The 123132-nt window shown below is 36.7% G+C and overlaps 7 protein-coding genes across 13 annotated transcripts; 5 read left to right on the forward strand and 2 right to left on the reverse strand.

The window, feature by feature from the left end:
- The first annotated feature begins 6567 nt into the window (after positions 1–6567).
- Positions 6568–25211, forward strand: ercc6 (excision repair cross-complementation group 6). Its single transcript, XM_046877255.1, has 20 exons — positions 6568–6672; positions 7104–7523; positions 8387–8507; positions 8673–8781; positions 10749–11439; positions 12598–12729; positions 13277–13435; positions 14643–14778; positions 16067–16237; positions 16735–16911; positions 19899–20015; positions 20173–20268; positions 20738–20956; positions 21969–22079; positions 22213–22332; positions 22479–22573; positions 22908–23053; positions 23262–23958; positions 24137–24215; positions 24296–25211. Exons 2-20 carry the CDS (start codon positions 7114–7116, stop codon positions 24734–24736), a joined length of 4227 nt encoding a protein of 1408 aa, XP_046733211.1. The 5' UTR covers positions 6568–6672; positions 7104–7113; the 3' UTR covers positions 24737–25211.
- Positions 25212–26894: 1683 nt separating this feature from the next.
- Positions 26895–33076, forward strand: drgx (dorsal root ganglia homeobox). 2 transcript variants are annotated; one of them, XM_046877082.1, is made up of 7 exons: positions 26895–27479; positions 27684–27789; positions 28411–28511; positions 28760–28861; positions 31238–31407; positions 31518–31630; positions 32123–33076. In XM_046877082.1, exons 2-7 carry the CDS (start codon positions 27732–27734, stop codon positions 32449–32451), a joined length of 873 nt encoding a protein of 290 aa, XP_046733038.1. In that variant the 5' UTR covers positions 26895–27479; positions 27684–27731; the 3' UTR covers positions 32452–33076. The 2 variants fall into 2 exon arrangements, with proteins under 2 accessions (XP_046733038.1, XP_046733047.1); XM_046877091.1 differs by having other exon boundaries at positions 32126–33076.
- A 4115-nt stretch (positions 33077–37191) lies between these two features.
- LOC124394558 lies at positions 37192–49384 on the reverse strand. The gene is given in 3 exon segments (XM_046862871.1): positions 37192–47532; positions 47535–47799; positions 49129–49384. Coding segments are annotated over 2 exon segments (9399 nt in total). The 5' UTR covers positions 47677–47799; positions 49129–49384; the 3' UTR covers positions 37192–38275.
- A 6980-nt stretch (positions 49385–56364) lies between these two features.
- On the forward strand, positions 56365–65543 carry vstm4a (V-set and transmembrane domain containing 4a). 2 transcript variants are annotated; one of them, XM_046862907.1, is made up of 8 exons: positions 56365–56700; positions 57766–58195; positions 61444–61497; positions 62193–62300; positions 62525–62558; positions 62648–62766; positions 63221–63285; positions 64422–65543. In XM_046862907.1, exons 2-8 carry the CDS (start codon positions 57847–57849, stop codon positions 64581–64583), a joined length of 891 nt encoding a protein of 296 aa, XP_046718863.1. In that variant the 5' UTR covers positions 56365–56700; positions 57766–57846; the 3' UTR covers positions 64584–65543. The 2 variants fall into 2 exon arrangements, with proteins under 2 accessions (XP_046718863.1, XP_046718853.1); XM_046862897.1 differs by having other exon boundaries at positions 56366–56700; positions 57800–58195; positions 64422–65540.
- Positions 65544–67828: 2285 nt separating this feature from the next.
- wdfy4 (WDFY family member 4) lies at positions 67829–112318 on the reverse strand. Of its 5 annotated transcripts, none has more exons than XM_046867004.1 (62): positions 112168–112318; positions 111339–111583; positions 110284–110395; positions 109410–109513; positions 108515–108643; positions 108235–108424; positions 105695–105884; positions 104913–105073; positions 103738–104199; positions 103545–103646; positions 102797–102987; positions 101342–101940; positions 98248–98338; positions 97832–98046; positions 97580–97683; positions 97230–97461; positions 97044–97120; positions 96566–96784; positions 96284–96462; positions 95955–96186; positions 95665–95813; positions 95466–95577; positions 95172–95362; positions 94604–94756; positions 94421–94494; positions 94059–94217; positions 93278–93369; positions 93058–93154; positions 92772–92974; positions 92478–92644; positions 91759–91878; positions 91487–91648; positions 91197–91364; positions 90618–90744; positions 90261–90412; positions 89938–90176; positions 89402–89523; positions 89061–89252; positions 88791–88888; positions 86591–86668; positions 86226–86417; positions 86023–86110; positions 85059–85231; positions 83501–83649; positions 82811–82931; positions 82589–82674; positions 82435–82497; positions 79249–79291; positions 79030–79149; positions 78824–78941; positions 78567–78676; positions 77594–77747; positions 76496–76587; positions 75165–75377; positions 74707–74839; positions 73937–74094; positions 73678–73836; positions 72537–72716; positions 71444–71626; positions 70871–70967; positions 70042–70162; positions 67829–69302 (listed from the first exon to the last, which is right to left on the reverse strand). In XM_046867004.1, exons 2-62 carry the CDS (start codon positions 111561–111563, stop codon positions 69236–69238), a joined length of 9489 nt encoding a protein of 3162 aa, XP_046722960.1. In that variant the 5' UTR covers positions 111564–111583; positions 112168–112318; the 3' UTR covers positions 67829–69235. The 5 variants fall into 5 exon arrangements, with proteins under 5 accessions (XP_046722960.1, XP_046722954.1, XP_046722957.1 ...); XM_046866998.1 differs by having other exon boundaries at positions 82811–82937; XM_046867001.1 differs by having other exon boundaries at positions 94059–94220.
- On the forward strand, positions 79312–82425 carry lrrc18a (leucine rich repeat containing 18a). Its single transcript, XM_046867005.1, has 2 exons — positions 79312–80114; positions 81244–82425. Exon 2 carries the CDS (start codon positions 81250–81252, stop codon positions 82006–82008), a length of 759 nt encoding a protein of 252 aa, XP_046722961.1. The 5' UTR covers positions 79312–80114; positions 81244–81249; the 3' UTR covers positions 82009–82425.
- Positions 112319–115194: 2876 nt separating the features above from the next.
- On the forward strand, positions 115195–121380 carry si:ch211-223a10.1 (palmitoyltransferase AKR1). The gene is given in 11 exon segments (XM_046872250.1): positions 115195–115533; positions 115817–115952; positions 116073–116183; positions 116398–116432; positions 116435–116529; positions 118549–118727; positions 118835–118908; positions 119014–119176; positions 119274–119356; positions 119453–119643; positions 120186–121380. Coding segments are annotated over 11 exon segments (1632 nt in total). The 5' UTR covers positions 115195–115424; the 3' UTR covers positions 120642–121380.
- The last annotated feature ends 1752 nt before the right edge of the window (positions 121381–123132 follow it).

Below are 123132 nucleotides of genomic sequence, written 5' to 3' on the forward strand. Positions count from 1 at the left end.
ATATTTTAAATACTGCCGAGGTGAAGACATATGGTGGCACCAATCCAATGAGCTGAGCAGTGGTACGCTGTTTGTACAGTATAGTATCCAAATCATCTGAACACTAGCAAGAGAAAAAAAGACAAGTCTAAAGAGAGGATGTACAGCTGCAGAAAAGGTAAGCAGCCACAGAATCTTCCTGCTCCATTAGCAGTATTGACAGGAATGCTAGCAAAGAGAAGGAGCAAATGCAGCCTTGCTTTTATCAAATGGCTTGCAGGTGTATATTTAACATAGCACTGGATGGGGAATGGACAAGACGATTCCAAGCCAGATATGTTGCAAAGACCCAAGCCATTAATCATGGTCAAAGGCATGCCTAACTGTTCACCTGAACCATATGCAAAAGCATTTTGAGGAAGCTGGAGGTAAAATGTGATTACAACCATATTGAGATTACTACTGTAGCAACCAGCATCAGAATTGGGGATGTGAGAGAAAGCATGTTATTTTACATTATAAGGTCAAATGTATGTGAGTACCAGACCATCCCTCCCATATGTGACCATTGCAAAGCTAAAGGCTTTTCCCTTTTTTTTTTTTTTTTCTAGAAAGGCTTCACACAAGGTTTTTATACACTGATCTGTCCACTCCACCCTTAGTCCGGCTTTAGTTTGTGCACAGAAGCATTTTAATGCAAACAGCATTGAAAAGGCAATTTACACAAATGTGTGTTTGTGGTAAGACTTGTGGTAAGACCCACGTATTGGTTTAATGGTCAAGTGGGAGCATTACTTTGGCTAAGTGTACACTGTGTGATTCCTTGTAATAAATTGTTAAAACCTTACAACCCAGAGATAGATTGGTGTAACATCCTGGGTGCGTTTTCATCTTATGACCAAAGTTCCTGTGAGAGACTCTGCACTTCACCAGAATAAAGTGTTTACTGAATGTGTAAGGGTGTTGAAACCTAGCACAGGTACCAGTACCATCTTAGAAAAAAAGGTACTTTGGAGGGTTTTGGATAGTTATGATTATGGTACTACAACTTTTAAACAAAAAAAAAACAAAACAAAACAATGAAGTCAGTCATTTCTAATGTACTTCAAAACTCAAAGTAGTTACTGAATCTCTAAAACATTTCTGAAATGATGAACGGCTCCAATATGAGTCCTTTAAGAATTCCCTTAAGATTTAACCTTTCTCTTTTTTTCATAGTAATATACTATAGTAGTATGCAGCACTCACTGCAGATGAGGCAAAGGCTGTAAAATATATATGAAGTACATTCCACCTGCATGAAACTGAGTTCATGAGTCATATTTATGCCAGCTTGTAAAAGAAACCATCAGCTTCACACATGTAAACATTTACCTCCTCTCAAACATGATGCCTGTAATCCTGCACTCTGTGTGCTTTTATAAATCCACATCACACGTTATGTAAAAAAATTAAGTTTCTGTGGTAAGTAAGTAGACCATTGCAAATGTTATTGCCTGCAACTGATATGGGAGACAGACTAAAAAAACACTCTCAACACGGATCTGGAGTGCTAAAGAGTGGAAATATTAGTCTCTGAGGAGCGTTGCTGTGGTATATTTGGTACAGCTGTGTAAAAGTACCTTAACCAAGTGGACACTGAGCAGTCTTTACTTTCACAAGAACATATGCCCATAAAAGCACGTGAAATCTAGCACAATGCGTTATTATGAAAAAGAAAGTACAAAATGTTTAACAAAAGTTAACAACATCGAAATATAAGAAACTAAGACTAGGAAATATAATGCAGAATTTATTTTATTTATTTATTTTTCATATAACAGACAAAATACCTTCTGGACTAATTCACTATTGATTCCTATGTTTATTTGAGAAAAACGCTTTTCGCATGACTGCTCTAACAACACTAGAGCACATTACCGTCATCTGAACCATATCAGTTAGCACGCAGCCTGCAGAAACTTGCACTCTAGCTGGCACCTCAAGTTCGTTCCCACCTTTTGTACATGTTTTCCTCATCTATTTTACATTTGTATGTGTTTATCTTCATTTTTATCTGTATGTACAAAATAAATATTATGATCACCCCTCCAGATTCAAAGCAATTTATATAGGGAAAATGTGTGATGCAGGTAAGATTAGGAAACAAAATATAATGCTGCTGATGCAAAGAGAACAAAAAAGTACAAACAGCATGTAGAGCTGTGACGTAGGCTGAACTTGAGCAATAATAACTGATTTTACACTAAGATTTAAAGCAGGCTATCACTTGAATCGTGCATCAACTACGGGTGTATAAATCATCTTAGAACAGAAAGATTACTCAATTCCTGGTAAACAAGAGATTTCTGCAAAAGAAAGTTAATTTTAACAAAAGCATCATTATCAGCAGATGGGGATTTCAAAATGCATTGTACAGCTGTTTCAGTTTTGGATTCATGAGAACAATCTGAATATGACTTTATTTGTGTCTTATTTTTATAGTGGGTTTTAGATTAACTAGTCTCAGTTCTGGATTGAGAACGAATTGTGAACTGCAGTTCTGGCTCTAGTCTTCTGAGGTAAATGAAATTGAGGTATCGATATGTATGGAGTGTTAGGACACAGATTAATCAGTAAGAGGCCCCGGTATGAAGTAATCCTAACTCTGATATGACTTCACTTCAGGGGTTAAAACTACAAATGGGCGGAAAGAGCTGACAGGTTAATTAATAGCATCACTGGAGAGTCTAACGCAAGTTAAACTAAAGATACACACACACTGTGGAGAAACTACCGAACACTGATCTCAAAAATGTGCATATGTTTATCGAGCACAGGTCATGCAGATCCCATTATGATAAAATTAATAATAAAACCTCATAATAATTGTATAGACAAGCACTCACTCACTCACTTAACTAACATACTCTCTCTCTCTCTCTCTCTCTCTCTCTCTCTCTCTCTCTCTCTCTCAGTAACTACTTTATATTTGGTGAATCCAGAGCCTGCCCCATTAACATTGGACATGAAGCAGGAATACTCAAATTGATGCAGTCCCATTCAAGACCCAAACACACTTTCAATAATGTATCTAGATGCACATTACAGACCTCTTTTGCAAGAAAAGAAAAAAAAGAAAAAAGAAAACCCAGATAGAATCACCACATGTACCTTGCAATGTGATTTAAGTCATTTAAAAACATATTTGTAAAACATACTATATATCAAGAAACATGAACACGTCTCATTACTTCCATGCTTATTCTGTGCACATTTAAAACCATTCTCTATAAAAGACAAATTGGCATCCAGTGAAAGAAACTGTATAGCGAAAATATTCACAAGAGAGGTCACGATGAGTTTAGTTAAAGAATAGAAAATTCACTTAATGCTTCCTCCACTGTGTTAATTCCATTTCACAAATGTATATATATATATATATATATATATATATATATATATATATATATATATATATATATATATATATATATATAAAATCTGTCATGAGGCTGTAGATTAAAAACCTAAGTGGCCTTGTTTAACTTTAAATAGTTCTTTTCAATGTGCAACTGAATAATAATAATTTATTAGGTATTAAGAATTTAGTATTTATCAGTGGTGTATTAATCAATTTCTCACTTTATCCGCCTCCACATTTCATTTAAACCTCTGTTGTTTGTTTTATTATACTAAAAATTCTATATTACTTCTATTTCCTATTTGTATTACAACTTAAATGTTTTTACCCTTTTATTTATTATTTCTAAATTCTATTTTATGTAACAAAGTGGTCCCAAACTTGCATTTCACTGCTTATTGTGTTGTGTGTGGTTGTGTGTAATTAGAAATTTGAGTCTATTAGCAAAGTTCTTGCAGTAATTTTGATAGGACAATTACAGGAAAGGTTTTGCTGAAGGATCCTGAGGGACAGGAAGTCAGAATGAGGAATTATGTAAACTGTGTGTATACTGAAGTTTACTGTCACTGGCTGAACATAGAGCAGCTGTAAGCCGCCACAACAGCTCACGTCTGCCATCTACTGGTGGTTTATACAGTAACTTGGACTGCATGTTACGTTTCAGACCAGTCCTGAAGACAAGGGGATGTTTTAATTGTGACGTAACAATACTACTACAAATCTGATATCAGGAATATCAGATTGTGTGGAACAAGAGTCTCTGGTCTGATAAAACCAAGATTTAACTGTTTGGCCTCAATTCTAATGTCATATTTGGTGGAAACCACCACTCTGGGCAACTGGCCAGGGTGTAGGGAAAGCTGAACAGAGCAAAGTAAGATAAGATGATAAGATGTAACAGTCTGTGCTCAGGACTGAAGGTTCACCTTTCTACATGACAACGACCCTAAGTACACAGCCAAGACAACACAGGAGAGGCTTAGGAATAACTATATGAATGTCCTGGAGAGCCCTCACCTGGATGTCCACTAATGGGCCCCAGCAAACCTGACTCAGCTTCAGAGGATTTGTCATGAAGAATGGTAAAAAATCCCTCAATCTAGATGTGCAAAGTTTAAATTATACCCCAAAAAGACTTGAGGCTGTCATTTCTTTTTGTTATATAAATCTTTTTTACAGACATTTACTTCATTACGGGGTGAGTGTAGGTTCATGAGGGAAACATATCAATTTGAACGATTGTGGTATTAGAGTGCAACATAATTCTTCTTCTTCTTCTTCTTCTTCTTCTTCTTCTTCTTCTTCCTTCTTTTTCTTCTTCTTCTTCTTCTTCTTCTTCTTCGCCTTCTTCTTCTTCCTTTTCTTCTTCTTCTTCTTCTTCTTCTTCTTCTTCTTCTTCTTCTTCTTCTTCTTCCTTCTTCTTCTTCTTCTTCTTCTCCTTCTTTTTCTTCTTCTTCTTCTTCTTCTTCTTCTTCTTCTTCTTCTTCTTCTTCTCCTTCTTCTTCTTCTTCTTCCTTTTCTTCTTCTTCCTTCTTCTTCTTCTTCTTCTTCTTCTTCTTCCTCTTCTTCTTCTTCTTCTTCTTCTTCCTTTTCTTCTTCTTCCTTCTTCTTCTTCTTCCTCTTCTTCTTCTTCTTCTTCTTCTTCTTCTTCTTTTCTTCTTCTTCTTCTCCTCCTTCTTCCTCCTCTTCTTTTCTTCTTCTTCTTCTTTTCTTCTTCTTCTTCTTCTTTTCTTCTTCTTCTTCTTTTCTTCTTCTTCTTCTTCTTCTCTTCTTCTTCTTCCTTCTTCTTCTTCTTCTTCTTCTTCTTCTTTTCCACTTCTTCCTTCTTCTTCTTCTTTTCTTCTTCTTCTTCTTCTTCTTCTTCTTCTTCTTCTTCTTCTTCTTCCTTCTTCTTCTTCTTCTCCTTCTTTTTCTTCTTCTTCTTCTTTCTTCTTCTTTTCCTCTTCTTCCTTCTTCTTCTTCTTCTTCTTCTTCTTTTCTTCTTCTCCTCCTTCTTTTTCTTCTTCTTCCTTCTTCTTCTTCTTCTTCTTCTTTCCTCTTCTTCTTCTTCTTTTCTTCATCTTCTCCTTCTTTTTCTTCTTCTTCTTCTTCTTCTTTTCCTCTTCTTCCTTCTTCTTCTTCTTCTTCTTCTTCTTCTTCTTCTTCTTCTTCTTTTCTTCTTCTTCTTCTTTTCTTCTTCTTTTCCTCTTCTTCCTTCTTCTTCTTCTTCTTCTTCTTCTTCTTCTTCTTCTTCTTCTTCTTCTTCTTCTTCTTTTCTTCTTCTTCTTCTCCTCCTCCTCCTTCTTCTTCTTCTTATTTTTCTTCTTCTTCCTTCTTCCTCTTCTTTTCTTCTTCTTCTTTTTTCTTCTTCTTCTTCTTCTTCTTCTTCTTTTCTTCTTCTTCACACAAAACATCGCACAAAATCTCAATTTGAACGATTGTGGTATCAGAGTGCAACATTCTTCTTCTCCCATTAGGGGTCGCCACAGCGGATCATCCAGAGTGCAACATAATTGAAAATTGAGAATTGAAAATTGAAAATTATATATATATATATATATATATATATATATATATATATATATATATATATATATATATATAATTTTCAGGTAAACTCAGAGTCGACTCACAACCAACTGTTTATTTGTTTGTTGCAATCATGATAACGTGTTAATTTGACGTCTGTGCTTGTTTATGTTATGTAATCAAGGAAAAGCACAGATAGGTTGTAATGAATGCTGGATAAAAGATAAATGAATTAAAAAAGAGAAAAGATACGATTACTTTAAGGATGAATGTTGTGACAGACACAGTGGCTTCATTATCGCTTTGTAATGCCCTACTGATATAACGATTATATTTATTATCGTATATTTATAATTTATAACGAATATATTTTATTTGACGTGTCTGACCCTTGAAATAAGAAAATAGAGCCGAATGATTTCAGTGAAATAAGTATGTGACAAATAAACATAAATGAGCGGAAGTGATGTTTACAAGCATGTAGCTATGTACGTTTTATACAGGGCCTGTTTAAATCTGCAGTATTTGTGCTTAAAAAGAAAACAGTAAAAGAAAATAAAGTGAAAAGGTGTCGTACAGACAGACAGAGACTGAACTTTTACTTTGACAATGTCCTGGCCGTGGATAGTAGTGATCTGCTATGTCTATGTTCCCAGGACTTTACGTGGTTAGTTGTGTAACTAGCCTCTGTGCTTTGAGTAGTACACTTGTACAGAGAGCGAATTTCAATGGATAAAACCATAAACGAATAAATTATTGAACAGAAGCAGATCGTTTGGAAGGTTTGTTCTTGCTTGGATATAATTATTGTATAGATGATTTGATATAGAAACATTTTGAGTGATATAGACGAGTGTTATTGATAGCTAGTTCTCAGACAACTAGCAGTAACAGTCCTGGTGGCTAGCAGACAATAGGACACTGAGTGTGTAGCGCTCGAATTGTGATTTTAATGTAAAATTAGACACACTTTTGTCACATTCTAGTTAGCAAATGGTCAGGAAATGGTTATATAATGTAAATAGTTAGCTTAATACATAAGCATATTTATTTACACTCTCAAACTCAACACCTTGCTGGTAGTCTGGTTATGACCAGTTCTGCTAGAAGAAGTTGGACATTTGTCTCTGTCCATTTACTCCCTGCTGACATCAGTAAAACAGCCTTCAGGTTGTGTGTGTGTCAACTCTGATGTTCCTATTTCCGTTTTCAGCTACATTAATATGCCTATAGACTGTAATGAGGACCCAGACTGTCCTGCATTGTCCAGTCCAGTGAGTGTCCTGAGACCAGCCGGGAAAGAGGACAATGGGTCCAACAGGACATCGAGTGGACTCTCAATCCCAGAGGGTGGCCAGGAAGAACCGGCCGCTGCAGCCTGCCCTGGTAACGCCGAGCCTGAAAACTCCAGGAAATCACAGCTCCTGCTCCATATTAACCGCCAGGAGATCCAGGCAGTGGCTCAGAATGATCAAGCAGCAGAGCTCCAGGGTTTGGGAGTGGATGTGTATGATCAAGATGTTCTGGAGCAAGGAGTCCTACAGCAGGTGGACCGAGCCTTCCAGGAGGCCAATCAGGCCACGGCGAGGGCCGATGCGGAGAAAGAATACGAATCTGTCCTGGATGATGTCAGGTATGGACGATGTGTAAAAATAAGAATGTTTTTTTTTTGCCACATATATTTTGCCACATATACTTCAAAGCTGCCCTAGACACTAATGTTCTAGTTGGGATCTGTACCACCTCCTAAAAACATTCTGATAGGTTGGTTGATTGTGCAAAATGATCTGTAAATGCGCGTGCGTGTGCTTAATGCACATGTGATGCATCCTCCGGGATAAAGTCCCACCTCACCCTCATTGTTCCCGAGGAACTGCATCCATTGGGTCCAGGATAAAATGTTAACTAAGCACCAAAATCAGCATTAGATTGGATTTTATTTAAGACAGATTAAAAAAAATAACTTATGTAAAACAAAAACACTGCATTAACTTTGAATCAATGATATTTACTTAATAGGCACTTTCTCCCTTCATATGATGCTCTTTAGAAGAACTGAAGTCAGTCTGCTTTGAATGAGCTGAGAGAAAGTGAACACCCTTTTTCCTTTTGGGAGTTCACTCGCCCTTCAATACTTTCTCTTGATTCAGCATCGTACAGGAGTTGTAATTAATTTCATGTAATTGGTTAAAGTCTGCAAAGAGAGGAAACGTACAAAAGATTTTTGAATTTTGTGTAGTAACAGAAACCTGGTATTAGTCCACCTTTTTTTGGCTTTGCCTTAATTCATGTAACTGGCCATGCTTAATCTTTACACTTTGCGTATAAACCAGTAACATCAAGGCTATGGTGATTTTGTACCATGATATATAATTAGTAACTGGTTGGACCTGACTTTGTGGCCTCGTAATATTATGATGTAATCCGCAAGGTTTTATTTTACTACATATGTATCAAAGATGTTTCCTTTTTTTTTGTTGTATTGCATCTCATTAGGTCATGCACAAGTGCACTAAAACACATCAACAAGATATTGGAGCAGCTCACCCCTTATGCTGCCTCCAGCAAGGACATCAGCCGGAAAATCGACTCTGTCAAAAGGCAAAAGGAGAACAAGGTAATTAAGTTTTTATCACTTTCCGCAAAAGTCATGACCACGTGTAATCTATCACACTGGGACATTTTCGCTCCGGCAACGATGTAGAAGGTTCGATATCTGTATCAGCATGTTGTGTACATTGTGGAATCTTTTCTATTGTTTATTTATTTTTATCCTTTATAGGAGAAGCAGTTAAAAAAGATCCGAGCCAAGCAGAGGAGGTTACAGGCCTTTCTGAGTGGAGAGGATATTCAGAAGCTCGAAGCAGAGTTATTGATTGAGGATGACACAGGTGAGAATGAAATACAGCTGGACTATGCCCTGTGCTTATTAAAAGAGCATTAAGGTACAGAACTGTATGCTTTCAGTCAGTTTTCTGGATAAAATAATAACCAGGGCCAGTATATGTAAAGCAACGTAACCTATAATATTGGTTAAACATTTTATTTCACCATTTGGGTCTAAGGGAGCAATATGCGAAGAACTCAAACGATTGAGTGTTTCAGAGTTGACACTAGCGAAAGGTGGCAGCAGTGAGACAGATTAGACGGGCGCACACTCACTTTCACACTCAGAAAACGTACTTCCCTTGAGAGATCTCATAAGGATGATTCGTGTTCATCATGATATCCTTTTTGTCCTTATTAATACATGACCATTTCACACTCATCACATTTGGCTGCTCTGTTCACTCCATCTCAAGAGGTAAAAGGCTCTATTTGGACTTTAAATCTGAATAAACACACAGATCCGTTTTAAAGTGATTTGGATTCTCAGCTGATTATCTTGCATTTACTCAAACCAAACCTCAAATCATTGGTTTTATTTTATATGCTTTTAAGATTGCTGGGCTGTCACATCACCTGAAAAAAGGAATACTGATATAAATATGTATGTAAGAGTTTAATACAGTCAGTTGGTATATGCAGAAAAAATAAACATACTATATTTTATATATATATATATATATATATATATATATATATATATATATATATATATATATATATATATATATATACATATAAATGCTGCAAGCCATGACACGTTTTGGGATCCCCTTTTATTTTTACACACACTTCTGCCATGCATAAAAAGAAGGGAGACAAAACATTTACTTATCCTGATTAGTTGGTTTTACCCCACACCTATTACATATGTTTTAATTTAGTCTTTGATGGGAGGAGTCTGATTCCACTACCAATTTCACATTCAAATCATCACAGAGGTGTTATGAAAAGAGGATCATGCCGTTTTGGTTATTTGGGGGTGATCAATGTCTGATTTCACATAGCACTACAGGTTTTCTTCCAATAAGTTCATATACAGACTATTACAATAATACTGCAAACGAACATGTGATAAGAAAGAAGCTTTTAATGAATCCAACCATGTGACAGATTGAAGTTAAAGTTTTTATGATCTGTGACTGATACAGGAGCACCTTGACAGCAGGGATTTAAATATTTAACAATATCTGGGAGATTCTTAAAATGTATATTCTGTTCGAATTGAATTCTTCAAAACAATTTTTGATTGTTTTTCGTTGCTTCAAAGTTGATGTACACAGGCAGTTTAGCCGATTTAATTCGGTTTGCCGACATGCGAAATGCAAATCCTGTCTGCAGTGTGGCATTTCTGCAAAATTATTTTCTGTTATTTTGTAGGGTTTTTTCATTCTTTAAAATATTATGGCAATTGTTTTACGACTACCTGGTTCCCCCCCATATACATATATACACACACACACACACACATGCACACGTGCACACACACGACTATCAGTCGTCTATAGGCAAGGCTTGACATTTTGGATTTGACTATGTAACTGATCAGATTTCTCACAAATACCAAGTTTCACAAGCATGTTTTTCTTAAATGTAAAGCTTGGTGTGGTTTCTTTGTAGTCTGTCGATCAATCAATTGTCATTAAGATTTAGGCTTCAGAATAGAAAATGTTTTTCTTTTTCTTTTGGATGCTTATGTACATTACATTGAATATTGATTAGAAATCAGAACAGAAAGGCCCCACAGTATTAGTTCTGCATAAGACCTAATGCAGAGATCTGCATCTGCAGCCATTTCTTTACTTGCAATGCCAACGATACAATAATAAAGTTTCTTCCACGCTTTCTACCTTCCACTTTCCTTCATTTGAAAAAACTTGGGAGAAACAATGAATAACATAGAGATGAGTATTGAGTGGGGTGTAAAGTCAGTGTTAACTCTTGTGTCTGTGTGGGTTTGTGTGTGTGTCAGAGGCAGGCCCATCCACAGCTGGTAGCATGCTCATGCCCGCTCAGGAGACGGAATGGGAAGAGCTCATCCGCACGGGTCAGATGACACCTTTTGGAACGCGCATCCCCCAAAAGCAAGAGAAGAAGGAACCACGGAAAGTGATGCTCAGTGAAAACTCTGGATTCGATAAGTACCTTGCTGACCAGGCTTTGATGGCAGAGAAAAGAAAGAAACCAACCCCGAAGAAGAAGAAGAGTAAAGTTTCCAGTTCATCTGCAAACATTCCAAATAACAAGGCTCCTTCCTCCAATCAAGAAAGGAAACTGCAAAAACGGATGCGAAAACTCCAAAGGACCGTCTTAAGGGCTCACCCAAAAGCAAGGCCCAAAACAGAGAAAGAGCATCCCCAGACCAGCAGAAAGGGTTACCGAGAAGACGGCACAGACAGTGAGGGCTCCGTGTATGTTCCTAGTGACGAGCTAATGGATCCTGAGGAACCTGAGCGAGACGATGAGTTCTGGCAGGATGAAAAGGAAGAATATGAACTAAAGCCTTATAAGAAGAAGGAAGCTAAAACCAAGAAGACCACAAAAGAGGATGAGAGCGACGAATACCTCCCAAGCAGTTCTGAGGACGAGGATGCTGAGAAAAAAGTCAAGGTGAAGAAATTCAAAGATGATGGGGATATCGAATACTACAGGAAAAGAATTAGGTAAGGCCAAATTGCCCAGTCCGTGTAAATGGTTTCGAAAGTTCATTGTTTGTCGCAACCAAAAATATATCGTTAAAAAAAAATTCACGTGACCATCATTTACTTATTATGAGTGCTGGAATTGATTATCTGGCAGCTGTCCCTCAAGGAAAACTCCATTCATAGTCTTTTCATTAGAATGTGGATGTATTTAGTCTGCAATGTGAAAATATATGCTAATGTGAAAACTGATGGTACCAAACCTAACAAGATTTAGAATCCATATTTATAGTAAGAAATTGAGTTGGCACAGTGACTGTTTTCTGTACTTTTTTCTTGCACTGTGATTTGGAAGTGAATGCAGATACACATTGGCAGTTTGTTGGCGCTACAGTGGGGAGTGAAGGAGGAAAGGGGGGAAAAAACGTAATTAACTGAACCAATGCTTAGTCTTGACTTAATTACAAGTGCAGTCTCGGAAGCCCCAGATAAAGGGAACAGTTTCATTGTGGAGTGACAGGGCCAGGTCCAAATGAAGATGGATTTTTTTTTCCCTTTCACTCCTTTCTCTGCACCTTTCTTTGGGAGCTCAAACTCCTAATTGTCTGTATCAATCTTAATTTGCTTCGATGATGACACTGCCACTAACTGCCGTATCCCTGCAGCCAGAAGTGGTTCAATTAAAGCTGCCCGGCAAGAATGATGGCGAGGGAGCTAACTAAGGCAGTGCTGTGGCCTCTCTCTCTCTCCCTCCCTCTCTCTCTCTCTCTCTCTCTCTCCCTCCCTCCCTCCCTCCCTCCCTCTCTCTCTCTATCTCTCTCCTCCCTCTCTCTCTCTCTCTCTCTCTCTCTCTCTCTCTCTCTCTCTCTCTCTCTCTCTCTCTCTCTCTCTCTCTCTCTCTCTCTCTCTCTCTCTCTTTCTTTCTCTTTCTATCTTTCTCTATCTCTCTCTGACTGAGAAAATTAAACCTACCTGCCCATACAGTACTTCACCATGTTAAACCAAGTTTCCCAGTGGTGGCTAAATAAACAACGCTTGCTTTGAGACAAATTAAGATTGTGAGCAGTCGAATTGTTTTAGTTGTGTCAGACTCATTTGGCTAATCAAAACCCAGATTGGACATTATGTCAAATCAGCACGAGAGCTATTTTCAGTAATGCGGTGACTGTTTTCCTGCAGGAATTGGAAGCGGCAGAGACTCCAAGAGAAAGAGCAGAAGAGGCAAGCAGGAGAGGACGAGTCTGAAGAGAGTGACGCTGAGTTTGATGATGGTTTTAAGATGCCAGGATTTCTCTTGAAGAAACTCTTCAAGTGAGCAAATTGGAGTTACCCATCAAATGCATATATATATATATATATATATATATATATATATATATATATATATATATATATATATATATATATATATATATATATATATATATATATATAAATTGTTTTTTTTTTGTTTTTTTTTTCATTTTCTTTTTCATTTTTGTTTTTATAGGCTGATTTGTTGCTTTTGGAATTAGTCAGACCATCAGCACTTGAGAGGCATGATTGTTTTTATTTATTTATTTATTTTTTAATTACTTTTATTCGAAAGAGTTTTGTGCAAGCTCTGTAAAGAATATTAGTTCATGGAAAGCAAGATCCCTTGTAGATAGATTTATGGTTGTGTATGTTTAGAGTTTAGACTTACAACAGGAAGCCTCTGTTATTGTATTGTGTTTTACAACAAATCAATTGGGCAACACTTACAGGCCATTTATTTAGAATCAATAGAGATAATGGCCCTATGATTAATTGATCAGGTGCAGTGTTTGTGTTGTGCTGGCCTAGCGTTTTGTCCTACATGCCTGCTTTTGTTGTCCAGGTATCAGCAGACAGGTGTCAGGTGGATGTGGGAACTGCACTGCCAGCAGGCAGGAGGCATTCTGGGAGATGAGATGGGCCTTGGCAAGACCATCCAAGTAATAGCTTTCCTGGCAGGACTGAGCTACAGCAAGTTGAAGACGCGTGGCTCCAATTACAGGCAAGAGACCCCACGTGTCCAAACCCTTTAAATGCTCCTGTGGTCTCTCTCTTTCTTTCCCTCTCTCTCTCTCTCTCTCTCTCTCTCTCTCTCTCTCTCTCTCTCTCTCTCTCTCTCACACACACTCACACACGCACACACACACACACACTGGTGTCCAGAATAGTCACACTTAGGACCTAGCAAAATAAATTGAATTATTTGTAATCCTAACTCTTAAATGTCTATTCTCCCAGGCTTTCTTTTTAAAGCTTATACTAGTGCACACTATCTTTTGCCACACCCACTCTTCACCCCATCCGTCCAAACCGGAAAGTCTTGATTGCAATGAATATTTCAGCAGCTGGATTGCTGGTGAAGAGAGGTTTGGTGTGAATTATTAAAGACGTTTCAATTATGATATGCCTCTAATTCTCTTAGTGGCGACATCAAAGGAAGAACAAGGACGTGAAATGAGAGTAAGTGTAGGGGAGGGGCAGGGAGGGAAATTAAACATGAAACACATAATTAAATACGTTTAAAGCAGTGCCTTTTTGTTTTTCAGTGCCGTACTTGCTTAGGGTGGGGGCCTCCTTCCTGGTCAATACTACTAAGTCTGGCGTCGTCCATCCGCAAATTGATTGTTTTGCAAACTCAATTACGGTTCAATATCAATGGCTGCCGTGATCCGGAATATCATATCATATGCTATAAGGCTCCTAGAGCCATTTAGTGCATTTTGTCGATTCATCTCCATTGGCGAGCACACAAAGGGAACATTATGTTGGCCTAGCTTCAGCTTTCGAGTTCATGACCTTCTCATTTAGTTTAAATGTGCTGCAGAATAACTTTTTCTCACCATTTGCTGGAAAATGTAGACCTCAGGGTTTTCTGTATGATCTTTAGCCTTAAATAAAAACTTACGACTTCTAAGAAACTTATAAGAAACGTAATTTACTATATGTTTTCAATTAACTCCCAAGGTGTCTTTATTTGACCTTTCTTTGTGGTTGTATACAGTGTTATTATCATCTCCACATAATAAATTATTTTTTTTAATTTTTATATCATTTTGGACATATGTTCCATTTTTATGAAAATCACTATAACCACTATAACCACAAAAATGATACCTCTCTCTCTCTCTTTCTCTCTCTCTCTCTCTCTCTCTCTCTCTCTCTCTCTCTTGAGGTAAATATTTCTGATTGCTTTGTCTCCATCTGTGCAGGTATGCTGGATTGGGGCCCACAGTCATTGTATGCCCAGCTACAGTCATGCATCAGTGGGTGAAGGAGTTCCATACCTGGTGGCCTCCGTTCCGCGTAGCAGTTCTTCATGAAACGGGCTCCTTTACTAAAAAGAAGGTGCGTCATAAAGTATTATCCAAATGTATTGCTATGACTTCCTAAACATATATGGTGGTGATGTGGTTTGCAAAATGGGTCACATGCTGATTTTGGAATTGAAATTAAATCATCCCTTAAATAATTATTGTTTGGGCTGAAAAGCAGCCTTACTTATATTTTTGTTTTCGTTTGCTTTAGCCAATTCCATCCGACTATCTAGCGATCCAAACAGGTAGGGTGAAGGCTAACACCTAGTCACTGTGTCTTTTCTGTATGTCACAAAGCAGCTGAACACATTAAAACCATTAACTGCACTGCTCTGCATACATGAGCTCCCAGACACCCAAAATTAGCTAGGGTTGATCTGTTTGACAGCAGAGAGAGTAATGCCATCCATCTCATCCAGACGCAACGGCCAATTTTGCTCACTTGGCTCTTGGCCATGGATGGCTATGGCATTGTTGAAATGATGTGGAGCAGCCGATTATCTGTTGCACCAGTCAAGAGCCCATATTCCGTCTGACTATTGGATAAACACATCTGCCAAATGAATATATGTAAATGTAATGTGAGCAATTTAACCCCTCACAGTTACAACACAATATCAGCTCTCATTATGGGTTGTTTGTTTTATATCACATATTAAAAAAAGCGTCTCAGAAGTGTTTTTTCAGGTTGATAAACTTTCCCACACCAAAGCCTAACACGACAACAAGACTGAGATGAAGCAGTGCAGCTTTGATTTACTGTATTTATGCCAGCATGGTATTTTTTCTTCCTTAAACAGATATCCTAGTGTGGAGTAGATCTGGCTCCAAGGAAATGTTAAATTAATTAAAGCTAAGGTAGCTGGTGCTGCTATAGGGCTGCTGTGAGGTGTTTACTCTGAATGCTCTTCTTTACTCTCCCCTTCTCCCTGCCTGACACTGTGATTAATGGGGGGCTGTTGCCTGGCAATCCACGCTTTGCCCTCTAGGAGGAGGATTGGTCTCAGGAGTTGGGGGGTGGAGAGAGGAGGGGTTTCAGTTCTGCTGCATTTGTGCCTAATGACTGAGTTTTCATGCTCAGGCTAACACCGCCTCAGAACAGATGTACCTTATTAATTGGCTGCAAAGTGAAAAAGGGGAAAAACAAGGGGTTACATGGCTGCTGCGCTTTTAATTGGAATTCACTTGAGGCTTTTGGTGTAAAGCGTGGAGGTGGACATGGGCTCCAGAACTTTATAAAGACTTGTGCACGTGACCTCCAATAAATGTAACTAACTAAAACGGAGTCCTAATCATAAATGTTTTGTCATGTTTTTCAGGAGAAACTCATCCCTGAGATTGCCGCTTGCCACGGGATTCTCATTACGTCTTACTCGTATATACGCATTATGCAGGATTACATTCAGAAATACGACTGGCATTACGTCATCCTGGACGAGGGCCACAAAATCAGGAACCCGAATGCAGGCGTCACTGTCGCATGCAAGCAGGTATCTGGGCTTTCATTTTGCTGGGTATAAACCGTAAAGCCATACCTTTAGAGTATAAATTAGGTGACGCCGGTATATAAGCTTATATAAAGTGATGTACGAGTGTATATAAAGTGTATATCGTTGCAAATATGTAGTTCTGATTAAAGCGTCTGGAATATCAGCTTACCTTGCATGGATATCTTATTTTACTGCCATCTACTTTTTTAATTAATTTATGTGTGATGTACCATTATGGATTACTGTATTAAAAAGTCCATTGGAAATTCCACATTATTTCGATTGAGTATTGAACGTACTGAAGCTAATGGCTCTTCTAGGACTAATGTATCATGAAAAGTTTTGATTGTCAAATAATTTTCTCATTAATAACTGCATGCCTAAGCCATCGAGGCTCCAAAAATATTCTCAGTCCACAAATTTGCTTCTACATTCTGTTTTTGCAAAATAATTTTCATATTTTAGCTTAAACTAATTTTTCTCTCCCCATCCCCCAGTTCCGGACTCCTCATCGGTTCATCCTGTCTGGCTCACCCATGCAGAATAACTTGAAGGAACTTTGGTCCCTTTTTGACTTTGTGTTCCCAGGGAAACTAGGGACACTTCCTGTATTCATGGAGCAGTTCTCAGTGCCTATCACCATGGGAGGATATTCTAACGCCTCTCCAGTGCAGGTGAGGCTGATCTGATGTGCACTAAAACAGTATGTTTTAAACTTGTGCTTATACATGCACATAAGCATAAACTTGAACTTTGAAAGCTCATGCCTCTAACATGAATGTGTTTATAATGCAAAAGAATGATCTATAACAGGACTTCAGACTGGTAGTGTAACTCAAAGAGCAGCTTGTAATTCTTCTCAGAAATTTTGACATTGCGTTTGGCCTTTTTTTTTTTTTTTGATAACGGCCTATTTTAAAAATATATATATACATTTAATCTTTTATATATATATATATATATATATATATATATATATATATATATATATATATATATATATATATATATATTTACAAGTTGCTTACTCATACAGTATATTTCATTTTTTTTATATATATATATATATATATATATATATATATATATATATATATATATATATATATATATATATATATATATATATATATATATATATATATATATATATATATATATATATATATATATATATATTTATATATATATATATATATATATATATATATATATATATATATATATACAGGAGTGCAGAATTATTAGGCAAATGAGTATTTTGACCACATCATCCTCGTTATGCATGTTGTCTTACTCCAAGCTGTATAGGCTGGAAAGCCTACTACCAATTAAGCATATTAGGTGATGTGCATCTCTGTAATGAGAAGGGTGTGGTCTAATGACATCAACACCCTATATCAGGTGTGCATAATTATTAGGCAACTTCCTTTCCTTTGGCAAATGGGTCAAAAGAAGGACTTGACAGGCTCAGAAAAGTCAAAAATAGTGAGATATATTGCAGAGGGATGCAGCAGTCTTAAAATAGCCAAGCTTCTGAGCGTGATCATCGAACAATCAAGCGTTTCATTCAAAATAGTCGACAGGGTCGCAAGAAGCGTGTGGAAAAACCAAGGCGCAAAATAACTGCCCGTGAACTGAGAAAAGTCAAGCGTGCAGCTGCCAAGATGCCACTTGCCACCAGTTTGGCCATATTTCAGAGCTGCAACATCACTGAGTGCCCAAAAGCACAAGGTGTGCAATACTCAGAGACATGGCCAAGGTAAGAAAGGCAGAAAGTCGACCACCACTGAACAAGACACACAAGCTGAAACGTCAAGACTGGGCCAAGAAATATCTCAAGACTGATTTTTCTAAGGTTTTATGGACTGATGAAATGAGAGTGAGTCTTGATGGGCCAGATGGATGGGCCCGTGGCTGGATTGGTAAAGGGCAGAGAGCTCCAGTCCGACTCAGACGCCAGCAAGGTGGAGGTGGAGTACTGGTTTGGGCTGGTATCATCAAAGATGAGCTTGTGGGGCCTTTTCGGGTTGAGGATGGAGTCAAGCTGAACTCCCAGTCCTACTGCCAGTTTCTGGAAGACACCTTCTTCAAGCAGTGGTACAGGAAGAAGTCTGCATCCTTCAAGAAAAACATGATTTTCATGCAGGACAATGCTCCATCACACACGTCCAAGTACTCCACAGCGTGGCTGGCAAGAAAGGGTATAAAAGAAGAAAATCTAATGATATGGCCTCCTTGTTCACCTGATCTGAACCCCATTGAGAACCTGTGGTCCATCATCAAATGTGCGATTTACAAGGAGGAAAACAGTACACCTCTCTGAACAGTGTCTGGGAGGCTGTGGTTGCTGCTGCACGCAATGTTGATGGTGAACAGATCAAAACACTGACAGAATCCATGGATGGCAGGCTTTTGAGTGTCCTTGCAAAGAAAGGTGGCTATATTGGTCACTGATTTGTTTTTGTTTGGTTTTTGAATGTCAGAAATGTATATTTGTGAATGTTGAGATGTTATATTGGTTTCACTGGTAAAAATAAATAATTGAAATGGGTATGAATTTGTTTTTTGTTAAGTTGCCTAATAATTATGCACAGTAATAGTCACCTGCACACACAGATATCCCCCTAAAATAGCTAAAACTAAAAACTACTTCCAAAAATATTCAGCTTTGATATTAATGAGTTTTTTGTGTTCATTGAGAACATGGTTGTTGTTCAAATTAAATCCTCAAATAAAATTAATCCTCAAAAATACAACTTGCCTAATAATTCTGCACTCCCTGTATATATATATATATATATATTTACAAGTTGCTTACTCATACAGTATTTTTATAATTCATTTATACAAAAGTTGACTTATTTAGCCAATAAACCGTAAAAATTGCTGTGTAAAAACAAACAATGGAATAAATAAATAAATGGTATCAATGAACCTACTAATAAGTTAGCTATTTTCTCACAGTTATGTATCCATATGTCACAACTGATATTTTTACTGAGTTAATCAGCTATGAGAGGTGTACATGATGCCTGGAGCATTTTCCATAAGCTCCATTACTGTAGCATATGCTATCCCACCCTAGGCAAGCTCTCATTCGTCTAATCGCACTGTTCTCCCCTTAGTCTTTTCTTCTTTCCTCTCCGTGGCACTCTCTTTTGTTTTCTCGAGTGGGCTCTAATCCAGGCTTATTGTGTGCCCTGCAGTGTTGTGGGCCGACTGCTGGTTTCCTTTTGATCTGCGGATCCCTTTAAATTACTGCTAAATGGCATTTGGCCTAACACTGGATCAGGAGAACATTATTGATAAAAGCGTTTGGGCCCCCTCTGGAGTCCAGCAGCACTCTTATGAATCTTTAATGTGTCAATCTGCTGAAAGGAAGAAAGGAGGGGGCTGCTGCTGCTGACATGCCTCAGGACACACTGCTCTGCTAGCATTTCATAAAGTGTACTTGTTTTGCCGTTATTTAAAGTGAATATGTTCTGCGTCCAAGAAAAGGCAATTGAATTAAAGACCAGTTCAGAGAAGAAAAAAAACTTGTAGTGAACCTCAGTCAGTCCTGCCTTAAGGTATGAACATCAAGGCCCAAATCCAAATATAAACTGCATCAACCATTTCAGGTAGTTGTTGATATATTTTGCTCCGTTTGTCTTCTCAGGTGCAGACAGCCTATAAATGTGCCTGTGTCTTGCGGGACACCATCAGTCCATACCTGCTGAGGAGGATGAAGGCTGATGTAAAGACCAATCTCTCATTACCAGACAAAAATGAGCAGGTCTGCACACAAACCGTGTTGAAATCTTACACATGTACATATGACAAAGTTTGGCTGTTTGGGTGTCCTTACTGAACACTTTCAAAGATAATGCAGAGATAAATCTGAAATTCAGTAAGTAATTGTTGCTATTTATGTAATGCTGTGTTTTTCTCAGGTACTGTTCTGTAGATTAACTGAAGAACAGCGGCAAGTCTATCAGAACTTTTTGGATTCCAAGGAGGTGTATAAGATTCTGAATGGAGATACGCAGGTAATTTCTGTCTGTCTGTCTGTCTGTCTGTCTGTCTGTCTGTCTGTCTGTCTGTCTGTCTGTCTGTCTGTCTGTCTATCTATCTATCTATCTATCTATCTATCTATCTATCTATCTATCTATCTATCGTGAGCTCAACAACTCTAATACTGTTTACTGTCTATGCTATGATAAAAATATTTTTTCCACATAAGCTATTCATCACAGAGCTCTAAATGTTAGTGGAAGTAAAAGCTGTGCAACTTTAGTGCAGTTTACAAATCCCCCTTTTTGTGGTCACTGTAGTCCATTAACCCACATTTATAATGCAACAATGAACACTCTGAAGTAAGAGACTTTAGCCTGCTCAATGACCCTTATTAAATCAATTGAATTTATTAAAGTCTTCATAGTTGTGTTTGACAAGGAATCGGTTTTCCTGTTTTGTTGTTCAAAAATTCTGAGGCAAAATCTTATTTTCATGGTCCAGATTTTCTCTGGCTTGATATCCTTGAGGAAGATTTGTAACCACCCAGACCTGTTCACTGGAGGGCCACGCATGCTGAGGGGCATACCTGAGGAGGAACTGACTGAGGAGGAGCACTTTGGCTACTGGAAGCGCTCGGGCAAGCTAATAGTGGTGGAGTCTCTGCTCAAGTTGTGGTTTAAACAGGGACATAGAGTCTTGCTCTTCACTCAGTCCAGACAGGTCAGTGCATCAAGGAATACATAAAAAACTGACTAAGGAGACAGCAGAGAAAGGGGCAGGACAAAAGATCAAAATATGAATAGTTTTGAAAATATAAAAAACTCTACATTATTTAAGGCTCTATATTAATTAAAAACTATAATAAAATGAATTTAGTCGTGTGTGTGTGTGTGCGCGCACGTGTCAAGTTTATTTCTATAGTGCTTTTCACAACAGACAGCTTTACAGAATTTAACAGTTATGGTGAACGAGGTGTATTTATCCCTGATGAGCAGCCATGGCGACTGTGGCAAGGAAAAACTCCCTTAGATGTTATGAGGAAGAAACCTTAAAAGGAACCAGACTCAAAAGGGGAACCCATCTTCATTTAACCAGAGTGTGATTATAGTCTTTAAAACAATACAGAACACTTGAGAGTGAGCACTAACATGAGCACTGGAATGTAAGATTATGAGTAATGTCCTCACTACAGTCTTATACAGATTGCGTGTGTCTGTAAAATTTCAGTAGTACAGGAACAGAATGTTTTTTCCCTGCCAACTGTCTAACACCGCACCTTTCAAATAGTTAAACAGCACTGATTTCATTGCAGATTAATTGTTAGTGGACTAAAAAGATGACATAATTAAAAAGCTTTTCAAATTTCCTTTAAGATCACCCATTTATTGTCTGCTCCTGCAGCCATGACCGTACTCAAAAACATGTGAATAAAGCCTGTATATGATGAATAAGCTGCACTTGCCGTGCCTCAAGAAGAAGCAGCTAAAGCACCAATAAAGTTATTATGTCATTTTCCCCTCTAACAGAATTCATTATGAGCTCTTATTGCATTGTAGGGTGTCTGTCAGGACCCAGCTGTCTTTGTTCAATAGAAATGAGATTTGGCTTCAGAGAGAACCTAAAACCCACACAGTTGGTACTTCTGTACATGTAATATTAATCTCCCTTAATCCTATTAGCACTAATCCTGTTCTCAATGCTCTGTCTGAAACCATTTCTCCCACACACACAGATGCTGGAGATCCTAGAGGTGTATGTCAAGGAAAATGGATACACCTTCCTCAAAATGGATGGCACCACCACCATCGGGTCTAGGCAGCCGCTCATAGCACAGTACAATGAGGTGAGCGGTTATTGATTGCTTGTACTTAATGTCATTTTCTATGCTATCTTGTATTATGTTTTAAATTTGTGATTGATGTATTAACTGAAAATAAAAATAAATAAAAATACTCTCTTTTTTTCTTCTTCTTCAGAATAAGGATATATTTATTTTCCTATTGACGACCAGAGTTGGAGGATTAGGTGTCAATCTGACCGGTGCAAACAGAGTCATTATCTATGATCCGGACTGGAACCCTAGCACAGACACTCAGGTTTGCCAAAATTGTGCATGCTTGCAAGCGCATCGATATACCCACCATCGCATATATTCACCTTTTCCGTTACAGCTGATTGAATGTTTTCAGTAGGAGCTCTGATTAAACAGTGTCTCAAGACTGTACTTGTGTCTTGTCTTTAGGCCCGTGAACGTGCTTGGAGAATAGGGCAGAAACAGCAGGTGACTGTTTACAGACTGCTCACTGCAGGGACCATTGAAGAGAAGATTTACCACAGGTTAGTACTTAAGAAAGCTGTGTAAGTCTTTTCTGCTGTTGTTGTTTTTCTTTAAAAAAAAATCTTTTTTTTCTAATGGGAATTTTATATAGCGGTTAATAGTATGTATAATGTGCTTTCAATACCTTGTTCCTACTCTTTGTAGATTATTTTATTGACAGCAATGTGTTAGTTTAATTCTGACCTACATAAACAGTGTAGTGTTTAACCAGGTCAGAATATAAAGTGCTATGGTATGAGTCATTATGGAAACGATTGGAATGTGGGTCTAACCTGTGTTGTAAGAAATGTTGCTCAAAATCTCTTACGATGCTTCTTTTGTCTAACTTCATAGACAAATCTTTAAACAGTTTCTCACAAATCGAGTGCTTAAGGATCCGAAGCAGCGACGTTTTTTCAAGTCCAATGACATTTACGAGCTCTTCACACTTAGCAATCCTGACGGCTCCCAGGGAACTGAGACCAGTGCAATATTTGCAGGTATTAATGAAATGATTCAAAAATGTAAAAACTCACAGATTGTGATACGCAATTTTATTTTGAATGTAGCACGTTTTGAAGACATCTGAAAAATGTGACATTATTTATTATCTGTATTTCTTTTACCATATGTATCCTGTGTATCACTTTGTGAATTGTCAGTTATTATGTTTTGAAAACAAAATGTGGTTCTGCTACTTCTTTTCAGGTACTGGCTCAGATGTTCAGATTCCGAAGAAACATAAGGCGTCGCATCATTCACCATCAAACCTCAAACAGGTGTCACCAAGTCCAGAGAGAACCCAGTCATCTTTACTGTGTAAAGAAAATGCTTCACCTCAACCTTTTAATGGAAACACTCCAACCCTCAGTGGCCTATCCAACAAGGAAAGTGACTCTTTAAACGTTATATCCACATCACACTCTGCTGATGGTTCATTAACAAATGGTCATCAGCAGGATCCTTTTATTGCCAACACTCCTCAAAAACACAGGGAAAAGAAGAAGCACTGTGGCATGACGGACGCAGCGAGCCGGCCATCAGATAAACAAAAACACAAGCATAAAAAGCGAAAGCACAGTGAAGATGCTCGGTTTGAGGGTCATCGGATCTCTCACCTGGTAAAAAAGAGGAGATACAAAAAAGAAGTCAGTGAGCAACAGAAGGAAACAAAGAACGGGCAGAGAAATGATGATTATGTTCTCGCCAAACTTTTCAAGAAGTCTGGTATCCACAGTGTTATGAAACATGACACAATCATGGAGGCATCAAATCCAGACTATGTCCTGGTGGAATCTGAGGCCAATCGGGTAGCTAAAGATGCCCTTAAAGCACTGAAAGTGTCAAGACAGTACTACAGGCTGCCATCCAGAGCATCTGCACCAGCCACACCAACTCCTGTCAGGTAAGTTAGGTTTAACCTCTTCAGATTCATCTAACTTTCCTGTTCTGTTCTTTTTATTGATTTCCCTCAAAAGCAGCTTATTTACAGTCTATTCTAGGTAGATGAACTAGGTATCTTAGAGCAAGGACAACATGTGTTAGGACAGATATATATGACTTATTCTGTGTTTCTGTTTTAGGAAAAGATTTGGACAGAAGAAGAACTCACTTCTCAACCAGCCCTTGGACAAAACTCAAAAAACTGTAGTGAAATGCAAGGTAAAAAAAATAAAATCTTGTATACACTTTGTGTTAATTATTTAATCTAGATCAATCTAATCGGTTGTATATTTATTTAGGATGCAGAGTTGATAAAGAAAGCAGGCATCAAGAAACCAGGATCTGCTGCTCACTTTAGTGGAGAGGGACTGGTGGAAGATGCACTTTCTACCTCCCTCTCCTCTTCCTCTCTGCTAGCCAGAATGAGGGCCAGAAATCACGTTAGCTTACCTCCAAGCCAAGAAGAAGAAGAGGATGATAATGATCAAAGAACACAGTATTCCATTCCACATGCTTCCACTACTGAGCATGATGAACTGCTAGTGGACTTGAGGAACTTTGTGGCCTTCCAGGGTCAGGTTGATGGCCAGGCTCGCACTCAGGAGATCCTGGGTTATTTCACTCCGAGGTTAACCTCCACACAGACGCCAGTGTTCAGAGAATTGCTTAGGAACATCTGTGACTTCCACAGGCTCCCTGAACAAGAGGGGATTTGGAAACTCAAACCTGAGTACAGATGAAATGAAGGCAAACGAGAGCATTCTTTTATAATAGATTCAGTAAAGACAATGCTTACCATATATGATATAACTCTACACTGGGATAAATGCAATACTTTTTCATGGTTCATGTATATATGTTGATGTCATTTAGCATGTTTAATACTGTTACATTTTGTTCCTTTTTTCTGTACTTCAATTGTTTGTGTTAAACCTGAGATTTACTTGACAATATTCTCTTTATAACTGACAATGAACAAATGTCATTCAGGGAGACAAACTTAACCTGCAACTGTGACTGTAAAAAATTTTTTTTTTTTTTATTGTATTGCATTGAGTAATTTAAATTTTATTATATTGTGGTCTGCTAATGTTTTGTATAGATATGTACAAATGATTCAATCAGTACTGTTTATCTGCTTATTGGTTATATGGAACTATTTCTGGTGCTACCTTCCAATTGGATCTGTTAGTGTGAATAAATAATCTATTTATATGCAAGTGTATATGGATGATCAAGACAGTAAGGCATTATGCAATTCAATATGAATATGAGCCAAATGGGTCCAACTAGAGGTAGTTTTATAGTTCACCTTTTGAATTTGTTTTACTTGAATTCAGTGAAAAACCCTCCAAATTCATCTTTCTCATATGGCCATATGGTTATTAAATTGTAGAAGAGTTTATTTGTTATTTCAGCAGCCTGACACTAGATTTAATTTGGAATAATCATTAAATGTGGCGTATTTTCAAGATGACACTGTTATCATTGGCAATTTTAAATATTATTCCAGTATGCAATTTTATTGTGTATATGATGACGTTCTGGGTAACTCAATGGCTAAACTGTCGGCGTGTTAAGGGTTATTGACTGGTATACTGGCATTTTCTGTATATCTCACCCCCACTGGGGTGAGACAGCTGGAGCATATATCTGCGTTTCTATAGTATCTAACCTTTGGTAACCAAATATGCAGTATGGTTTATATAATTCGACTAAATTATTCTTGGATTTGTGTAAGAGCAAAGAGTGGCTAAAGTAAGAACCTAGAGTGGCTTCAACTCTCGCTGACCGTGGTGCTGAAAACTGAACTTACACTCCACTCCGCTCACGTGCGTTCCACCTCGCCCAGAAACGTATTGTAATTAATAAAGTGCATTAATTCTCCATTTATTCGCTCTAATGCAAACTTTATTTCCCTAATGACCTGGATGGCTATTCTAATGATTTTGAGGTTATACACAGAAAAATATCAAGAATTTAATAGACCAATGTATATAAATGACTTAAAATAAAGATTTAAAAAAAAAGAATGATTCGATACTATATGTTAATAATACACTAGGGCTTTTGTAGTATATATTGAAAATCGGGTTCGGGGTATAAATAAAAAAAAAAGTGTGGTATTCGAATGCAAAATTAAATATCGTTAATAATAATAATGTTGATGTAAACGAGTGCTTGCATCTTTTTAATATTAATAATTATGATAATTATTGGAACAAGTTGTAGTCGTAGTGTATTAGTAGTACTATTTTTTTTTATTAAGAATTTACAAGTAGTAATTTAACATTCTGACATCGAATTAAAGAGATAAACAACTTAATTTGTTAGGAAATGTATATTTCCTGTAAACTAAACCTACGCCTTAGCCTGCCACTTTAAAGTTGTATAGTTTTTCTATTTCTAGTTTTCTTCTGCTTTTTTACCGAGGTCATAATAACAACTTTATTTTCAGCTGTGCATAAATTAATTACACGCATTTAATAACCAAAATATCATTATATTCCCCTCCTTTAATATCGTAAACGCTTTACGCCAGGGAAGCGCTTCATCGTGCACGGGGGCCGTAACGGGCTATTATCCTTGGGTAATGCTATTAGAGAACCAATTATGCGCCATTACATTTCCTCTTTTTGCCGTTTATGTGATTTCATCCAATCCCGCCCTCGACTGCAAAATTTCAGCTGCTACTCGGAGCCTCATTTTCCGCGAGCGGAGGAGCGGCCTGTGTCCCGCGCGCGTCTTAAAAGTAATTGAAAGGGTCCCGGTGCACGTCATTTACGCGCGCGAGGCAAATCAATCCTCGGACCCCTTGCTGTGAACAAAATCAAACTGTGGACGTCCGGCCGCTCGACGAGCGCATCACCGCGCAAAGCGGACTCCTTAACCCATATAACGAGCAATTATTGCGCTGACAGCCAATTTAAAATCCAAAAAACAGTCATCTGGATTTTTTAATATAAAAGCAACTGTGTGCAAAAAAAAAAAAAAAAAAAAAATGCACTGAGTGCGCGAGAGTTTATGGTGTGGGAATAACAAGGCGCAACGCCGGGTGACGGGTTGAAGTGAGCTTGAGGCGCGAGAGCGTGAGTGCGCGCGCGCTCCCTGGAACGGGAGAGACGCTGCAGAGAATGTGACGTTCGGCACCACGTGACCGTGTCACTGGGCGCGCGTGCATGGTGCCCCCCGTCCCAAACCAGTCAGCGCAGAAGTCACAGCAAGACATAATCGAGTTAAAGTCCGAGTACGCGTGAGGTTATAAAGGCGACTTGGTGAAAGCGTACACATTCCGCGGACTGCCGTAAAGACACGTGGCCACTTGATCCTAAAGTCCAATAGCGAGAGAGAGAAAGTGAGTAGTTCAGAGAGAGAGAGAGAGAGAGAAAGTGTAGGAGTGGAAGTGCCGGATATCTGAAGCTGAACAAGAGGAACTCGTATTCTCATCCACAAACCCTGATCGCACAACATCTCCCACAGCAGGTACGAACATTGAGGTTTTTTATTCATTGCGATGTGCATGCAAACTTTAAACATCTGTTTTAAGAGCTTTCAAATAATAACAAATTATTATTATAATATTATATATGTTGTTTTTTTATTACTTTTATATTATTGTTTTTATTATTATTATTATTATTATTATTATTATTATTATTATTATTATTATTATTATTGTTGTTGTAGCAGGTGGAATACTTTGTGGCTGGATTTCTTCGATCTCAGTGCAGCAGGATGTTTTACTTCCACTGTCCCCCACAGCTGGATGGGGAGTGCTGCAGAACTAATACCTGTGAGTTGTTGTTTTATTTCTTTTTACCTGGATCAAATCTGAAAAGACAATTGTATTAATGTTTTATCAGTGTTAACCCGTTGTTCTTCAATTCACCTGCATGTGTTTTATATATATAAAAAATCTGAAAAATGAATATGTAAAGAATATTTATTCGATTTCAACCTTTCAAATAAACCTTTACTTAAACTTCCGCATCAGAATTCATTCAAGTCAATATTAAAATATTATATGCCGTATTATAAAATGTTAACGCGAAGCCTGAAATTTGTTATAGAAATATGAGTTGTGCCGTGGCCCAATTTGCTTAACATATTAAATTCAGTACACACTCAAAAGTAGTCAACATCGCCTTTAACACGTTTCCCACAAACTGAAACGCTTTTGCCCTCCAGTCCAGACCCTGTTTAGTGCCGTCTGCTTGGCCACAGATGGTCAATGTCATGCTTTTTAATCTTTTTCACATTTTATTTCCTCATTTCAATCTGTGTGTTAGTTATAAGACCCCAGACTGAGGAGGACAAAATAAACATATGCATTCTGTTCGTACATTTTTTTGAATGCAGTAAAAAATATGTCAAGGATTTTTTTTATTAATTTTTTTTACATGATATATTTCAGTGAACTCAAACAGCTTTGGGAATCATGCCTCTGGAGATTTCGATGACGGCTTTCTCAGAAGAAAACAACGCAGAAACAGAACAACCTTCACTTTACAACAGGTAGCGTAATGAGCCCAGGTTGGATTGTATTAATATCCTCCGATAATACGATAGGGTGAATATACTTTGAAAAATGAACGAATTAATAAATTATACTCAAGACACTGTGTCAGCTTTCTCTCTAATCCCGGAGTTCTGACTAATGGAAAGCAGATGTGGATAAAAAGAAAACTGGCTGCTCTGCCTCAAGACAAGTCAATATCTTGATTATGATTCATGAAACCATTTTTTTATTATATATTTTGCAGTTAGAAGCCCTGGAAGCAGTTTTTGCTCAAACTCACTATCCGGACGTGTTCACAAGAGAAGAACTGGCTATGAAGATTAATCTGACAGAGGCCCGTGTCCAGGTAAAAACCTGCTCTCAGTTGTTATGGGACAACACAAGTCATATCAGAGCTCTGTGATAGTTTGGTTGTTGGGAAATTATACACTAGTGCCAGGAATAAACTTCATAATGGAATTATTGCACTCTCAGAAATACAGTACTGCATCTTTCCTTTTCTCTGGGGTGGTCCTGTTCTCTTTTCGACCTTTAATATGTACGTTTTCCCTGGAAACCTGGATAGAGTGTATTAAAAGTGCATATATTTGTTTTAAGGGTAAAGCTTTGAAGGTCTCTTAAAGAAAAAGAAAAAACATACTATATCCTTAAAAACACCACTGAAGAGACAATGAAGAAGTAGCTTATTTATTGATTTATTTTATTGTATTTTATTATTTATTTTTACTAAGTGTTTATGATGTCAAATATAAAGCCCATATTGTTCTTTTAGCTCGTTTGGCCAGACAGTAAATTAAAGCTCTCCGTCATTTGCCGGCGCACTTTAATAACATCAACATAATGGGCAATATTAGATTAAGTTGATTAATCGGTCATTCATAATTAACTAGTGATAATGTCCTACACTAATTTGTCCTCGTCTCCAAGGTATGGAAATTACTTAAGTGTTTTGTCTTTACATTAGGAAAAAAAGAGAAGTTTTTAAGCGGAATTGCTTGGATTGGAGTGAAATGCTGTTGTTGTTGTTATTGTTGTTTATTTATTTATTTATTTTTTTGTGTCTTGTTGAGGTCCTGCACATCTGGAAACTTTCCTCCACTCGTGTTTTGCGGCCTCGGCACACATATTCTGTTTGTTATCAATTCGTCTAGGTGTAATTAAATCCACGTATACCCGTATGTAATTTCCTGCGTTCCACATTTGCTATTGGCTTTCCAAGATCTAATTGTAGGAGATGGAATAGTTGGCCTTGTGTTCCCCAGGGTCATTTTACTATCGCTTAAACCCGGCGACGGCAAAGCCATAATGGCGTTCGCTGCTGTAAATTAGGGACTGTAAACAAATTATTGCCTCTCTAATCGGATTACCAGATTCGCATTATTAAATCTGAACATGAATCAGCTGCAGCATGCGGGGATATTAAGCTTACATTATTATTAGGAAATAAATTTTCTTTTTGTTGTATAGGGTTGCAGGCGACCCCTCCTCCGCCTCCTCCTCCTCCTTTGGAAAGTGTCAATTGGTTTTGGTTGCACTAAGACCAAACTGCAAATTGAGATTAATGGTGCAATTATGGAGCATGCAGTGTTAGGGGATCATGACTCTTAGCTGGAAGGTGCAAGGGTGAGATAATGTTGCCACAATTGCATTCTGAATATTGTTGTCCTGCCAGTAAAACGTTGCTTCCTATTATGCTAAATGAATGCTCAGTGTGTAGAGCTTTTGTGTTTGCTGACATCATTGTACCTTTGCACAATGCTGGCCAGGCATTCGAGATATGACTCCATTATAACCCCTTTCCTATTCAAATATGATTAATGCGTTCGAGAGCGCAGCCTTAATCGAATCTGATGTTGTCAAACAATCACTAAATAGGGAAATAAACGACTTCATCACAGTTCCCTCTTAGAAGCAGGGAGACTGTCAGTAGGAAGTCATTAAAAAATGATAATGAAAAATTGCTCAATTAACTGTTGTTATAGGCAATGACCTTCATTCAATTAAGATACAAGAACTTGGGTGCATATGCTCGGCAGTTGTGTTCATGAAGTTAGAACTGAGTCACCATCAACTCTTATAAGGCTGACACTTAAAGGGCTATGACAGCAATCATAAGAAAGTACTCTCAGAAAATGTAGAACCATTAAGTGTTCTACAGTTGTTCCTCTGGGAAAACGCCTAATTGTTCTATGTAGAAATCTACAGCAGAGTGCATTGCTTTCAGAAAGGGTTCCAAGTAGAACACTTTGAGCTGAGCAGTATACTCTAAATAGCATTTATTTCTATATGTGTATTAAACTTTATATGCAGTGTTTTATCATTTTTTGCTACAAAAGCAGTGTGTTTTCAGCGAGAAAATCAGTCATTAGGAAAAAGGTTATTTTAATAAACTGTTTATGAGTTGCTTAGTTGCTCCTGGTTCCATAATCTCAAATGACAGTATAAGACTGTATAAGGACTTTACTTATAATCTTGCATTCCGGTGCTCATGTTAGTTGTCCAGTGTTCTGTATTGTTTAAAGATTATTATCACACTAAGGATGTAATCCCCTTTTGACTCTGGTTCCTCTCAAGGTTTCTTCCTCATAACATCCAAGGGAGTTAGGGATAAATACACATCATTCACCTTTACTCTTAAATTCTTTAAAGCTGCTTTGAGACGATGTTTGTTGTGAAAAGCGCTATAGCAATAAACTTGACTTGACCAATGTTGTCTGTCCAGGTGTGGTTTCAGAACCGAAGAGCAAAGTGGAGAAAAACAGAGAGAGGCAGCTCGGATCAAGAGGGCGCAAAAGAGCAAATTAGTGAAGGAACTCCTTCTGCTAGATCTCTCAACCAGTCTCCTGTTGATCAAAGCAGAAACAAAAAAGAACCTCTCGAAGCCCAACAAAAGTATGTGGATTATTTCATATAAAGTATATAATGTTATTTCTTATGCACAACAAATAATGTTACTGATTGGCACACAATGTTTGACTCTATGTGCTCTTTCTCCTGCACAGCGTTAACAGAGCAGTTGGTGCTGGAGGGCCCTTTTTCCCATCCTGTTTGCCTGGGACTCTTATCAACACTGCAACTTATGCCCAAGCTTTGTCTCAAGTGGCAACTTTGAAAGGTATGATTTTAAATGGTTCTTCACATTATGACAAATGCAGTTAATATTATATAATATGTAACGCAATACATTTGTATGCAAAAGGGATATGCCGCAATTTTGCAGATAGACTAATAAAGATATGACTAATCAAAAATAACGATTTAAAGTTAACATTGCACAAATAGTGTGCAATAATCACACTGTATATTAAATCACATTATTTATGTTATGATGTTTATTATGTCTTATATTCCTAAATCATTTGCTTTAGTTATTGAATATATATCATTTAGTCTGCCACAAATTCTTACATTTTGGTTATTTATTTATCAAGTAAAATACTGATAATTTCCTAAATGCAACTCATTATTGCTTAGTGTAGATTGTGTAATTCTTTGCTTTGATTTTTATATATTTGCTAATACATTTTTACCTGTGAGATTTTTGTCTTATATATATTGTATAATGTGTACTGTATCTACACCTCTGACATGCATGTTTGTATTACAGCAGGAAGCCCTCTGTGTTCTTGTTGTGTGCCTGACCCTATGGGCCTCTCCTTCCTACCTCCCTATGGGTGCCAGAGTAACCGGACGGCCAGCGTTGCAGCTCTGCGCATGAAGGCCAGGGAACACTCCGAGGCTCTGCTGCAGTCAGCCAACCTACTTGGGGCAGTACCTGGGCCAGGAGCAAGAGTTTCTGTTGGTCTCACTCAAAGCACCAATGCAGCGGGAGGAGAAGATCCAAGTCCTGCCTCTGGTTCCTCAAAGATTTCAACCCAAGGAACTACGCCTGAAAAGCAGCTGCATTGCCCAAAGGAGAATCCGGATAAGAAATAAAGGAGTAATTTTTGCCTACACAGCACGTTTCCCCCTCCCGGACATAAGGAATTACAGTCTTATAATGAATGCTTGCTGCCTAGTTCTTATTTCACATGCAGTCAAAAGCATCAGGGCAAGGTGTTCAGTGATATTTACTATTGTATTATAATTTGAGTGTGGGTGCATCAAGCTATTTATTCAATTGTTGTTTATCTATCATTGTTACATTTTGCCTATTATTCTGAATGATATCGCCTATATACCTTCGGCATTGTAAATGGTTTTAATGGTGGAGAGACTGTTTGTGGGATGAATTTACCCTGGCTGCCAATGTGAATTCATATATTTTTCCAGCCACTTTGATGTAGGACTTATACTGCCTTGTAAACTGTGAAGTCAGGTGATGTAAGAAATTGCATTGTGTGAAGGACAATTTTTTTTTTCTAAAATGTAAAAAAAAGATATATATACCATGCGCTAATATAAATGACCTAATGTAAAATAACATGCAAGTGTATATCTATTGTGTTTTCTTGATCTGGTAAAAGCAATTTCATCTTACTGCTCATGGGATGTGACACTCTTGTTGTCATCACATCTGCAAGGCAATGACAGACTGTGAGTGTTCTCACTCTGGTCCTGTTTTGACATGCTCTTTAAAACAATTAAACATGTAGACATTCATGTACGTTGTCTGTTGCCTATTGCACACACCATCTGGCTGTGATCAATTATTAATTGACTTCCTTGTATACGAAAGGTAGCGCTGAAAAAACGGAAGCGAGGTTTGGTCTTATTATTTATTTAGTTAACGGTAAACCACAGACTCATTCACATTTGATGCACAGACTCTTTACTAAGTAGATGCATATAAGGTTGGTGTAATGTAAAGGCTATAGTTGTAGTTGTAATGTAAAGGATTCATTGTTCATGAGATGCCTTTTATGCTGTCAGACCATCAGAGTACCTTCGTTTGAAGCTGACATGCTCACATTATACTTGCAAATATTTTAATTGAGCTATTTCTGACACTAAGAATATACAGTAAATTCCAAAGTTATCAAGAAAGAGATTCTTAAAAAAAAAAAAAATTAATTTAGAAAAATTAAATAAAGCAGTCATGTGCCCTGTAGAGATTTCCTCCTTCTTCAGCATCATGGTTGATAAAAGTTGCTTGCATTGACCACTTTTCTCTAAAAGTAACTTTTAACACATTCGACACGTGAATTAATTAATCAAGTGTTCCGATGCTTTTAATTGGTTGACTATAAAGAAAAAACCTACATGTTTAAGTCTACTCATTTGGAGGCTAGTCGGAGGTCTGATGATGTTCAGCTAACTTTAGGTTTATTTGTTCTAACATTTTTAATTTTGCATGTAGTTGATCTGCAGTTATACTATTCTATACATATATACATTGTTAAGGGCAATTTGGTAGTTCTCTTATAATTAATCATAGGTTTTCAAGATAGAAGTCAGTTTTAACATTCATAGTCACAGTGAGAGTCAGTAGGAGTTTTCGAATTGTTACAAATCAGTAAAATTAGTATATTTCCTAATTGTGCAATCCTTTTATATAGTATCATCAGTTATAATCAGCAGACAATCATCATTTTCTTCACCAAATTCCATCAAAATCACTAATTAAGGGCCTGACAATGAATGTACAACACTTAATAGGACTGCATCTGAAAAGGACTTAAACTGATTAAATTCATGTCCTTGAGGATTTTCAGTAAATTACTTTTGATAGTCAATAACGCAATTAAGTACACTACACACACATTAGCATGAATAATTGATATGGAATTATGTATCATCACAAAGTACTGTCTTAATAATTCATGACGCAACACCCTACTGACATGGCAGAGCTCAATAATGTCAAAAGAACTGTACGCTGCCAGACTATGCATGTGTTTCTCTGGAAAGTACATTTTTTTGTTTTAAAATTAAATGTGGAAAATAGGATTTGAATTTGAGTTCTTGGTTTACTTTCTGAATATTCAGCACATACAGCACCTTTTGAAGTCATTTCTAATGCCACAATTCTTGAAATTATATACATTTTGCAAACATTGGGATCGAAATAAAAAAGATAAATGTAGCTCTGAATGAATGACACAGTACATGTATACTTAGATATTTAGTTTCATGAATAATAGAATGATTCGTTTTTTGCTTGGGTGTCCTTCATAGAAATGACACTTGTTTTAGAAAGTGATAGAAAATATCAAATTAATCAATTTTGATAATTGTTCAACCTGAAAATAATGGAATAAATATGAAGATAAAACACCTTTATTCTTCATACAGAGCCATTCTTTTTTAGTAACCTATTATTGTTTGTAGCAATTCAGTTCCGTTTTTGTATATTTGCATTATCTGTATACCAGGTTTACTACATTTCTGACTTGTTCAGTGTCAAAGTTACACACATAAATTCAGAATAACGACATCTTCTTATTATGGTTGTTTTTGGTTCACACAATACAGACAGACATTAAATCATGCATCATTTAGCACTGCATTTATTTAATTTGCATTTATTTAATTTTGAACACCTCATATTGTGATGTATTATAATTTCATATTTATTTCTAATAATATTTTGATTCTGTGTATTTTTTTATTGTACACAGACCTTAACGGTGAATTTTAAATATTACATACAGTAATAATTGTAATGATATTTAATATATTATGAGGAACTTAGAAAATCAGTTTGTTAAACTGAGATGCATTAGATAAAAAGGTTCATAATAATTTTGTTTTTGGAAATTTTGATTATATTTTATTGAGAATATTTAATATTTTATGTATGCAAATGAGTTAAATCTCTAATCCATAAAGCCTCTAATGTTGTTCCTTAAAGGGTAAAGTTTCCACATGTGAGCTTTTTCTTATTAGTATAGGCTCCAAGTAAAACCTTTAACTAGCAGAATAACCCTTGTAAAAGCCTTTAAGTGTACTAAGTTAACAGTATCTTAATTAGCTCTTAGCTGAAAACTTGACATTTTTCCTTTGCATCAACTGACATTTGTTTTGGAAGCCTGTATTTAATAAAAGCGTGGGGAAAATGAGCTATTTGTTAATAATAATCTGCTTGCAAATGAGTAATTGCACTGTCGAAACAAATGAGTTGCACAGAGTTAAGAACTCAAAAGTTGTACGTTTGAAGAGAGGTTTTAGTAATATTTGCATGTTCGTGTAGATTATTGATAATTCAGTGACATTACATACATTTCAACATTCTCTTAAATCGTTCTCAAAAGCATTGTTATATTAAATTAGCTGGAGAGTAGCCAAAACCTAGAAAAAAAAAAAAAAAAATCATTTGGTTTAAATTCTGTTTTGTCAGTCTTAATGAGTTTTTTGTTTCATTAATGATGTATTGTCACTGACGCTATAGCCAAACTCTGGAGCTCTGTCAGTTTTGAGATGTAGGTCTGCTGCACATGGTATGATAAAGTCATTTGTGTGTACCACAACAGCCCATTCCTGCATTAGAAGATCAATAACTCAATCAATTGGGCTTGTTTGTGGTAAAGAAAAATATATTTGTTAATGCATCTGACAATGCTCTAAAATGTCTCTGTGCTTTCCTCAGAAATAAAAAATGAAAAAATAAATGTACGATCTCCAACCTTTTTAAATGCATCTCATAACAAGGAAAATTTCTGTTTGTAATTGCAGTAAGTGCATTTCTAAGCTCAATATGAAATACTTTACATGCATGTACTAACAAAGAGGTTTCTCAGTAATTTTAAATGAATTTAGTTTGTAAATTGACACCAGCCTATTATAAATTATGCAAACCTGCCATAAAGCATTCATCACTAAAGGTTTGTGCATATTTATTTATTTATTTATTTATTTATTTATTTATTTATTTATTTATGCATAAAATTATCTATTAGAATAGAAACTTGCACTATTGACTAGAAATGTCGTTATGGCAAGTGATCCTAAAGGGTACAATACTGTGTCTGTCCACTAGAGTGGTCCATTGGGCAGATGCCGTGACATTCAGTACTCAGACGAATCCAGCAGTAACAGATGAAGAATGAATATTGAAGGAATTTCAACGCTGAAGAAAATGTTTCAAATTTAATATCATAATTAATTGAATGTAATGTCATGTTTGTTATAGAATGAGTATTGCATAACCCAGTGCTAAAATATTTAAGTTTTTTAACTTTTCAATAAATTGACAAAGAGATGGATTTGTTTTTAGTGACAGTATCACAATTACATGGCAACCAAACATTATGAGCGAGATATTAATTTACTCATCATCAAATAAACTCTAAATCACAATATAAAGATTCATTTAACTTATTTAGGAATTGCTAAAAAATAAAATGTGAACCATGATTGTGTAAAATATTATATAAACTTAATAACTGAACAAATTGTATTTTTTATTTGGTTTATACAGTGCCAAGTGTCAAACAGCTTAAATTTCAGAATATGTACAGACTTTTGCTGAAATACAGCAACATCTAAATGTATAAAAGAGCATTAAACCAATAATGTTCAGAGAAATGCTATTTGGGAGGATTTGTTACATTTTACACAAATAAAGACAACAAACTGCTAATTGTGAAACATTCACACTGGTATCCATACAAGATGAACTGTGTGTAAATTTTGCAATAAAATTCTTGCAAAATTTGTGAGAAACTATTAAAAACCAGAAAGCAATGACAGCTGAATCTGAAACAATTAAAAAAGCTAATTGGTTTGTTTGTTTGTTTGTTTGTTTGTTTGCTTGCTTGTTTTGCTTTGTAGCTGTATTAAATAACATAACAGAAAAATATTGAAACATTACTAACGTGATTATTAAAGTCTCTGAACATTTATTCTTTTTTTTTTAGCCTTCGGTTTTACCTGTGAAGTGTATGGGAGGAAAGCAAAACATTTTGAAGTTAAAAAACATTTATCAGAGCAATTGTACAAATATTGAGAGTGACCTCATCCATAACGTCAAACACTGACATCATCAACAACCTCCACAAGTCAGGGGTGAAGGCATCACAATCCACATTCTGAGGTAAACTTAAACATCAGAAATATAGAGACTTTACCACAAGATGCAAGGCAGAGAACCAGACTTCAGAAAGAAGTAGAAAGATGAGCCATAAAACTAAAAACTAAGAAAATACACTGCCAACACAAGAAATGACTTAATTAGGGGAAAACGCAGAAGGTGCAAGTCAATCAGCAGACCATAGTAGAATACAGCATCATTTTCCCTCCTAGAGAGGACACTAAAACAATTATTGAAATAGGTATCACAAGTTTGGAAAAGCATAAGAAAGTAGAAAACAACAATGTGGTGATGTCCCAAATTTGATGCAATTATTCCAATAAAAATGGATAGGAAAATGTATCTAATTTCTGCATTTACTTTTTTATACTTTTGTTGATCTAAAAATGTGTTCATGTAGTTTAAAACATCTAGGGGAAATAGAAGCTGATATCCTTAACTTTTGTCTCATACTTATCAGCTGATCCAACCCATCTCTTCAGTCTACAGCAAAAACGCATGGTCTTGATGTTCCAACAGTTTCGGAGGAAACTGTTTATGTGTCACATGAGCGTGACTTTTTTTTAAGACTGTGGAGATTTGGGAGATATTTACATGTAAATATACATTTCTTCTAAAATGGAATGCATATCTCCTTTGTATAGTTGTGTTTTTCTTAAAGCACTGCAGCTTAAAAACCAGCAAACCTTACATTTATTCTCAAAGAGCTTATTATTATTGCATTTAATGAATCATTGAACAAGTTCTTATTCACAAAGTTAGATATACATTTATTCATGAGTACACCAGTCAGGTATTCTCCACTGCAAAGTCTTCTAATTCACTCATTGTTATGATGTGTGTTTTCCTCGGAGTCATTCTAACATTTTCGTTGTGCAAAATTTCCCTGGCGGTTTGTTCGTGTGTCCTATACATCGGTCTGTTGTGCTGCTGGACATTCCTGTTACATTCTGGTTCACAAATCTCCTGTTCCCTTTGTTTGTGATTTGCTTTCAACTGGTTCTGTCCTTCTGTGAGAGCGACCGGTGCTGACATCTGGGATGATGATCTTACAGACGATGAGACAGAAACAGGCATAGGAAGAAAACCAGGGTACACCACATACTGGGGACTCAACACCTCCACAGATGCTGGCTGTGACGAGGAGCTCTGGGATCTCTGGCGTACATTGAGCTGGAGATATTTTCCTGTCTCTGGATCAAAAAAAGTCTTGGTCTTGACCTGCACTGGCATGTCCACCATGAAGATTTGCCCCGAGTTCGGGTCTTGTAACAGTCTTCTTTGGGTCATTGGAAAAGAATGAGCCACAATGCTAGGTGCAGGAGGGGCATAATTTGGTTCAGCATGATATTGTGATATCGAAGGTGAGGACTGAACTGACTGAGGTGTGGACGAATGCACCATAGGTGAAGATGGCAAGCTCGAGACAGTTCGGATGGACTTACTCTCAGTTTGTACTGGAGTCTCAGAGTTTATCTTGTCCTCTACCTTTTTGATTCTCCTGGTAGTGAGTCTTTTAGCACGACGAAGGGCTTTATCTGTTTTAGGAGGAACAGTAGGTGGCTTACTTGCTGGTCTCAGGTCACTACATGCAGATTCAGGTCTCTCATAGCAGGCTGATTCCGGTCTTTCATAACATGAAGATTCTGGCCTTGCATAGGTATGTCTACTGACTGAAAGCACTTCTGAACTAGCAGCTAGACCCTCCACAGATGTTGTAATGTTGAGTGATTGGGATTCATCCTCTTCAGGCATGTGGCTTCTTGGTTCTTTCTGTTCTATTAACCCTGGGGACAGCACTTTGTTTCGAGCTTGGATTTCTTTTGCCCTTGGGAGTTGATGTGAAGTTATTGATTGCTCATGAAAAACTGGAAAATTTGCAGACTCTTTTGGATCATTCTCATGACTGTATTCTGCTTTGTCTTTTTCTGAACCCCAACAGCTGCCAACTGGGGAGCCAATTCTGAATTCTTCAGAGAATGATCTACAGAAGTGTGGCCTAACAGTTTTAGTAACCGAGGAAGGTTTGGCTGTGTTATCTTTCACGCTGAACATGAAGTGCTTCCCAACGGCTGGAGAAGAAGTGCAAGAGCGCAAAGGCGCTGTTGCATTCATTTCAGTCGACTCTTTCTTTGAAGCCTTTATGTGGCTTAATGAATGTGGTTCATGATTGTTTTTCGGTTTTGTCTCATTTTCCATAGCATTGACAATGTAGTATTGTAGCTCCTCTTCATTTTTCACTTCCTCTTTAATTGTGTTTTCTACATGTTTATTTCCATCATTAAGTTTTATTTTAATTGACGCTTGTGGTAAGGATTGAAACTTATTTACTTGTGGATAAACACTCTTTTCCAGCATGTTCGCATTAGCTGGCTGTTTTAACTGGGGGTTGTTTTTGCTTTTAGACTGTACAGGATGAGTAGCTTGATCCACTTCATGGCTTCTGGAATATCCATCGTTTTGTGTAAACAAAGCTTTCATAGTGTTTGATTGCATGTTTTTAGTTAATGTTTTTTCTTTTGTGCTTTCAGTATCTTTTATAGCAAATGCTCTATCATCCAAGCTTTTAGCCAATGATCCAAGGTTTGGATGCACAATGCTCTCACCTTTGCGTGAGGACTGATTGTGCCCTGCAAGTATATCATCTGATATTTTGTATGTTTGTCGTTCCTGAACTTGTAAAGGTGTTGCTCTTGTATTCGAATTCTCAGACTTCTTATTTACAGGCAGCTGTTTGCTTTGCTCTGTATCACCCACAGGCATAGAAAAATTTACTTTCTGTGGCATTGCAGGTGATAAATTATACTTTCGATACGTGTTCATTTTTTGAAGTAAATCCTTTTCAGTAATTGTGTCCTCTTCAGCAGAGATAACTCTCAGCCGAGCATAATCAGCTAAAGCTGAGATTTCTGGCCTAGTCATTTTCTTTTCCTTCTGTGTAACTTCAGTCTCAGTGAAAGTTACTTCTTTCTTTGTGGTCACAGTATCATGATTTTGGCTGTTTTTATTAGAGTGAAGCATGTCAATTCCATCATATCTACTTCCTTGACTTTCTGGAAGAGCCTCTTTCCTTGGATGGCTCACATTACTAAGATCTTTTTCGTCTCCTAAAACCTTTCCACTGTTTTCTTGAAATAGCTCTATGCCAGCCTTGTGTTCTATTTCTCCAGTATTTTTTTGAATGTTGTCAATTATAAGTTTTTTAAAGAGCTCATCATTTTTGTCTTGTGGCTGAGCTTTTTCCTCTTTTAGATTTTCTTCACTCATAATGGATTCACACTTTGAATCTTTGTAACCTTTAATTAAAGATGATGCTGTCTTTGGACCTTTACTTAATGATGTTATTTCAACTGTTACGAGTTCTCTCACTTTTTGTGCTGGTTCCCCTTTCCATTTCTCATTTGCAAGTCCTTCTAACCCATCCTCTCTCATGCTTGAAGTAGATGATGCTTTTGTTCCTGTAAATTTTGCAGGTGTTGCGGTTTGAGCATTTTCACTTGCATTATTAAGTGTGATGGCACCTCTGGTTTTTACAGCATCTGCCTTTATTTGGTTCTCTTTCTCATTTGTATACATTTCTTTATCTACCTTTGGACCATCTGACACCTCAGCATGAAACGCATGTTTGATTTTATTCTGATTACAATTACTATTCTCTTGGGTCTGTTCATTAGTAAAGGGTGGAATTTCTTTCTGTAAAACAGTCACCTTACTGGCTTTTACTTCATTGCTTGCCATGAATTTGATGTGTTCAGGTTCTGGGAATTCACTGTTGGTGCAGACTAACTCTTTTTTATTGTTTTGTAAAGCTTTGTTGTCTCCAGTTTCTTTGCTTTGCTTTTGCTCTTGTTGGAGAGCATCCTTTTCTAATTCTTCTTGTGTCCTGTATTGCAATGTGGAGCTTTTTGTATGAACTGTTTGATTAACTGTATTTTGACTGTTCTGAACCAAAGATGCTCTTGTGTCTTGGGTTTTAATCCTGTTCTGATCATTTGTCGAGGTTTTAGAACTGGCTTGGAGTAAATCAGTTGTGTGATTGAGTGACTCTATTTTGAGTGATCCAGCTCTATGTAGTGTTTCATTTTTACATTTCACTTGTACCATCTCAGTGTTTTTATCTTCATCATTATCTTTCTTTTCGTTCTCCATTTTCTGTACTTTCTTTGCAACTTGCTGGCTTTCCTTCACTGGAACATTTCCTTTTTCCACAGTCTGCTTTGCTGACTGACTATCTACAATGTCTTCACAAACTGACACAAATGTTGACATGAGGATATCTTGTTTTGCTGAAACATCCTCTTCATTGTTTCTCTCAGAATGCACAACTCCATTGTCTCTTTGTGTGCTTCCTTCATTAACTGACTGATGCTCTTGTTTTGAGTGAGTAAAACATAGCTCATGGTTTTCCTCAGCGTTCCTCAAATGTTTAGGGGAAGCTTCTGGAGACTTCAGCTTTCTAGATTCAGGAGAATGTTTTTTTGTGAAATCAGCTGATGTCAACATTTTTTCAGCAGGCCTATAGTCAATATCCATTGTATTATTCTGCATTTTCTGTAAAGAGTTATCAGTACTTTCTTCCTTTTCATCTCCTTGCTTTTTATTCTGCTCTTTTTGGTCTGACTCCAGATGAATTGTATCTCCATTAGGAACCACATATTTGGCAAAGAGACTCTCATAAGATGAACTAATATTGTCCACCTCTGTTGATCTATAATAATCAAGTTTGTCTTTGCTTGCAGTAGAATCACATTTTCTTACCACAGTTTCTTGTTCTGCCACATTGTTTTTTACAAGCAATCTTACCTCTTTACTATCCTCTTTACTTTCAAGGAAATCACTTTCTTTATTTTTATTGCTGAATGTTTCTTTGTCTTCTTTGACTGTGTGCTCTATTGAAAGCTGTTTTTCACTTTTTTCTTGGTTTTCTGGACCAGTTGTAATAGAAGCATCAGACAAGCTTGAAACGGAAATACTAAAGATTATAGGTTCGTCCTCCGAAACAGCTTCCGATGTGCTTGAAACACATATACTGTATATTACAGGCTCATCCTTGGGTGAACCATCTTCCTTACTTGCAATGTGAATTACATGGCTTTCAGATACTGGATTTATAATGGCAGCACTGTTGTCTGGAGTAGGCTGGCTAACGAGTTGTTGATCTTGACCATTTATTGAGATGACTGGACTGGAAAGCTTCTCTTCGGATGTTTCCCATTTAATGCCAGTGGAGTTGAACCCATCACTACTATATGTTCTTCTCTCATCACTGGACTGTTTATTTTCCATAGGTGTAGAATCAGTATATTCATGAAAGACTTTTGCCTTTTGCTTATAATATTCATTGTCTGGGGTTCTTTCAATTTCTTGTTGTAGTTGTTGATCATTGTTTTCGATTACTTCTTTATCACTTATTATCTGCTGATTTTGGTTTTCTCGTTTGAGTTTTAAATTTAATTGAGACAGAGTTTCTTGGACCTCACCGTTTTCTTCACAGTCTAGTTTTGTTATTTCTGGTTCTTGCTGAAGAGAATATTTGTTCTCCTCTGAAGAATCAAGATTGATACTCTCTACATTACTTAGGCTTAAAGTTGTTTGAAATCCTAATTCTTTGTCAGAACTTGCATTTTGCGATGACTTTAATGTATCAACATTAACAGCAGTATTCTGAGGTTGGTGAACAAAAGTATCTTCAGTTGTTTTCACTGTTTGGATAGCCTCTGTCTGAATGTCTTGTTTATCTAAACATGATTCTTTTTCTATAGGCTTAGAAGAACCCAGACAACTTAACTTTGGTGAAATTTCAAAAAGCACCATTTGATTGTCACTAATTTTACTATGTCCACTTTGAAGAAGTTCCACTTCTTTTTCACTGTTTGTCATTTGTTCATCAGGTAAAGCAGCTTTTAAATTTATCATATTCATGGTCTCCTCAACAGCAACTGCTTCATCTTTTGTCCAGTCTGATTGAGTTTTGTTCTGTCTTGTAGACATTTCAAACCGACTTGCATTTGGAATTGTATTGTCTTCACTTGTGGATGTTTCTTCCAAGTCATAGCATTTCAGAGAATCTGTTTTACTATCAGTAGTAAGTTTATCTTCATTGACATTTGACCACTGTTCTTTTGTTTTGTTAATGGAGCATTCATGGGTTATAGCTTTCTCTGAAATGTTGTACAATGAAAAAGGTTTGTTGTTGGTTGCTGCTTTTACAAAGACCTCATGTTTTGGACTGTCATTGCCATTCTCTTTTAATGTTGAATACTCAGTGATATTTGACGTGCATTTCGTAGGCAAAACAGATAAGATCTTATTTTCATTCTTGGTAAAAGATTCGTTATAACTGAAAACCTCTAGAGTTGGAGACCTTGAGAAACATTTGTCCGGAATTGTTCCATTTGCAACATCACTATTATTTGTACACTGCTCCTTCTCATTGTTAATGCTAGGTTTGTTAATTTGAAATTCTTTGGATTGAACAGCATTTTGAACAAATTTCTGGTCCTCATCTGTAATCTCTTCCTCTTGAGGTTTTATGGTTTGTATTTTTATCCTTTCTTTCTCATTAACAGTGTTCTCTTTCTCAGAATGTATATCTCTTTTAGGTAATTCGACTTTTTTGGTGTTAAGAGATTCATATTTTGGCTCACATTTGCCTTGATTTCTTTGTTCTTTGGTTAAAGAGACACTTGAATAAGTAATGTCCTGAAAAAGATGATTCAGTTTTTCTGCAGTAATTTCTTTCTTTGGTGATAGAACTTCCTGGGTGATTTGTCCTTTTCTGCTGTTTGGAGCTGTACTTTGCTTTATTTGATTTCTTATTGGTATAACATGTTTAGCAAGGCCTTTTTCTTTTATTGCCGATATCTCCTTTTGTGCATGTGCTTTTAATTTTGAAGTAAGTATCTCTTGTTTGGTTTGACCTTTTTCTTTGTATGAAAGTGCCCTTAGTGTCATCTTTTCATTCTCATTATTTATAAATATGTCTTTTCCTGGCCTCTCTTTCACATCATTTGCAATATGTGACTCCTTTCTGACATAGCCATATGATATATTTTCATGTTTGCAGTGGGAAACTCCATCTTGCAGTGCATGTGACTGAACTTTAGATGGTTCGGTTTTAGCCGCTATGTCCTCGGATACGTCAGATGTAACTGGAGAAGTTAGATTTTCTAATTTAGTTGAGTCACCAACTCTGCCATTTAAAATGTGTTTATTTTCTCTGATTCTTTTTGCTTGTTGGTTGTCTCTGACAGAGAGAATGTCATTGATGCTAAATCTGTCCCCTCTTGCCTGTGAAGTGTTATTATTTTGCAAAGTTTTTTGAGTATTTGGTATGTTAAAATCTGTATTCATATCACCTTGCTTGTGATATATCTGACTGGGGGCAATAGAATAGGTTGGCTTGTGCTCCTCAGTTTTGGCTCTGTCCTCTGTTATCCAATTTCTTTGGCTTATTCTTGCTAAATGTGCTGCACTTTGCTGCTGAATACAAGATGCCCTTGATAGAGAGTGTACATAATTTGATTCTTCTGGCTGTCCTGCTTTTATTTCAGATTGCTGCAGTTGGCTTGACATACACTTAGCAGTTGTTGCAATATGCCACTGTTTGTTTGACTCATATTTGTATGGCTGATAGGCAACAGATCCTTCGTTATAATGATATTTCTTTTCCATTGATTGCAAAAACTGTATTCTCTGATTATAATCACTTTCAGTCTCTATATCCATTGCAGGATGTTTCATCTCTTTTTGAAGACATAGTTTTTCATGTGTTGTAATTTCTGGTGTCCTTGTAAAGTTACGTTCATGCAAATTTTGAGACATTGCATGTGTATTTGCATGGCCATCTTTTATCTGCTTGTTTGAGAAACGTTTATCAACATATGTCTGGAAGAAGTTATTTGTGTCATGAAACTGTTTGTCTTTTGAAATAGAACTCATACTTATCTTTTCATTCAGTTTATTTATGCACGTCTCCTTTTTCATAGTGTAGCTCTCATTGGCTGCAGGTAAATATTGCTTAGTCGTAGCTTTCCTCTGTTTGTCCATTTCTATCATTGCAGCTATTTCTCCTTTAAATGGCATTACATCTTTCAACCCATTATTATTAACCATTTCCTTAGTCACCATATTTATGGGTCCTGTTCTTTTCCAAGAAAGATTTTTTTCAGTCACCTGATTATTCATATATCCAGAACTTGAGTTTCCTACAATGTTCCTCTCCTCAAAGTTCAGATGACCTGCATCTTCGCTCCTATACAAAGATTGTTTTGCTGCCATTTCAACTGACAGATGTGCTGGATGTTTGGAAAAGATGTTTTCCGTTTCCTGTATTGCTTTTCCAAATGTCCTAATACTGCCATTATTGTGACACACTGGGCTCTGACCACTATTAGAAAGTCCTGAATTTCTTGATAACTTATAATGCTCACTCTCTCTGTTAGTAAGAAGATTAGGATTATTTGGTGTACTCAGATAAGGTATATTGCATTTTGCAGTGTCATATTGAGACACTAAGGTCATATTGTCATGTGATTTATCGGTGTATTGGTTGAGCTCTGCTGTTTGCACTAAGGAAAGCTCATAATTTGATTCGACTTGGTTACAAAGCTCCCAAGCGACAGGAGCTAAAGAATGCTCCTGATTGGACACTTTTGATCCTGATGCTTCAGAAAGTCTGGATTCACAAGCTTCAAGCTTTGATGGATGCTTATTCATATCTGCTGTCTCTAAACCTTTAAATTTTGAAGGACTGTATGTGCTTTTTACTCGTTTTCTGTTGTCCTTTAGGTTGAACAATAGACTTGATGCTTTGGCTTTGTAGCTATCACGCAGTTGTTTGGCTTCAGACTGTGGTTTCAGGTCACTGTCAGACTCAGAAACCAAAGGAGTATGTGCAAATTGAAGAACTTCTGATGTTCCTGTTTCTTGTCTCCCAGGAATTACAGGTGTCAGAAGCTGAGTAATGTTGAATGGGGTTATCCTACTGGACATTTCACTGCTGCCCAATTTTCCTACTTTGTGTTGAATTTCATATGCATGTTTACTGTGATAAAGCAAGCTAGAATCCGGCCTGTGCACTTTCTCATTGGTGGGTGAAACTGTTGAGGGCCTGTTGCTTGGCAGTTTGTTTTTCACACAGTTATTTTTCCATGGAGGGCAGTTAGATGACACTTCAGACTCACATCGCTTCTCAATGGCTGAGGCTTTTTGGATTACCGTGGACCGAGAGCGCTGAAAGGCTGCAACATCCTCAATTTTTCTTCTGGTAAAATGTCTGCCTTCTACTGGAGAGCTTGCAATCCTGTGTGTGGCTGTGAGCTCTTTGTACAGAGCAGAATCATACCACCTAGGACATTCAGTGGCTGACACAAACCGTGAAGGATCCCCCCTTTCAAAAGGGAATCTGTTATAATCCTTCCATAACTGGAAAGGACTCAATTCACTGTGGAAGAAAGTGTTAGTGGTGTTTAGTGCCTTGAACCTAGTTTTTGTGGAGGTTGCTGTGTTCATCTGGGCCACTGAGTGAAAGTAATTTCCATAAGACTGTAAAGAGCCTGACTTATAATTTGGATGGTAACCAGAGGAAAACTCTGACAGTTCTTTCTGAATACTTAGCAGAGCCGATTTGTCCCATGACTCGCTATTAAAGTCTGGGTATTTGTCCTTTACAGTGTCAGGAGCCCCACTATCAGAGTAACTTTCACCTGAACTGAAGGCCTTAATGAGCGATGAAACTCTGGAAGTGCTTCTTTTCTGTTGCCATGTCGCCTCCATAGAGCCATTGCTTATATAAGACAAACCTTCATCTCTGAAAACATGCGCTTGTGCTATATCCTCATAGGAATGCTGGAATGTCGAGGCCACCTCAGATTTTCTTTCTGTCTCCTTATACTGAATACCATGAGCAAAGGATTCATGGCAGTCTGCCCTCGAATCTTTCTTTTGGTGGGCTTCTGTAACACAGGCTTTGTGCTGATCAGCAGGGGAGGAAACCTCCAAGTCATTGTAGATGGCATCCTCTCCAATGCACAAACTCCTGAAGCTCGATCTGTGAGGCTGCTCACCTCCCGGTCAGTATCATCGATAAAACTTCCCACACTCAATGTGTCACTGATGCCATCTGAGCACTTGCGAGGGCCATGTGCGCTTCCCCGCCGGTTTGCTTGGCGTTTCTCCAGAGAGCTCATTTCAAATACTTGCTCATATGAGCAGGACACAGATCCTTGTATCGGTCTCTCAGATTGCCTACTTATGAAGTCTTGCTTTCAAGCAGTCCACCTTTTAAAAGGTGAACAGCTTGTGGTTCTTTTCTGCAACAGAGTCAGAAAAAAGTGTCAAAAGTGTGGCACAAAACAACATGAAACACACCAATGATTTAAAAAAAAGGTACAAATATTAAATCATTTCTCAGAGCATTTTGATATTTGATGGAAGCAAAAATGTGTTACAGGGCTCAAAAACATTGTTGTCAAGCTGCAGCATGAGTCTCAATAATGACCTTCATGACATGTGGTTAATAGAGACACGCTGTTGCTATGCACAAGAAAGAGTGTAACTTACATCACATGAATTATTTTTAGAGTAGCAAGATGCTTTCCATTTTCATATTAGGCACACATGCTATATGTCAATGTAAATATTTAAACTAATACTGAAGTTAATAAAATATATTCAAATTCAATAATAATGCACAATGTAATTAATTATCTATCTAATTCTTCTATTTTCAGTTGATTTTGCATAATAACACCCATTAAGCAACATTTTTTTTATTTAGTTTATTAGGAATATCTAAATGCATTGCCAGAGCAAAATGATAAAAACCCTACCTTCCCCTTTACTTTTATTCTCTTCATTATTTTTTTATGTGGTATTCAGTAAGAATCCATAATGAAATTATGGCATATTTTCTATAAGATTTACAGGATATTTTGCTCGAAATATCTATATAGAATATCATCAAATATGTCAATATTATTTTCTATTAATTTTGCAGCTGCCGCACAGTCCTCATACATGACCCAGAATAACTCCTTTAAAATCATCTTTTATCACTTGGCTCAGACTGCCAATCAGGATCAAGCACCATCATATCATATTAAGTTACATTTGCATTCAGTTAAACTATAAACAGTAATAATTAGGAAGAAAAAAAAAAACCTTAAACAAATCCTAAATACTGCATGTTATATGAACTATTTTGTATGCTGTTACAGAAATGTAAAATTTAAAATTTTGCTTATGCTTCCCGACAAAAACAAAACAAAACTCATGTTATGTATCCAATGGGCCAATGAACCATTCAAAGCACAAAAATTTCATTTTCCTCTGTACTTGCTTGTACATTGGGTATATTTTTAACTTTTCTAATTTCTCTAATAGAAAATGAGATCTGGAAGCCATGCTTTATTGAGAATATATGTCTATTATTTAATCACTACATGTAAAGTAAATAAAATAAAGATGGTGTTTTATGATAGAAAAATTCATTATAAAATCTGTTTTAGAATTCTTCATGGTGTTTAAATGGCTAATACATTTTCTGATTAATATCATTTAATCTATGTATCATACACCAATATTGAATGCAAAAAAGCAATAAACCCATAAAAAAGTTGATATATTTTTACACTGCTTACCGTTTGGCCTTTGTTTCCATGTTGTAGTAGTAAATAGTTTCCAAGACTAGAACACAACCAGCAAAAATCCAGATAATTTCAAGTCCACAATTTTGCAGTAATGCCCTTCTGTTTAATTTGTTCACTTCACACTGGGGAAATTTTTTTTTACCTTTCATTCCAGAAAAAAAGAGAAGCAAAGTCCACTTACGATTAAGAACCCTGCATGGCTGTAGCCTTGACTCAGTGATAGAAAATACACTGAAATAGCAGTGACTTCAGAGAGCGAGACACAGAGTTGAGTGAGTAACACAGGGTGAAGGCTGACCGGTTGGTGTCAAGTGACAAAGTAATGAAATAAACATGCTTCTTAGCTACTATTATACCCATACCTTTCCATTTTACTTAATTCTGACCTTAAAATTTGTAAACCCAATGAAGTGGAAATGATGTTTAGATCCAAATAAATATCCTGTTCGAGTTGTTGTTGTGGTTAGCAGGTGTTTCAGTTTGGACACATTTGCCCTGGGGGTAAAAATAGCCTGTTGATTCAATCACTCTTTTTTTTTCTAAGGCAGCAAAGTGCTATAGACTTCTTAACAAAAATGTTGTTTATGAATTTGTTTATTGCATTATACTGCAAAATAACAAATGCAAAGAACCTAAATAATTTAGTCAATTATTTGGCCAGCACATAATAATAATAATAATAATAATAAATAATAATATTTGTATTAATCTTTCTCTCAATCAAATAATTTATCTCAGAGTACTAAAAGAGCCACAATCCTCTTTAAACCATCTCTCCCTAACCACTTTATTCACAAATGGCCCCCAATATTAAGCCTGTCTTGCTTTACGCCCAGTCACTGCTATAATAGGAGATGGGTACAGAGAAACTTTCCCAGGAGGCATGGCTGCAGTCGAATGCTGGCTACTTGTGAGTGATAGACACTCACACATGGACAGTGAGAACAGCAGGGTTGGCCATTATTCACCACAGCCGTCCTCCCTGCTCTTTACTGCACTGCTTTCTGTAAAAACAGTAGCTCCCCCACTGTCTCCTCTAACTCAGTGCTCTCCGTGCCTCTGGATCGCCTCAGGGCTGTTTCACAGTGACAAAAACAGAACATAGCATTCTTTATTCTCAATGGAAAAGATACACCGAGTTAACATTTTGTCAGAATGAAAGGTTGTTTTTTTTAGCATGAATGAACTGGGAGATGGATTTACATATATACAATTGTTTGGGACCTTTGCATAGGATTTTTATTACCTTGTTTTGTCAATGAAAGCTCCACCCTGACATTTTACCCTCTTTTTTAATCTGAGTATGATGTCATGTGCTTCATTAATAGTTGCACAATACTATCTAATTCAAAAGGCTTGACATTGGTTCTTTCAAAAAGGAAAAGATTTATATGACTGTAAAATCACCAGTGTATTAGTTATACATCAAAGACAGTCTGGTGAAAGGACCGAAAATGTCAATGAGTTCATTATACAGTAGGGAAAAGGTGCTGTTTTCAAATTTTTTTAACAATGTGTATAATTATACAGACTCATACAGTAAAGTTATATAAATAATGATGGTTACCAACTAGGGATTCCCTGTTGTCTATGAAGCATAGCTAAGGGTACTATGTAGTTACAGCAGAGAAAATCACAACTGACTACTATTAATATTATCTATATTTATTATTTTTTATTGTAGTTATTAGTAAGATGAATTGAATGCACTGAATGAATAACTCGGGAATAACACACTTCTTTTTTTATATATGTGGAAAGTTCAGGACTAGAAGGCTTTATGGGGTTAATGTGTAGACATTATTAATGTACCCATTTACTGTTTAATGTTTATGAAATTTCTCTATAATAAGAGGAGGCATGTAATTTATTTTAACAGATAAAGGCACCGTCCACAAGAAATAATCTAAGAAAACTTTCATTAAAATATTCACTACCACGAAGAACAGAAGCAAATATTTAATCTGTTTTCATGCTGGTTTGTTTTTCTATTCTTAGTTTTGACTTGAGATTGTATATATTCAAAAAAGGAAAAGATCATTGAGCAGGACAATTATTGCTGTAATCTGTAAAGCATTTGGGTGCTAATTTGTAGTATATTACTGGCAGCCACTTATTGTATTTTACAGGAATACTAACATAATCAACACTTACAGTATAATGCTGTTATTACCAGATGTAGTATGCTACATTAATATCATATTATTTTATAATATTAAACTGTGTTATTTACAGCAATGCCCTGCTTTTCACAGATAAAAACTGTAGTTACTGCTTTTCTTACTGTACTGTTAGTCATTAATATATAAAAATAGCATCGTTTCGTAATAGTAGAAGAAATAGAAAATAGATAACAACATACAATTATACTAGCTGTTTTAATGATGTCTGAAAAGCATCATGAACATTTATTTATTTATTTATTTATTTATTTATTTATTTAATAATTGTAAGAAAATTTCCAGAGCTGGCTGTACAAATATGAAATATAAAATATCAGTTACAGGGTGAGAACAATGTAAACAGTTTGCTTGGGACTTAGCATAGGTTACTGTTCTAACAAAGGTCAAACCATTCGGGGCTAAAAAGCAAAAACACAAATGAAAATCTCCCAAAAAAAAAAAAAAAAAGATTGACATGTCTTCTCACACACAAAGGTCCATTAATCTTTGCAAAAAGCAAAAAAAAGCCCTTTTATCTTTTTTTCCCAGACAGAAAAATATTTTATCTATCTTAAAATGCAGTGCCATCCATTTAAGCAAACTCTCGAAAAGCTAACCAAAGCTCACAAAGGTTTAAACACACACAACGGAATAGTCTTATAAAAACAAATAAAACATCTACAAGTTGAAATTATGTGTGAAAGAAAAACGGTCCCAGAATGCAATGTGTTCTACATTATGATGATGATATGAAAAAAAAAACAAACACCATCTTAGAGTTTTATAGAAATACAGTAAGAAAAAAAATAATAAAAATTCCATGAAAGTGTTACAGAATATGTTTTAATCTGGTCTTAAGGAATATGGTATATGCTTTACCTCCCATACCAGTAATTCTTTATTTAAAATGCATCTGTAAGGTCAAAACACAACTGCAGTCAGTTTAATTGTAACATCATTATCGTTTCATCACCACTTAACAAATGTATCATAACAAATGTTGGGGGAATTTGTAGATTTATCCAGCAGTTACTGTGGCTGTTTATTACTCCTCCTGCACAGCATCATGCAGTATTTGATAGTCAGGGACTTCTGCAGAGTTTACTGTATGCCTGGGACACTGCGAAATTCTACCAACACCATGTGTTGAAAGAGATTTGTTGCATTGTAATTGCATTGTGTGAGAATTTAATAACTATGATGCCACTTTAATGGAATTACCAACATGAAAACATTTTGCTATTGACCAAATAGTCAATATAATTGTTTTTTTTCCTCCCTCTATTTTCTTGCAGAAAATCACAGTTGCACAGGCACTCGACCAAGATTCTTGTAATCTGTACTTTTCTCGAACTAAACAACCCACTACAGTGGCTGAGCACTGCTTCTCGAGACTTTATGAAATGCTAATAATTATCACAGTTCATAACAAGTATTTAAGTCATCCCACATTTACTGCATTTACATATCTGCAGAGCTCATCTGCCAAAAGCCGCGGAGACAGATTAATGCTGGCTGTTTCAAATAAAGCCAGTGTTACTAACAAATATTGATTACATCAGGGATATCAGTCTGTGCATGACTTGCTAATCAAACCCCGCCTTCTCTTAAATAAAGCTGGAGCTAAATTACTTTCCCCCCGGAGATCGGAATTATGTCTTCCTGCATTAAAGTATTGCAGTGACTGAAAGAAATATCAGCAGCTATTCTACCATTCTTTGTTTCACTTTATTCTGCATCTGCTCTGCCCTGATCACTATATCTTATCATTTGTCTTGGCTGCCTGATCACATAAATTCAGTGTTTCAAGACTCCTGGTTCTCACTCTTTTTCGGGCTGGATCGCTGTGATCTAATCTATGCAATGATATGGTATCATATGGTTAAAAACTCTATACTATATTGAAGTATGTTAGTGATGGAGTAGTTACAGATTGGATTGCACAAGCACTTCTCTACCTCATTTTTATTACAACTGGTATTTATATTTTTTTCCCAATAGATTTCCCACTATTATTAGCTATAAGTAAATGGGATTTCTTTTTCTTTTTTCTTTCGTATGTCTCCAGATTTTTGTTCGTATCATTGTCTCTAAGTTGCTCAGTCAAGATCTAAAACTAAATGCATATTTCTGTAAAGCTGATGTGTCTGTTGTGCCTGTTGTGCTATAGTAATACAACTGTACTAATTTACTTCAATGTACTGAATGGTTAAAGTGTACTATGCTACTTTATTTGAAATAACATGATTATTTTATTAAAAAAACATATGTTAATAAATGAGGATAAATTTAGCAAATAATGTTATATACTTTTACATCTAAAATTCAATACAAAATCCAATACATCAGTAGATTCGATTTGTACGCCTGTCAAAAGTGAATAGACCAAAGCTCTAACCACTGAACCACTTAACCATAAAAAACATCTTTTGTATCATCTTAGAATAAAACAATCTAATTGGAGCAATGGATGTTGCAAGGATTTTCACCCAAACAATCTCCACAAGACATTTTTGCTAGAGTATGACAATATTCATTTGCCTTTCACACAACTACCATTATAATTACAAAACCAATTGAGTGAGAATAATTTGCCCTAATGGCAGAGCCAATAAACAAGTAAACTGAGTGATTTAATGGGAGACGCTTTTTGTTGCTGTGAGAGAGGCCCACATGAGTTTAACAAGAGCAAAGTGCACCCACAGGATGACACATATCCTGAATGTATGAAAGTGTGTTTGCTTTGATTTCCCCTGATCCTCAACTTCCAAATAAACGCTACAACAAGTGTCCCTGGAGACTAGTCCAGTGCTTAACCATCTTCAACCTTGGCTGGACTGCTTCGAGTGTGGTGATGAGGTTTGTGAAGCATATTGAGATATAGCTGAGATAAGACGCCCATCTGTGATTTTGTTGTATCTCCCGCTGACTTGTGTATTACATTAACAAGTCGTTTACTCATTGACGGAAAGCCTCTCGCCATGAGCTCTTTTAATCTGCATTCATATGAAATGCTAGATTTCACTGCAGGCATCTGATCTGCAGGTGGCCAATGTCTTAGGCTTTAATTGAATAAGTGAAAGAATCAATTGGTGTGTCTTATTATATTTACAAGTGATGACTTGATCGTAAATTTTAACTACTTATAATATTTTTCTCTGTCCATTAATGCTTCACACTCGTGTGTCTATATACTAAGACTTCTTCCTTCTTGTTAGTGCTAACCAGATGGTGTCACTGTGGAGTCTATCTGTAATATTACTAGAGAATAATTACAGTGATGTGTCCTCTCTCTCTCTCTCTCTCTCTCTCTCTCTCTCTCTCTCTCTCTCTCTCTCACACACACACACACACACACACACACACACACACACACACACACACACACACATGCTTTGGACCATTTCTCAGATCAGAAATGAAATTCATGTTTCTAGTTTTCTTGAACTACTTGTTCAACATCCACATCATTTAGTTGTGCACATCATAAAAACATTTCTTGTTGCTTTGATCAAAATGCGAATTGCGATCAGTTGTTTATGTCGTGTTGAATCTTGAGAACTTTGATTTGGCAATAGAGCATAACAAAGAAAAAGATAAACAACTAAGAAACAAACGAACACTTGTATAGTACAGTGAAAGTGTGAATCCTGTCTGCTTTCTTGCAATCATTATTAATTAAATACTCAAACAAATTATTAAATTTGTGCCGCTGATATTCATAGCTGTTATATAGAAGAAATTCTAATTTTGTGCATTTTCAATCACTGTAACCCAAACCGTAGATTATATTAGGAAATACTAAAACTGTGCAGCATCATACTGACACCAAGACTCAAGGTTGTGACGATCTTGTTTGTAAACAATGACAAAAGGACTTGTTAGTATGATGGCAATGACATGTTCATTGACATAAATACTTACTTTTGAAAGATGAACTAAGGATTTTAAGAAAAGTCCAGGCTTTTGCAAGAAATCCAATGTGTTTTGCTGTTTATACAAATAGTTTTGAGAATGCGCTGGTTGCAAATATTGAGGATGATTTGAGAAATGCTCCAAAGCAACTTAGAAAAACTGTAAATCAGAAATGTATAGTCACTGTTTAAGCTGACTATACTATATTCAATCTTATTATTCATTTTTAAACATATTCATCAGTAAGAGCTGTCTTTTATTTTGTAAATTTTTTATATAATAACCTAAATTCTTACAAATCTGATAAAGAATATCACAGGAAATTAGAATATATTCAGTCTTGTTGTTTGGACATGACATTCCGTGTGATTTAAAATCTCAACACATCCCTAACAGTTTCCTACACTGCAGAATGGTTTATCAAATGCCTGTGAAATGATCAACATGGGAAAACCTTTGGGTTATGAGTAACTTTCAGGGCTGCTAAATTCTTCCCTCCTGGCAGACATGATCCTCAAATGAGGCATGTCTTGTATTTACTTGCTCAACCTCAATGCTCTAGAATTTTGCTCTGCTTTGAAAGAACCTGCCTGAAAAAAAAAAAAAAAAAAAATATATATATATATATATATATATATATATATATATATATATATATATATATATATATATATATATATATATATATATATATATATATATATATATATATATATATATATAATTTCTTACTGTGTCTCTATACATAAGCATGTTGTGTGATTCCCCTTGGCAGCACTCCACCATCATGGAAAGCGCCAACTCAGCACATTGCAATGCCCAATAAATAGTCATGTGTCTAACCACACTGACTGGTAGACAACCACTATAGGCATAGGAGAGAGGAAGAAAGCCAGAAAAAGCCAGTGCATTCCTCATTCACCAGAATACAAGTGCTTCCATAAATCCTACTGAATGTCAGCGGTGTAATGAACATCATTTCGAGCCTTACCACACTGTTGAACCTTACTGCGCACGAATGACCGGTTATATAGGGTTAAGCGTGTACAGTTGTGGTTCCCTGCAACAACAAAAAAAAACAAAAAACAAAATGATTATGCAGCCCACTGTCTACAGTCATTATTCAGGCATTACTGAGAACCTGGAAATTTATGCTGCTTCCCAAACTCCTCTCAGGAAATGACATTTCCTACAGACACTATACTGGAGAGGGGAGTGATTAAGGGAGAGAGTGAAAGAGAGACCCAGAGAAAAGAAAGAGTGAGGAAGAGGGGTGTTTCTAACCGGGAACAGAGCTTTCACTGTTCCGTACTATACACTCACAGAAACACACACTCAGAGAAACAGAAAAGGAGAGAAAAAGAGCAGAAACCTTACACACATTTGCTTTCTCTAGGTGTTTAGCTGGGTGTATGGAGCATTCTGGTCTGAAAAATGAAACTCTCATCTGTTGTGATTGTTCTCCTGACTAGGGCTTTGATTGGAGGTAAGCTTGTTTGTTTGCATTTTGCCCTTTCTTGCAAAATAAAAGAAATTTACAATTTTCTATGAGAGTGAGAATGATGAATGATAATGAGAGAAGGAAACAACAACTGTAACCAAGTTTGACAAACTTTAGTGTCTTTGTGAAACTTAGTTACTACACAGAAGTGACTGCATTGGATCACTTGGATGAAATAACTTTCTTAGTGCTAGTAAAGCAATTCAGTGATGTAGTTTAAAAATGCTAGAAACCTATTTACCCTTTATTTGTCTTTTAGAACTACAGAAATATCACTGAGTGTTATTGAGTACTGTCAAACGTCTAGCATGTTAGTGATTTAAACTTTGCAGGTCAATCCAAAAAGATCCTTCAGCATTTGTAAAAAATTTCTTGTGAAATGAAACCAGTCTTGCATGTTAAAATGGTGGTCTTGTGTGATGTGGTTTTTGTACTAAAAACATTCCCATGGCTAACTAGTTATGGATCTCAGTACTGCGGACCAAACATTTAATGCAACAAAAATTTCCAACAGCTGCATTCAATCTTCTCAATGTGTTCTCTGCTTTCTAGTTCAAGAAGGCAGGCAAATGTTTTCCACCTGTAGTTTTCTTCTTTTTGGATCGTGCTGAGACTGGACACATGCAGAATGTTTTTGTAGGCCTTTGGACAAAAAAAAAAAAAAAAAAAGCTAATGAATCCTTTACTATGAATTATTTTTTATTATTATTTGTTGTAAGACATAAGTGCAGTCTAAATCCTAATCCACACACACCAACCTCTCTACCAGATCTATTAGATGTTTTCAATGATATTCACAGATTTTATTAAGCCTTGTCTTCTTAATGTTCGAGCAGCAATCACTGTAATCATTATGCATTCAAATGTGGGAAAATAAGTAGGACTGCGCATTCCCATATGTCATAACCATTTCCTAATCAGTGCTAATTATTGCATATTTATCTTTGTGGTGCCAGGATTAAGTATTTATATTGTGCTTTGCTACAGCACTAAAATCAAGATGAGAGAATTTAAAGCTCTCTTCTAAGTTTTTTTTTTTTTTTTTTTTAGCATTTCATCTTACTCTGCTTCTTTATCTCTTAAGAGTTGATTGAGGCTCTGAATGTGACAGTGACCCCTGGACCGGTCACTATGTGTCTGGAGGGAGAAAATATTACCATGTCATGCCTGGTTTCTCAAAAAAAGAGGAGCAACAGCGTGCTGGTTCTGCGCTGGCTCTACTTCCCAAAGCCTGAGGATGAGCGACTGGTGGTGAAAATGAATTTCAAGAAGGCCAAGTATTACGGGAACTACAGCCTAAGCTTTTCACAGACCAAATTTTACCTGTGGGAGGAAGTAGAAGGACAGATATACAGCCTGCTGATCTTCAATGTGTCCAGGGAAGACCGAGGCAACTACAGCTGTAAAGTGCAAGAGATACGCAAACAAAGGAACAAGTGGAGGGCCTCGTCAAATGGCACAGGGACCATGGAGCTACGAGGTAACAGCAATGTTTTATTTTTAGTAATAGTATTATTACGCATACAATCAGGTTAATATGTCTTAAATAATTGAGATTTCCTAGTTGTTCCAAGTGCCACCTTAAATTATTCTTGTGATAAATATTGAGTTTGTTTTTGAACTCAGATAACATAACATTATTTAAAATCATCATTGCATTCTCTTTAGAATCTGGTGTAATACAATGGCAATAATTCAAGCATAAAAAAAAGTAATTGCATCATATTTTTTCTAATTAATTTCTGGATATGAAGAACAGGGCATTTCGTAACTGATAGTTTCTTTTGTAAGCTTTACCACATATTAGCTTCAGTGAATAAGTTGGCTTCAGGATTGCACTTTTTTTTTTTTTTTGCGTATACATCATTTAGTCTTAAAATAGGTTCTGTGCCTATACAAACAGAGTATTGGGCTGTATATGTGTGGTATTTGGACATGTTCTAAAGTCAGAGCAGGGGATATTGGCAAGCATGCACCAAAAACATTTACTCTGGCTGCTTTAGTTTTCCTCTGCTGCTCCAGGGGTAGAAATGAGAGGTCCTATATGTGCTAAAAGCATAAAAGATGAAACATTTAGTTAATAAGAAGTGATTATTTAGTTATGGTTAACAAAAGAGGCAGCTTGTTATTATTTTTATTATTGTTATTTTTATTATCGTTATTATTATTACTATTATTATTATTATTGTTATTATTATTAGTAGTATTATTTTAATTATATTATTATAATGGTGTCTTTGTTGAACATGTCATTGCATTTATTTCTTTTCTTTTGAGATAATACTCATTTTTATTATGCAAATTAAGTCATTATCCAGGCAGTTCATCTCTCCGGTCTGCATAGAATATGAAAATAACTTTTTTTTAAACAATTTTTTTTCATGGATTGAAGCAAGAAGAATGCTCTAGACTATTCATGCAGTTTTGTCAAAGCTCCATATATTTACACTGTCAAGTATACAAGCAGCAGACATTTTCTTGTTTTGTTGGTAACACATTTAAACAACCACAGATTCCTCACATGCACAGAACTGTGAAAGACAAAAACAAAGAACAAACACTGAGAAGTAATAAGGAAGGATACAGAGCTCATGGTTGACTTCAGAATGGTCAATTTGCGATGTTTATGAACAACAAAAGAAAAACAGATCTGAGTTACAGCACAGGGCACAAATATTCTACTCAAACTGAGTACAAGTTCATGCACTTCAGAAACAAAACCAAAGCACAAGCAAATCTTGTTTTCTATTAACATTCTCCACGTTTATACTTTAGATCTGAATACACATTTTTAAAGAATGTGCTTTCATTACTTTTCTGCAGCGCTAGTGGAAAAACAACTTAAATGCAGCATTTGGACAGGCTTTACAGCTCCTCTTGAAACAGCGAATACAGATCACATGTGGACTCGTGCACCCGAGCAGAACCCTGTTATTAATGCAGGTCTGGTCCTCATCTGAGTGCAAGCCAGTGTTAATGAACAGCACATGAGCAGTGAAGAAAGATGCACACCTAGTTCTATTAGAGCCCAGAGCACAGGAAGAGAGGTATAAAGCAGGGCCAGAAGCCAATAAATGCTTTATCAGGCTGTTTAAAAGGACTTAAAAAAAATGGCTTATCTTTCTTCTTTCTTCTACTTTTTACACGTTATAATCATAATAAAGTCGATGTGATCATCGACTTTCTTATTTCCTCAATTTTTTTATGTTATAATCGTAACAAAGTTGATTCAATCAAACTTTCATTTAATTACAAATTAATCGAGGTATACAGAACCTTTTTTCTATTTTTACAGTGAAAATATATAGTTAATGAAAATAATGACTAACCAAGCTTCACAATACACTATTTGTGCATCCTTTAAAATATTTTTTCCTTCAAATTGAAATACAAATTACTTAGATCAAATAAGGTAATGAAATAAAAGTACACTATATATATAAAATATATTATAGTCAATTATTAAAATCCCAGACTTGAAATGTGCCTAAAGCAGATTTGAAATATTTTTAATTGCCTGTGGCCTGATCTTACTGGAGACTCATCAAGCACAAATCTGCAATCTTGCTAAAAAAACAGATTCGTTTGAGAAAAGGAGTGGTTAAAACAAGAACAGAGGGCAGAAGTGATATTCACTCTCATTCGTTACTATTTTCCAAAAGCATGTGCCTAAGTGTTTTATTTCTCTCATACTCAAATATTTAGTTTTATGAATTTAGGAAAGATACAGTGCTGTACAAATGTTGTAAAATGTTTGCAGTCATTCTCTGGACGTTGATAAATAATGCAGCTTGTCATGTTTCGGTAAACCAAACCCTACAGCAAGCATTCCTATGTCTAGAAACTTAAAGCACTGACACCACAGACTCCTTCCCAAAATGTTAAACAAACATCTCTTCACAAAAAAATTCTTTCAAATAAAGAAAAGTGCTTTTTTTTAAAAAATATTTGTGTTTGTGGATATTGTCTTCTATAAATATCACTGTGTACAACCTATTCAAATAAGGGCATTATTAAAAATCTCATAGCTGGCACTACTGTTATAGAAAATAAACCAACACCCCTGAACCAAATCCACAGCACTGTGTGAAAAAATATGATTTGATATACAAACCATGGATTTTATTAAATGAAAAAGTAGGACATAGAAATAAATAGTGCTAAATTAACTTAATGAACTGAATTTAAATTAAACTTACACACATTTTCAATAGTTTATATAATTTCAATTCAATTCAATTCATTTTTATTTGTATAGCGCTTTTAACAATGAACATTGTCTCAAAGCAGCTTTACACAGATAATGTGGTGATAAAAAATGAATATGTTCTTTATAAGTAAGTTTATCCCTGATGAGCGAGTTTATAAAAGGCTTCTAATCACTTCAACATAATCCGTCTTTAAAAGTGGAAGAAAAATATGTTTAAATGCAGTCTGTTAAAAATAAAACTTAGGTTACTAAAGATTCTGAAGATCCCTATTGTGTCTGGTTGAGTTTGATAATAAATGTGCTTCAGCATGTCCCAAGATTAGAAATAATCTCTGTAAATGCATATTTACAATCATATATCATTAAAATGATTGTGGTTTGGTGTGAGAGTGGGCTTTTTATTTTATTGCACATTGGAGGCAACTTTAGGGAGTTTAATCTGACCAAAAGCAATGTGTTACAGGGAGGTGCGGCTCTCTTCATATTTATTAAACCTGTTTCTCCCTTTATGATTGCAGTGCATTATGTAGGAGTCCCCGAGAGCACCGATAACATCTGGCGCTGGTTTCAAGGTATAGAGTGATTTCTAATTTTAAATAAACAGTCATCGTAAAAACATACAGTATTGTATGCATTACAGTCTGGACCATATCTCCACTATCAGAAAGCATTAATTGACAATTCCTTCTAGTCTCTATAATGAAAAAAGAACACACACAATCTCTAAAAAGCAACTCTTCTTTGGCCCAGTTTTTTTGGCCAGCCCTTTCCCATGAGAGCACTCTCCACCCTTATATGAAAGCACTTGCAGGATTTCAGGGGAACACAGAGTGCTCTCTCCGGTTTCCTATCCTTTTCAACAAAAGCACAGTATTGCACATTCATTCCGTATAAAAACACAATAAATGCAGTTAGAGACTCACAATTTATAAACAGTAACTGACGTGTGATTGCAGCATATAAAACATGCATAAAGGTATAATTGATTGTTATGATTCTACATAGTGAAGTTTGAAAGAGTTCTGTATTTAAACTGTTTCACAAAACAATAACAAGTCGAAAGCATTTAATTTGTGGATAAGATGCCACTTTGTTTAATGAATAAGATTAGATCAGATATTTTCTGCTTTTGCTGAGATTCTTCGCTGCTCGGCACCATATCGGTTTTATCATTCATATGAAAGATTTTGGAATGCTTGTTTTTGAGCATGCTCTCACTGTCCATCTATATGCGTCCATCATAGATTCTTTTGTGTGATTTTTTTAGATCTTTATTTGTGTGCAGTGCTGATCTGCTCTGTCGGACTAATTTCTACATTGCTTTTCATCGTTAAAATTACATGTCAATGCATGCAGCATAAGCGAAGACGGAAAGGTGAGGAGGCTTTATTTCTGTTATTAAGCAGATATAGTTCATCTGGTTCTATATCTTCCTGCTAAAAACTAAACTGTACAAGGGAAAATGTAGATTCCTGAATTTAAATAACAAAATTAACTATAAAAATTATGTTAAAAATTGCTTAAAATTGACTAAATACTATGATGGTTTAATGATTATTATTATTATTTTTTATTATTTCCTATTTTTAATCTATTCAGCCAGATTTTATTTGGTGAAATCCCCAGAAAACAGGTAAGGCTTCACTTCATGACTATTTATCTTATTCGTGTAACTGATGATGTATTATAGATGTTTTAGAACTAAATATAAATGCTCTGTAGCTCTGGAGAGACAGTGACCAGCATTGCCAGCTCATCTCCTGGAATGCACAGGAAAGAGAAAAGGCATAAAGCACCACCCAAAGACATCACTTCACAACCACCAGTGATACCAGTGAAAGGTATGACTTCCAGACGAAACCCTGCAGATCCTAAAATAACAGGCTGGAGCCCTAAACTCTGCTTCGAAACATTAAAGCCTTGAGCATTAAGTGATACAGTGTTTAATCATACACTAATTGAACTACTTTGACCTTAACCCTTTGGCATGAACTTTAGTATTATCACATTATCACATATACAGTAACTAATCTGTGACTTGTTTTATTGCAGCAGCAGTGAAGTGATTTACTGTGTGTTAAATGTTTGGTTAAGCCTCATGGCATCACGTCATCATGCAAAGAGAAAATGTTGACTGAGGTTAAACTATGAACATCTGGAATAAATTAAAAGAATGATTTATATCTGTCAGCATTCATTTTTATTTAGTGGTTATCTAATGAATTTTGGAAATGCAGTCTTTGTTATAATCTGTAATTTATTCAATTTGTAATTCACATTTTTATCCTTTTGCAGCTCCTGTTCCACGTAAACCACGTAGGACCAAACTTTTAAAAGTCCAACCTAGAAAATCAAACATGGTGAGATTTGTTGTTGTTGTTGTATCAGTCAGTCATTCATATAATATAGCAACAAAAGGAATCATGCACTATTACTCGTTTTTATGAGGAATAATAATTGTAATAATTTCTGTGCATAATCCTTTTTTTCACATAATATTTGATTTCTAAAAACCTTGTATTTTTTTATCTTTATGTCAATTAAATTATTGCCCACAATATGCAAGGGAGAAATTATTGTTTTTGGTTGTTGGTATTGCTGATATCACCATTTTCATGGCTTGTAATCGCATTTACCTTTATTGCTTTTTGAAACAGAATTATTTATTTAGCAAGCTTGATTCTCATTGCATTGCCTTTTACTAAAATTATTACAGAGTACAGAGTAAAAAGCTGAGGAAAATGAGAATTATTTTGAGATACTTAATCCCATCTTTAAGAGAGCTTATATTTCATATTGTACCTGGTCTAACTGGCAGGGTACGTTAAATAAATATGTGGTAATGTGCTGTTATAAAAAACAAATTTTTTAATTAAATGTGATTAAAGGTACTAATTTGAGCAGTTTTATGAACATTACGGAACATGAAAATTTTTTATTACTACTTTTATTTTATTTGTGTTGCACTTATTCACAACAGAAGGAACAGAGAGCTTACTACTTTTAATTCTTACTATGTATTTTCTCCTGGCTGGAAAAGAAACAAGAGAAAGTGAACAAAATAAAATAAAATGTACAAACTACTGTATATCTATCTATCTATCTATCTATCTATCTATCTATCTATCTATCTATCTATCTATCTATCTATCTATCTATCTATCTATCTATCTACATATAAACATTGTGCAAAAATATACAACTTTATCGCTACAGATTTGTGACAAAAGTAAAACTTTTTCGTCCAAGGACATAAGCAATCTTTTTTACAGACAAAACCAGATCTAAAGTTGGATCTGTAATTTCATGTTGATGTGTCCAAGCATTCCCAGATTACCGAATGCAATTCCAGACCCTGACCACATACAGTAGTCTTTACCACACTGAAACGCCCTGCTTTTTTTCTCTCTGTATGTCTGTCTGTCTGTCTGCCTCTCTCTCTCTCTCTCTCTCTCTCTCTCTCTCTCTCTCTCACTGTGCTCTTCCTGTCTCAAAGCCGCGGGTGGCAGATGACAGCCTGACATACGCGGAGCTGGAACTGGTCAAGCGAGTGCCCGAGGTTAAAAGAAGCAGCTCAGGATCTGCACAGCTGGAGACCAGTGCAAACTGCACAGGAACTGTATACGCCCAAATCCTCTTTGTGGAAAAGCAAGTGTAAATTCAGCTGAAACTCTTTTGTATTGGAATTATTTATGATATAGCATTTGGGATTGTTTACATGCATTATTTTCTTGGCATAAAGGCAGAAGTCTGAGCATCTGTCATTTGTACATTCACAATGTTTTATACTTGGGTACATTCACAAATTACATGTGTGCAAATGATCTTTTTTTTGTTTGTTTGTTTGTTTTTTTAATTGCGAGAAGATATTGCTTCACAGTTGGATTTAATCCAATACTGAGATTTAATTCTGATGTTATAATTATGTTCTTTAAAATAAGCAATGTAATAAAATAATAAAATATGTAATTTCATTGTAACAACATTTTTTTTTTCAATTCATCAGGGTCCTGTAAAGATTAGAATGATTTGCAAGTTATAGATTCATAAATAGGAAGCACTTCTACATCACATAAAACATCAAGCCTCACACAGGGACTAATGCAACCCGCAGACCATTTAAGTAATTTAACCCTCAACATATACAAGCTGCATGTTTGTTAGTATACTCTGGGGCTGATGTATCGTTATTTCTGCCCCTCCTACATGATTGAATTCTGACTATAGTGAGGATGAAAGGTAAAAAAAAAACAAATCTCAAATTGTGAATTACAGCTCCATGTGTATGCCTTAGTTCACTGTCAGGGCTCTATGTTTGGGATGAGATGATTATGAGAGTGTCTCCTCTGCACAGCTCTGAAGGCAGTGACTATGATGAACCCTCTAATGGTTACATTTATTCAAATTATACTAATTGTGATCATGGTTAATAATTAGCTTTACAGTGCATTATAATTGGGTTAGACTACAAGATGGTTCTGCCTTGATGCTATAATTTATTTGATTTAATTATTCAGAAGTGCCCAAATGGTTTGACATTTTAATATCATAAAACCACTGACGTATTAAAACTGAGATCACATTGTCTATTGAGAAGGTCATTTGATTCTCTCCGTGAGATATATGATGATTATTTTCCAGTCTATTAAGCTCCTCCACTTAGCACAATTAGCCACTCGCACAAAGGTTAAAGAGAGCGACCCTCCTCCTCTCTCTCTCTCTCTCTCTCTCTCTCTCTCTCTCTCTCTCTCTCTTTATTTCTCTCTCTTTCTCTCTCTTGGCTGTGGTCATAGTGCATATTAATGAGCAGCTACACTGGTAGACTAGCAGAGAGGCCTGGGCAGGATGAGACAATAAGCCTAAGGATTAGTCTGTAGCACAAATAATCACACGATGAGTTCAACAGCTGTCACAAAAAGAATGGTGACCTTGTGGTTAATTTTCAGAGAATAAGGTGAAAATGGGGCCAACATGCTTTTCTGTGAAATTATCCCATGTGGAAATTGCAGGACAGAGACTGGAGCCGAGCAGAGCAACCACAAAGCAGAACAAACCACAAACTAGAAAAAGACTTACATGTAACAACAAATTAAACAAAAAAAAAAAAAAAAAAACTTCATCTGCACTCAAATCTGTTGAGTTGTTCTAAACAACAGCCTCTTTTAAATTCACTCCAGATGCCTAGAAATTGTTTGCCTTTTCATGGTGTAAAATCGAAAGCCTCTCATGGATGGAATTTGATTCTATCATTGTGTGAAACTTGATATAATAATGACATCTTTTGTTTTATAATGCTAGATTGAAAAAATAAAACACAGCTATGAAACCAAATGTTCGCAATAATCTATACCTCCCACATCCACCTTAATGTATACTATTGAACAGACACACGCCCTAAATCATCAGGAATTGAAGCTTCCATAGCGATTTAGCTCCCACTATCCTTCTCGGGACGTTTCAGGCTGCTTAATGACAACCATTAGGAGGATGCAATCTCAAAAGGTTGGGAGTAAAGCAACAATTAACCCTCTTCCTGAGGGAGGTACATGAAGGATGGCCTAATGGGAGCATCGTCAGCTCCAAATAATCTTGGCCCTCTTCTAAAACAACGCCGACGAGGAACAGAATATAAGTGCAAATGGGGAAAATCCAAAGTATTACACAATTTCAAACTCCACGCCTACATTATAGAACAGAGATCAAAGGAAAAGTAATATAATGAGTACATTGAGAAATCAATCTAAGTGCAATTACAGGCTAGTCTGAGTTTGTATCTTCAAATGTTTTGTTTGGATTGGATGGATGGATATTTTATTCAGTTATGCTCTATCTTGGTCAGGGTTGCTGTGAATTCAAGGAATACTGATTGTTAAACAGGAATACCATACACATCCATACACACTTTTATACATCTAACTTACATAAATTTATTGATAACGGAAAAATCAGGAAGAAACCTATGAACAGAGAGTAACCTGAGCTCAGGATCTGAACATGTGACCCTAGAACTGTAAGAGCTGTTAAAGCTGTAAGAATTGATTATTTTGTGTCATTTTATTTTTTGTTGATGTAAAACTGTAGACTTTATTGTATATGGTAAAGCTGTGGACCCTTTATATTTTTGTATAAATAATACATCTTTTATCAATCAATTTAAAAATTTTTATATAAGTATTTTAAGGTAGGTTATTAATATAATTATGTGATATAATTTATATACTTTTATTATAGTTTTTCTCAGTTGCTTTAAAGCGTTTTTCGAATTATCCCTAATATCATGAATTATCTCTAATAATCACAAACCAGTAAGTGCACTCTCAAAACAATTTGTACAAACAGCACAATACATTGGATTTCTTGCAAGACCATGTACATTTCTCAAAATCTTTGGTTCATCTCTCAAAAGTTAGTATTTGTGTCAATGAACATGCCCATTAGAATAATCCTTATGTCATTGTTTACAAACAAGATCATCACAATGTTTAGTCATGGTGTCAGTATGATGCTGCACAGTTTTAGTATTTCCTAATATAATCTACGGTTTGGGTTACAGTGATTGAAAATGCAACAAGGCTAAATTTCTTCTGTATGACAGCTATGAATTTCAGCAGCACAAATGTATTCATTTGATTGCAGATTTGATTAATATTGATTGCATGAGACCGAACAGGATTCACACCTTTACTGTACTGTAATAGTGTTTGCTAGTTTCTTGGTTGTTCCTCCATTTTCAGAAAATGTAATTCTGTGTTTTGCTCTGTCTGTCGCCAATTGAAGATTCACAAGATACACCTTTGACCTGTTTTAGAGAACTAGTTGATCATTGGTTGATCTGATGCCACTCACTCACTTTCATAAGTGAAATTCAAGATTCATCTGCACAATTCATCAACTCAAGACACATTTACAAAAGAAAAGTTTAATAGAAATTTAAGATTGACACATTATTACAATTGGTTTAACCATTCAATGACTTATGCCATGAACTGATGCCGAGATGTTTTGGGGGTTAAGACTATTCAGGTGAAAACAGTATAATATATTTTAATCAACACGACATAAACAACTGATAATGTACAGTCGGAAACAGCAGACAATTGTAAACAATCAATTAAATGACAGCATTCGCAATTTAATCAAAGCAACGAGAATTGTTTTTATGATGTGCACAAGTGAATAAATGAGGGGGAGGTTGAACAAGGAGTTTCGAGAATTTCATTTCTGATCTGAGAAATTTTCCAAAGCAACTGAGAAAAACTGTAAGACAGAACAGAAGAGTTAAAAAGCAGAAGGGTTGCCTGAGAAAAGGCAATTAAATCTCAGATTAAATGTTTTGCTGCTGCTTAGAGACACACTTATAATATCTATATCCAAAAGGCTGCATAATCATGCTCTTTTTTATTTAATACCGAAAACACATATAAAAATATGTAACTGTTAAACAGTTATACTGATCAGTAACAAAAGGAAATCTGTGAGTTTGCAGATCTCGTGTGAGAATTTATGAGCATTCATCACAAAAGTGCTGGCTAAACATTCTTGTAGACCACAAAATAAATAGGGAAAATAAAATCCCAAACACTTTAGCCTTTTAGTGGCAGAGGGAACACTCGCATGCTGGGGTGATTGAGTCACTCTTGTTCTGTTTAAGCTGCTCGTATAAAAAAAACAACTTAATTATCACCAGACACAAGAAAACTAACGCCAAAGCAACTGTCGCACAAAATGCTTTGCATTGTATTCACATATATTTACATGCTAAACACTGCACACAATAGATTGTTGTTACTGTGCACAGTCAGGATTTGAATGCAGACTGTGAGCAGAAGCCAGCTGCTCAATGATACAAACAAATACGCCTATAAAAAAAAATGATCACATGAGCCATGATGGCATACGAAAGACAAAATAAAAAAGTATAAAAGAAAAATAATCTACAGCTAATAGATGCCTAGACACAACTGGGAATAAAATTCCAACAGGCCAATGTTTCTAAAATAAACATCACTTGGCTTCATTTAGGAAAAGGAGGGGAAACAGACCATACAAAAAAATGATCTGTACTGTGGAACAAATTAAAAAAAATAAAAAATAAAAAATGCACACACATAAACACTCATGCATATGCTCACACACATCTGCAGCATCCTTCATTTCTTAAATAAGCAGTGTTTTGTTTCTTGCTCTAGCAAGAATGCCATGGTGAGTCCAAGAAAACAAGAAACTATGCGTCATCCCTCAAACACAGCAGGCGCTGTGCAGATCTCTGGAGTCAGCAGTGGTGCAGAAGTCCCAGATGAACGTTGTGCTTCAGTCTTCATAGGTCCAGCTGTATACCCTGCCCCAGGCATCACCTACCAGTAGTGTACCATGAGTCCTGCCATTACATACACATACATAAACACACACAAAGAGATAGGGATAGATTTGATGAAATGTAATAGAATAAAGACAAACTAATTGTATGTACTAATTGTATGCTTTTATTTCTGAAAATGTGTGCCTTATTAAAATACAACATTTTAGTTGTTATTATTAATATTTATATTATTGTAATTTTAATTCCTAATGATCATTTTAATTACTTAAATATATAATTATAAAAACATAATAAAAAGATGCATGCTAATATAATAATATCATTTAAAAGTCTTTACAGCCTAGATATCATTTCAGAAGATTTTTCCTGAGGTTATGGCTTGCTCATTAGAGATCTAAATCAACATCCAGACATCTGTAAAAAAGCTTGTGTAGCATCTACTGTTAAAATGAAATAGAATTATTGTACTACCAATTCACACTAAAAGCTTATTTTAATTTCTCAAATTTCACTTTGGACATCCATCCATCCATCCATCCATCCATCCATCCATCCATCCATCCATCCATCCATCCATCCATCCATCCATCCATCCATCCATCCATCTATCCATCCATCTATCCATCCATCCATCCATCCATCCATCCATCTAACCATCAATCCATCCATCCATCTATCCATCTATTGGTCTATGTCTATCTAGACACCAACTTGCTATAATAAACACCCTTTCTAGAACAATTCAATAAATCATTCCTTCAGGACCTAAAATGTGTAAACATCTGTGACTTTATACCTGGAAATGGCCAGTGCAGTGACAGCAGGATTGTTTTTATATCTACGACGAGAGATGATCTGAGTCCGGTTCAGTTCTCGGCACAACACCAGGTGTCTCTCCCACCTTATTGTGGCGCGCTCTGAGAGAAGCATACAAAAAACCGAAGAGTGAGAAACAAGTCGCCGCTTTTATTAATGGTCAGCATGTTGTTAAATTGAGAAAAATACATCTAATATAAAGTGTTCACTGTTACAAAGAGTTCCCCCAATTTAATTTGTGTGTTGTGATACTTATACGCTCTGACGCTGTGCTGTAACCAATGTGCACCAAATTGGATTTGGGTATTATTGCTTTCTAAATTGCATGCCTACATCAGCGAAATTGCTCATCAGTGTTTACCGGCTGTATGTTTAATAACTTTGCCCCATAATTCCTTGCAGCTAGCCCTAATGGCTTGCATGGAAGAGTGCACAATTATGAACTTTTCTCTGAATCCCTCAAAGTCAAACTTCCAGCTGAGTCTCAGCCATGACACTTAAATAGTAGCCACAGTGTAATTCAATTTGAATGTTGGAATGATGCCTCATGTACTGTTCCTGCTATTTCATTTCAAGCATTACTTGACATGGAAAAAAAAGCAAATACTGTTTCATTTCCCAATACTACGGGACAATTTTTGTTATATTGTTTCCATACAACGGCACATTAGATGCTTTATGGAAGCTTATGGTTGAAATAGTCTTATAACCAACCAATCTATTCCAGCACAGCTCGAGGCAACCAAGAACGAGAGAAAATCCAGGCTCTTGTTCGACGTTGCTGTTAAGGTGAAGTGTATTAGTGTTACCTGTGTCCTCTGCAGACGGGGATACAGCATCCCCCGGAGACACTGAACGCTTTTCATGTCCAGGTAATTGTACCTTTGTATATTCAGTCTTCCATATCTGCAAGAGAGCCACACAGCTAATGAAGAAAAAAAAAATCAAAAGCAATAGAAGCCATAATCATAAATCAAATTGGGGGGCCATTGATGTAGCACAGGTCTGTGCTCCAATTTGATGCCTAATTTAGAAACCATTTTGATTTAATAACTGCTCTTAGCTCATCTAAAGTGAGCATATGTTACTATCACTGCTTCCCTGGGAATCCAGATCCCAGCCGGCAAGGCATTTTTCAATACCACAGTCATCATATTTGAATATTTCGCAGCTGAATTGCCTTACTATTAAACAGACAAAGCCTTTGAGGAATGATTTATTACCTATACACAGGATTTACTTGTATGAGAACTATTTCCTATTATTGCTCATTTTCTTATTATTGCTCATTTAAAATAATGATACACTCTAAAAATTGGTAATGCCTAAAGCAGAAAAATGTATATCCTCAGTAAGAGTGGTTTAAATTGTAGAGCACTCACCCTAACAATACCATCCGCACAGCCAGTGATAATGACATTGCGTGGGTCCCACTCATACTTCTGTGTGAAGCAGCAGCACAGGATACTGCCCTCCGGCCCATACGGGGTGTTTACAGATGCAAGCAGCTGGCCTTTCATTGTCCACAGGTATAGATTTGTCCCTGAACATGACACAATCTCACCCTGAAGGACAGACAGAAAATAGTGGACTGTAATGTAATCATGTATGGCTATGGCTATGTAGGCTTGAACTATTCACATTATAGAGGGAAGCTGATGCAAATAATACATTTGAAAGGACCGACACATTTTTGAAAAATAATAATCATAACAGTAAACCTGTACACACACAAAGTTATACATAGGTTAAGAAATAAAACAAATAATATATATATATATATATATATATATATATATATATATATATATATATATATATACATACATTTTTATTTTATTTTTTTCTGAACAGTATGTTCAGTTTTTTAACCAGAAACATGAGGAGCTTTACCTGAAAGGCTGTTGGAAAACTATATATTTATTATCAATTATATCAATTATATCATATATTTCATAAATTATATTTTAATTGTTACGATGTTAATCACTTACAAAAATGCTAATGTAATAATAATAATAATAATAACAACAATAATAATCATATACATTTACTATTTCCACTACAAGCTTTTTTTTCATCGTCAAGAGAATGAATAATAATTAAAAGAAAAATTTAATTAATTCTTTTTTTTTTTTACTAATCAAAACTGTAAAAGTTAGACGACTATGAGGCTTTGGCCACAGTGAGGAGGGAAGGATGTGGCCTCCCCTTCCTCACCATACTGGACGTTTCTGGCAGCAGGCCACAGAGCTGAAAGAGCATCGCTGCACATCACTCAGCACAGAAAACGAGCCACCCCTCACTGTGGCCTGAGTCTGCCACAATATTTCCCAGTGCAAAAGGCAAACAGTTAAATAAATATAAGAAGAAAATGATGACAGATAGAGGTGGTGTAAGAGAACAGAAAGGGAGGATAAGATAAGCAGTAAGGAAAACCCCTGGGCAAACTCCATGTACTTTATGTAAACCTACAGTGAGATCGTTGATGGCTAAGGCAGTGACACTGGACGAGTGTGCAGGGAGCTGAGTGATGTAGTTGAGCTCCTCCAGGTCCCATAAGATGCATGTCTGGTCCTGAGAGCCGCTAATGATTACACTGTGTGACTCAGACACTACTAGACAGGTCACTGTGTCTGTGTGTCCATAGAGGGCCTGTGAGTTAGTCAAAAAAACAAAAAACATTCAGTCAAATGAGAGAAATAATTAGAGAAAAATAATATATTTAAATAATAACTAACTATAGCAGGGTTTGCTTACTAACAGACTGTGGACTAAATACTGATAAATTGTTCACCAAAATACATTAAAGTACTTTCACGGAGCACTGTGCAGAGCCTCTATTCTGGATTGTTGCAGCCAATCACAGGCATTTCAAGGTAGCTCATCGATCCAGAGATTAGCTTCAGGACATTAGTTCAGAAAGTAATAGTTCTCTAAAAGGTTTTTCCTCTTCATCTGACTCAATTAAAACAAGTAGACGATGAAAACAGGATGTGTGAAGATGACTGGAAAGTGAAAAATTGTGCTTATTCTCTGCATGTGAAATTCAAAAGTGAAATGTCTGATGTGAAAAAAACTGATGTGAAATGTTGCAATGGCACAAAACATAACCAGCATTGTAGTTTCTTATTTATACTAATTATTGAAGCTAAAGCATTAAAAAGGTCATATCCTCACTCAGTCATGTTAGTTCCTTATCCAGTCTTTTGTAAGCAAGAAATTTTACAAAGGCATTTCATTGTTACTTGAATACTCCTATCTATAGACTGTAAACAAGCTGTCATGAGTAATTAATGAGTTCAAGAGAAATATTAACACTTTATGCTTGGTGTTTTTAATGGATTATTTTTAGACAGACTACAGACTATCATCATCTTCCTTTTGCTTTCACTTTATTTCCAATAGAAAAGTTTATTAATATTTCATTTTTAGTATATGATCTATAAACTAGTCCATAGTGGTTTACAATGGTCGTTTTCAAATGAAGCCAGTGATTTTTCTTTTTTCATTTTTATCTAATGATGTTATCAAGAGGAAATAGAAATAAACAAAAAGAGTGTTTTTTTTGTTTTCTTGGAATCAACATGTCTTTATAAATAAAGGGGTGCCTGACCTGTTTGAGTTTCATGTACTTGAGCTTGTCCTTAATGATGGAAACCTCCCACACACACACCACTGTGCTGCTCCCAGCTGTGAGGATGATATTACTGTTGGGACAGGCAGCACACACGGCCTCTCCCCAGTCTGACAAATTTTCCCACACTGCAAAGTCCTGATATACAAAATACAAGCCATGATCCACTTTCAGAAAGTCAGTCATCTGGATGATGCACTAATAAGTAAGTGAATAATTGAATGATGTGTATAAACACCTTTGCTGTTGTGTAATTGCCAAATGAGCATGTGTTGTCATAGTAACCCCAGCAGAAGTAAGTGTTCCAAAGAGGAGGCATGAGCAACTTGTTCTTCTCCATAACCAAAATATCCTTCTCCCCACAAACGATTTGATTGACAGGGCCATGCATCAGCTCTAAGCAAGCACACATAAAGGAATCGATATGTTTATAACAGCTCACTGATAAAGGTACAGTATGTAACACTTTGTGCAGTCGTAACAATCTCCTGATATCTAAACTCTGTATATTCTGCATTCTTTCTGAGGCATATCAATTCGAGGCTGCAATGTTACATGCATAGGAATCTAATCTAAACACACATAAATAGAGACTCAGAGTTATTGATCACACTGATGAAATGAAATGAGAGAATGAGAAGATGAGTTACAGAGAGAATGAGAGAGAGAGAGAGAGAGAGAGAGAGAGAGAGAGAGAGAGAGTTTTCATCTCATTTTCCAAACAGAGCCTTTTGGGATATTCAGATTATTAAATAAGCCTCAGTGGCAGCATCATCAAGATGCGTCTAACAAATAGAATAAGCTGCTGCCCCTCTGCCTGAGAAAATTAGCCCATGAACAGTCTAGCCAGCATCTTCTTTCTGCAGCTCCGATCGCTCCCAGCGGACATGGCCCCATCTTGTAAAAAAATAATTGAGGGTGGGATAAAATAATAAGGTGGCTAAGAATGATTAAATGAGGGTGTTTCTGCACCATAGTGCTGCATGTTTTTTCTGAACAGCTCGGTACCTTTTAAGGGCTGAACTGATGGCTTCAGTTTGTCCAGTTTGAAGAAAAATGGGGTGATGAGATTGGCTCCAGTCGTCTCTTTGCCTGTAGAGCTCTTGTGTACATTGCGGCTGGGGTGAGGCTTCGTGAAAAGCTGCAAATAAATCAGTTACGATCTTAGTAATTGGTGCGTTTGTGTAAATGAACTCATCCGGAGCCATGGAAACTTTAATAGATTCAATATTGCTGTTAAATCAACATTTGATTTTAATGAATTTAAAACTTATGAATTACTCAATTTAAACTACATAAATTTTATACATTAAAAAAAAGAGTACTTTAAATCTTGTACTCAGTAATGAGTAAGGTGTGGCAAATAACTAGATTATTAAAGGTGGGACAATATGTGTGTAATATATGTGTTCATCTTGTCATAAATTTAAAGTGCTCTAAATGTTAATCAGGTTGTTACTGAGCACCTGTCTGGGAATTTGACCAAAGTTGCTGACGTAGCCAAGAACTGTGCTTTTCTTTAATGGGTCCTTCATGCTCTCAGCATCGTGCTTGTCTGTGTAGAAGTAAGGGTGAAAGGTATTGAGGGCCTCAATCGCGGCTGGACCCTGCTGTTTATACCCAAAAATCAGATCGATCCACAGGTGGAGATTTGCACTCACATAGTCACTCTCTAGAGCCTGGTAATAAAAATAAACAAACAAACATATATATATATATATATATATATATATATATATATATATATATATATATATATATATATATATATATATGTATATATAGTGGCTACATCCAAGAACACTAAAATCAATATAAAGACTGAATTGTAATCCTAAGTATACAATAATAACTTTTGCTGACTAATGGCAAGGCCTTCAATAAACATATTACAACTTTAAATTAGTTTAAAAATATATTTGGAGGAAAAGGCTTACACAATAGGCACTTTGATACATGGACAATTATAAAGGCGGGAAATTAAAATGTGATTGCATTTGAACTGCGATTACATTCAGAACATTCGATCTTTAAAATCACAGAAATAATTAAGGTCTGAAAACCTCATTTTGTATGTACTTATATTTGTTTGCCTTCTTGCATTTTGGCAAAACTTTAAAAAGGGCATGAGGGCCAAAGCAGCTCTAATAAGGCTATTCTTAATATGAGAAAAAAATAAAGCCAACCAGTGGTAACAGCCAACTATAACAACAGATCTCAGCGGTGGAAGTTTTCTATATTGTCTTTAGTTAATTTGCATATGGGGAAAAACAAGCAGACAAAATAGCTCATTTTGTGTGAACTGGAAAAACGATACAAATATTGCTCAGTAGATTGGGAGCTGATAAAGCCTGGCCCTTATATGCCTTTAGGCAATGCAAGGAGAGAGGGAAAGCATTCATTCCAATAAGCTGCAAGCTACAGTAATGGAGTTATGAGAGACTGCAGATATTGTGGTTGCTCTGAATTGGCCCTGTTATCATGTAATGACAATGGCGTTAAGTAGAGTAATGGGGCTTCCTTGATGAACTCAACAAGTGCCTATTATCTCTGGAACAGCACAAAGCAGACCGGAGCCAGACACATTTAACTCTTTCCAAATGCATCCAGCAGGAAATAAATGCCAAAAGGTAGTTATACAAAAAACAATGCCATATAGTGGTGTTGTTTTTGTTCGACTAAGAATGCACACTGGTGACAACCTCTACAAGCAGAAAGGAGACGGCACTGAGGGCTACAAGCTGTTCTGTGACTCTACTATGACAGGCTTATTAGTCTACTGAGCAAGGCTACTAACTTCTCTGTGCATGCGAATAAACTCCTGAGGATCTCCTTTAGCCCACGGTGGCAACACAATATCCCCCAGAAGTGTTCCATCCTGCATGCAACCTGAAAAAAAAATATAAGGGAGTATGAAATTATTTTACGTAAGATGAAAGTTCTATCACAAATATGGTATTATTAAAATAGAGTCTGGGATTATTTGTTTTTTTTGTTCTAATAATGATCATATTAGTATATAAAGCTCTCCTATAGTTTTACTTATAGCTATTAGCCTGTGTGACTGGTACATTCAACTGAACGGGTTAATCTAAACCTAAAAAAATCTAAAAACAAGTCATCCCAAATAATATCCCCTTACTCTAAAGTATCTAACTGGATGTCACTGAAAAGTAAATGGTTTTATTGAATAGGCTGAATAGCATTGCCTAGATAATGTTTATAGAAAAATAAAATCTGCATCATTGGAGCAGAAATGTATTTAGGGCCTTGGTTACTAAAGCTTTAAAAAGATGGATTTCATATAAAACCAGAGATGTATTTTACATTTACAGTAATTTGTTTCTATGCCAAACTAAGGCAAAGTCTGAACAAACTTAAAAGTGATCAAGAAAATGAGGAAGTCTTGTTGGTATTTAGGATAACACCCTCCACTGTATAGTTTATATTTTATATATATATATATATATATATATATATATATATATATATATATATATATATATAAACCAGGGAGGTAGAGGTGACATTTTGTAAACTCGGAGAATGTGTGGGCCGCAGTACTCGCAGCATTAAAGTGTTCTCACTCATAGGAGATGTACTCCTCTTAATATTTTCCCAGAACACAGTTTGCAGTTTGCTTTGCTTTGATTATTAATTTTCAAATATGTGCAGGTCAGTGTTATTTCATACCTTCTAAACAATCAAGCAGCAATGTACACTAGGCTTTTGTAAACAGTAGTGTGTGTTATTGGATACTGTAATAAATAAAAGAGCTATTGAGCATGGGCATGGTATCGGGTCAAAACCTCAAAAAATATGTATAAGGTGTATATCCCGGCTGTACTTCACTCCTACACCACACATACATATGCTTAAGATCTTATAGTCTTACCAAACTCAAAATTGTTGGAGTTGATAAGGAAGTCTGGCAGGTAGAAGAATTCTGGAATGAGCTCTCTCACATCGCACATGTTGTCTTTGGAGGCCGACTCCCACTCCTTCTGGATGCTGTGGAACATTCTCTCAGGAACATCAAACGAGCCGCCCTGCACAGTCCCACATCGACAGCACCATCAAAAAACAGCCATTACATCGTAGCCAAGCCAGAAACAACTAAGCAGCACTGAGCAGTGAGCCCATCATGGTGGGAAAAAAACAGTACTGCATCTGAAAGCAAGTTTTCTGCAATGCTTCAGAACAATGGGTGTCTAGAAAGATACAGCCTTAAAACAAACACGACAAATTCATCAGAATTGACGGAGGCTTTTCCGTGAGTCGTAATTCCTTGTGGAAATGTATGTAATTTGCAATAAAAAGATTATCCTCATTGAATGAAAGCAATAAATACTGTACACAGTAAACGCAGTTAGTGTCCCAAATCTTGTTATGATTATTACTGTACAGAAGAATGCTGTTCATGTGCGGAAAATATCGCCACAGAGCGTCACCCTAATATTTGTATTGTGTTATGCTGAATATTAAATATGCATGACATTTTATTTTAATCAATTGATTCCTGCCCTATAAATAAGATATTTCTTAAATAACAAAATGTAGTTTTGTTTGCTTGTGATATGAGCAAATTTATTTGCATATATATTAAAATTCTCACTTTAATTCACTTTTGCAAAACAATACCGTTCTTACAATTCCCAACAAGAAAAAAAAAAATAATAGCGCACCATTCATTTAGGAAGCTTATTTGTGAAATTGCATTTCATAATAAAGTACACACACCACGAAGCTGTAGCTTTTCGCTTCATTTTCGATGGAAACAATTTGGTCAATACTGCAACTTACTGACAAATGTCACATACAGGTCCCAAGAGGGTCAGAAAAGAATATTATGGGAAGACTTCGCATACCTGGAGAGAGAGGAAGGTCTGGGTGAAAGGCTCCATTCTCACAAGGTAAGACGCCACGATGATGGCAGAGGAATAGTGTGTGCAGTAATGACATTGTGCAGACAGCTCACCTGCAAAAGCCACAAGCATCATTTCCAGCATGCATCATAATTACTGTTATAATCAGTTCATAATGAAATTACATTTCAAAGAGAGCAAGTCTGCCGAATAGTTGCAAGTCATTTAGCTGGTAAACAATGATTTAAATGAAATTTTACCGTCATTACTGTCTACTTCATTATATCTCTGGATAAATTTCTCTCTCCTTTTCTCATTCTGAGCACCCATTGGTTTGGACAAATCCCTGAATGATGTCAGGGATGACAAATCCAGTGTCTAACAAGCAGAAGAAAACAATTGTGACACAAACAAAAACCTAGCAAGGAACAAATGAATGAAGAAATGAACGGGTAAATGTATGTACCTCTGATTCATAGTCAGCAAGGATCCATGGGAACACTGGATACTGCATCAAATCATTGTACGTGCGTCCAGCGAGTGTGTTCAAATGCATGAGGTATTCAAAGTTGCTTATCTCTCCTCTCTGTTTAAACAATGAGGTCGGCACACTTCATGGAGCAGAACAACACATAACACTCAGGAATACTTTACTGCAATTTGAGATAAACTGCACACACATTACCTGCCATTTAGCAATAACTGTCTTCTCAGGTGCTGCTGGTTTTCTGTACCAAAAAACAAAACAAAATAATCAATAAGAAAAATTCTCTTACGCTCAGTAACTGTAATTTGATTATTTTATGAAAATAAATCCAAATTTTTTGAATCGACAAATGATTAATTTTATGATGAGAACATTCTTATTGGAGTTGCATAGCATCATCCCAGAGACACGGAAAAACACAGAGTTTCAGTGTTACGGAGGAACAAGAGCAGCCTGCGAAAAGGTACACATCCTGACAGTTCATAGAAACCTGCCCTAAAGTATCAAATGGTGCAGGACAGTAAATTAACTGAATAAGTATAAGTAATTATGATCTTTTACAGCCTGTACACTCTTTACACTATATAATAAATTCTGCACTATTTCTATATGAGATGAAAGTATAAATGTGACCTGATACTGGAAACTAATCGGTTCAAAACCATTATTGAACGTAAGTGTATATATACTGGAACATTCAAATGCTAATGCAGCATTTCTTTTCCTTTCTCTCTGGTGACTGTGGCTAGTAAAAGGACAATAAATGCTCTGCACCTCGGGTAAGTGTTGCTTAGCAGCAAAGTTAAACAGGACAAAGCTGCTTTTGCTGTCCTGCCATGTTTGAGTGAGGAGGCAGTTTTTTTTCATCTGAAGCTTGTCTGAAAATTCTATACACACTCTATTAGCTGGATATGTGAAGCTAATTTAAAACCCACGAGTAAAAGAAACACCTATTTTCTGAGATGAGGTGAACTAATGCTGGACAAGAATGGCTGATTGACTGAAATACAAACAAAGATTAAGAGCAGACCAATTCTTACTTTTCCACATTGCCACAAAAATCGGTAAGTATTGAAAAATTCTATACTTTTTGGGTAACGCTAAAAGTCGTTGAGAACTGTTAAGAATATATTTGAGCAAAGTATCATAAACTAGTGTAGTGTAATTATGCTTCTATTCATGATATCTAGAAAAGAGAGAGAAAACTGAAAACCTTTACTTTCTATACTTTGTCACTGAATGTTTCATTATAACACTATATGGTATAATCATTATCACTGTATAATCATCAGTCATCACTGAGTATCTACTGAACGTATAGTAAATTCCAGCACATTTCTTATCCCTCAAGCTAGAATACCTAAAATGATCTACTTTAAAATGGTGTTAAAGGCCCTATTACACTCAATATATCAAGGAAGTGTGTAAACATATAAACGAAATCCGATATTCAGCTCGGTTGAATTGCCAAAATGTAACACATGAAGATAAATCATACTATTGGTCAGCACTCCATAATTGCACATGTTTGGATGCAAAGGCCTCAGACAGAAAATGGAATAAAAACAAGCTAAACCAGATTAGCCTTGTATCTATATGCACTTGAATATGATTAATGAGTCATGAAAGGGCCCGAAGGGCTTACAATGCAGCCACTCTTCTTCTTTAATAGGGAGGTGTGAGGCGCATGGGTTTTAAATCACTTCCCCGAGTGTCATTTATCAAAGCACTGATTTGACTCTATCCACACAACCACTCAGCCTGTAAAAGTCACCCTGGATCAATCAGCTGTAACACAAACAGTTCCCACCCTCACCAGCAACGATTTCTCCCCCCTGCAACCCAGATTTTACATTCATTGCTCTTGTCCTCATTGCTATCTGGTATTAGCCTCAATTACAGTGCAGTATGATTTTAAGGAGATCCCTTAAGGGTGAGATGGGTGAGTGAGCTGCAGTGTAAACATTACACTCTTTTCATTCCCCAAAAGACCCTTCATTCCCCCAAAACTGCCTCAGGGCCTACACGATACCACCACCACCCCTATGTAAATAATCGAGATGCTGTGCCATTAAGCTGTGCATGTTTAGTTAAAGATATTAGATCTTGAATAACAATTACACAGATCAGGTTACAACTTAATCAGGTTGATTCCAAAGTAGAAAAAGAATTAACCATAATCTGTGTTTACAGAGCACTATGGCTAAAGGGAAGAAGGGTGGATCAAAAGGCAAAATAATTACCCTGAAAATGGCCAAGAAAGCACTCAGGGTGACCCCCGAGGGAAAACGACATCTTGATCTCAGTAACATGGGTATTGACACCTTTCCAAAATGTCTCCTAAAACTGACTGACCTAGAGGAGGTGGACCTGAGTCGCAATCAGCTGAGAAAAATCCCAGATTTCATTGGCCAGCTCATTGGCGTGCTCTGGCTTGACCTTCACAGCAACTACATCGAGCAACTGCCAAAAGGCATCGGACAGCTTGAGACTCTGTGCCACCTCAACCTGTGCAACAACAGCCTGGACTCAAATGGTTTACCCGCTGACATCGGCAGTCTGAAGAACCTGCAGACGCTCAACCTGGGTATGAACCGGCTCTCAGCTCTTCCACCCACCATGGCTGCTCTGACTAACCTGAGAGAGCTCGGTTTGTTTGACAACATGCTCACCGTGCTCCCTGAATGCATCCGCCTGCTGCCCAATCTAAAGAAAATCAACACCAAACGCAATCCCATGACATATGCTCAGAGAGATGCCAAAGACACAAAACCAGCCGAAGGTGTGTATTTGGTGAGAGAGGAAGATCTGTGTAAACTGTGTCTAGAGAAATGTAAGGAAGAAAGAAAGAGAAAGGAAAGAAAACAGCTTTCAGATCAGTCTCTCCGGAAAGGTAGATTTTCAGGGCTGATCACACCAAACTCAGTGGCACGAAGCAATCAGGAGCTGTGGCACTAGACTTTCTGCTGGTCTCCTTACTAAAGACATTTTAAGAATATACTGTAGTGAATGTAATCAATTACAGATGAATTGTATTAATAGTTATGCACAAATAAACTGTTTTGACCTGAGTTTAATATCAGTCTGAGGACAACAAAACATGATATTTATAAAAACTAATTTTAAGTTGTAGACAATATATTATGAAATTAAGGGAATGATTTAATAGTCGCATAATATAACATAAGCATTTTAATTCTGCTGGTAGCAGTAACCATTGTGTTTCAGCCGATTGTTTGGGGATTGAGGATTGACAGCATTTCTGTCACTCATTAACTCTGTGCATATAGTGTCTTTCCCAGAAGCCTTTAGACACGAGCTGTCTCCTCAAAATGTGTTTAAAAAAGGCAGTATTGGGAGAGATGATGGTACAGGGACACTTACCTAACGTTATGCATGGCCTCCGTCACCCCTCTTCCCTTCAGTGAAGGCACCACTGAGCATAACCTAGGAAATGAACACGAGAGATCAATCTGGTTTTGCCCTGTCTAACCTCATGAACTCACTGACTCATTGACACACTCACATTTTCCTTTACCTTTTAAAAGCACTGACATGGTCTTTGTTCACGAACACCAAAAACATTGAAGTGCCATTCCTCATGAAGATTTCAATTGCATTTTCCTAAAGCGTTAAAGAAAAAAATTACTAAAATATTGTGAACAATCTGAACACTGCAGATCTGTGAGAAACAGCAGAACTGATTTTTGCTTAACAAAGATGCTCAAAAGGTTTGGTTTACAAGAACATTAAATCTGACCTCAAGAAGAAAACGCATAAAATGAGCCTCTTTAATGTCCTCGTATGACCAGCGTCTGCAGGCTGGGTTCACTGAGCTCTGCTCCTTCTTCAGCATCCCGCAGATAAACGAGTCTCTTACGCTGAAGCTCGGAGAAAAAGTCAAAAATGAAAACAATGGCTAATAAAAAACTCATTCATATTTTGAACTGAAATAACCTGAAACAGCAGCACATTTATGTTGCACATACAGTATGCTGTTATTATAATAGCTGTACTGAATGTAATGAACTGTCGAGTTCACTAAACCGCAAACCTGCAATTGTGTGGAGATTTGTTTTGCACACCCACAATTCAACATGAAGAAACCTTTAATACATACAAAATAATTCATTATTTTTGCAGATGTTTCTGTTCAAACTTCTTTGAAATCTTAAAGAAATTGTGTAAGTCATTAAACAGTTTAACCATGCATATGCTACAGCATGACGATGTGGAGGTGCAACGTTTGGAGCATGCTAATAAGTCGAATATATCGAATAATAACATCAGCTATAAACTTTTGACTTGCACTTGAGTACTGTAATAATAAGGTCATTTTGCAACATGGTTTGTAGAAGTATTCTAGAGAAAAAAAAGAAAGCAAAACAGATCCAGTAATGCTGAGTAAGGCATTACAGAAGCAGTAATAGGAGTAAAAGGAGAGCTTTACCTGGTGGGATGGTGGTTTCCACAGCACACATCCCCACTGGAGGTGAGTATAAAGCCCTCACACACATAGAGATTAGCTTTTCCAAACAATAACACTCCCTCCAGTAGAACATGGCCACTGACAACTGCTATACAATGCTTTACTCCAATCTGTGAAACACAGGAGAAACACAGCACTTAAGTCTTTGGGAAAGTTCCCCACTGTGGAAGGAATAAAGGTATATATTAGAATAGTATATGCTTCCACAAGTTTGAGATATTTTAAACCACACTTTGAGGATTATTTCGAATTTCAGAAGAAACAACACACTGTATTGATAGAGCAAATGTGAGTACCTCAATTAAGCAAGCTGTTAAACTGTTGGGTTGGGCAAGTAATAGTGTATGGACTGTTTTTTTTTTTGATCTGAGAAAGGGATGAGTGCACTGAATGAATGAATAATGTAAATGTGAACACCGCTTTTACACTCGCTGTTTAATTGATGAGAATAAAGTCTGCAGCGCTTGCCTCTAAACTCTTGCTCTAGGGCGAAGATGTCAAACAGGCACAGCCCTCTCCCTGATTGATCGCTGTTACCACTTCATTATCTGCAACAACATGGTGCCGAAACAAAGCAAGAGAACTAAAAGCATGGGTGACTAGTGTGTTTGGGAAAAAGAGGTCGTTGCAGTGCAGGCATTGTCCTGTGATTATGCACAGCTAATTTTATTGTCTCCCTTCATTTCACACCATGCGTTTGCACCTGGCCTCAGCAGCGGCTACACAGCTCCAGGCCCTCGGGACGTGGGTCTCCAAAACATATGGGGCTCTGCTGCAGTAGCAGCCGCTCCTCAATTAATACAAATCAAATCAGAAGATATCCTCTCCATGCCAGCACTGCCCCCCTCAGTGCCAAGCAGAGGGCCCGTCTGTTTATTACTAGAATTAATCAATGACGTACACAGAATAGCAAAACACTAATTGATTAAAGCCTAGTTACACAATACACCTGGTGGATAGTCTCAGAAACAAAAAAGAATCAATTCTGATCTGTGATGTAATTCTGTATTTCTGAATATGTAAAAGTTTTATGTTAATGTCCAGCTTAAAGTGATAGGGTGCTATGACCATAAAAAAAAAGAGATTCAAGCAAACCATCACATCATATTTGTTTGTGTGTCTGTTTTTTTCTATGTCCATGTATTTATTTTTAGCTAAACTGTTTTTTGATAAATTTATTGATAGTTTATTGATAACTTTCAATATCTGAATTTTTAGGTCGTTAGCAGATCATGTAGATTAATAAGCATTGAACAAACTATTCATCTGACAAACAGCACAGCAGGATTCGACCTCCTTAAATAAAATCGTGAGGTCTAACATCACCCCCTACAGCTCCTTATTAATACTTCTGTCAAGAGCTCACTCCTCATGTTACCCTGTCAGTGGGAACACTCGGCTTCATGCGTGTGGGCGTAATGATGCTCACACAAATGCACTAAATAAAGTGGAGCTTCTTTACACTTGGGACTGAAACGCTAAATAGAGGTCAGGTGCAGTGTGTGTTGGCGGCTCTCACCTCCTCATTGGGAGCCAGCTGCTGTATTATGAGCTGTGACTCCACACATTCCTCAGAAATATCTTCAGTGGGACTTGAGACCTCAGTCAGTGTGGGGAAGAAGGTTAGATGCTCACAGTCCAGGCTAGGCTCCTGCTCAGTGTCCCTGCTAGGCTCACTCAGAATCCTGAGCTCTGATATACAGAGAGAGAGAGAGAGAGAGAGAGAGAGAGAGAGAGAGAGAGAGAGAGAACAAGAGAAAGAGATCTTCACTTAAAAAAATATTTTACAAATAAAATTATGCTCTAGAATCCTAAGAACATTGAGCCTATTTGACCCAAGTACGACAGGATAAAATAAATTAGTAATGTAATATATAGCTTTGCTAAATAAATTTAAAAAACTATCTTTCTGTCACATAGCTTCTATTCCTTATAGGTGAACTCCAAAACGGAGCATGAAAGAATAATTTTGCAGATGAGGAATATTTAACATTATTATAGCAAATCAGTTACACTACACTGTTAGATTTCACTTCTATCATTTGTTAAAAAAAATTATGCTGGGAAGGGATTAAGTAATACCCATTCTCTCATAACTCATATGTCCATTCTTGACCTTTATAACTGCCTCCAGACTCCTCAAATACTCTGAACAGCTTTTGGATCCTCAGTTATTATTTTTAGCTCCATATTTTGAAAGCATCTTGTAAAACCACATTTAATAAGATATTTCTGTTATTTTGGCAGAGATTTTTGTTATTTTAATTCCATGGTTCTAATATTTGTATCTGTTTGCACATACTAACTCTTGTGAATAAGATCTCCAAGCTGTCGGTTTTCGAGGCTTATCTGTTTCTAACAACTAGTATTAAAAAAATACAATGACAATCTTACAATTAGTCTGAGACCCCTATGGCCTGGGTCAGTGGGATGTGCATTGCTAATCCATGAACAAAACATGGAGGGTAAATATATCCTGATACCTGGATCTGCGCTGGCAGTTTCGGCCACACCCCTGCTACCGTCTACAGGGTTGTATTTCATGTCCTGCTCTGGCATTAGAGAAGGAAGCTGTAACAGGAATAAAATTGTCATAGATAAAGGCATGTTATATACTGTACTTACAGCCAAATACAGCTCTAAGGAATCATTTGAATCATTCCTGCTGTCATTAATAACCCCTGACCTTTTTTGATCGCCTCGCTGCCTTCCTGCGAATGCGCAGTCTGATGCGGTTGGGCCCCTCAGCTGCATTCTGCACCCAGCCTTGGTTGATGAAGACTCCTGGACCGGGGCCAAATAACCCCCTCTCACGAAGCAAGTCTTCCTCTATCCTCAGCCACCGAGCAGCCATTAGCTCATTCTCATAGTGAAGTGCCTACACAGGACACAACAACCCAATTATCAAAGATTCCCAAAAAGAAGCATAGTGATTTAAATATTGTCCCCAAGTATACAACAACATACAGTACATGCTCATGCTGTGAGATCTAATCCATGTCATTTGAAATGTTATTCATTGTAGTTATTGCAAGATAAATTCTTACAAACCTGCATGTAATTCTTCTTTAAGGTCTCGAACATCTCTTTACCAACCTTTCTATGGATTTCCAAGTCTGCTAAAAATGTCTTTGAGAAAACATAGGAATTATAAGGACAATAAATTACACATCCAGGAAGCTATTTTGCATGTTTGCACTTAAGAATTGCATTTCATAAACTGCATTCATCATGCAAACAAGCTAGTGGCTACTGAAACCTACAATAACCCCGGCTCCAAATGCAATCATGTATTCTCAGTGTGTTGTAATTAAGTTAAAGTATAATATCAGCACAGTGTGAAGTGGCCGCTGGCCCTGTGCCACAACATGTGCCCAGCTGATATATTACACTGATTGGCATTAGCCCTTCAGGAGGCCTGTGTACAATATCATTAATGCATACAAGCTAATATTTACTTAAAGAGTCATCAAGTTAATCATCACAGTGGTCTGCTCTGCAAGAAACTACAAGACCTCATTGTAAAGTCTGACTCAGGAAGCGAGTTAAGTTCCCCTCAGAGACGAGTACTGAACCCTGCATGCTTCGCTGCTTAACCTGATACAATGATGCATCCTTTAGGCAAAGTCAATGAAGTACAAGCAACAACTCTGAAAACAGTGGTTTCTTTGGCACCAGATTTCAATAATTTTAAATGTCGAATATATTATATTATTATATTATAATATATTATTATACATTTTTTTTTTCATTATTATTATTTTTTACAGCATTAAATCACTTAAAAAAACTTAAGAGCATTAAATCACTAACATCAAACCTTGAAACAACCCAATTACTAGTCACAATATTAGAAGAAAAGAACAATCACAGCGTTGTGCCAGATGGACAGCAGGATTTGGGAGCGTTACCAAGTTAAATTCACAGCAGCAATTATAGCTTCATTTTCACGGATAAACACTGAATCATCGAATCGTAGTCCTTTATTTAGAGAATAGTAAGTAATATATAGCATTAATTACCCTATTTACCAAACACGAAAACTTATTGGCCTATTAAACGTGCCACATTAAATAGCAACCCCTCTGCAATTATCATCATACTGATTTACATTTTAATTATTTTTCAGGAAAAAAAACAACATCACCTTGATAACATAACATAATGTCAGCTTCATTCTGAGACATTGCTGAATGTGTAATAAACTTAAGTTGATCATTAGACCATGTTAATTATCTTTCTGTTAGGAATTATGGTATAATTATGCTGCTAGGAAATTTCTGACATTAATTGAGAGAAAAGTAGGAGCTGCGCTGGAAGGAGGAAGTGACATCATGCTTTGATGATAATCTCCTACAATGTTCTTTCCTTTAGACTCGCAATGATTAAATAAATGTGAAAAAATTATTCAGAAACGTACAGATGCTAGGTTAAATTTAGATGCTTGGTGATTTAAGTCAAATCAAAACATACAACTTTTTTAAAAGATAGATCTGTTACCAAAGTGTTACAAAAAGTGTATCAAGTCATATAACTTTTCTTGTTCTTTTAATGCCAGCATGACATAAAAAAAAAGAACAGGAAATAACTAAATCTCCAAATTCTTTACTGTAGCTTTTCTGAAAGGAACAATTCATCAAAGCAGTTGATAGGCTGTCAGGAGTTGATATGATAAAGTATAACACAAAATGAATAATGTTTTCATCAGATTGTGACTGCCTATAATTACCACCCCTGTTTTTGAGGTGGAGACGGAGACGCCAGCAGTTGCACAGAAACGGTAATTTCATGCCTTGTGCCTGAGTAATATCTCTGTGCATCCTTTTCCAGATGGCGACGTCTTCGACGGTGGGGACTAATGATGTGGGTTGAGTTTCAGAGGGAAAAAACAACAATAACAGCATCTTTAACCTTCACCAGCAAACGCGACGTTCTACCAAGTGGTCCCGGGGAAAGAATTAACAAATATCAATTACATTGCCTGCTGAGGTGTACTCAGCTGTAATGATCCAAATTGATTTCAAAGACGGATTGAGACAGTGCCACAGGCTAGGTTTAGACCGCTGGGTGTGGCGACTTTGGCAAGATGGTAAGGCTAAGCACTGTCAATGGGCTAAGCACCTGTGAACAAGCTTTCACTTCATAAAGTGTATGTGCTCATTTAAGTAACGCAAGTGGTCCACAAAGTGTCTAGAACATGTTAGACCAGATAATAAATCACATTAAAAAGAGATAAACTTGTGCATCATACCTCCACATTAGAGTCCTTTCCAGGTGCCCTCTGAAATAAGCGGCTGCTAAGAATACTTGTTTTTCTCTGACCAAGATTCAGACTCTTCTTCTGTGAGTCTGAAAAGAAACGTCTTAATCTGAGCATTTGAGTAGCTTTACTGCTCTGTAGAGTACATCATTGTCATAAGAGTACCTCAAAAACTTTTGCCTTACTCTTATTTATCTAAAAGCAGAGGAAAACCTCTAAAAGCATCTTAATAAAGACAACAGAGTAAAAATAAACACTGACCTATAAAAGCCTGCCATGATTTCATGGCTATCTCCTCCCATAGAGGACTCACATCATTCATGGAGACCAGGGCCTCCTTTCCTGCTTGCTTTGCAGAAAGGTCAATCTTATAGGCCTCTTCTAGTGAGTGTCTTCTCTCCTGCATGACTAAATCCCAAGTGCTTTCTACAAGCTTCAACAGCTCTGACTCCACTGCACAAGTATGAATAAAAAGAAAACAGAAAACTTGCATATAAATCCACAAGTAAGAATAAAAAATAAACAAATACCTTACATATAAATACAAAATGACTCATCTGGGCAGAAAGCACTTGACCTTTAAAAGAAAAAGTCCAACTCACCCTCTGCTGAATTAGGAATGTCAACTGCAGACCTCGTTTGGTTGTTTTTGAGAGGCAAAAGATTTCGCCAGATATTTCGGGATGGTTTTTTATGCATTTCACATCCGAAACCTTCGGGAAAACTGAAAGAGTAAAAGAACTCTACTGTTAAAACTGATTTAAAATAATGTAATCATATATATATACACATACACACACATACAGTATATACACATATTTCCCCACTGAAAAGATTCTCAATAGAAACAAAATAAAAATGTGTGCCTTTGTTAATATGTTGACATAAAAGTTCTGTGATAAAACATTCATGATAAGCTGGTATTACACCACCTTGTTTATTATTTTACTATACTAGCCAGCAAATGTCACTGTGCTTTAAACCTTATTTAATATTATCACTTTTATAGACTGTTATATAATAATTGTAGTATAAGATACAACTGTTATTTTTTTTTTTCACAATTTTGGTAATATATTATTCAGATTTTTATTTATTTATTTATTTTGTGATAAGCCTAACATAGAAATCGCCTGACCTTCCGGAACGGATGAGCAGAAGGCAATGCAGCAGGCAGCTGATAAAGTGGACACTAGCATTGTAGGTGGCCATGATGATGTTCCAATGCTGTTGCAGCACATTAAGAGTCCTTAGAATAAGCTCTTTCTCAGCTGGGGTCTGCCTGGGACGGGACAAAAAGTACAGCAAGGACCTATTCAAGCTCTTGTATAGGACAGAGATAGTGTCCTCACGTTGAGGCTGCCTTCTCTCCATTGCCTGCCAGAGAAAGATAGACTTCATAAAACACTAGAACAGTCTGAAAAAATCAGAAACCAGGTCAGCATCAGATAGCATACGCACCACGGATATCTGCTCTACTATAAAATCCAGCAGATTTTCTGGATCCACCAAAAACATGCCATTATAGAGTTTCTTCACCAGCATCTTGCTGAAGAACGCAACGTTCTCCGACAGTATGGTAAACATCCCCTCTGGGCTGTTTTTAGATGGATCTGAAAGTGAAATCCAAATAAAGTGCTTTGAAGAGCAGCACATATTCTATATATTGACAAGTCATGAATTTATAAAAAAAACACAACATAAAAAGCAATAAGCAGAAATATTAAAATGATATTATTATAAAAGTTTGCATAAGAGAAGAGAAGAGAAGAGAAGTATTTTCTTCAAACAGCTCTCTTATCATTAATAAAATATTACCATCTCTGGCTACATGTGTAGACTGGCCCCCTTCCTGGCCTGTTACATGGATAATGTCCATCAGAAACTCTAACAGCTCACTCTGAAAGCTTTGTTTCTGCTCCTGACACACGTTGTCTGGAGAGAACTGAAAGTACACCAGTACAACAGTGAAACAAACATAAAAACAAAAGCAGTTTGACATTTACAAGACAACACACCATTTGCTAAGACAGTCTCTAGTGCAATCATAATGTCACTTTAGAGGGTTTTGCGAGACACACCACTTTCCACAGGAGTGCAAATGTGCATTCTGTGCACTTCCCTTAAAACTGGGCAAAGAGTGGCACCTTATGGACAAAAGAGTTTACACACTGAGCTAAAAACTAGAATAAGATAATTGTATATATCATTTGGTCAGTGTATTGGAATAAAATTCCTATTAATTACAATAAAGGTTTTTTCAATATGCAATGTACTAAATGAAAAACAAAAATAAAATAGTTTATTATTAATTTGAATTTTTGAATAATAAACTATTACTATAACTAATTATAAAGTATGAGTCAATGTGTGATTCTGATAGCTGTTCATGATTACCTCTAGAAGCTGGATGAAAGGGTGATTCTGGTCTTTGGCAGGGATGTTTATGAGGCTATCCATCAACAAGATGCGGATGAAGTCACACACCTGCTTCCTTGCAGGGTGAGACAGGCGAGATGCTGAAGTATCCACAGCATCCTCACTGCTCTGAGGACCTGCAGCACTCTGTGTATACAGATAATATAGTCTATAAATCCATTACCTTAATTAGTTACATTACCTCATAATGCTTGTTTTATGACATCCTAGCTCAATGTGTAAAAAGGTACAGGGGCCTTGTGTCTTACCTCAGTGATTTCAGTGGGGAAAAGTGCACTAGCCAGGGAGCTAAGAAAGTCAGGGGAGGCCCACAGAGCATCTCGTGGAAAGTTACTGTGGACCAAACAAAGGAACTGCATCACACTTCCTGGGTACTGCACATCCCAGTTATCTTCACTTCCTGTTATTGGCTTTTTAGAGAAATGAAAGCATACAAAAAGTAAGTATTTGTAAAGTATGTAGAATATACTTTTCAATGCATTGTGCATTTAGTCAATAAAAAAGCACTGGTCTTTCATACATTACAAATGATCATCTTGACCAATTCAATAAGGACACAGGCTGCCTCTGTGCACAGTTGGACTCCCTGTTCATTAGCAGATCTGTCAATCACACTCTGGAGTATGCTGTCAAGATCCACCTGGATTCAGAACGGAGATTTAAAAATAGGTTTTATCATATAATTTCCTCAAAACAATTATGTAAAATGTCCTGTGGCCCATTCTAACAGTGTACAACAAAAGTATGTGGATATCTGACACATATAAATGTGTGGATCATCTCCAACTGTTGCCACAAAGTTTTACCACTCTACATGTGGCATTTTAATTTCCCTACACTGGAACTAAAAGGCTCAAACATGTTCCAGAATGCCAATGTCTCTGTGTGACAGTAGAACTCTATGAAGACAAGATTTTCCAAGACTGGAGTGGAACATATCCATGCAGAACCCTGACCTCAACACTACTGAACACTAAAATGCTGATTACATCCTGGGCCTCAGCACCCTACATAGGTGTTTAACCGAATTTAAGTGGATGGATAAATGAATCCCACAGCTATGTGCCAAAATCTAGTTAAAAGTCTTTCCAGAAAAGTGAAGGTTTATACAACAGAAAAATGGTGGATTAAATATTGAATATATTTATAACGTTTGGCCATATAATCGTGTTTTTTTTTTTATTATTATTACATTAATGTATGTGTATATCACATTAAAACCACCAAAAAATAATTTACCTGTCCATCAGGTACATGAAAGTCTGATTTTCCAAACAGCAGTGCAGCAAAAGCTCCATATATCTGTGGAAGGCTGATATGACTGAGCAGTAGTCTGGACAGCACAGTGAAGCCTGGAAACATGCCACTCAAGCATTCGTATGACCAGGAGCACATCTTTAATTTATCTGTGGAAAATTATGACACATTTATGACACAATAGCATAGACACATGACACAATTATGACACAATTATAACACATTATCATAGAACAGAACTTGCTAAACTCATTAATGCATTAACTGTTACTGTACCTATGGTGCCTAGCAGTGCATGCATCTTTTCCACTAGTGTTCCTGAAGATACAGCTTCTTTAAACTTGGCTCGTATGTTCTCATGTGACAGAAAGTAGACAAGCATCTTTAGAACCAATAGCACTGTGCTGGAGTGGATGTGCCCCTGTAGGAACAGGAGGAACCAATCCGACCCCAGTATGGAGAACACTTCTTCTTGCTCACTGCAAGAGACACAAGCACATTATACAAACAAGGTTTACTTATAAATATGATGTTAACAAGTCCTTGATGCTGCTACACTCACTTGTTAGAAAGAGGCGTGTCAGAGACGATTAGCGAAGACAGCACCTCAAGCAACTGGTTCCTGATCCAGATGGTTCTTCCAGGTGTTTGGCTCAAGGCTAGACAGAAGTTCAGACAAATCATTACCGAAAGAAAAACATGTTGACTTCTATACTGAACAAGACATTCTTGGAAATGCAATGATATAATGACATGTAAGATTTACTTCTTGTGGCACTTACTATGAGATTGATCTTCACAAATGATAGAGGGAAAAATTGTCTTCTCATTTACAGTTTGGGGCAACAAGGTGTGAATTAAGAAGAGTCCAAGCCTGGAAGAACAATAAAAACAACGTCAGCCTAAAATGTGACATTTTTCAGGTGTATTTTATAGAAAATTTGTGTGTAAAATTATTTTCTAATCATGTTGATATCCTTTTGTAGGATGTCTTATGTTTTGTCCTAATCCTTATTCTTAGTAATTAATATGAAACAACTGGTTTTTACAAAATTTTACTTAAAAAAAGGTAAAAACATGCAAATGAAATATGCCTCCAAACCTTTTATACAATTTTGCGGGGACTCATTTTAACGTATACCATGTTTATTTATACCATATACGTTTACACACTCAGATAACACAGAATCTGATTTTTCTCTGAACTAATAAGATTCTTACGAATATCACAAATCTTGTTTAAATGCACTTGCAAATGAATTATAAATTAATAATTAGTATAAGTATAAAGCCAAATATTATTTAGTACTGCAAATGTTTAGAATTTGAAATAAACAGTGTTGTTACAGTTGCACTGATAATCTGCTATAAAACAGCAGAGAAATATATTTCAAAGCTGATTATCTGCATTCTTTTTTCTACTTTTGTTTATGAAGTATTATATTTAAATTTATGCTTAAAAGCCTGGAAATGTAGAATACATTTTAGATACTTTTACACATTTTTGTTTTATTTACAAGTACACAAAAACAATTGAAGCCTTCAAACAAACTCTTTTCATGCCTGTGAATGTCTTCAGGGTTGAAGTGTTTTTGTAACAGGCATGTGATGATGGTGCAAATGACAGTGACTTTTTTGTGTGTCACGGTGGAATCCTGCAGCAAGAAAAGTAGCTTGGTCATCAGATTGAGACTGTGTACGGCCTCTGCATTTTTTGAATCTCTGCTGGAAAAGATTTACAAATCAAGTCATATGAGGAGGTTTAATCACGTCAAGCAAGGAGCCTTGGCACAGTTCTACACCAGGCTTCCTGTTTATCAGTAACGCATGAGAGGAAAAGCAGAAGTGAAACAATACTCTGTGTGCTACAAATCAATATATTTTTACATTGTCCTGACTAGACTGAATATCTCAGGGTAGCATACCTTAATGAATTCAGGATATCAACAAAATGGTTTAAAACAGATAGATCGAGACTTTCTGGAGCCTTTTGCCAGACCTATAGAAAAATATCATTCAGAAGAGGTTTTTCCAATGAGTGAAAAATGTTTTAATAGTTCATAAATAGCCAAACTCACAAATTCTAAGAAAGATAAATCTAAAGATACCTCAAAGTTACAGAGAATTCCCTGAAGAGCAGCAAGGTCATGCACATACATGCTCCCTGTTCCCAGCTCTACAGTACCCACTATGGCCAAAATCAGATGGAAAGTCCTGCAGCTAATGAGGTGAGCTTTCATTTTTAGGAGAAAGGCAAAGAGCTGCAAGAGAACAAACTGACTATTACAAAACAAAACAAAATACAGGTTACATACTGTATAAAACATATATTTTTAATTAATTAAAAATAAAAGCCTGTGCAACTTATAGTACTTCTAGTACTTTCAATCAAACAATCAAATAATAATTATTTTTTAGTATTTTACATATCAGGATATACTGTAGCTAACTATGGCACAAGCAGTTTTTGGGGAGACCACACAAAGTAATAAAATCCTATAACAACAAATCTCTCTAGCATTAATGGGTAATTTACTACAAAATCTGCTATAAAAAATAAATAGAAGCATGCTCAAATCTATTTTTTAAACATGGATTTTTAAATATTTCCATAAGGCTGTACAAACTCTATATTCTCTATTCATTCAGGGAAGTCCCTTCACACTCATGTGGTACCTTATAGCCTCTGATGCGTTTCATCTCTTGTTTGATCACTGCATTTGTGTCTAATACTGATAGCAGAACTTTGACAGCTGCATACAGAGAACTATCATCCGTCGCCATTGCAACCAGGCTGAGAACAACCGCAGGCCCTCCGATGTACTGAAGACTGCTGGATGCTGTCTTTGACGTAAATGTCCTCACGCCTGCCAAGCAAGATAATGAAAATAAAGAAAAGTAAAATCATAAAATTGCAACTGAATGTCATTGAGGATCATATCAGCAAGCACTAACAGTTTACACTCTCACCAAAACGTCCAACCAGTGCAGCCCCAATAGTTCTAGCAGTTCCACTGAGGTGCTGACTGATATTTCGAGCCAGAAGGACAGGAGTGGAGTTATCCCTTGATGGAATGCCCATCTATTAAGTTAATACATCATATTTCTGTTAATAATAAATCTTCATAAAATATACTCAAATAAGTAGGTATTGTTCACATAGCAGCACCTCTTTAGCAATCAGACGGCAATCCACCTCGTTGTACTGATCTCTGATCTCTGCTACAGTAGTGACAGTAGCCACTGCTGGGTTTATCCCAAACGAGATCCTCTCGGGAGAAACTAACCTCACTGGAGAAAACTCAAATTTCCCATCAGCTAATAAAAAACATGATCACATAAGGCATTATATATTTTCATCACCACAGTGACACAAGAAAACTATTTTATTAATGAAAATGTAATCTTACATTTAAAAAGAAAACAATTTAGCAAATATTATTTTCACTTTTTACTGACCTTGAGCATTGAGTGCAAGGTAGCTGCCCAGGTACCTAGTGCCTTGTGCATACATGATCTCTACAGAATCAGAGCTCAGGACTTCCTCAAAAAAATATGTGGGACCGACACGCCAGATCAGAGCTGCATGCTGCTTCCAAATAGGGGGGGTGCCAATAATTCCACACACATCAATGACCGCTGAGGCATCCATTGCAACACATGAGCCCGGGAATGGCTGAATATAGCGCATCTATCAAAAGAGAGACCGGACTAAAGTCAGTATTGAATCGAATAATACATTTAAAAAAGACAACAGAATAAATGTTACTACATTATTAAATACAAACCTTTGCTGCCCCAATCATTTCTCCATTCATATAAGCAGTCACTCTGCAGCTCTTTTTGATGTCTTTGGCCATAGTAACAACAAGGTGATGCCATAAACCTGGCATCAGCTGTTTGGAGCACTTGAAGCGTACAGTTGTTGGCAAGGCAGTCTGTGTTTCTGGCATTGGCTCCATCATGTCTGTTATCCAAACACATTATGAGCATAATTGAATGACTTGAATAGTAAGACTTTAATAACTATGCATTTGTTGCTAATGGTCACAATAAGGTTAGAAAGTCACCTAAGAATTGGTAAGCCTCCTCCTCAGTGGTAATCACCAGGCAGCCATCAGAGGAAGAGATGCTGACTGATAGACAGCTGAATTGCTGCTCGGCACGTGACATGTGACGCACCACTGTAAGCAAACGCACCGGGTGAGAGTCGCAGGCTGAGCTGAATCTGCTGATCAGAAACCAGCAGGTGAAAGACAGACCAGCAGTGGGAGGAAAACCCCGGCAGTCTAAGAATCAAAACACAAAAGAGTTGATCACTGGATGTCCTGTTTGGCTGCTACTGATGACATGCTAATGTACTGTAAAATCTAAACCTAATATACGAAATAAACGTTACAGATATATACATATTGCTTAAAACTGTAGATAAAGACCTTGGACCAGATCTGTGTTACATAAAACTATGCAAACATAATAAAGCTATGCAAAATTCAGAAGACTTGATATATGACAGTAAATAGACAGTAAATAAACAACATATCTCACCACCGCCAATGCCGCCATTGGAAATGGAGTCGGCACTTACACCTTTAACTGTGGCAAGAGATGGCAGAAACAGACACCTGGACATATAGGAAAACCATGATTATTGTTAAACATAGCTAAGCTCGTTTATTTGTTGAAAACTACAAAACAACCAATAATTTTAGATAGAATGGTGCTAGAACCCACCCATATCCACTGTCGGTCATGTCAAATTCTACAAATGATGGTGAGACTGACACTTTATAGGGCCGGAAGCTCCGTGGTGACGTTATTGAAACAAGACTAATAATCTGGTGAAGAGAAACAGGTGATGCAGTGTTCAGTAAGCTAAAACTTCTTTTAAGCGTTCGTCTGTCCTTTTTAGAACTTTTCTTTTCACCCTCTGCAACATCTTCAGTGCCTTGGTTAGCACAGGGTCCTGGAATAAAAAAAATATCTAAGTAAAATACAACACTGTTCTCTGACCTAAAATGCTTGCTAAGTCTGCATAATAAAACAAGAACTAGTGATAATGGGAAGTCTTTAATATCATGTACCATCAGAAAGAGAATTTAGGAGTGGTGGGTGATCCTCAAAAACAGGGAAGGAAGTACACTTTTCACTACTACATGTTTGGCGAACTTGTAAACACAGGAACTGTCTGGAAAAAGAACAAATATGGTAAATAAATGAGTTGCATATTTTTTTATTATTTAAATATAAATTTATCAAACAAAATCAGTCAAACGACTCAACAAGAAATCTAACCACTGAACATTCTGTACTTTCCGAATCATTTTAAAACCAACCTGAGGGACTTTTTGTCTATAGATTGAGAGGCAAGTTTTTCCAGGATGCGCACCACTGGCAGATGCAGTGAGTGTGTGCTGTTACTGAGGATGTCCCTACAGTGAGTCAGCAGGGTTTCCAGCAGGCCGGACTCGCACATGATCTGCCTGTTCTGCTCAGACTTTACTAGAGACTGCACATGATGAGCCACAGCTAACTGAAGCTCAAGAGACAGCTGTAGGAAAAAAAAAAAAATCACTGTACAACTTCAAATGGGTTTATTCTCAAGTAGGGCGGAGTGGTTATATTTGCCAAATTTGCATTATGTGCTTTAGTCTAAAAACACAGTCTTGTCATTCTGACCTCATTAAACTAGATCCAGTACATCTAGCCTGTGGTTTTCCAGAAGGTTTTAATAAAGAATAAAATCACTAACCTGAGGGTTACTGGGGCAGTAGATACGAGGCAGCAGAGTCATGATGACCTTAACTGCTCCAGGGTGCAGAATTGAATGATCACATGAAAACCTGAACAGAGATCAGTTTCTCAAACTTCACAATCTTTTCACTAATGCTTAAAAATTGACATTTACACAAAAATCTTAAAAATACAGGGGAATAAAGTTGATCAGTCACAACATGAAGTTATGGGAAAGAGTAGTGGAAGCCAAGCATAGGGAAGAGATGACCATCTGTGAGCAACAGTATGGTTTCATGCCGAGGAAGAGCACCACAGACGCAATATTTGTTTTGAAAATGTTGATGGAGAAGTATAGAGAACGTCAGAAGAAGTTGTATTGTGTGTTTGTGGATTTAGAGAAAGCGTATGACAGGGTGCCGAGAGAGGAGTTGTGGTATTGTATGAGGAAGTCAGGTGTGTCATAGAAGTATGTGAGGGTGGTGCAGGACATGTATGAGGACAGTGGGACAGCAGTGAAGTGTGCAGTAGGAATGGCAGACTGGTTCAAGGTGTAGGTGGGACTGCATCAAGGATCGACTCTGAGCTCTTTCCTGTTAGCAGTGGTGCTAGACAGGTTGATGGATGAGGTCAGACAGGAGACTCCATGGACTATGATGTTTGCGGATGATATTGTGATTTTTGTTGTGAGAGTAGGGAGCAGGTTGAGAAGAGCCTGGAGAGGTGGAGGTACGCACTGGAGAGAAGGGGAATTAGAGTCAGTAGGAGTAAGACAGAGTACATATGTGTGAATGAGAGGGAGGGCAGTGGAGTGGTGCAGTTGCAGGAAAAAGAGGTGGTGAAGGTGGAGGAGTTCAGGTACCTGGGGACAACAGTGCAAAGTTATGGAAAATGTGTGTTGGAGAAGTGAAGAAAAGAGTGCAGGCAGGGTGGCGTGGGTGGAGAAGAGTGACAGGAGTGATTTGTGATAGAAGAGTATCTGCAAGAGTGAAAGGGAAAGTTTATAGGTCTGTGGTGAGACCTGCGATGTTGTATGGTTTAGAGACAGTGGCATTGAGTAAAAGACAAAAGGTCGAGCTGGAGGTAGCAGCGCTAAAGAGATTTTTATTGAGAGTTACGAGGATGGACAGGATTAGAAATTAATTTATTAGAGGGACATCGCATGTAGACTGGTTTGGATGGTTTGGAGATGTGCAGAGGAGGGACATGGGGTATATCGGTAGGAGAATGCTGAGGATGGAACCACCAGGAAGGAGGAAAACAGGAAGACCAAGCAGGAGGTTTATGGATTTGGTGAGGAAGACATGCAGGTAGGTTTGGTTGGTTTAAAAGAGGCAGATGTAGAGGACTGGGGGGTATGGAAATGGATAATCTGATAATGGGAGAAGCCGATAGAAGAAGTAGAAGAATAAGAATAAGAAGACTTAGGTTATGCTGTGTTGCCTGCTATGCTTTTAGGCATAGAGCGATAATATTTCTTTCAGCTTGCATAACATTATTATATATAGTGTGTAGATTAGCATAATGTGTGTAGCAACAAAACAATTACAACCTAGCAAGTTTAGTTGGATTGTAGTTAAACTAGCATTTATTGATTTGGTTACCTTTAATTGGAGTGATGCCATAAAAATGTTCTGTGATTGTACTGAAAAAGTCTTGAACTGAGTTCAGTAAGGGGAATCTCCAGTGCAGCTCAAAAGACTAATTTAAAAGACATATATTATAAGGGTAAATATGTTGTATGTATCTTATGGCTACAATTAGCCAAGGAGTTTTGTGGTTCTTGGTTCTGAAAGTTTGATAAATTGTGAACAATGATGTGTATTTAGTTGTGCAATAAATGCATTTAGGGTGATATTTATACATGTATAATGCTCTTATAAATGTATCCGAATTTGTGGACTGCTCGGAGAATATGTTCTCACTCATCCAGTGATGGTAGATGAAGCAGAGAGGAGCTTTTCAAAGCTGAATCTAATCAATGGTGGAGACGTTTGGTCATGCCGTGTTTCACCCAGGGCTTCATGCAAGCTGGAACCACCATTGCCAGTTGGTGGTATCTACTGAACATACAGTTCACCTTCAGTTCAACATCAAGCAAAACATTTTGAGAGGAATAAATGATAAAATAAACTCTTGACACTAACTGGCTACAACACCCATGTCCTTATTTGCTCGGTTTTAATTTTTCGTCGTTAAAAATAAGATTTTGGGCTCATGATAATTTTAACAGATATCAATCAGTGTTTTACTTATATCATTCTATGAATAGATTGGTGTGCTGAGAGTAACATTACAGTATTTTCACATAAACTTTGTTGATTTAGCAAAGAGTCTTGTGTTAAAAATGATAATAGGAACATTATAGCCATAATAATTTATAGTACTTGGATACTTAAGTACATTAGGAGGCAAATACTTTTGTACTTTTACTCAAGTGAAAGTTTAAAGGGAGCGCATTTAATTTTACTGGAGTAATATTTTACCTACTGTATCTCTACTTTTTCTCAAGTACATGTTTTGTGTACTTCGTCCACCACGCAAAAAATTAACCTTACATTAACATTTGGTGTCACTGTTTTGTAGCTGGCTACAGTTTTGTTAAGCAGTAACAGACCTGATGTAGCATATTTGTGCTGTTAGTAAAACATTAATAGATTGCAAGATAAAGAGGGTAAAGAAAGAGGGTAGTAATTAACCATGCTTGTTTGTTCTCTTCTTGATTTTGAGACAAGGTCACAAACTGCATAAATCTCTACTGTGACAATTTAAATAAACTTTTCATACATTTTATAGAATTTCATTGTAAAATGATTCTTACAAATCTTAACTGTGTTTATGAATGTGTTATGATGGCTAAACACAGAAAGTAACCTAATGAGAAGTAACATATTTTTGATCTCACAAGGTCACTGTATGAAAGGCAAATGTGTCATGTTAATGAAACCTCCTTGGCAGCCAGAATTGCTTTGTCAGACTGGTTGCTGGCAGCGACATTAGCCATCTGGGAAAACACTACAGCCACACAAAAATGGCACTCTGCCTGATATTTAAATCCTACAACCTTATAATTTTCTGATGAGCAAATTATAAAAGAAATGAATAGCCCTTACCTCCCTGACTCTGCAGTTACAGACGATATAGACAGAGCTGCTTTTCTGATTCGCCCCTGAAAATCATCCTCTCCTGAATTGTGGCTCGTGACCTCCTGCTGATTCCCCTCACTCTCTGTAGACTCCTTTAGGTCAGCACACAAGTCTTTAGCCAAGCTGATACCAGTCCCAAACTTCTCAAGAAAGTCCAGTACTCTTAGGCAGTCCAGCAGTGGTGCAGAAAGAGGACATTCAGAACATTCAGTCAGCTTCAGAAAATCCTGGAACGTCCTGTAGTCCTTGTTTGCATCAGAATCCAGTGGTGCATTCCCAAGAAAGCAGCCAATCTGCAGAAGGGCCTCTGCCAGCCTTTCATAAAGGTGGGTGATGTGGAAGAAGTGAGCGTTGACAGGATGCAGGTGCACAGCCATGGCCATGGTGTGCAGTGTAAGCAGCAACAGCTCCATCAGACCTTGGTGACTAAGAGACGCCCAGACGCCTACTGGCTGCTGCAGCAGAGAACCTTCCATGTCAACTAGCATGGAGAGCAGACTGGTGAAGCCACCAGCTGTGCGGAAAGCATTCCAGCTGTTTGAATTTTCAAGTACTTTCAGGATAGACTGGGAGTAAGAAAGAGAAATTCGGATATCAGTCTTGGAATCATTAATGTAGCAATTATTGTAATTCATATTTGTTTTTCTAATGGGTGGGTCAAATGCTGAAACTGAGATGTGTTTAAAATGCACCAACAAATTATTTTATGATTCCAAATAATGGAAGGTTTAGGGTTATCCAGTTTACTCTGCTAATATATCAAAGAGCTATTAAGCCATAAAACAAAGCCAAAACCAATTGGCACTGGTACAAGTAATATGAATGACTGTAATATGTTTTGCACAATGGTCACGATAAATTGAAATGTTATCTATCTTCACTCAGTTAAACTATAATAGTCAAACTATTCTAGTAGTATTCTTGTGCTTGTAATCTAAAATATGGACATACACTAACTGGTTAATTTGGTTACACCTAATTGGATTGCTTTCACATTCCCTGATCTAATATTGCTCATTATTTTCAGTGTCACACTGCTGGGCTGCAGTCCTAATCAAATCCAGCTCGAGTTAACAGTGAAATGCATATTAGCAAATCAATCTGAATTTAGCTATAATGCAATCAGCATCCCAAAGGCTAGAGTAATAAATTCTCACACCTATTACGCATTAAACGCATTATAATTTGTTATAATTAAAAATAAAATCTAAGTCTGGATGCAGTCCCTAAACTTTGAGTTAAATTCTAGACTTCTAAACTCTCTCTCTCTCTCTCTCTCTCTCTCTCTCTCTCGATAGATAGATAGATAGATAGATAGATAGATAGATAGATAGATAGATAGATAGATAGATAGATAGATAGATAGATAGATTTATAGATTTATAGATAGATAGATGGATAATTTGACCATAATAGCCATACATGCAGCAGATCTAGTTTAAGTTGCAGTTCAGTCTCTGTGGAAGAACAAAGGGCTCCTATTGCAGTACTCATATACTCCTCTGGGTTGGTCTCAGACAACTGTTCCAGGATACACAGAGTTGGGCTGCGGTACATTTCATCATCCAGGAAGATCTTTATGTAGGGAATCATTCCAGAGTCCCGTATAAACACTGATGCAGTGAAGAGAAGTAAAATATTAAATGATTAATTTGCATGTATATAGTATGAACTTAATGAATTTACTTTCACTGTCCCATATTTCAACAAGTGACAACAATTGATGTGTTCATACATGGTTTGGTTTGAGTTATAGTCTTATGTCTGTCCCTGACCTGTCCATGTTTCTTCACTTCACTGTATCCCTGTTTTGTATTAGTTTTTAATTAGAGTGTCTATGTACACTTTGCCGTGAGGTCCCATCATGTATGTTTGTAGTCTAAATGCTGTATTTTTAATCCTCATTCTATGAACTCTCTGGTTTATACCTTTCATATTTTCCTTAACTGTTGATTGTAGAATGTTGATTGTAGAAACTCTGCCTAACTGTATTTTGTCCAAGAACACTGTCATGGATTCCTTGATAATAATAGTAGTGTTTGCTGAAGCTCACTTCTTTCATCCACATGATACATTCAAAAATAAAAATGGCCACCATTTTTTGCCTGTGCTATTTAAAATATGCATATGATTCTAACCTAATAACATTAGAAAATATATGCCAGGATACCTGTATTTCTGATGGATCTCAATGCCAGAGCAGCGACAACATTTAACATGTTTGTGGTGAGCTGACGCTCACTGTCTTCCATTCTCAGCTCACGCTTATTCACTGTAGACAGAGGAAATAGCATATTTTAAAAGAACTGAGAATTTACGATTTACGATTGTACAGAGTTACCTATGTGTTGCATGTGGTTCACCTGAAATGCCAGCCTTTCTCAGTATCTTAGCTCGCCGTCTGAGTTCCACCAACAGCAGATCCATCAACCCACCATCACTCAGCACGTCAGACAGCAAGCTACTTCTTATCACCATGCTGTGAAAACACTCCAGAGCAGCCATGCTAAAGGCCTGAGATGATCCCTCTTTTAGCACAGCCTGCACTTTGCGCAACGTATCATGAGGGATGTAGGAAAGCTTAAAAACCACAGTCTCTAGAAGCGTGAAAAAGAAGCTGTGCACAGTGGCTGGCTTCTGCCATGTACTATCAGCCAGCTGGGCCAGACTCTGCAGTGTCCACTCCAGCAGGAAAAAGTTGGCCGTGTCCCAAGACCAAATCATGTGGATGGTGCACAGGATTTGACTGCAGGTAAGTGCGCTGCCTGAACGCAAGAAGGAGGACTGAAGGATCTGAAACGCTCTGAGATTCTTCACTGCTTTTCCTAGAAATATGAAATTATACAATTAGTTTCTGAAAAATTCTTAAGCTTAATTCTTAATAATGAAAGTCTTTGTGTAGCCCTGTATCAGAGAATGACACAAAAGCACACGTTACAACATGGTCGCCTTTGCTTTCAAAAGAAGTAATGCAATTATATAGATGCAATTTTAGCACAGTCACAAAGTGATTTACATCTACCAAGAGGGTGTCATGACATTACAAATACCTTTGGGCTGTAATACACAGGAAACTTTGTGGTGAAATCAAATAACACTCTTAGAGATTGATTGAAATGGTATTATTCAGTACATGATGTATATAAAAACATCCTGAAGGTCTGTTATACAAAAGTGTGTATAATCTGGTCAAAAGTCTAAAAAATACTGGCTTTCTCACCACATAAAATTCACAGATTTTAGGGTAAATAAATATATTAGAGGAGGGCTAAGGAAATGTAATTTAATTCTTAATGAAAACCACATCAGGGCCAAAGAGAATCAGGTTTATATAAGTGGGGCAGGTTCGATTTCTCTCTGGAGTGAGGTGTTCTGCTTCATGATGAATGATGAACTGTGGTATGGATGAGGAGAGTGAATGCGGGGCAACTTAAGTAGGTTAGTGAGGAGGGTTCTACTTCATCATGTTGGACATAATTTCCTTTGCCTTTCTGTTAATCAAAGGTGATAGTGCGGAGATGCATTTGTGCTGATGTACCTGTGATTAAAGGTGGGTCAAATTTAAAGCCTGGTGGTTGTGGATTATTGACACAAATGGCCACTTTTAACTCAACCTTGCCAAATAAAGTGAAAGAGGCAATGAGACCCAGGAGGTCTTTTACTGGAGAAAAGTCCTCCTCTGATGTTTCCTCCTCACACCTGCAAAAGAAGAAAAAGCAAAAAAGATATATGTATATATGATGTGATTTTCTAAAGAAACTTTGTCTAATGTGTTAACTGTGATGTTTAAAATACCATATTTTAGTATACTTATAAGGATACAAAAAACTGATTTAGATTAAAATAAACCCAATAATGTTTGGCAAATCCTAGTTGGGTACCATTAATAATGTTCAGATTATTAAATAAACTATCATTAAACATAGTGTTTTGTTAGTGCCCTGTGATTGTGCACATGGCCTGAAAAATAGTCATGTCCTGTCGATGTATAAGGTCTCCCTTGGCTTGCAGTAACCTCACTTAGAATGATTTGTCGCTCAGAGTCAGAAAGAAGGCCAACATAATGCGATTGAATTCAATTTACCAATGATCTTATTAGGACCTCCTTTATTATTTAACACAGTGGTATTCAGTGAAACTGGTCAGGGAAAGTGAGAGACACTAGTGGAGTGACTTTCCTGGATGTAAACAAACCCAAATCAAACTGCAATATGTACAAAATGACATCTTTAAATCTATTGGGTTTTTCCAACATACTGATAAGTTTTGTAATTTTTTGCAAAAAATGTTGTATGATATTAAAAGAGAAATGATGCATACCTTGCCATGATAGCTTGGAGGACTGTGTAGCCATCATTGTTCTCAAACTCCTCAAAAAGTGCAGGGTTGTTTGTGTACGAGTCCTTAACAAAGGTGAACACATTTACAGCAACCTCAGCTAGAATCAGTCCATGAACCTGCTCGCTCATTTGCAGCAAATTCTGGATGCAGATCTTCATACAGTTCTTGGCTACACAAAAAAATAATGGGTAACACTATAACTACATGATTATATTATTACTATAATATTATATTACTATATCGATTATATAATGTCAATTTAGTGTATGGTTTGTATTCATATGTAAAAAAGACACAACAAATGAAAATGTGTGGGTGTTTTAACAATTCAGCATGCACACACTCTGCCCTGACTATAAATTCAAAGTCCTAGCCTATATATGCTTGTAGCTCATACTATATATATACAGGGAGTGCAGAATTATTAGGCAAGTTGTATTTTTGAGGATTAATTTTATTTGAGGATTTAATTTGAACAACAACCATGTTCTCAATGAACACAAAAAACTCATTAATATCAAAGCTGAATATTTTTGGAAGTAGTTTTTAGTTTTAGCTATTTTAGGGGGATATCTGTGTGTGCAGGTGACTATTACTGTGCATAATTATTAGGCAACTTAACAAAAAACAAATTCATACCCATTTCAATTATTTATTTTACCAGTGAAACCAATATAACATCTCAACATTCACAAATATACATTTCTGACATTCAAAACCAAACAAAAACAAATCAGTGACCAATATAGCCACCTTTCTTTGCAAGGACACTCAAAAGCCTGCCATCCATGGATTCTGTCAGTGTTTTGATCTGTTCACCATCAACATTGCGTGCAGCAGCAACCACAGCCTCCCAGACACTGTTCAGAGAGGTGTACTGTTTTCCCTCCTTGTAAATCGCACATTTGATGATGGACCACAGGTTCTCAATGGGGTTCAGATCAGGTGAACAAGGAGGCCATATCATTAGATTTTCTTCTTTTATACCCTTTCTTGCCAGCCACGCTGTGGAGTACTTGGGCGTGTGTGATGGAGCATTGTCCTGCATGAAAATCATGTTTTTCTTGAAGGATGCAGACTTCTTCCTGTACCACTGCTTGAAGAAGGTGTCTTCCAGAAACTGGCAGTAGGACTGGGAGTTCAGCTTGACTCCATCCTCAACCCGAAAAGGCCCCACAAGCTCATCTTTGATGATACCAGCCCAAACCAGTACTCCACCTCCACCTTGCTGGCGTCTGAGTCGGACTGGAGCTCTCTGCCCTTTACCAATCCAGCCACGGGCCCATCCATCTGGCCCATCAAGACTCACTCTCATTTCATCAGTCCATAAAACCTTAGAAAAATCAGTCTTGAGATATTTCTTGGCCCAGTCTTGACGTTTCAGCTTGTGTGTCTTGTTCAGTGGTGGTCGACTTTCTGCCTTTCTTACCTTGGCCATGTCTCTGAGTATTGCACACCTTGTGCTTTTGGGCACTCAGTGATGTTGCAGCTCTGAAATATGGCCAAACTGGTGGCAAGTGGCATCTTGGCAGCTGCACGCTTGACTTTTCTCAGTTCACGGGCAGTTATTTTGCGCCTTGGTTTTTCCACACGCTTCTTGCGACCCTGTCGACTATTTTGAATGAAACGCTTGATTGTTCGATGATCACGCTTCAGAAGCTTGGCTATTTTAAGACTGCTGCATCCCTCTGCAATATATCTCACTATTTTTGACTTTTCTGAGCCTGTCAAGTCCTTCTTTTGACCCATTTTGCCAAAGGAAAGGAAGTTGCCTAATAATTATGCACACCTGATATAGGGTGTTGATGTCATTAGACCACACCCTTCTCATTACAGAGATGCACATCACCTAATATGCTTAATTGGTAGTAGGCTTTCCAGCCTATACAGCTTGGAGTAAGACAACATGCATAACGAGGATGATGTGGTCAAAATACTCATTGCCTAATAATTCTGCACTCCCTGTATATATATATATATATATATATATATATATATATATATATATATATATATATATATATAGTATGAAACATATATTCAGTTTTAAGAATCTCTCTTAAAAGTTGAAAATCCTGACAATTCACCATATCGAGCGAGTGAATGAATGAATGAATGAATGAATGAATGAATGAATGAATGAAGGATGGAAGGAATGAAGACCTTTGTCTGCTGAAATAAGTAGAACAGTTAGGTGGATCATATCTTAAAAATGTTTTATATTAAATGTAAAACACACACACACACACACACTAACACACACACACATCTGTATTACTAGAATAAATCCATCTGTATTAATAGTATAAATCTAATTATTTCAAAAAAATGTTATAAATTATTGATTAAATATAATAAAAAAGTATATTAAATTAATTTGATTTATTCTATTTTATTTAAATAAAATATTTGAAAATGGTATTTTATATATAATTTAACCAAGCAGGCATTTAATTCAAATTTTTTTTATGTAAACTGTTAAAATTGTAATGATTACAAATATATAGGGTAGTGCCGACCTTGCAATGCTGGAACTGTGTTTGGAACCTGTGCAGCTGATACAGCCCTGAGCACACGGGAGGCCTGTCTCCTCCATGAGGAGCTACACTGATCCCACAGGGAGGTGAGGGCAATGATCACACACTGCAGCTCCTCGGTTTCCACCATCTGTTCGACAAAGCGCACATGTCTGCACAGCTGCAGGATCACCTGAAGTGCACAACACATACATGCATAGCTCATATTTTGTATTACAAAATACACAGTGTGACTGACATCACAATTTAAGGACTGATTTACCTGAATTAATAGGTCCTGGAATGAACAGTTGTCATTATTGCTGGGTTGTTTGTCAGGAAGGGCTACAAACAGATAGAAGCACTTCACTAAAGCCGCAGCTAGTCCAGTGATAATTGCTGCATTCACTCCCTGTAGAAACCATAACTATTACACTTATGCTGATTAACTAATAAATAACACTTTGGACATCAGTTTCAGTCTGATGTTAATGAAATCAAGCTGTGGATGAAAAAAATCTTAAATGTGTACATCACTTAAAGAAAGACCCAATGAATCACCATTCATATTACATGACCTCATTACTACAAACTGTTTACATGCTGTTTTTGCACATTTTGTTTACATTTTTGTTAATTACAATGTTCACTTTACTCTTTTACACACCGCAGTATGAAATATACAACAGCTTTACTGGTGGCGCTATTTTGTGTTTTGTGTATTTGTCTTGCACTGTCCTGTATTGTCTTGCACTGTCTTTTGTTGTCTTTGCACTGTTTGCACCAGGTTGCACTCGATGCACTTAATGTGCTGAGGACACTTACTAGTCCTTAGCCCTGTGTTTACTGTGATGTAGCTTGTGTTGTTTTATGTAGCACCAGGGTTCAGGTGGAATGTTGTTTTATTTCACTGTGTACTGCATCAGCTATATATATGGTTAAACTCCCTAGATGATCCAAAATAAGCTACTTCCAAAAAAGGAATAATGATGAAGTGAAGGAAACTTGTCATATGCTGGTTAGTCATGTGGCTTGGCTTATTATGACGAAATTCTAGCGTGAAAAATGTTCAATGTTTCAATGATTAGCTTAATGTAAGCTACATTACAGCAACATTTATGTGCATTATGTGCATATTAATTCATATTTAGCACATATTAAAATTAATGTATACTTACAGCATCAATGGTAGACAAAAAAGATGTGGCCTTCAGCAGCAGCCACCCTTTACTGCCATGTTCTGCTATTTGGAAAAACTGCTGCAACTCATATCGTGCTTCCTCTATTGAATACAAAAATAAACATGATATATTGAGTAAATGCGTTTTATTGCTCTATTATAGTTAAGTGCAAAAGTGTGAGATTTCAGCTTCACAAGGCCATAACACTAGTTTATATTTTGTATCATTTTCCCTTATTAGCTGATCGTAAAGCTATTTACAAACTGAATTAGCTGCCTTAAGCAGACGAAGAAGCCTTTATTTGTAGCACATATTTTGCAATTCTGTTTGTGTCACATATTCTAGCTTCTTATGAAGTTGACAGAGGAGAGAGTACAGGTTTAACCATGATATGGTAGGCATGAAGCAGAGAATGTGAAGGGAAGTGGGTTAAGGGAAGTGGTCGTTCAGTGGGTTGGACGTTAAACTTCAGATCCAAAGGTTTTTAGTACAGATACCAGCACCAACAAGCTGCCTCTTAATTGCTCAATTGTATAAATGAGATAATTGCAAGTCACTCTGGATCAGGTCATCTACCAAATCACATAAATGTAAATGTAGCCCAACAGTGGCACATCGGAACTGCTAAAGGATGAACCCTTAAGCTCCAGACCAGTAACCAAAGGTCTTAACCTTTGAGCCATTAGATGAATTAAAAATGCAAATCACTCTCCAATTTCTTACCAATTTGACAAACATATATTTAAAAAAGAGATGCAGCTATCTTCTGGGTAAACTGTGCACTTCTAATATGCTATAATCAGCCTCAAGCCCACCCACTCAACACAGTTTATCAGTGCCAACTCCACTGAAGAAAGCAGCTTAAGGGTACCTGCAGGTTTTCTGGACACTCTCTGCTGTATGTGAAACACCAGCGTCTCTGTGACATGAGTAGCCAAAATCTGGAGATCCACGTCCTCAGTGGCTCTACTGCATTCACACACCTTCAAGACAACAGAGACACTTACGCTGATATTTCTGAGAATGTCTGAAACAGCATATGAACAGATATTGTAACGTCAAAGTAACAATTAGTACTTTCTGTGATGCTTATATTTATAAATCTTTAAAACTTTAATAATGAACTGAAAGACAGATTACCCAGAAATCTAATAATGGTAAGCAGTTCTCTGACAATATAGAATTATTTCACTGTTAATTATAATGAATTGCCAAAATAATATACTGCTCTTTATAACGAATATACAAATTTGTGCATTATGTTAAAACAATTCTATTTTTATTATTAATTACAATTATAAAAACATTATAAATGTCACACTCGAACGCTTTAAGTAAAGTTCTTAAATTATAAAACTACTGCATTTTAACTATTCAGTAAAACATAGCCTAGCTCATTCAGAGTATGTTTTTTTTTGTTTTTATAAGAGTACAGAAGATGCATTCAAACTATGTTCAGTGCACTTTCATAAACACAGATGGACCTTTCATTTCTCTATTATATGAACACCTTCCGTCTACTATTTCACATGACTTCTCCAAAAGAATTGTTCTTTCAGTGGTGCCTAAAGCCCACACACATGCTCTGTGTGGAATGTGGTTCTGCTAATGTCCAGTAAGTCCTATAACTATGCTCACATGGCACACTGTTAAAAGTCTTTTTCTAAAAATCTACATCAGCACTGCTCAAAAGACCATTTAAACAAATCTAGACAGAGTAAATATTAGTTTGATCTGAGTGGATTTCTAAGGTAAGGGTTATTACATTCAGTCATTTCTGCACTGTACTTTACAAATGAAATATGTTGTTAATGAGGTTGTGTTGATTTCAAAGTGTTAAAAGTTTCCATTATTTCCTTATTCTCTATTAAGACAGAGTTCTTGACTAATAAGATTTCCTTCTCTATCTCTAAGTGAGTTTGTTACCTTAATAAATATGGGCAGAAGGAAAAGGAGCTGCTCCTCTCTCTGTTCTGTTGTTGCACTGGCCAGCTCTTGAAGTTTTTCTTGGAGAGCTGTGGCTGCATCCAGTCCTCCACCTGAGTCGTCCTTGTGCCCAGGTCCTATCCAAGGCTCATCTAGCTTCAGCTCTGTCTCTGCACTTTCCCCTGAAGAACTCAATTCTCCAGTCTCCTTATTGATCCTCTCCATATCTTAAATGGCTTTCGTTACTAAACAGGTCAAAACAAACATCCCTTTTTGTTTATTGCTTCCTGTTTAAATCCAGAGGAGGCTTAGAGAAATACCTGGACATTATTCAGTCCCTCCAGAGAACAGTACAAAAACATTATTGCACAACCTAACAGTGCAGGCACTGTTGTTTGTTAATCCTCATTTCACAAGATGATAATTAATCCTGTGATGTTGCATGCTTTTAGTGCAGAAGAAAGAATAATTTGCAAGATCTATGCAGCAGCTACAGAGAACTCCTCAGCTGTGGTTAATGCCAAACCTTAACACATCATGCGTAAAATCACGGGTAATAATATATGTGCATGCAGGAAATATATGCCTTTTATAGTCACTCTGAAGTTCCTTGTTTAAAGTTTCTTTTAGTTCTACCTCCGCATGCCACCACTGAACAGGTAGGGTAGGGTTTGTATACCAAAAGCACATGCCTCATTCCACACAGTATGAATTAGACAGATAACATGCACATTACAGTAGGAAGCTCTACAATGTACTGGCTTACTATATAAATCATTTGCAAATCTTTTTTTTTAACCAAAGATTTTTAAAGGTTTCTCTAACTTACCTGTGGCTTGGTGAGAGGCATCACCTTTTGCCTTTAGCATTTGGGAACAGTCTAACTTAGGCAAGAGGTCTTCTTTTGTGCGCTTACCAAGAAGCCAGCTGAGACATGCCTGTCAGAAACCTCCCTCTTATCTGCCAGTTAATAATCTGCACTGGGGGGCTGAACTTTGCACAAAGAAGCACTCTTACATCAGCTGCACGTCATGTGCTTTACTTCCTACACAGGGAGAAAAATGAGAAGTGAAGGTCTTGTGTGTTTGTCTTGACTTGACCAGAGTTTTTAAGCTTGAATAAAGATTCCTCACTATCAAATAATCCATATTTAATATATAACCTTATGTATTTATAGTTCCCAATCTTGAAAATTCTTTTGCAACTGAGGCCTAAAAATACTCAACTGCACAATCAGTATGCAGATTCATTCATGAAAAGGGGAGGGGAGGTGTTAAAAAGGAGGGGGTATCATTTGGGGAAATGAGCAGCTTACAATTTATCATTTTGTAGTACTGACATCATGTGGTTTGCAGAGGAATCACAAAGATGGGAAAAGGATTCAAAAATAAATGAAAGAACAGGAACAAAAAAGCTATTAATACACAATTGTATAAAATCATTTTTGTTGTTGTCTGGCAGCCCAGTCTCACAGCATTTCGTGATATAGTTACAAAATGTAATCTATTGATTCGTGTTAATAGACACAAATTGACCTCTTTTTTCGGGTCAAGTTCGTAACTATATGACGAAATGGCGTGAGACTCTGCTGGCGTCTGGCTACTTATTATAATGTTAAAACATGCTGATTAGCTGATTCAAAAAAGTGAATACTCAAAACAATTATTGTTATCGCTAGTACACTGATTTATTTTATTTTTCTGAATTTGTTGGGTTTTCATCTTGCTTAAGAGACGCAAAATAAAATATATAGGTACATTTGTAATGTCATAGGCGCCAAAAATCTGCAAAAATTAATGGGTAAAAAGAGATTTCATAGGTAACATGCTATTCAGTTCTTTTTACACTAAATATGTACAGTACATTTGACCTTTTCCAGTTATGTGCTAAATGTAAACGTTATTATTTTTCCCCCCATTTTTCTCAATCTACTTTCAGCTTTCAAATAGTATTGTGTGTATTTTGTTTGTGTTATTTAATTGTATTTATTAGAACTCCGTATTTCAGTCATATTTTTGAATATTCTTTTATATTTTGTATTTTTTTTTTTTTTTTTTTTTTTTGTCTGCAGCTGTTCAGCTCTGCATATCCTGTGAGAAATAACATTAAATTAAATGTATTAATCAATATAATTATATATTTCCACTGAGTATGTTCCAGTTTGGAAACTGAACTCTGTTTGTTTTTCATCGGAAGTAATTCTACATTATCCTAAGCCATATACACTTGTCCATTGTACTACATCCACTATGCAGTCTACTAAGTACATTATTCATGCTGGGATTTATGTGAATGAGGTTTTAAACCACAATGAATGACTAAATTGTGTAAATGATCAGGGGAAAGGTTCATCTAATAATCCAGCTTAGTTCATAACACAGTCTAATATGGTCTAACTGGCAAACAACTACCAACTATCAGCTGAGAAGTCTCTGTTATGTTATGTTATGTTATGTTATGTTATGTTATGTTATGTTATGTTATGTTATGTTATGTTATATTATATGTTATATTATATGTTATATTATATATTATATTATATGTTATATTATATATTATATGTTATGTTATATTATATGTTATGTTATGTTATATGTTATGTTATATTATGTTATATTATATTATATTATATATTATATGTTATGTTATGTTATGTTATGTTATGTTATATTATATGTTATATTATATATTATATTATATTATATATTATATGTTATATGTTATGTTATGTTATGTTATGTTATGTTATGTTATGTTATGTTATGTTATGTTATGTTATGTTATGTTATGTGTTATGTTATGTTATGTTATGTTATGTCAAAATCAAATTACAGAATAGCAAAATAGAGGAAAATAATTAGAAAATCTCAAACATTTATAGATTTTTGTAGTGAATTAATATATCCACTTACCAGCAAGCAAACTCAAAGCAAGTCAAGAAGTTTTTATTGTCATTTCTACCAGATATAGCTGATGCAGTACACAGCGAAATGAGACAATGTTCATCCAGAACCCTGGTGCTACATAAAACAACATAGAGCTACATAACAGAACACAGAGTTAAGGACTAAAGTTAGTGTCCTCACCACATAAAGTGCATCATGTGTAACCGAGTGCAAACAGTGAAGACAAAAAACAGTGCAGACAGACAACACAAGACAGTGTGGGACAGACACACAAAATACAAAATAGTGCCGACCAGTAAACCTATTGTATAGTATGATTATACAGTAGTGTGCAAAAGAGGACTATAAACAAGAGAGTATTTGTAAACATAAACACAATGTAGTGCAAAAACAGCAGTAGCAGCAGTTAAAAGGGGCGAAAAACAGCATGTAAACAGTATAATATGATTAAATATAAATATAATGTGTGGTGGAATGGATTGAGATGAGTAATGAGTGTGTTGAGTAAAGGTTGTACAGTTCAGACAAACAGTTCAGTACAGTACATTTGTGTGTTACACAAGTGTGTGTGTGTTATGTACAGTTCAGTTCTGTGTTTTGGGCAACCTGATGGCTTGAGGAAAAAAACTTTTAGGAATGCTTCAGAACCTCTTTCCTGATCGCAGGAGGGTGAGGAGTGTGTGTGAGGGGTGTGTGAGGGGTGTGTGGGATCGTCCTCAATGCTGTTGGCTTTGCGGATGCAGCGTGTGGTGTAATCTTGTGGTGAGGTGTGCTGTATACTTGCATATATGTTTGTTTATTCACTCATTTTCTAAATGAACCATTTTTGTGAATAAGTATGTCTAAATAGAGAAAGCTAAAGTGTTTAGGATATTAATGTAGTCGGTTTTCTTCGGCCTGTATTTTGAAGTTGAACTGAATAATAGTCATGACGATCGCTCGTCACGTGAATACCAGAATCCAGTCAGACGCGAGAGGCGCGGCTCTGTGTCGGTTCAGTTTTGGACAGAGCTACAGAGGGGATTCGACTCACTGTACTGATTCGGTTTGTTTGCTCGGTGTGGAATTAGCGCTTTATTACACCGACTAAGGAGCTTTATTTTTTTATTTTTTCCCCTCAAAGTCTGCAGAGTGTGTAGAAGCTGAGTATATTCTAGGTAATGGTTGTAATTGTCGCACAATGCCGCTGGTGACTGGAGGAAGCGGTGTGTTTGAGGCGGTACAGCGGGGAGACGATGAACAGGTAGCGCTGCTGATTGACCAGGACCCAAACCTCCTGCAGCTTAGAGGTCTGACTTCCACATACACTCCTGCAGCGCCCTGCTTGTTTTTTTAATAATTAATGAATTACTTACTCACATTTATTTATTGTTTCATGCACCGTGTTTTCTTATAAAACAATAGCGATATTTAGTTTTTCACACTGTAATACCTTCATATAGCATTAAAGGTGACTTATAGGTTGATTTGAAATTTGCACTAGAAGTATAATAATTATAATGACATTTTACGTGAAGCAGTTATGAACAAATATTTTGGTGTTATAAAAGTAAGTCAGTGTTTTATTCTCAGGTTGGGGTGGATTTACTGCTCTCCATTTTGCGGCCCTTCACGGGAATCGGCCAATAGCTGAACTCCTCCTGAACAGAGGTGCAGACCCCAACATACCCTGTAATGTCGGGCAAACCCCCTTCCACTTTGCCTGCCGGTATGGAGTCCCTTCTTCTCAACATCCCCCTATTTCACATTGCTCATTATTATATACTTTTTACACATTCACAGAGCATCTGGTGCAGTATATGTAAAATGATTTCCCCTCCTGTAACAGACATGGTAACGTAAACATCATGCACACAATGTTGCAGCATGGGGCAGACCTGCGCATTGTTGATCAGCAGGGGAGAACATCACTGCATCATGCAGTCAGTGGAGGAAGCATGTGAGTAACTCGATCTTCTGTATAATCTGATTTAAGACATTATGCTCATCTGGTGTGTAATCTGTCTCGTGTTCTGCATTAGCGTATCTCCTGCAGGGTTCAAAGCAAGCAGAGTGGCTTTGCAGGAACTAGGGGTGTTTATCATATTGATTATTGACTAATATTAAATATCTCATTGCACTGACTCTCTTTCTCACTGTTGTCTGATAATCAGTGTTGCCATGCAGTACCTCTGGGAGACAAGCATGTTCGATTCTCAGATGCTGACCACTTCTTAATCACTCCACTACACATGGCGGCGTCCACCGGGAATGCAGATGTGGTCCGGTATCTGCTACGAGAAAACGTGAGCTGCTGAATTGGGTTGGAGGATGCATTATTATTTAAAATTATAGTCTAATATATCAATTTATTGAGCAATGTGAGTGTTTATATATATATTTAACATTTATAACATTTTTAAACTCGAGTTATTATTTATTTAATTGCAGTACTGCTGTTACCATTAATAATAATAATAATATAGATAATAATGCAGTACGAATACAGTACAACACATCAACAACAACAAAGATAATGTCTAAGGTCTAAGGAAACATTGAAAAGTTCAACTCAGTTTGAATTTGGATCTGACCACAAAGTTTTAGATTTATAAAATATTTATATATATATATATATATATATATATATATATATATATATATATATATATTAAAAAGAAAGGAAATATTGAATAAATTGAATACTTAATATTTAGGATTCTGTACTATCTGTAGGTCTCTATTTAAATCGAAGCCGATGTGTGATCTTGAGCAAGTTACAGTAATTTCCGGGCTATTAAGCGCACCCAAATATAAGCCTCACCCACTGAATTTTACAAAGATTTTTATTTTGAACATAAATACGCCGCACCTGTCTATAAGCCGCAGGTGTCTACACTGAAACTAATGAACTTTACACAGGCTTTAATAAAAGACAGTGTCTGTTACACGGCTTGTATCTAAACAGAAGCCTACCAAGAAAGTCATTGTTTACTGTCTTCCTCCTTCCTTTCACAACAATTTTTCTCGGGAGTTTATCTTTTGGCATCGTCGTGCGTTTAAAAATCACCATCGGTGAATCTTTTCTCTCGATGCCGTGCAGCTCAGAACACAGGTGAAGTGCGTTTTTTCATGCCCCGTTGTTTTCAGCGTGACGAATGATTCACATTTCCTGTTGACAGTCCGAGTGAGCGGCAGGTCAAACGTCAGAGGAACCTCATCCATATTTATGATGTGGTGCGGCCCGATTCAGTGGGAGCGCGATTTGATTGTATATAAAGAATTTCATTGGTTCACCTGAACCCGTTCAGCAATTTCATTGGTCTAATGTTATGGGGCTCAGGTTTTTGGCATGAATCTTGTCAAACCGGGAAAAACCCAGGAAAAATCCATAAATTAGCCGCTTCATTGTTTAAGCCGCAGGGTTCAAAGCATGGGAAAAAAGTAGCGGCTTATAGTCCGGAAAATACGGTAAATGCTTTGTACAAAAAGTGGTTCATAATATTTTGCACGAACTTGTGGAGTTAATGCTAGCTCATGTGCACTCTGTCATTAAAGCAAATCATTGCAATACCAAATCCTAAAAAAATAAGATTTGTATGTAAATATAATATGTTCAGATAAAAATGATGAAAAAAAGCATTTGCAGTAGTGCTCTGAGATTTTTAATAAAATAAGGTGCAATTTAAATAAATAGTGAAAAAGCGGCAGGCAATTCATTTTTTTTTTAGACAATTTATACGAGTACATTGAGTTTTGGGGAAAAAAGGTATTTGTTATCCCATTCAGCTATATAAAGTATATTAGAAATATTTTTACACAATTACCCAATTCACCCACAAGTCACACGATTAAACAAATTGTAGGCAGCTAATGCAAGAAAACCTATAGTCCTCTATAGGTCCTGGTATACAGTAGGATTTAAAAGTCTGTGAGAATATTAGAATGTTAGAATATTGTTTATAGATGTATTACTAAATGTACACAGATTGTAAGATAATTTGCAGGATAAAAAAGAGGGAGTCTAATCTAGAGAGATTTGTGGAAGATTTGATAGATAACCCAAACATCTCTCCAAAGCAGTTAGTTTGCATTATTACTGTGGAAGTTAAAGAATATGTTGTGTGTAGACCTTCTGGTGAGTCACTGTAGTGAAGTGGAGCAGACAGAGATGGTCTTAATTGGCTTTGGGACAATGCAATCTTAACCTAATTACTGTAAGTCTATAATCATTGAAACACACTTATTTGTTTAAAAATGCAGGCTCACGTTTAATGTTAATACAAATGTAATGGAACATTTAACACGTTTTTCTCCTTCACCAGCGATGTTCAGCAGATGCAGTTGACCACCAGGGGGCGACAGCACTGCACGTGGCTGCTGAGAAAGGCGCTATCGAAGTGTGCTGGTCACTTCTGCGCAGCACAGAGCTGCACATTTTACACATAAAAAACCACTCCGGCCTCACACCTTTAGACCTCTGCAGTCGCGGAACGACCTTTAGGTGTGTTCGCCACCACTTCATTGTTCATGTTTAACTGAGCAGAAATGTAAGACGCAAAATCACATGCACATCCGTGATAATTATTATTATTTTTTTCTGTGTTCCAGACATCAGCAGCTCACCAAAATGTTAGTGAGATTTATCAATAAACCAAAGAATCAGAAGCCCAGAGAATCCTATGGTATCTTTTATACATTGTCCTTAAACACAGCATATTTAAATTTAAGTATAAGAGAATTCCTGCCCTAATGGCTGTTGTGTGTTTATTTTTTTATTTCTAATGCAGTGATGTACAACTGGACATTTCTTTTGCCGAGTATCAGCGGGGCAGTGGTGCTGCTCATAGCGGCGATTTTGGGAGACAAAGGAGGCGTGTTTTGTGTGCTGTTCTTTCCCCTGCTGGCAAAAGTCACCTTGTCTCAGTACCACAGAATGAGTGACTATCAGAGGTTAGAGGGATGTTGCTATCTTATGTCGTTGTACTACTTCATCACGGTTTATTTGGAGAGTTATTTTGTTTCTTTGTTCTTCTCTTTTCACTTCTAGGTTACCCAATCCTGTCTATCTTGGAACTTTGACTGCAGGAATAATACATACTGTAATCTGCTTTTACTATAGAATTCTGCCTAATATCCTACCCTGGTAAAAGCTGATATTATGTACTGCATAAAATGTGTTTGATTGTTTTGATACACACTATACTAAGGTTGTCCTTAACCTACTACATATTTGGCCAGCTTATGCACTCTTAAATGTTTCAGTTCTTCATTTTTCTATGGTTCTCTGGCTCTTCTGGAAGCTCCTAACACAGGATCCCGGCCAGCTGCATGCAGCTGATGCAGATCCTCGATTCTCCAGCATAGCAGACTTGGTGGAGTCTAATCAGAGTCTTACACGGTTCTGTATTAACTGTGAGGTGAGAAATATCCATAGCAGACACTTTTTTTGTTTGTTTTGAATAGTTGTCTTGATAGGAAATCACAAATTGGATATTACATGCATAGTGGGCATCTTCATATATATGGGAAACGAATACATAATAGCTTCATGCAACTTTATTAATAACTTTATTGAATACTCAACATAGTTGCCATATCTTTGTAAAATAAATAAATAAATAAATAAAAATAAATAAATAAAAACACCATAGACACCCAGACTCGTCACCTCCCAACATTGCCTTCCAGTTTAGAAGTAGTGTCAGGTGTGACATGCTCGCTATTGTTTCCTATTAAAGTTCATCGTCAACCATTTGACATCTCCAATCCAGTCGTGAGAATAATTTCAATATTCCCTTGCCAAATGAGTTCTTAAATGCTATTCAAAAATGTTCTATTTTGCAGGACATTTTGCTTGTGTTAATTTCCCGTATGTGTGAAGACTTTGACACCCAATATAATTTGTATAATTTATTAAGATTTATTACATAGATTTTTGCTTTCCTATACATCATGCTAGCTGTTCCAAGTGGCCAACTGCAAACACTGTCATCTGTGTGACCTTTGTGTGATGGATTACGATCACCACTGCCTCTTCCTAAATCGCTGCGTGGGCCAGAACAACCACCGTGTCTTCTTACTCTTCATCCTGACCATGATATTGGCACAGGTCTTCTTCATTATCACTGCTGGGTATTATCTTTACTGGAGGTCAGAGGTGGAGGAGAGCTGGAGCTCAGTAGCAACGAAAGAAGCTTGGGTGCTCTTGCTTCTTTTAATCAATGCACTCGCTGTCCTGTGGGAGACCTGGCTTTTCTCTGAGCAGTGTAAATCCATCTCCACTGGAACCACCACGTACTTCAGGCAAGGTCGGCAAAAGAAGACTTCTTTTAGCAAGCGTGTGGCCACAGTACTTTTGTTTCTGGTTGAAGGGAAGAATTTTAGGAGCCAAAATCAAAATGCTGTTGACATTTAGTTGTAAGGCAGTTTACTTTCTATACAGACAGTTGCTTTACAGTAAGATTTATTACGTCATTAAGAGTGAGGAATACCTGCTGTTTCTTGAAGTTTTATTGGTGTTTAAACTTTTTTAACGGGTCAAGCATCACTTTGTGCTTCTTACAGAGGAGATATTTTACCTTCTCACTGTTCGATCCACACAGTTTTAATGTTGACATTCATTTTATACTTTTTTTTTAATGGACTGTTTATTCAAATATCATGCACTTTTCTTTTTATAATTGAATGCAATATATGGTATTTGGTTTGCATAGCCAGGTTTCAAGTGCTCTAAACAAAATGAACAGTATGGTTGTACAAAGTACTATGGTATTATTGGGTATACTGAGCTTATACCTTCACTCAACTATGCAGTAAATCAGTGGGATTGTTATGGGAACATTACTGGTCAGACTTTATTTGCATGGTGGCTCATGCTCCACCCAGTACGAGAGTAACATGCTCATTGTGACTATTAAACTGTGCACTAAGTGTATATTGGGGTGTAATCCAGAGGCATTATAAGTATCTGTTTTATGCTACCAGTGTTTCCAATGTGTATCTGTTTTTATATTTAAGATTTATACCCAATGTGCTCATGGCCTTTTTTTTCCACATCAATTAAAAAAAAAAAGTGGTAGAAATATCAGCACTGTCAGCAGGTCGTAAATAAATGCTGTAAAATGCATAGCACAACATGACAGTTAAAAACCTTATGCTTGCCTGGCTTTTTGTTGTGTTCTGCATGCACATTATTAGTCTCACCTACTCTAGGAGCCGTGTGTAGTGTGTGACTCCTTTTTATTTCTGTACTTGTATTTTTGTATTTATTATCATATCTGTGTTTTCTGTGTTTTTCTTTGTGTTCAAACTTAATAATGTATTTGTATTTGGTGGCATCTGTTGTGTGTGTGCGTGTGTGCGCGTGTGTGTGCCCTGCTGCATCATACAATCAACTAGTGAGCCAATCAATTTGTAGCTGTACAAAATATAAAACCCAGCATATAAAGGTCAGGTTTATATTCACATCAAAGATCGCTGGAGGTGGAGGGTCATAATCTCAGTGTTGTGGATCACCTGGGATTTTTTTGCACAACAGTCTCCATAGAATAGTGTGAAAAACATCAAACATCCAGTGAGTGACAGTTCTATGAGCAGAAACGCCTTGCTGATGATAGACCAAAGTAAAGTCTGTTATGGAAGGCTACAGTGACTCAATAACTATTTACCGCATAGGTAAGCAGAAAAGCATCTAAGAGTGCATAATGTCAAACATTCAAGCAGGTTGAGATACAGCAAAAGATACTCCATTTCTTTCAGTCACAAAAAGGAATCGGAGGCTACAGTGGATTTTTTCTTGCTGTGGACAGTTTTAGCAAATTGTTTACTACAATTCAATAAATTTTTATTTGTATAGCTGCACATTTTTATATCTAACCTACATTGGGCTCTTTTAGTAAATCTGTGCCAACTGTTGCCTCAGATATCTGTTCTTGGCTAATGCATAAGTGTCTACAAACACACAAAGTAATATAGAATAATATTTAACATAACCCAAAAAAACAGTTTGATCCATCTTACTCTATACAGTATTTTAAAAATAGAGTTAATAGCTGAATGACAAATACAAGGGTTAGTATTAATGAGAACAAAGGCAGCATATTTGATTTAACTGTTAAGTCTAGTAAGTCTTTTGCGATTTTGAGAACGTTCGTTTGCTGCTTGCAGCTCTGTATCAGCTCTGCTAGAGCACTTGAATTTGTTTCATCATAAATCAGCTGCATAGTCTGCGGTTGCTCTGATCTTAATCTGTCACTGATTTTTTCTGCTAATGCCAGTTAGCAAAGGTACATGAATCTGCAGGCCTAGTCACCGCTGTATCCACCCTCATCCCTCGCTCTTTGTCATGTCAGTGCAGATTTAGGAGGAAATGCAATTTAGCAGCTAATCTCCCAGCACGGCTTCAGAGCAATGGCCTGAGATTGTTGTAGAGAAGCCATCATTATGATCCCATTTGAAAGCCTAATTGAAATGTAGATGAATCAGGATTTGGGTCTGGGTAAAATTGTGGTAGCATTGCCATGTGAAAAAAATGCATGGTGCCCAGTACCCTTCTCAATCTAGGTTACTGTCTTTTTTTCCCCTCACTTGCTGTTCCCATGTCTGTTTCAGTTTTCTCCAGGTTTTCAGGTTATCTCAGACTTTTCAAGGACAAGCCAGTAGTTTGATCCTTTATGTGTTAAAAGGTGGAAATGTGTATCTATACTGTATGTGTGAACATGGTGGGCTGTGATCGACTGGGAACCCATCCAGCGTGTATTCACACCTTCGGCCCAGGTCCATAAGCTTTGGATCCACCGTGACCCTAACAAGTATAATCAGTGTGAGGTCTTGGTGAAACATCGCACAGCCTCACTCTCTTTGAATTCCAATGTCACAAAGTAACACTATAGTTATAATTCAAACAG

Source organism: Silurus meridionalis, chromosome 2 (assembly GCF_014805685.1).
Source record: "Silurus meridionalis isolate SWU-2019-XX chromosome 2, ASM1480568v1, whole genome shotgun sequence".
Classification (NCBI taxonomy): domain Eukaryota; kingdom Metazoa; phylum Chordata; class Actinopteri; order Siluriformes; family Siluridae; genus Silurus; species Silurus meridionalis.

Excerpts from the sequence above, each read along its gene's own strand:
- lrrc18a (XM_046867005.1), top strand. The coding sequence starts at position 81,250 with ATGGCTAAAGGGAAGAAGGGTGGATCAAAAGGCAAAATAATTACCCTG.
- wdfy4 (XM_046866989.1), bottom strand. The coding sequence starts at position 111,563 with ATGGAGAGGATCAATAAGGAGACTGGAGAATTGAGTTCTTCAGGGGAA. Across the intron at positions 93,370-94,058 it reads AACCCTGAAGACATTCACAG|GCTTGGACTCTTCTTAATTC; the intron begins GCATGAAAAGAG and ends TTGTTCTTCCAG. Across the intron at positions 74,095-74,706 it reads ATCAGTTCAGCCCTTAAAAG|AGCTGATGCATGGCCCTGTC; the intron begins GTACCGAGCTGT and ends GTGCTTGCTTAG.
- ercc6 (XM_046877255.1), top strand. The coding sequence starts at position 7,114 with ATGCCTATAGACTGTAATGAGGACCCAGACTGTCCTGCATTGTCCAGT. Across the intron at positions 22,574-22,907 it reads GAAGAGAAGATTTACCACAG|ACAAATCTTTAAACAGTTTC; the intron begins GTTAGTACTTAA and ends CTAACTTCATAG. Across the intron at positions 24,216-24,295 it reads AAACTGTAGTGAAATGCAAG|GATGCAGAGTTGATAAAGAA; the intron begins GTAAAAAAAATA and ends ATATTTATTTAG.
- vstm4a (XM_046862897.1), top strand. The coding sequence starts at position 56,649 with ATGAAACTCTCATCTGTTGTGATTGTTCTCCTGACTAGGGCTTTGATT. Across the intron at positions 58,196-61,443 it reads AGGGACCATGGAGCTACGAG|TGCATTATGTAGGAGTCCCC; the intron begins GTAACAGCAATG and ends TTATGATTGCAG. Across the intron at positions 62,301-62,524 it reads GCATAAGCGAAGACGGAAAG|CCAGATTTTATTTGGTGAAA; the intron begins GTGAGGAGGCTT and ends TAATCTATTCAG.
- drgx (XM_046877082.1), top strand. The coding sequence starts at position 27,732 with ATGTTTTACTTCCACTGTCCCCCACAGCTGGATGGGGAGTGCTGCAGA. Across the intron at positions 28,512-28,759 it reads CAACCTTCACTTTACAACAG|TTAGAAGCCCTGGAAGCAGT; the intron begins GTAGCGTAATGA and ends TATATTTTGCAG. Across the intron at positions 31,408-31,517 it reads CCTCTCGAAGCCCAACAAAA|CGTTAACAGAGCAGTTGGTG; the intron begins GTATGTGGATTA and ends TCTCCTGCACAG.